The sequence below is a fragment of the Nomascus leucogenys genome, chromosome 22a, assembly GCF_006542625.1.
Source record: "Nomascus leucogenys isolate Asia chromosome 22a, Asia_NLE_v1, whole genome shotgun sequence".
Taxonomy (NCBI): Eukaryota; Metazoa; Chordata; class Mammalia; order Primates; family Hylobatidae; genus Nomascus; species Nomascus leucogenys.
The window spans coordinates 82,310,201-82,417,421 of NC_044402.1; the positions used below are offsets into that span (position 1 = coordinate 82,310,201).

The 107,221-nt window shown below is 37.2% G+C and overlaps 1 protein-coding gene and 1 pseudogene across 5 annotated transcripts; one reads left to right on the forward strand and one right to left on the reverse strand.

The window, feature by feature from the left end:
- Positions 1–12,095: 12,095 nt before the first annotated feature.
- Positions 12,096–50,896, forward strand: ITPRID2 (ITPR interacting domain containing 2). Of its 5 annotated transcripts, none has more exons than XM_012501394.2 (18): positions 12,096–12,660; positions 12,999–13,044; positions 16,431–16,480; positions 17,306–17,362; positions 19,281–19,320; positions 19,415–19,513; positions 21,089–21,297; positions 22,164–22,864; positions 30,321–30,393; positions 34,255–34,343; positions 35,597–36,805; positions 39,009–39,086; positions 39,166–39,293; positions 39,717–39,867; positions 41,056–41,121; positions 42,415–42,879; positions 48,639–48,756; positions 49,722–50,896. In XM_012501394.2, the coding sequence occupies exons 1-17, from the start codon at positions 12,450–12,452 to the stop codon at positions 48,741–48,743; spliced, it is 3,777 nt and encodes a 1,258-aa protein (XP_012356848.2). In that variant the 5' UTR covers positions 12,096–12,449; the 3' UTR covers positions 48,744–48,756; positions 49,722–50,896. The 5 variants fall into 5 exon arrangements, with proteins under 5 accessions (XP_012356848.2, XP_030658616.1, XP_030658617.1 ...); XM_030802756.1 differs by having other exon boundaries at positions 39,178–39,293; XM_030802757.1 differs by having other exon boundaries at positions 41,056–41,109; positions 49,722–49,869.
- A 30,506-nt stretch (positions 50,897–81,402) lies between these two features.
- Positions 81,403–82,874, reverse strand: LOC100603469 (annotated as a pseudogene).
- Between the last annotated feature and the right edge of the window lie 24,347 nt (positions 82,875–107,221).

Sequence of the window (107,221 nt, forward strand, 5' to 3'; positions counted from 1 at the left end):
TATAAGCACATCACATCTAGTATGTCCAGTGATGTACTAATTTCCCTTCTTCCATCTTATTCTCCTTACTCTCAACCAAATTAACCCCAAATACTCAATCCTTGTAAATTGTCTATCATGTAGAATGACACGAATACCTACCCATTGATCTAAAGTAGAAAACAAATCTTAGGGGTCATTCTAGTTCTTCCTCACCCATTTCTAATCTGTCAAATCTGACTGTAACTTCTGTCTCCACTGAGTCTTTATCAACCTATCTCCTTCCCCTACTAATAAGCTTCCTAACTAGTTCTCTTGTCTGAGGACTTCCCATGTCCTACTCCTTCAGTTATTCGGTTGCTAGTTTTAACACTTTCATTACAAACTGAAGGCTGCTTTCTACTTCCTACTGGCAATAAGACAGTCCCTTAGAATATAGTACACTAAGACCTTAGAAACTGATTCTCACCTACCATTCCGACTTCAATTTATGACAGTTCCCCACTTGTCTTAGTATAATCAAACATTGCATGGAGTTATGCTCATACTTCTGTGCATTCTAGCAATATCGTATGATATGTCATGTTTCCAATATTATTTGATTCACTTCATTTCTACTGTATTCTTTCCAGGCCCCTAACTACACTAGTTCAATCACATGTGATGACAGCCTTTGCAGCAGCTATGACCAGAGGAAACATCACTTTCTGCTAGACCTCACGTAGCCATTTTAAAGGTGGTAGGGGAGAGGCGTGGCAAGGTGTGGCTGTGGTAAAGAGAAAAGTGCACTAACTCTGGTGTGGCATATTATACTGGTGCCCACAGTGCAGATATGGGTAAAATTTACTACGGATTTTTCACACAATTTATGACAGTTCCCCATTTGTCTTGGTATAATCAAACATTGCATGGGGTTATGGACATACTTCTGCACATTCTTCCTGCTTTTGGAATAAGTAACTAGAGCTTTCAAAATTCAAATAATTTTTTGTCCCTAAATTGCAAATACAATTTCAAAAAGTTTGGAAAAAAAAAGCCAGCCATAATGTTGCCACTTTAACAGAACATATTTGTTCATTTCTCTCTTAATATTCCTCTATGGATGTACACATTTGTATAGTAAATTTAAAATTTTGCATAATTTTCTCATATATTTTATTTGGCTATTCCTTGTCATGTTGCAAAAAAGGAACATCAAAAGTAAGAAAATATTATTTTGAGAAAAGGAGAAAACGGAAGAAGAAAGAATAAAATAGGGATGGGAACAAAAAAGATCTATGAATAAGGTTTAAGATGTATACCATGATAACCTACTCATCTCCCACAGGTGAGCTCCACATTTGGTTCTCAATTTCTCCAGCAGTCAATGTGAAAACAGAAATTTGTCTGTTATCCAATTCCCAGTATCCATGTGATGCAAAAAAATGTTCTGGTAATTTCAATCATTCTTGGAACAAATATTGTCAAAAGAAATTTCTCTTGAGATCCTTCTAAAGAGAATACAGGGTGACATACCATCAACGTTCAGGTAGGTAGATTCCTTCGTAGAGATAGTACATTCTTATTTCATGTCTTTGCTCATGTTGATAATCAGAACAGGTAAGTGCCATTGCACAAATCACAGAATGATTTTTGAAAAAGCCATCTTTTGGAAAAACATTTGATATTATTAAGGCATTCATCTCTTAAAGTTACAGTAGTAGCTGAACTGTTATCCTTTAGAAAAACTTTCTGAATATTGTTTTTCTTTACGATACAGTTTGAAATGGTTTTAATATTTCCTACATGAAATCTTAAAACTCCAGGTTTTATATCTGGCAGTTGATGCTTCCTTGGAAGACCAAAGTTTAGGTTGAGAAGCAGAAATCCTCACTTTCTGATTATGAACATGGTTCCCTTTGAGGAAGTCTTCTGAGAATGTAGCTGGACAGAGATGTTACAGTCTTGGGCTTTTGTCTCTTGTGGAGAATAGGATGTTCTCCTAAGAGGACTAAAACATAAGTTGAATAACATACTCAGGTTCATAGAGGTTCTGTCCCCAGTCTTGAGTCTTCTCCAGAAATGTGGCTAGATAGAACTATAAATTTTGGACCTGAAGTATCAATTTCACTGAGGAATGTTAACAATGCATGCTGGTAAGAAACCTGAATATTAAAATCTTTATTTTTCCATTTTCTGAGCCTTTGAGAAGATTTGTTAAGATAAAAGCAGTTTAAAAAATATTTGGCTTTATGTTTTTAGGGCTGTTCAGATACCTTGTTCATATGAAAAGAAAATCCTTCTGACTACAACCCAGATATGATTTATCTTACACATTCATTTTCTCTGCTGAAATGCATGTAACTTTAGCTACATGGTGACATTTTCAAGATATTTAAACAACATTGTACATATCTCAAGGCAGATATAATCATCTGACAGGAATGGTGCAGGTCTAGTGTAGTCCTTTCTAGAGATTCCCAGAGGGGAATAGGATGACTACTTGACTATTAAATGCGATATCTCTATATGAAGTGGAAGATTTATCAAATAACCAACTTGTGAATAAAGGCTTGTGGTATTGCATATTACTGTGTGGAAAATCTGTGGTAAATTTTACCCACATCTCCAATATGGGCACCAGCATAATGGGCTACATCAGAGTTAGTTCACTCCTCCCTTAACCACAGCTACACCATGCCATTCCTCACCCCTACCATCTTTAAAATGGCTATGTGAGGTCTAGCAGAAAATGATGTTTCCTCTGGTTTAAACTCTGGTCATAGCTGCGCCAAAGGCCATCCCATGTGACTGAATTAGCGTAGTCAGAGGCCTGGAAAGAGTACAGTAGGATGGAATCTTTCAAATGATATTGAAAAGTTGACATATCATACTATACTGCTAGATTGTCTGTAAAATTTATTTCATAATGGCTGTAAAATATTTTATAGAGCAGCTATATCATAATGTAACTACACCTTCTCTTATTATTTATTATTTTGATTTTCCTACATAAATAAGACTTGAATGAATATTTTTACTCACAGTTTTTTCCTTCTAATCTATGAGGCACACAGTAAAGATTGGAGCATAATTTATGGTAATACAAAAGCACGAACTAGCTGTGCCATATTAGGAAGAGGAAAAGCAAAATAAGAAAGTAACAGGAAAGAAAAAAGAAGAAGGAATGAAGAGGAGGAGGAAGAAGAGGAGGAGGGATGAGATGATCACCCAGAAGGTCTTCCATTATAGGATGGAATGGCAGGACAAGCCTGTTTTGGTCATTATGGTAACACAGAGGCTTTACATTAGCTGGCATATTCAATAAACATTTGTTGAATGAATGACTGAAAAACGAAAAATATAAATGACATATATCCAGTGAGCAGAACTATGTGCATGATGGTATCCCATCAGTTCATAAGCTAGATTTGGACCCATGTGAGAATGTGTATACTAGGTTCCTAATTTCTTTTAAATTGTCAAGGAGACAGTAGAGACATGTCCTGCCTGCGTTTAACCAGAACTTCCCTGATCACAAACCAACAGATATTCCTAAGTCTCCTAAAAAACCTTTTGAGTGATTGTTGCAAATATTCTGAGAATATCTGCTTCATATTCTCAGTATAAATGATTTTGGTTTATAATATCATTTATTTGTTGATTAATGCTTTTAAAATGTATTGACTTTATCTGCAATGTCTTCACTCATATCAGGTTTCTTTAAAGTATGTATATGAGAAATGTTTATGATATACACTAATATGTTAACGTTAAAGTGTTAACGTTCTTATACAGTCATGCATCACTTAGTGACTAGGATATATTCTGAAGACGCAACCTTAGGCGATTTTGTCTTTGTGTGAAAATCATAGGGGGTTCTTATACATACCTAGATGATACAGTCTATTGCTCTGAGGCTACAAACCTGTACAGTATGTTACTCTACTGAATATTGTAGGCAATAGTAACACAGAAGCAAGTATCTGTATATGTAAACATTGAAAAGGTACAGTGAAACTTCAGTATTATAATCTTAGGGACCACCATTATATATGTGGTCCATCACTGACCAAAACGTTGTTATGTGGCATATGACCCTAATTGCTGCCCATACCTTCCTGATGAAAGTATTGTGTGGTGGACTGGGAAGCACACTGAGCTGATGATACAGATTCTTGCTCCTAATTATCTCACTAACTAGTTGGCTGACCTCAGGCAGGCTACTTAAAGTTTCAAGCTCAGTTTTCTTTCCCTGTAAAATGGAGTTGTAGGAGGCAATTCCCTCCCCAGGATTCCATTCACTTAAGGGTCACACTGACCCTCTGCCCATCAGCTGTAAGTGAAGAATCCTTTCAGTATGATGAGACTAAGTGACTGCTAATGTTTCTCTAACAGTGGGGCTGAAATACTATGAGACCATTGCATATGGTAGGTAAGAGCATGGGCTTTAGGAGTAGAGTAAGTACTGGTTCTTCTCTGTCACTTTCTAGTATGTAGCCTGGGGCAAGTATTAACGTTTCAGAGGCTCAGTTTCCCTATCTATAAAGTGAGAATAATACAAACACTTATAGTTTTTGTATTAAATAAGACAGTGTAAATCCAGCCCAAAATACTGTGTCTGACACAACAGAAGTGCTCAGCCAAAAGCATCAATTTTTAACACTGTCATTTCCTTGGCTCCACTGAAATAACTGCTCTTCTAGTAGTACTTCTCCAAACTGATTATCAGTACTATCATAATTACAGTACTTAAAGGATTTTAAGGTGCCAACTTGGGCTGACTTGTTTAAAAATAATTGGAAAGACATGGGCTCGGGGGATCTTTAACAATTAAGCAAAACAACCTGTGTGCTGACCTTTACCCTGTGGTTCTTTTATTTAATAACAGTCTATTAATAAACACAGCTTTAGTTCTTTAATACTAATGTAATCCAAGCCAAATATGCTACCTAACAGCTGTAATAAACTTTCTTGCCCCAAAGAAATTTTGATGAAAATTTGCCTCACTTTTCAGTTTGTTTTGAAAGATGATTATGGAGAAGCTCTTAATTTTGAGTTCCTATCAATAAATATTAAGTCTCCTTAGTTTTTGATTATATGTAGATTAAATTTAAATAGAAATAAATGAGATAAAGTCATTCCTAGATTGGTGAGAGAATTTTTGAAGGCTGTATAAGTTGTTACTTTATAATTTTAAAACACTTAACCATAAAAGGGAAGGAAAACAGTCCCCAAAATGTAGGAAACCAGAGTACTTGCTTTGCTGTTAATTATAGCAGGAAATACCTGCATGTTTATCATGACCCTGTACTTCCATAGTCACATTAACTTTTAAACAGTTTTCATTCCCTTTACCAACAATTGTCAGCCTGCCTTGTGGAAACTGATCATTTGCAAGGGAGTTCAAGATTACTTGCATAATTAAATCAGTAGTAACTGGCTTCTTCCCACAACTTGGGGATGGACCATTTGTAAACAGGCAACCCTACTAAGTGTAGGACCCGCTACAGCACCTGATAATTGGCTCACAATAATCTGCTGGGTCAACTTATGCTAAAGATTATTTGAGGACTCTCAAATTTTATAGCAAGTGTTCTATGTTACCATTATGTGTTTAAGAATTTCTTCTTAATGATTCCAGGTTTCTTTCTATTCATGAGATGTGAGCCTCAACTGATCTGTAGCAGGTTGTAGAAAAGTAATCACTATATTTCTGCTAGAAAGTTATCCGCAGGATACAGGATACGTCATATGTTCCACAGACACATAAGAATCTACGTTGATATATAAATCTGTAATATTTGCATGTTCAATATCTAAAATTCAATAAGCCATGGTATAGACTTGTTTTAATTATAATAATTCAATTTTTAAAGTTTCTTAAAAAGTCGCTTATTATTTTCAATCTCCATAGCTCTATCTCCTTTAATGTTTTATTATTTGGTTAACTCTCATGAGACTTGTTTTAAAAGCAATTTGAGAGGATTGCATATTGCATTTATGTAACATTTGCTAACTGCCTATAGTCACTATTTGTCAAATACACATTTAATCAAAAGAATTGGGTTATTAAATGTATATGTTTTATAGCTTCTGAATTAGAGACAAAAAGGGGGACTTAAACTGTTGCTAAGCTCTTGTGTATGTGCTCATCATCACAGTCTAAAATGAAGTGTCTTTGTTTTGAAGTCCTACCTGCTCAACCTAGTACTTTTTAGTTGGTGATGGGATTTGGTGGAGTTGAATGTAAAGAAATAGCCAAAACTGGTTTACCAGAATCCTGAGTGTGGCAGAAGACCTTTTCTCTCCCCATTTTGTCCACCCTCAAACTTGCCAAGCCTTGTTCACTTTGGCTTTATTTTTAAAATGCATTTCTGGTGAGTGAGGAAAGGTTTCTGGACTGTGTTTTCAATGACTCACCCAAAATAACTCCATTCAACTTGTAAACGGTCCTGTTCTGAATGCAGATTGTATTTGTTCTGAGATGGGCATAAAGGAGCTGCAGAAGGGAGATTAGAGAAGGGAAATGTGCTGGGAGAGGCCAGTGCAGTTTATATTTATTCAGGTTCAGGCACATACCACGATTATTATTTTTTTTTCAAAGACTTGTGTGTGTGTATGCTAAAGAACCGTTATAAGGTGTGTACCATTTAAAGCTCTTCAAGATACAGCAGTGTTAGATAGATGTATGGTTCATCTAGTCACGAACCTTCCTTTTCCTGGTCTTCATAAAATACAGAAAGAGAAATTTACATGAAAATATATAATTTCAAATATATGCATAGTGAGCCGTAATTTTTTTAAAGTTCTAAATGGCTCCAAAGAGAAAGTAATCATATACATAAACAAAAGAGCTAGAATATAATCTTAAATATGGAAAGGAAATTAACTATATAATAGGACAGTGCTAACACTGGGAATAATGACATCCTCCTGTTTGGTTGTGTGTTGCAGAAAAATTCTTAATATCATCTGGCATGGGTATAGACTGTGCATTTCATATGGACAGATATACCTTTTTAAAAGCTTTTATGATTCAAAATGTCAGAGACCTTTAAAAGCAACATTTTAGGGCAGGGCTGAGAAGAAAAAGTAAAAGGATTGATCCAAACTTGAGAATCAGCCTTCATAGATAGAAACCCAAAATGTCTGTGATTCATGGGTAACTATGTTCAGTAAAAAGGATTTCAAAACCTCCTTTGAGTTGTTTTATGAATTCGTGAAACAGAACAAATAGTCTATTCTGTTACATGATCTTGCTTCACTTCATTGTTGATTAAGAATAGATGAGCCATTCTTACCTGTTGCTCAGAAACACCAGAGAATTGAGCCACTGAAAGGAAAACAAACTGGCCACAAGGTTTCACTGAGAAAAGAGTAAATTTAGCATTACGTGGCAAAATGAATAAATTGTGATCTGAGAATGAGTGATAAAACTGACAAGCTTTTAACATGCACAAAATCAGAAAGTATATAAACTGATAATTTACCCAGATTGTATAAATAACTTGCAAGGCAAAATTCTAGTGGTATTAACACCTGCTTCTCCTTATCTGTACTTGGGAAAACAAGAGAAATCAAAATAACGGACTATTCTACATATTAATGCTTCCTTATGAGGAAAAGAAACTAATCTAAAAATCCTTGAATTTTTGCTAATGTGGAGGAACTCTAAGATCAAAGGTTTATAGGCTTTAAACATGTAATTTTATTGCTTTAGCATATATACAATAACCAGAAATACTAAAATCAGAAATACTTTAATAATTAATAATGGTTTCAATAATAGAGGAATATATCAATAACCCAATCTAAGTCAGACTAACCAGCATTCCTCATAGTTCAATTACATGATTTGTAAATAAATCTCTGAAAATTTTTGAAGTGTTTACTCTTATTTATTAATATTTTTTCTTTGATTCTCTTTTATGCTATTGCAAATTATTTCACTGGTATCCCTGGAAATGTTAATGGATACATTGAGGGGCCAAAAAGATTTACTGTTGAAATACATTTTAGAACTATTGGGTTTAAAAAACTAAACAGTTTTGGCCGGGCGCGGTGGCTCACGCTTGTAATCCCAGCACTTTGGGAGGCCGAGGCGGGCGGATCACGAGGTCAGGAGATCGAGACCACGGTGAAACCCCGTTTCTACTAAAAATACAAAAAATTAGCCGGGCGTGGTGGCGGGCGCCTGTAGTCCCAGCTACTCGGAGAGGCTGAGGCAGGAGAATGCCGTGAACCCGGGAGGCAGAGCTTGCAGTGAGCCGAGATCGCGCCACTGCACTCCAGCCTGGGCGGGTGACAGAGCGAGACTCCGTCACAAAAAAAAAAAAAAAAAAATAGTTTTAAAAAACAAGTTTTGAAGACGTCTCAAGTCTTTAACATTCATTGTGACTGGACTGGGGTGGAGGAAGAGGAAGGGGTATAATATGCAGTGTTTTCCATTCTTATTTTATATAGAACTTTTTTTTCTCCAGGCAAGACTATCAAAATATAAAATGCTACTTTGTTCATTTAACCTGATACTCTACTTAACCTTATACCTCTGAGCCCCCTTTTGTCTTAACGAAAGACGAGAATTTGAAGAAATAACTGCAACTCTACCACTCTCTAATCAGATTCTAAATAATTAAGATTTTGATGCACAAAATACAATTTTTGAGTATATAAATATTATTAAAGAAACAATACCATAACTAGAACCAAAATGGCTTAGCCTACCCAATAGTAAATCTTTTGTAATTTTAAATATCTAATTAAACCAAGAACAATGTTTCCCTTATGATTTATGCTTTCCCATATAAAACTGCCTGATTTAACCAAAGTATATGTTTTCTATCCTTGCCTGAACTTATGCCAATTTTAAAATACAGCTGCATAAGCATGATGATAGATGCCATTTGCTAATATGAGAATTATTCCCCCATATGAAATTGATTTATTTTTGCTTTCTGCAATATAATCATTCTAATAGCTATACTGAGCACCTACATCATGTGAGATTCACATCAATTTGGGAAGGTGGTTATGATTGCTATTTCAAAGATGAGAAAAGTCATGGCCTAGGGATATTAGCTGTCTTGCCTTATACCATACAGCTAGAAAAAGAGGAAAACATTTCAAACTTCAGTCTAACACCAAAGACCACGTTGCTTCCACTATGTCATGCTGGATGGAATTATCCACATTTAATACATATTTCTTTCTTTTTCCACCTTGCAAGCATCACTGATTCAGACAATACTTTTTTTTTTTTTTTTTGAGACAGAGTTTCACTCTTTTTGCCCAGGATGGAGTGCAATGGCACAATCTCAGCTCACCTCAACCTCCACCCCCTGGGTTCAAGCTATTCTCCTGCCTTAGCCTCCCGAGTCCCTGGAATTACAGGCATTCGCCACCATGCATGGCTAATTTTGTATTTTTAGTAGAGACAGGGTTTCTCCATGTTGGTCAGGCTGGTCTCAAACTCCCGACCTCAGGTGATCTGCCCCACCTCAGCCTCCCAAAGTGCTGGGATTACAGGTGTGAGCCACCATGCCTGGCCCAGACAATACTCTTTATGTAGAGCTTTGCAATGTATATTTGCAGTTGGTGTACAACATAGTACTTGTTTGGGAAAAAAAATCCTTGAAGAAGCAAACATGCAGACTTTCTTCATGTGTAGTATTCATTATCGAATAAATGAAATATCTTGGGCATTTTAAAACATCTATAAAAGTTGAGAATACAATGAAAAAACCTTACTTTTCAAGGCAATAGCATACTACTTCAAGGATTTCCTTCTCTATTACTTCTATACCCTCAACATATTTCATTAAAAAATGCCATGTAGAAGAAAACACACATTTGTGCTACTGGAAACTGAATAATGTATATACTCTACTTTGTTACCTGCTGGTATTTTTTCCCCCTTATTACTTGACTCTGGTTGTTTGATTTTTTTAAACTATGGTTAATTATTGCCTTTCGTAAGAATTCTTTGTTGTTTTCATCTGAAAGTGTATTTAAACAACTGCAAACCTAAATAAAATATAAGCATTATAGAAATAACATGAAGCAAATTTTAAAATAATCAATTTAGGTGTCTCTTTGAAGAACACAAAGAGATGTCAGGGTTCAAAACTTTTTAAAGCCAGCTTCAGCATTCTGTTTTGTTATGTTTAAATTCTCATTAGCAAAAAGACTCAAATTCTTTTTGCTAATTTGAAACTACCTCAAGGAGACCCATTATCCCTTGTGGGATCAGCATTTAAAAGTGTAAGGGGTGCAAGAATACTGAAGAATGTTCTATCATCTCTCACAATTTACAATCTGGCTAGTAAGCCAAACATACCTTCCAGGGCCAGTCATATTATTTACTGTACAATCCAGTCCCCAAATAAATGACGTAGACATGCTGTTGTATATCAGATCCCTGTGGGAGGGGTGTGATCAGGAGTGGTGGAATGGTGGAGTCAAAAAGTTCTGGCTTAGCTAGATTTTGAAAGTCATGAAGGTAGTGGATAGAAGGAACAGGAATGAATTAAGAAGCAAAGACAGAGTAGGCAACAGCACTTAGATATGATAGAATTGAAGTTGGGAGCAGCAGAGGAACAGGGTGGGTCCGTAAGAACCCTGGATAATACTTTGAAGGCAGCATATTTTGTGGCATTTGACCAGCCCTTTCAATGCCTCTTCTTAGGTACCTTCTTTATTCATTCTCTTTTTCATCTTCCACACAGGCAGCGAGACTCTGGCCTATTTTGGAGAGCCATTAAACCGTTAGCTGCATCCTACTACAAGACCTTTGAAGGCTGAGAAATTCTTATAGGTTCAAAGAAAAGATTTTCTAGTAGTGAAATTTCAAGCCATAGAGATGTTAATATCACTGTTCTAACTCCCCTGACATTTGGCAGTACATATATGAGACTCAGAAGAATATTATGATGGTTCTGGAAAGCTAGTCTGGATTTTGGATTTGATCTTGGGGATATTAGTAAACCATTAGAAGATGTCCTGGAATTGTAAATCTAGAGCAATGCGCTAGAAAGGAGATAGGAAAGAATGAAGGCAGGAAAATCAGTGTGCTATTTTAGTAGTCTATGACTTATGTGTAAATGCCTGGACAAAAACTAGGCACTATTTCATCTCCAGAGCATTCTTCATTCCAAATTCTCCAAAAGTTATGGTTTCCTGTAGCTATCAAACAATGCACTTAATTACCTTGTAATTCGAATGCTTCCATTAGGAATTTTACTATGCTCTTGATTTTAATTTCAAATGAAAAATAATTCCTTCCTTAAAATATTTTGTCTATGCAAAATATTCTTTTCAATCAGGTTAAGATTTTTAAAAGTGTTCTAACTTGTTCTTCAGAGCATAGCCAAGTACAATAAAATATTGGAAGCCTTACTTACTTGTATAGTTTAGATGTAACATTTAGGGGAACAATGCTGCTTGATAGGTCTGTCACATTGTGTCTGGTTTTGGATAGAATTTGAGTCTTTTTGCTAATGAGAATTTAAACATAACAAAACGGCATGCCGAAGCTGACTTTAAAAAGTTTTGAACCCTGACATCATTTGTTTCTTGTAGCATGCTGTCTCACCAAAATCCAAGCAACTATCCCTACATTGTCCCAATTATTGTTTCCTCTATTATCCCTCACCGAAGTCCAACTTCAATGTGAAATTTCCAGATTAAATATCCTTTCACAATTCATTTTCATTCATAACATAAACACGATAAATAACTGTAAGTATGAAAGTAGCACTCCAGGAAGCTTAGTCTTTTGCAGTTTTGACATTTTGGCAACACCAATCAAGCACCTCTTTCCGTCCTTACCCCAATTTCTTGGACACTAAAGAGTCTACATTCAGGCGACTCTTTCAAGTGTACGTTTCAGTGTGCCCAAGCAGACACTTGTTTTCTCGCGGGGGGCATTTTGTGAGACTTGGCCTCCCCACTTTCATTCTATTTTTGGGTGAGGGAGGAGGAGGAGGAGAGGAGGAGAGATTATTAACAAACTAATCTCGCCCATTCCGCGGGCAGCAGTGGGGGGCTGGCCTGCTCCGCGCCGTGCCGGGCGCGCCCCGCCCTACCGCGCCCCGCGCGCCCCCGGCCGGAAGGGGGTGTGGGCCGCCGCCGAGGGAAGGCGCGCAGTCGCGCAGCGGCCGGCCTGCCCGGAGCGCGTCAGGCGGGGGGTGGGGAGCAGGGGCCGGGCGGGCGGGCGCTCGGCTCCCAGCCGCGCTCCCTCGGGCCACTAGCGCTCCCGCGCCGCGCCCGGCCGCCTTCATGTGAAGCGCCGGCCCTCCGCCCCTTCCCTCCCCTTCCTTCCCTCCCTCCTTCCCTCCCTGTCCCCTCCTCCTCCTCCTCCTCCTCCCGCGCCAGCTTCAGCTCCCCGGGGCCCCCTGCCCGGCCGGGCGCTGACAGCAAGGGCGGGGGTCCCCGCCGCCTCCGTGTCTCGCGCAGGGTCCGGCTGGGGTAGCGGAGCCCCCCGTGCGGCCATGGACCGGCCCCTATCGTCGTCGGCGGAGGCGGAGGAGGAACTGGAGTGGCAAGTGGCGAGTCGCAGGAGGAAGGCCTGGGCCAAGTGCCGCAGCTCCTGGCAAGCGTCGGAGACGGAGGATCTGTCCACAGAAGCGACGACGCAGGACGAGGAGGAGGACGAGGAGGAGGATCTCCCCGGCGCGCAGCTGCCGGCAGCGGGGGGAAGAGGTCGGTGCGCCCGGCCGGGCTCCGTGGGGAGGCTGGCGGGCTGGGGAGAGTCTCGTGCGCCCTGAGCGCCTGCCGCGAGTTCTGGGAGAGCCTCGGGCACGGTAGGCCGGGGGGAGAGGGGACACTTCCGACCTTCAAACGCGCGCGCTGGACGAGGCGCACCCAGCGTCAACACAGACAACTGGGTGCCGTCGGATTTCCCTGCCAAGGGACGCTGAGACGTGTCGCTTAGGCTGCATTTGCCGTGGTAGATTTTCCTACTTGGGAGGGTCCAGGGTGACCCCGCCGTCGTAGTGCTCCTGGGTGGTAACGTGCTGTCCGCTCCCTCTACCCCCCAGGAAACGTGCCCAACGAGAAGATCGCGATATGGCTCAAGGACTGCCGGTGAGTGCTCCCTGGCCCGCCCGCGTCCCGGGGGAGATCCGTGCGGACGGGACGCCGGAGCAGAGCCACTCGGGCCGCGTCCCTGTGGGTCCCGCGACCGTTGTAAGCTACAAACCGGAAAGTGAGCCGGCGGATAGCTTCCTCCTCTAAGCGATTAGAAATGGAAGTGCTGTGACCGCTGATTATTTGGTGACCGTGTTGACTTTACAGTTAGGACTTGAGCTGCTCACGCATCTTGTTAGCATCAGAGATCAGAAATCCAAAACAGATAATCATGCCATATTATGTTTGTTCTGTTTTTATTGAAAGAATTCTCACATCTCACAGGATATTTTATTTTGCTTTAGTTTTGGCATCTGTACAACTGGCACGGAATCATTTTCCTTTCAAATGTGTTTTAGACGAGTTTAATTTACCTAACTACACTAAATGGGCTTTAATTTTATTTCTGTTTGGGGAGCTATTGAAACTAGCTAACTTTGTACTTATAGTTTACTTCTTGAACATGGAATTGTCAGATGGCACTGGAATTCTCAGGGAATAGAACTTTTAAAAGCATTCAGACTGCATAAATCTGTTTAATTACATGCTTTGGCAACTGGTACAAAAATGTTTGATAAAATACAGAGGAGATGAATCATGTTGCAAGTAAATCTGACTACAGCAAAATGTACTTGTTTCTTATTTTTTCCACTTTATTTGCTAGTTGTAAAATCAAGAATGTAGCCTTTAAACTTTTGTTGGTGTTTGCTTTCCAGCATATTTTTGCCTTCTCAATTTAGGCTTTCTTAATAGTTTGTTCAAATATTAGAGTTAGGGTAGTTTGTTTTGTTTTGTTGTGGAAAGTGATTCATATGCCAGTTTGCCTCCTCTAAAGACAGACAAAATATTGGCTACCATGATATTAATGCCCTGTTTTGATGAATCGACTGGAACCTTATTGAACACTCTTTATTACAGAACTCGTACCCTTTATTGGAAGTGTCATAGACCCTTCTGAAATATGATGACATATATGGAATAACTTCTCTTTAAAGATGCACAGAGGCAAATATACTGCTTGAAGTCCTTGGACCCCAGATTTTCAATCTAGCTGTAAATCAATCTCCCGGTTTTCAGATAAGCCTTAGATATTAGATACTTCACTCAAAGTATGGATCAAGAAATTGTATTAATGTGCTACTGGTTCATTTAATTGTTAAGTAGTAAAATAGTCTATAATTTAAAAGCTTGAAATTTTGAATATACATGTTCAGGACCTTTTGGGTGAGATCTGATGAAACTAGTATCTTTCAGGTTTCCTCTTAGAAATGTGTCTGAGAAGTTGTTTTGTTACTTTTACTTAAGTCTTTTAAAGCCTCCAATCTGACTCTTTATTTAAATACAGTCCTAAGTACAGTATTGGCTTACTTTAGGTTTCTTAAAATAGGCTTAGCATTACAAATACATTTATAATGTTTTGTTGTTTAAATTCAAGTGCCTATTCAAAAGAATTTTAAAAATTAAGAACAAGAGAAAAATCACACTATAGTTTAATGACATATAGGATTTAAGATTGTGTAAGAGATCCTATCAATTAGACAGTAAATAAGTGCATCTTTTTTGAGACAAATGCAGTAGGCAGATGTTGACATTCACCAGGGCACAGTCAATCCCTGACAATTCCAGTAGTTTTGTTGCCAATACTGATTTATGTAGGCAGATTCTGTAGTCTGCTGCTCCTTCTCTCATGGATTTCCTTCTCGTTCCTACGGTTGCACCTATTCTACACAAGAGTGGCATTCATTTGTATCCAGGAAACCTAGAACAAGTAGTCTTTTAATTTTGGCTATATTATCACAGATTCGACTTAGGATATGTTGCATCTGTATTTTTGTTTTAAATAACAACTCAAGTTCCTTCTCAGAGTTGGGCATCTGTGTATTTTGTTTATTATGTACAAATGACCTGAAGACAGCATTTTACCCACTTGCTAAGTTCTCAAATAGTCTTTGTTTCTTAGTGCCGTCCATATCCTGAATAAAGATACCGTGTTTTCTTTCCTTAAAGGGAGTCTTTATTTTGATAACCATTTGTGGGGTGACTAAGTAAAAACTGCTTGAATTAACATTTAAGAAATGATAGAGATTTTGATAGAATTTGGAAGGGAGCAACTATAAAAGTAAGATATTTGTTTTCGAAGGAGGATTCCTGTTATTCTGCTTATCTACCATTTTCTGTTAGTGCATAGACCAGTAGAGACATCTGTGGACAGAGTAATACAATGTTTACATCCAAGAAAGTAGCCATCAGGGAAGGATGACTTTTTAAAGACATACATTAGAATTTTATTAAAATATATGCAAAAAATAGATTAAAGCTTTTATTAATATATTTATGGTAATTGCTTGTGATTCTTTTACGTTTCAAAAGCACTAAGTTTTAAAGAGCTGCCATTGTTAGTATACTTGTAGAAAGTTTTAACCTTTAATTGGCATTTCAGTAACATTTCCTTGAAACTGATATTTTCATGATTGATCCCATGTCTCATTTGAATTTTTAACAGGTATAAATTGTTACTGAAGAAAGGTTTGTATCACAAAACAGACCCTCCAATATAAAACAATGTGTTTCTTACTATAACTTGGTTTCAGAGAATTGAAAGCGTTTATTTTTGTATTTGAAAAAAAGATATTTCTCTCATCTATATTTGAACTACAAGAATGAAAAAATTTTAGCAATGGCTAATCTTAATGTTGATTCTCAAGTCAACTTTTTAGTAATTTTCAAAGTTAAATGAAGAATATATGTATTTTTTAGCTTCAAAACAGAAAGCGAATCTCAAGCTTCTACATTTATATAAAGAAAAAGATAGTTGTTGGGGCAAGGGGGAGGCACTAGGTGATGCTCTGAAATGCTATTGCTAGATTGACAGATGGGGTTAAGGAAACTGCTGGGCCTCATTTCCAACTACTCTTCACTTTTTAATTTTATTAAGGTTAAGTTACCTATGACTGAAGATTTGTTTTCTTCTAATTCTGTTTTCTTTTTTGATGGAAGGGGTTGAGAAGAACAGACATTTTCTTAATGCTTATTGTCAGTCATTCTCTCTTTTTTGCAAAGAAAAATGCCAATTCACATCATTTGTCATTGCCATTTTTGCCCCTAATTGTTGGCACATCAGACGTGATTAAATCATTCCTGCTGAACTGACTTGATGACAGGTATTTGCTTAGTTAGTGAATATTACTTATGTAATCTACTTGCATTCCTTTTGTGTTTTTGGAGGAGAGTTTAACTGTGATTAGAAGCTTATTGAGCTATAACTCTTTAAGTAAGGCTGTGTAATGACAACTTTCCAAATAGCCTTTCCCAAGACTAAGGCTTATACGTTTATATGGTTTCAGTACACCTTTGGGAGCCTCACTGGATGAACAAAGCAGTAGTACACTCAAGGGTAAGAGAAGATTGCTTTTCTAAATCTGTTCTTTATGACAGTTCTACTTCGTCCTCTGGGTAAAAGCGTATATATGACTTATGAAAGTGATAGTCATGTTTATAATATATGCTATTCTGAGCCAGAAGCAAAATGGAGAAACTTTGTTATAAACCGTAAAACAGTAGGGAGTTTAAGCAAATTGCCTAGCCTTTTCACAATGTGAAACTTACATCTTTATTGTCCAGTTAGATATTATAAAGACTAATTAAATATGAATATATGATATGCAAATATAAGGAAAATACTTACTGAGTGAACAAAAGTTGAGTCAACTTTCGTGCAGCATTTCTTTGCTTACATTTACTGAAATTGCCACACCTTAAATTTTACCACCTGTTCAAGACAGAATTCTAAAGTTCAAAGTACAACAAGCATGTGCAGGCAGTGGCAAGGCATATAAAAAAACATTTACAGCGTCAGGAAAATCCAGCTCCTGACTTAATATGAGATGGATAAGAAAAATATTTGCTCCAGGATCTGGTTTTCTGTGAAACTCTTGGTATGTAGTCTAACTGAACATCTTCAAAAATATAAGTTTAAAACAGCCTATAGGTTGGCTTCTGAGAACTTTATGTTGCTGGAAAAGTGGTTTCTTTATGTTAAAGTAAAAGCTTATACCTGCTTCTTGAAGTTATATAATCAGAATAATGTCTGAGTACATTCAAGTCTGAAACATTTTACTGTATAAGATATTTTGCTGGGTGAATTTAACTAAAACAGTGATTTTATATGAGGGTGGGGAGGAACAGAACACCAGGATGAGTTTTCAAATGTGTCTTTCAGGTGTGCTTGTGAGAAATGGAGGAAGTTTTGAAGATGATTTGTCATTGGGAGCTGAAGGTATATTTGTTTGGAAGAACTGTATTTTTGTGTAGTTTTCAAATTAAAAAAAAAATGAGAAAGCTGAATGCTTTCAGGTTTATGATCCTCAAACTAAATTTAAAGGTCTTGAAAATGGCTCAGGCACATTTCACATTACCTTTCTTTGTTAATAATCTAGTCATAGTCTGTAGGATACATGTAGGGATGACTCTGAAAAACCATGTGAAGCGTCCATCTGTCTTTCTTGGACTAAATGCTTAAAGGAACAGTTTGTAACAAACCGTGGTAATATAACTGAGGGAAGAATTGTCCTGAAAAAGGAAGGACGCTTAAATATTTATACATGGGAAAACGAAATTGAAGCTTATTTTTAGCGCAAAATAGACTTATGTCATACTTACAGCTGCAGCTTGTCTTTCTCTTTGCATTTAAGTGTCTCCTGTCTTTTCCCCATTTTCCTGATTTTTAGAATATTAAAGGGGAAAGACAAAATAGCAGAGCTAATATAATTTTATTAGAAATCATGCTGGTGTTTATTCCAGAAAGCATTAGATTTTAAAAAGTGTTTTGTGCTATTTAACAGTTTTTACAAGTTATGTAATGTTTTCCAGTAGATTTATAATGAAGCTTTCTTGTACAAAAAATTAAGAATTTTTAATTATTTTACTGGTATTTTAAAAGCTATTTTATAGCTCATTGATCAAATTGAATAGATTATTCATAGCTGTATAGCTCAGTTATTAATGTGTGCTTTTTTAAAAAAACAAGGATTTTTTAAAAATCTTCAAAGCTTACAAGTTGATGAATAGTGAATTTATACATTGAATTTAATGTCCTTGATTTTTTCCTGTTTTAAATGCATCGGTAAGGTAAGTTACTTATATAGAACCTTCTAACATTTAAAACTCTGGAATATGCGAATATATTAGTTCTTATTATTTCTGTTTGTATATTTTCAAGCTCTATAAAGAGCTTAAACTTGCTGCTTCCCAGTCAGTACAGTTGAACATGTTGTCAATCCGTTATTAAAATGCACTTTGCACTTTTGATATTTGCCTTGGTAGTTTGATAATATTGAGTGATTTTATTGGAAACCAGAACCTAAAAAGGAGTCTCATGAAAGAGTAAATCTATTACGTTGTTTTACTGAAAATTATTTCAAGGCTATTTCCATTCATTAAGTAAATAATTACTGAGCGCTGTGAGTTGGGCACCTTTCTGTTGGATGTACAAAGAAACACAAAATTGTCATAACTTTGTAGATCAGAAATGAAAAGCAATTCATGTGTGCTGAAATAGATGTGTTTATAATTAATTTTATTCTTTGTCTATAAAGGTTAAATGAATAAATTTAACTTTAAACATTAACACTTATCTGTTTAGAACTTTAAGCTAAAGTTCTATCATAAAGTTGAAAGGCAATTTTTAAAAGAAAATTTATGTTGAAATAAGTAGAAGTTTTCAAGTTATATGTGTGAAAAATCAGTTATAACCTTAAAAAAAATCCACATTAGAAATTGACACATACTATTGCCACACTTAATGTTAAATCATGTTTTCCTCTTAAGATATTATTCATTAATAGCTTTTAAATTTAATAATTAGTACCATATATATGGTACATATCTTCCTCATTACTTGTTTCTAACCTGTTAAAGAAATTTAACTGGTTCCCTATACGTTTTTTTATTTTAAACTCAAGTGAGAGTAGTTAATGTTGCCAAAACACAAAAACACCCTTCAAAAGCTCCTGGCCCTGTTCTTATCTATCTGCGTATCACTTTTAATAATGCAGATTTAATGGACAAAGATAAGTGTTTAATATATTAGGCATTTAATTCTAATATTGTAGGTAATTTGATTTCTTGATAATTGTATCATAGTAGTTATAGTCCTACTAACAATTGTGCTCTACATTTATTATTTTTACCTGTAGCCAACCACCTCCATGAAAGTGATGCTCAAATTGAAAACTGGTATGTAGCTGTTTTGTTCTATTTCTTTTAAAAAATGAAGACCATTAATGAAAATAAAGTTATAAAGTTTTATATAATCTGATTTTGTTTGTAGCAATAATATCTTGGCCAAAGAGAGAAGATTACAGTTTCATCAGAAAGGGAGAAGTATGAATTCCACTGGATCTGGGAAAAGTAGTGGGACAGTTTCAAGGTAACTTATTCTGAAATCGTGTTGGAATTACATTGTGTTATAGATGACCTACTCTTATCATTTTTTCAATCTTGGATTTGACCTTGATCATATGAAATCAGAAAGAACACAAAAAGGTGTTTCCTGGACCAGCACAACTGATAGGAGCTTTTTGTTTTGTTTTGTTTTACTTTGAGATTAAATAAAAAGCAACAAATAGGCTTATACTGCTGCTGGAATCCATAAATGAGTATTTTGAGCCCTCTCAGCAGCCTGAAAGAGGAACTGCATAGCGGAGTAACTTGTAGTTGTAGAGAACCAAAATTCATTGTTAAGGACTTGAGTTAACTCTGACACAAAAATCAGAATAAATTTTTCTAAGTTACAGCTTGATATTTAAGCATACTTTTTTCAACATATTAAACCAAAGATCTTTCAAATATATAGTATAGCCAGTCACAGTGGCTGACACTGGTAATCCCAGTGCTTTGGAGCGTCAAGGTGGGTGGATTACTTGAGCTCAGGAATTCAAGACCAGCCTGAGCAATATGGCGAAATGGCGAAACCCTGTCTTTACAAAAAATGCAAAAATTAGCTGGGTATGGTGGGGTCCACCTGTAGTCACAGTCACTTGGAAGGCTGAAATGGTACCCAGGAGGTTGAGGCTGCAGTGAGCTATAATTGTGCCACTCTATTTCAACCTGGGTGACAGAGTGAGACGCTGTCTCAAAAAAAACAAACAAAAAAATACCCTTGCCTCTTCCCGGGCCGCACACACAGTATATTAAAATACATCAGTGCATGTGCCTATGGAATCCAGTTTAAACTTAACCAAATTATAATATTAGAATCTGAGCATTTTCTCTGAAACAAATTGAAATGTCTCTCTGTTGAAGTTCCATCTCTAACTTTCCTGTTTTCTTCAGTGAGTCTTAGAAAGCTTGGATTATCACTGGTATGAGAGAGAAGGGATACTAAATATTTAATTCCCAATAGGATTAGAGTAGTTACCTTTGTGTAACCCACACTCTCCGTACCTTACTCGTCCTACTTCCTGAGTGGAAGTGGTTGGAGAGAAGTTGAAAGTAAGCTCCTCCCTCACTTCTCTGAAATCAGCTTGTTATCTTTATTGTTCCTCCTAGGACAATTGCCACTCCTAGGACAAGGATAGCAGAAAAGCTCAAGTTTCACAAAATGTCCCTCAGTTCCCTCAGTTCCTTTTCATTTCTTCTTTAATCTATTTATTCCTTATTCTTCATCATCTGTCTACTTGTTTTAGCTGCTTTACAGGGAATCTCTTAAAATGACAAAAAAAATAAGGTGAGGAATCACGTAGGGAATCTCTGACAGTGTTCTTTGGGGTTAGCTCTTTTCTGCAACTCTAGCAACTTGAGACAATGAACCCTTTATAAGGGCTATTTATTCCTCAGTACACATGTGTAAACATGGTAAAATAAATAATGGTTTCCAGAGCAGAAGCTGAGAAAAAAGATTTTATCACAGGAAATCAATAATACGTATTCATTTATAATGTGGTGTGGACTGTCAATGTATTTTATATTTTCATGTTTCCTTTTTTGCCCCCTTTTTTTATAGTGTTTCAGAATTGTTGGAACTTTATGAGGAAGATCCTGAAGAAATTCTTTATAATCTTGGATTTGGACGTGATGAACCAGATATTGCTTCTAAAATTCCTTCCAGATTTTTTAATTCATCATCCTTTGCCAAAGGGATAGATATTAAAGTATTTTTGAGTGCTCAGATGCAACGGATGGAAGTAGAAAACCCAAATTATGCTTTAACAAGTAAGATTTTTAAGTGGTAGGCGTATTATTTTCTTAAATTATAGCATCTACAGCAAGATGGTCTTATTTTAAAGCCTCAATAATTTTCAGGAATAGCACTGGAAAGTAAAGAGATTGATTAACACAAAAGCCATTTTTACATGTTAAAATTAAGCTATTTTATTACTCTATTTATAGTGGTTAATTTGCCTGTTTTTCCCCTCCTCCCCAATTCATGACTCAAGTGTTACCATAACTTATTTGCAGAACCTTATTGTTGTCTACAGATGGCTTTTATTCAAGAAGAAATAAGTAAGAGAGGAGCCTTGTTAATCTTAAATGAAGTCAGTCTATTTCAGGAACTAGTCTGGCTAATTTGATCAGTTTCACTCATATCTTTGCTTATTTTCTTTCTGTTAGTCAGAGATTCCAAAAATAGGATTCCAATCCTGCATTGTTTATGGATCAGTTTTAAGAGATTAATAAATCCCTCCCCCTGCAAATTAGGTATAAAATATATGCTTACATGCATTTTCTTAGGAGAATTTTGAAAGAGTCTTAATGGAGTTCAAGACTTAAGAATAGAATCACAACTGTAGATTCAATAGCTAGTTCTTTCTGTTTTATTCAGTGTTGCCATTATGCTTTGTGCTTATTTCTGATTTTTTAAAAATACAAATTCTAGTGCTTAGAGTAAAAATCTTGCTCCTTCTTCCCACCCAGTGAATGTAGAGAAGGTTTAAGTGTTAGATGAGGAAAAAATAGGGTTTTATAATCTTTGTGATCTAAGTGTAGTTTTTGGAATTCTAAACAATAATATGCATTTAATATATGTGTATGTGTATATATAAATATAAACATATAATTAATATTGTTTCTTTTGGTAGGCCGTTTTCGTCAAATTGAAGTGCTTACTACTGTGGCCAATGCATTTTCTTCTTTATATTCCCAAGTCTCTGGGACTCCCCTGCAGAGAATTGGAAGTATGTCCTCAGTGACCTCTAACAAGGAGACAGACTCACCTCCACCTTTAACTCGAAGTAACACTGCAAATCGTTTAATGAAAACACTCTCAAAACTGAATTTATGTGTTGATAAAACAGAGAAAGGAGAAAGTAGTAGTCCTTCTCCATCAGCTGAAAAAGGAAAGATTCTAAATGTTTCAGTGATTGAAGAAAGTGGCAATAAAAACGATCAAAAGTCTCAAAAAATTATAAAGAAGAAAGAATCATCTTCTATGTTGGCTACAGTTAAAGAAGAAGTCTCTGGTAGTTCAGCAACTGTTACGGAGAATGCTGATAGTGATAGAATTTCTAATGAAGCAAATAGTAATTTTAACCAAGGAACTGAAAATGAACAAAGTAAAGAAACTCAAAGTCATGAGAGTAAACTGGGTGAGGAATCTGGTATTGTAGAATCCAAATTAGATAGTGATTTCAACATATCCAGCCACAGTGAGCTGGAAAATAGCAGTGAGCTGAAAAGTGTCCTTATATCCACACCTGAAAAAGAGCCTTGTGCACCACTGACAATACCATCCATAAGAAATATAATGACACAGCAGAAGGACTCCTTCGAAATGGAAGAGGTAGGTAAAAAATTACTGAGACTGGTTTCAAGTTGCAAACTAGGAAAAAAAAGTACCAAAAATGCTTATAAAATGAGAGGTAGCTAATAGATTTACGCTAGAAAAATTTATCCTAATTTTGACTTTCCAGGTTTATGTTTCACAAACCAAGAATTGGTCTCAGGATTATGTGATGTTGAGGTAATGGGACAGTTCAGTAGCTCCTCCAGATCTTTATCCACTAGTTGATATTTGAACTTAACCCTCTTTTCTCACTCAAGGGTAAGATTTTGATGCTCAAGAAAGCCCTGAGAGCGTATATTTAAATTCAAAGCAATATTGCATAATGGTTAGAAACACAGGCTTTGAAATCAAACAGGAATTTGAGTTCTGTCTGCCACTGAATGACTGTATGCCTTTGGGCAAGCTTTTCTTAACATATCTCAGCGGTAAGGATATGTGAAGAAGGCTTTGGGGATAGTTCTTGGTATATGACTAGAAAGAACATGAAGATACTACGTACCTGCATGGGGAGGATAGGGACCCTCGAATAAGCAGGTTTGAAAGGCCACTGAATAGGGTTTCTGCAAGCCCAAAAGACCAATGTTTGGTTACTTGTTATTTGTGTCCAGTAATATACCTGATAGTTAACAGAAATTTTTAATTGATAAAAGATACTTATTTTGAATGAGGTTCAGCTAAAACTGCTTCTGAATAGTAGGAGCTGAATAGCTTGGGGCAGGAAAACTGATGTTTACCAAGCATCTACCCTGTGCTGGGCACTGTTCTTTGCCTCTTGAAGTACTTCATTGCAGTCTCTGAGGCACATAGTAGTGGTCTCATTTTATACATGAGGAAACTGAGGCATATGTATGCTGAGGAAGAGTTGTGGCTATAAATTATATAATGCGCAATTTGTCTTTTGTAATTTATTACATTAGATGTGTTTTAGTAATAGTTCACAGTAGTTTTAACATCACACACCATTATTTTAGGGAATTAGAAAATGAAATAATTGATTCAGCTCATAAATGTCCTTTTAGGTGAGTGTCTCTCTGCCTCCCTCCCTCCCTCCCTCCCTCCCTCACATTATTGAAGATTTTTCATTTATTGTAAAATTTCAGTTGCTGATACAGATTTTTGCCTTTTTTGTGGTCTGTTAATACTTTAATTACAACTGAATAGTGAAATAAAAAGGGAGTAGGAGCAGCACCTTGGAATGTTTTACGTTTTCTTTTGAGCTTTTTTCTTTTATTTCTTTGTATATATTTATATTTCTTCTGTATTTTTACCTCCTGGTATAATTTATTTCTCACCATAATGAGTGCGGAAGATGACTGTGATGACTACATTAAAACCTCTGTTTGTTCTATTTCACTCTTGATTCCTTTTTGACTTTGTTTTGGTCTAAACTTGTTCCAGCACTCATAATTAAAGTGTAAATTTTTGCCTACCATTAGGGCCCTTCTTCTATGACAATTAGATATGGCAGTTAATTTCCTTGTTTAATACAATAGCAGAGCATAAAGATCTAAACAAATTATGTTAGGTAATTGCAAATCTGATATTGGTGACTCCGAATGAACAACACTCATATTTTCAAGTAAGTCACTCTTCAAAGAAGTCAAGGAAGTTTATTTTTAATTTCTAAAATTCCTGAATTCTAAGCTATAGTTAGTTTTTAAAATTTTTTAAGATGCCATACACAAAAGGTTTTTAAAACACTTATAAAGTGCTAGATGTACTTTTGTGGCGAGTTAACCTTTAATGATAGTCTGGGGTTTTTTTGCCCCCTCTACTGGCAAAAAAGGTTAATGAAGAAAGTAATGTGGCATTAACGTGAACATTTTTTTGAAGTACAAGATTACATGCATTGGTGGAAGAATAATGGGAGATTTTTTTTTAAAAAAATGAATTTATGGTCGACCACAGCTACGTTGTAAATACGGGGAATTTTAAAGAAAATAATGCATCTTCAGATATATTTAAAATATGGATAAAAACCTCCTGGAATTGTGTTTTCATCCCTAAGGGAACATTAAAGAGAGCTTTGTAGAACAATGGATAAAGAAAGGAAATAATGTGTTGACTTTAATTTCCTCTTCTCCCAAACACTTGAATCATATTGACAAATGAAGAGAACAATCTTATTGAAACTGACTTTTAGATCCTATTCAGTGTAGTTTGTTACTATTTTTCTTTTGGACTTCTTTCCATGAGGTTTGATTCTTGCTGGGAATTTTCTTCTTGTGAAAACCATGAGTAAATATAAGTTAGAGCTCCCTCTGTCTCAGTAAATCAGTTCTCAGAAAGATTATCTGAGCATGAGCTGCTTTGGGAAGCTAGGAAGGAGAAAAATGTTGCAGATATGTTGACTGCATGAAGCTGCCTAATCCATCTGAGACAGGAGGTAAGATCCCACAGTCACCAGAAGCAAAGAGACAAAATACTTAAATGTAAAGAGAGCTAAATAGATGATGAGACTGATCCTGGCCTGGTACAATGGAAGTGTCTATTTCTTATGTTAGAAAAAGAAAAGGCCAGAGACTTTCAGTTAAAAGTCAACTTGCCTTATAAAGTGTCTTGTAGACTATTTAAAATAGTTATGAATGTTTACAACGATGTTTTTTTTTTTTCTTTTTTTTTTTTTGAAATGGAGTCTCGCATTGTCACCCGGGACTGCAGTGGCACAATCTTGGCTAACTGCAACCTCTGCCTCCTGGGTTCATGTGATTCTCCTGCGTCAGCCTCCTGAGTAGCTGGGATTACAGGTACATACCACCACACCCAGCTAATTTTTTGTATTTTTAGTAGAGATGGGGTTTCGCTATGTTGGCCAGGCTGGTCTCAAACTCCTGACCTTGTGATCTGACCACCTCGGCCTCCCAAAGTGCTGGGATTACAGGTGTGAGCCACCGCACCCAGCTTATAACTATTTATAAAAAGTTATTAAACCCTATTCTTGAATTTCTAATTCTTCCAAATGACTTGCTTCATTAATTCTTGTGTTCTTCTTGAATGGCTTATTTTGAATACGTCATGGTAACTCTCTGAAGCCATAGATTAGTAGTGTGAATGATTCACAAGTTAAACCAAAATGATCCTTTTCAAGCAGATGTTCATCTTTTAGATGTAAAGGAAAAACTTAAGAAGGAGAACTTTTATCTCAGCATTTCTGTAAGCAGTTGATTGTGTGGTCTTCTTGACCTATAAATGAATTTTTATTTAAATATAACCATTATTGGATATACACATAATCTTTTTTAAGCTACTGATGTGTTAGTAACTGTTTTTAATCCTGTCTTCATACTAATTATTGATTTAACTAATATACTTGACTACTCATTTTTAGCTGTTAAGTTTTAGGATTTTTCTATGTTTATTGGTCTGAGTTAAAATAATCCCACATCAATCAGATATTTGACAGATAATTAAGTTGTTCCTTTGGCCTTTTAAATTTAGCTGTATATGTTTTGAAGATAAGCCTGCCCTGGAATATGAACTCTAACATATGAGATGCACAGTTATCTGCTACTCTAAAGCCCAATTAACCACTGTTTTGTTATTTGGTATTTACCTAAAAGACCTTAGTTAATTTTTATTAAAAAAAGATTTACCTGACCGTAAAAATAAATGATATTTTTGTGTGTATGTGTAAAACTCGATAGTATTTGTTTAAGATAAACATTTGCAAGTAATTTATGGAATCATAAACTAGTATGGAAAGAGATACTTTAATTCATTTTCTAGTTTCTTCCCTTTACAAATGAGGAAGGATCCCCTCCCTCATTTGATATTGTTTTATAGCAGTGGTTCTTCACCATCTTTCTGAGGGCTATCGTATTCCTTTTGATATCAGTGCTTCACAGGGGGAAGGAGCACAGTGGGTGTCAGTGGAGGGTGACAGAGGAGGATCTCCTGTTGTACATTCTACTACTTCACTGCTTCAAAGTACTTTGACTTATAGTTACATTTTATCACCCCAAGGACCTGTGAGGTAGAAATTTTAATTTTGCTGTTAATTTTAATTTTAAGGCTGAGCATGGTGATTCACACCTGTAATCCCAGCACTGTGTGGAGGCTGAGGCAGGAGGATCACTTGAGCCCAGAAGTTAGAGACCAGCCTGGGCAACATAGCATGACTTGTCTCTACAAATAGTTTTAAAATTAGCTGTGCATGGTGGTGCATGTCTGCAGTCCCACTTCTCCAAAGGCTGAGGTGGGAGAATCACTTGAGCCCAGGCAGTTGAGGCTGCAGTGTGCCGTGATTCTACCACTGCACTCCAGCCTGGGCAACAGAACGAGACCTTGTTTCAAAAAAAGAAAATTAAAAAAAGAAAAAAAATATGGATATTTATCGCAGATAATTGTCAGAGGCCATTAGCCAGTAAGTGGCATGAATAAGACTTGAATTCAGGTTACTTATGACTATACTATACAACTTGCTAAAGGTAAGATATGTTGGTATGGTCAGGCATTGTACAAGAACTCCATCATCTGATGCACAGCACCATGCTACTACTTTGGAAAAAGAATGATTTCCTCTGACATTTTTTTGAGCTGTCATTAAAAATTAGACAGAATTGTAATTTCTAAAGCTCTAGTTTTGATTTTCTTTGAAAACCGTTTTGATATACAATGTTTATTCAATGACGACAGCTATACAGTCTCTTTTTAAACTTTAGAGGAAGGGTTATTTGAGTTAGAACATCCATGTATTGCTGTCCTGTGGAATACAGTACAGTAGTATTGTGCCTAGAAGATCCCTCTTAGTCAAGGTAAACATGACAGCTGTTAAGAAACCAAAGTGCTTCACTGAAACAAAAAGTACATTTTTTTAAACAAGAGAAAGAAACCAAAGTGAGTGCCTGTCATTTTAGCAGAACATTGATTTAGAAAGATACAGCCATTGTTTCATGAAAACTTTTTTAAATGAAGTAACCCAAATGTGTGAGTTATTCTAAAGCTGTTTTTCGTACATTTTTAAATCCCAAAACATTGAGACCAAGCAATTTTATCACTTTGGTTTAGTGCTTTATTTTTTAATTATGAAACTGCTTTATTATGAAAAGTTTCAAACTTACCTGAAGATTAGAGAAAATAGTATCGTGAACACCCATTACCCATCATTCTAATTCAGTTTTATTTGGCTCTTCTTGTTAATTATGAAAGGCTGCTTATAGCAAATGACCAGAATTCTACGGAGCATTAAAACCACTGAATAGGGGAAATCTTGTCACATACATCTAAATTCTATGTTCTATATTTGCTTCATAATTCTCTGTGGTGTACCCCATCTCAAATTTGACTGCCTTCTTTTGCACAATTGTGACCAATAATAAAATAAGAAATTCACCCATTATCACTAGCATGTCTGTTTCTCTCTTCAGCAAGTGGGTACTCTGATTTTGCTGAGTAAACAAGGAGAATCCCGACTTTAGTAGTTTTATTAGTAAAATATGACCGTCTCAGCTTTTTGAAGTGCTCCTTTCTTGCAATTAATTATGGAGTTTGTAGTAAAAGGAGAGAGTAGATTTGTTTTTGCCATTGAGTAACATCTTGAAGAATAGAACGCTGATGATATGTGTTTATTAAAGTCATGTTATTTTGTGATTAATTTCATAAGTCTAAGGAAATAGAATATGTGATAATTCTGTGTTTAAAAGTGAGCAGCCGGGTGCAGTGGCTCACACCTGTAATCCCAGCACTTGGAAGGCTGTGGCAGGTAGATTGCTTGAGCCCAGGAGTTTGAGACCCCAGCCTGGGCAACGTGGTGAAACCCCATCTCTATCAAAAATGCAAAAACTACCCAGTCTCATAACCCAGTCTCAAAATAAATAAATAGATTAAATTTAAAAAAAATTTGACAGTGAGAGATTTGGTATATTAATGCTGTGCCTAAGCCAGTATTCCTAGAACATAAATGAAGAGGCATTGGAATTCTATTATAATTTTTTGATCTGGTTGATATTTATTTTACAGAAAGTTACTTGAAGTAGATCGAGCCTGAATAGAAGCTAATAATAGACCTTTTGTTGAATATAAAAAGAAAACGCATATTGTTCCCTTGCATACAAGACAATGGTTTTCCTGTTGAACATGTATCTGCTGCTTTGAATAATTATTCTAATTTTAACATAATAACAAAGAATAGTAGAATCTATTTTATATATCTGGTTTACAGGTGATGGTTTTGCATGAGCAGCGTGCTTTCAGTTTTCAAAAGATTCATAAACTTGGGTTCATAGAGCTATATAGAGCAAAGATATCACAAATTAGAGCAAATTTTAAGTTGGGTAATACTATCTTTAACCTTTGGGCTTTTAAAAATGTTGGTTATTTCACTCTTACTCCTTTGGAATATTTCTTATTCTTGAATAGCTTCATAACTAAAAACTACCAGAGTTTTCCCTAAAATGTGTTATCTATTAGCGCTCTGATTTTTTTTTCAAGGTTGAAAACCCGTACGTTCAGCTAGGTACCACACTTTACTAGGATGTTCTTTACGATTAAAAACCAATCATTACAGAGTAAAGTGACAGAAATTATTGTGCATCTTGCCCATTCCCCATGTATTTAATGTTGACATAGAGTTAATTATGTTAGAATAGACAGAGTGTGGGGTGGAGGTGGTGATTTAGGAATCTGAAAATTTCTAAATTATGTACTTGTGCAGATAGAAAAATAAAGCACAAAAGACAATTGGGTTTGATATGTTCTTTGAACAGTATTTTCAGGGAAGATTTATGGTTAATATCTTTCATTATTTTAGTTCTCTAATGAAACCTGCTTTTCCAGGTACAGCTCCCAAGTTATGTCTTGAAAGAATTTCAGGACAAAGCAGTCTTACACATGAGCAATTTTTGATACCTGAAAGTTTGGGGAAATTTAGAAATTCTGCAGTGGTAGCACTGTGTTCTATTTTCAAAGATACAAGACTTATAATTACCTCAACTGTGTGTTGGTCATGATGTGCTGCAGTGAGTGTGTTAGTGTTTCTCCTGGGATTTACCCTACTTTGAAGTTTTAACATTTAGAGAACTTTTCCTTATGGATCTGTTTTTCATGTAATAGCAATATTTCTTTTTGAATGAAGCAGTTATTAAAATTTATTCAAGGTTGAAAACCCGTATGTTGGGCTAGTTTGCACACTTGACTAGGATGTTCTTTACTATTTAAGAACTAACCATTATAGGGTAAAATGATGGAAGCTAGTGCATGTCTGATGCACTAATTTCCATCAGTTATTTTTCTTTGCTACAAATTTGAGTGCTGTTGTTAACTGGAAAATAGATCAGAAAATTTAGTTGTGGATCATTCTAATAATTTTGAGGTCAGATTTCTTAAAGTTTGAATATATATATAATGTTTTGGTGCACTTGAGTTAGGTTGATTTGTTTAATAGATGGTTATTCAAGAAGTTATACTTGTTTGCCTTAGATTCATTTGGTTTTAACTACTTAAAACTCTTCTTTAGGTTCAAAGTACGGAGGGAGAAGCTCCTCATGTTCCAGCCGCTTACCAGCTAGGTCTTACGAAGTCGAAAAGAGGTAAGTGGACCAGTACCCACTAGTTCTGCGCACATTATCAAATATTAGTTGATTTGGAAAAGGGGTTTTATGTATCAGTATTTGTAGTATTTATGAGTGTAAAAAGGTAAAGAACACACAGAGGTAGGCATGATTCATTATTGTTTGATTTAGAACTTTTTTTGTATTTTTTTAAAAGACTTTTTAAAAATTAGTTTGCTAATTAGTTTGCTTATTCTGGAATGACCTCATTACACAATTTTGTGTGCTCTAAGTATTTTACACTATTGCATAAGAGCTAGTTGGGAAGTGATAGAGCAATGGATTAGGACTACCTTTTACATTGTTACGACTGAAAAATATACTGGTATTATCTATCTTTGGTGTTTCGCTATATAAATGTAGCTCCTAGGTATAACACATGAATTTTCCTCTAGCAAAAACCACCAATTTTTTAGCAATAGTTAAAGCTAGTTAAATTCAAACTATGGGTCGAAGGTGAGTGGTTGTAGATACTGTTCCTCTCTTAAATTATTAATTATTGACCAAAGAACCTTTGAATCCATTCCTTTCACTTTTAACTTGCAACAACAACAACTACAAAAATGTCTGATGTTTGGATTTACAAAACTTTTGAGCTTTAGAGAAAGGGAAAGAGGAAGAAGTGAAAATGACCACTGAAGGTAGGACTGTTTATTTTTGAAATTTACACATGCTGAACCACCCTGTTTTTTTTTAAACAAAGATTCGTATGTATGTTCCTAGAATAGGAAATTACATGTTTGTTGTCTCCTGATCTCTGAAATTACTTCACAGGAGACAATTTGCATAATTTTTTTTCTTTTATTGCAATATGGTATTAAGAAACAAGAGCTTCACTCTTACTAGGTCACTGCAGATCTGGTTAGACTCAAAAAGAACTTTACTATTTAATTTTCTTCCCCTTGTAAGTTCATAAATTTATGTATGTGTTTCTGAGCTGAGTTCATGGTCATCAAGAAGTCTTTGCTTTAGATGGGTAGACAGGGGATACATTGGAAAAAGCAGCTTGCCATGCATTAAAAGGAGGATAAGAAAACAATAAAATTACTTTAAGGTATTTTAAGAGCAAGATCTCTGTGATAGGAATGATTAGATGTGGTTTATATTCATATCTGGGTTTTTTCCTTTTCTTAGTCAGATTTTTATAAATTAACAGTAAAATGGTTCTGTGTGTCTGTGTGCATGAGAGAGAAGACAGAACAACATAGTGTTTTCATCATTTTGAAAAGTAGCCTATATCCTATGTAAGTATCTTAGATTGATCATAACTGCAGAGTTAGAAACACTGGTAATATATTTACTTCAAAAGTTTAGTAAAAATGCATATAGCAGTTTGATAATAGGACTTTTGAAATCAAAATTATCTTAATCTCGAATCCAGTCCAAGATTTACATACTGAAGCCCAGAGAGGTTTAGTGACTTAATGTATGTTACAAGTTAGCGTTCGGTAGATATGTTGAGAGAAGTTCAACATTTTTCTTATTAAAGAACATACAATATTTTCTTTAGTCTAGCAGAGAATAGACAGACAGTAGTTCGGTTTCTTTATGATGATACTAGACAAAGTTTCCAGATTTTTTTCTCACTTTAATGTTTCCTCTAACTTTCTAGTTTTTAATTAGAAATCGTATGTTGTATCTTCAGGACAGATCTAATCCTTTTTTATAGTTCCATCTTTTTCTGTTGAGAACTGTGTTTTTGGAAACAGAAATGTCTGACTAAAGAACCTCGATTGTGATTTATGGTTTACAAAATAGTTTCCCCTACATTCTGTTTAGTTTCTGAAGTAGCCCTGTGAGATAGATAGAAGAATTATTATTATCTCATTTTGCAGAGGAGAGAAGCTATTGCTTATGATGAGAAACACAGCAAGAACTTGAACCCAGGCCTCCTTGTTTTACCCATTGCCCCAAACCTGCTCTGAAGTCTAAGCAGTCTACCTGCATTATGACCTAAACTGTGTGTACTTAGACAGGGCTTAGCAACTGTGAGGTGAACTTGGCACAGACTGTACTCTCTTGCAGATAAAACATACCTTAGCAGAGAGAACCAGTCGGAGCTGCTCACTCTGTCTTCCCTGCACTCTCAGGCACCTGCCCTTGCAGCCAGATAGACAGTTTCACTTCTCAATCATTTAAATGACTGCATTATTCTTTTGTTGCTTTAAGGAAACAGGTATCATTGATTGAGGTCAGCAAACATTTATTGTCAGCTTATTCTAGGTACTGGGATACAAAGAAGAATAGTTTCTGCCTTCAAAAGGCTCACAATCTAGTTTAAAGACATGAAAATACATAATTATAGTGATAACTGCTATAGCGTAAGACGTTAATCATTTTACCATGTAATATAATGCCTTGTCAGTACTGGTGGTAACAGCTTATTGCAGTTCAGTTTCACAAGTATTCCAGTTTACCTAGGCTTATCAAGGATATGGAATAATTCCTTATATTTCATTTTGCAGTCTTGTTACTATCAAAATGATATTACAGAATTATTCTAAATTTTTAATGGGAAAAATTTATTCCATGGAAACTGAGTCAATAGTGGGGTATTTTTCAAACCAAGTTGACTTTAATAGATCTTAAATTTTATTTAATTATATTATCTGGCTCTTTTTCTATGTGGTTCATATCTTAAATGAATATGGTTTTGGTAAACACACTTTATGTAGCCTTTTGCTTTTGAAGTTCTGCAGAAATTTGCTGTCTCTTGAAGCCTCTGCCTTGATGAATGTAGGAACTGTACAGTCTCTCCCATTGTGGTAGTTGTAGCGTGGATGGAATGTGAACATACTTGCTATGCTTAGTTGGCCTTTTTACTTATGTAAAACATTATAGATCATACTAACCAGGAATTAGAATTTTGAGGCAGAAAAATAAGCAGAAAGATTTTATAAGATTAACAATATTATGTTGTAGTTGAACCTATTTGGTTGAGTTTTATGTAATTTTTATGAAAGAATTGTTTCATATCTTATACATTTGCATCATTTAAAACATCATAAAACACCAGAGACATTTAAGTGTGCTTGCATTTCAGATTATTTAATTTATTGGCCTTAATTGTATTTATTTATTTTTATTTATTTTTTTTTTTTTGAGACGGAGTCTTGCTCTGTCGCCCAGGCTGGAGTGCAGTGGCATGATCTTGGCTCACTGCAAGCTCCACCTCCCAGGTTCACTCCATTCTCCTGCCTCAGCCTCCCAAGTAGCTGAGACTACAGGTGCCTGCCACCACGCCTGGCTAATTTTTTGTATTTTTAGTACAGACGGGGTTTTACCATATTAGCCAGGATGGTCTCGATCTCCTAACCTCGTGATCTGCCCGCCTCAGCCTCCCAAAGTGCTGGGATTACAGGCATGAGCCACCATGCCCAGCCCTAACTGTATTTTTTAAATCGGGAAGATAATAGAAATCTTTACACACTATACTCTATATGAACTTCTAAATTTACCTCCTAAATATCTTTACATATTTACATAATGGAATGGTTTACGTTGGGACTTCTGTTTTTATTAGAGCCATCTTTTACTTCATCCAGTTTTCCTCCAAGGATAAGATATTGATGGGATTTACCAAAATAGATTATAATTAGAGCTTAATTAATGAGCAAATACTGAGAGATTCTGATAGAAGATCTGATATAGTTTTTGTTTGAATTTGAGTTACCTCTTGTACTTTGAAGCCGTAATTTTGCATAAGTAATGCATATTTTTCTAAGAAGCAGTCAAATATTGTGTGTCTTATATCTGCTGGGAATCATATATCTGTAGTAATATTGCTCTCAGTAAAGTCTTATTTAGTAGTTTCTTATAGCCACTTTTTTAAATTCATAGATCATCTGTTGCGTACTGCAAGTCAGCATTCCGATAGCAGTGGTTTTGCTGAAGATTCTATAGACGGTCTATCTCTTAATCATCTTCAGGTAAAATTTTCTGTTCTAATAGGCACTATGGTTAACTTCCTCATTTTAAGGTGATTTTTCTATTACTATATATTTTAATATTGAGTCTGTGTAATCTTTATTTTTCAAGTGACAGAACAGAACTCTTGGCATGTAGGTGTTATCTAAGCATTTGACTATAAATTTTAGATTTCATTAATTCTTCTTTCTGAATATGTTTTTAAAAATATCTATCTTCCCTTTAATTTTTGGACCACCAGTAAACAGATTATTGTGATCATTAATCTGTTTTGTCTGTTGTTTTTCTTATTTTTTTAACCATCATTGTATTTCAGTATTTTACAGTAATTGTTTTGCCTATTTAATAACTGACATTAATTGTGGACCTATAGCTTGCTGAGTGTTATACTGATTTTTACACTAGGTTGTGTGAGATAACCCAGAGAACAGGCACATCTTTATCCTCAAGAAGCATATAGTCTATATGTAGAGTACACAGAATGCACATAAAAAGCATTTGAAACATTTTTTAAGCAAATTCTAAAGAAAATTGGGATGGGAAAACTCCCAAAGAGCCTTTAGGAACATAGCATTTAAGGGGTAAACAGACAAGAGGCATATCTAAGGTCACTGAGAAAGGATAATTAAGTGGACAGAAACACTGGGAGATGGAGGAGAAACTTTCAGAAGGTATGGAAGAAAAGATAGGAATGTTGACTGGTTTTCAAATATGAATGATAGCTTAAGAGTGAGGGGTCTTTTTGTCTTTTTATAATAACATGAAATGACTTGGGGAAGGTGTTCAGCTAAGGAAAATAACTGTAAGAGAAGAATTGATTTAGAAAAATCCAGGATGAAACTGGAGAGATACCCTGGTCTTGGAGAGGATATAATCAGGAGTTTCCTTTCAGAATGGAGAGAAGGAGGGAATGATGGGGAGAGATACAAGGAAGTTTATAGATGTGGGGAAGAATGTTAGGAAGTGTTTGTCCATTTTCTCTGTGAGTCAGCGTGTTGTATTGAAAGGAAAGGGGGAGGTTGTTGGAAATGGAATTTTAGGAAAACAGTGAAGTTCTGAAATAATCTTTGTGAGAAAGTGAGAGGAAGGAGGGATGTGGTTGCTGCTCAGGAGCAATAAAACAATTTTGAGCAACAGCAGGGCCACAACTGCAGTGGAGACAGTGAAATTATAGAAGCACCATGTTGGTTTGGTATTTTGTTAATGACTCTTCTTACATATATTCTTCATCTTTCCACCTGTTTTCTTTTCACAGGTTCAGGAGTCCTTGCAGGCTATGGGGAGTAGTGCTGATAGTTGTGACAGTGAGACAACAGTTATGTCACCTGGTGAAGACCTTGCCACACCAACAGCACAAGACCAGCCTTATTTTAATGAATCAGAGGAGGAGTCTCTCGTCCCTCTTCAGAAGGGACTAGAGAAGGCAGCAGCAGTTGCAGACAAAAGAAAATCAGGTAGCCAGGATTTCCCTCAGTGCAACACCATTGAGAATCCAGGAACTAAACAGTCCACCTGTAGTCCAGGGGATCATGTTACTGAAATTACTGAAGTGGAAGAGGATTTGTTTCCACCAAAGACGGTAGAGCTACTGAGGGAAGCAAGTGCTGAAAGTGACGTGGATAAAAGCAGTGAATGTGAATTTACTCAGTATACCACACACCATATTCTGAAATCATTGGCTTCTATTGAAGCTAAATGCAGTGATATGAACTCTGAAAATACAACTGGGCCTCCCTCTTCCGTGGACAGAGTTAATACAGCTTTGCAAAGAGCTCAAATGAAGGTTTGCACTCTGTCTAATCAAAGGATAGGGCGTAGCCTGCTAAAATCAAAAGATTTGGTAAAACAAAGGTACTTATTTGCAAAAGCTGGCTATCCTCTAAGAAGGTCTCAGTCTTTACCAACCACCTTATTGAGCCCAGTAAGGGTTGTGTCCTCTGTCAATGTTCGATTATCTCCAGGAAAAGAGACCAGATGCAGCCCACCTTCCTTCACCTATAAGTACACACCTGAAGAGGAGCAGGAATTGGAAAAGGGGGTGATGGAACATGATGGTCAGTCTTTAGTTAAATCAACCATTTTCATCTCTCCATCATCTGTGAAGAAAGAAGCCCCCCAGAGTGAGGCGCCGCGGGTGGAGGAATGCCATCATGGAAGGACTCCTATCTGTTCACGTCTTGCTCCACCACCAATGTCTCAGTCTACCTGCTCCCTTCATTCCATCCACTCTGAGTGGCAAGAAAGGCCCCTGTGTGAGCACACAAGAACTCTGAGCACTCACAGTGTTCCCAACATATCAGGGGCTACTTGTAGTGCCTTCGCTTCCCCTTTCGGGTGTCCTTATTCACATAGACATGCCACCTACCCTTACCGAGTGTGCTCTGTGAATCCTCCTTCAGCCATAGAAATGCAGTTGCGAAGAGTATTACATGATATTAGAAACTCACTGCAGAATCTTTCACAGGTATGAGAAAAAGTATATCTTTATTAGCTTTTTTCTTTTACTGCTCTGAGCACTTTTTAATTCACAGAGAAGCTAAGACACATCAAGTATGAACTACCTCAGCTTTATTTTCTGACATGTCTAAACTTACCTGCATCTGCCTTCCTTTTCTATCTTCCCTCCTGTTTCAAGGCAGAAGCTGTAACTAACCCTGATCAAAGTCAATTTCTCTGCTTATAAGTCGGTCTCCTTTCCAAGAGGAGAGATTTTGCTCGTTAAGTATCCTCCCATTTTTAGTCTATCATCCATTGTCTTTGTTTTAGTCTAGAATCTTTTGTCAAGTCATTTCTTTATTAAAAAATCTTCCCTCTTAAAGTTCTTTCTCTCTGCTGTTTGAACATGTTGACTACCTTTTCCTTTTCCAAGTTTTCTCCCTGTTGGCTTCTGTGGCACCACGTTCTCCTGGTTCTGTTCGTAGCTCTCTGACTAAGCTTTCCCCTTCACCTACTGACCCTCGTTGCTGTGCACAGAGTTAGTCTACTTCCACGGGACTCAAAGACTGGAACTACTCCAGACCAGAAAATAACAAATCAGGTAAAGTGTGAATTTGATTTAAAATGCTCTGTATGTCTTGTCACTTTTAAAGTCATTCTCAGATTTGTTAGTGGACTGGAAATAATTTTTCCAAAAAAGTTTTGAAAATAAGTACGTCGTCTTCAGTTTTGCCTTTTACATTTTCTTGAACATTCTCTCTGAACGAATCATATTTAGACAATTGAGGGACTGAAGAAAATGGCAGTGTAATATAGTCATGAGAGCATTCAACAAAGAGTCAGGAGGCCTAGAATGAATGTAATAGTCCTCTTATCATGACATAGTAGACAGGGAGCCACTTGGAAGGTAAAAATCAAAGGTGTAACTTCTCAAGTTATAATAAGATATACCTTCTCTTAACTGTAAGTTTTATCCTCATGACAATTGTCCCCTAACAGCTTTCTGTTTAAACAGAATGTCGGTGTTTCTTGTTCCTCCTTACAAAATATATAGTTCTGTCTGTAACGGAGATGTTTAACCTTGCAGCTGTAATTATGTCAAGCTGGGGTTTTCCAGGGCCCTGTCCACCAGTACCGTGGTGCATCTTTCTTTCTAGGCCACCTTGTTCTTCTGCTCCAGCTGTGGTCTCTTTCTCCTGGATGTCCCAGCAATAGCTCAGCTAATAAATCTCCCCATGCCTACCCCAGCCTACTCTAGTGGACAGATGCTTTCTATGATGTGGTGGTCTCTGAGTACCTCTCCAGCCTCATTCCTTAGCTGTAGAACTGTGCACAGGGCTCTAACCAGTTGTGTGTTCTTAGGTATCTGCACATGCTGATTTTTTGTTTTGTTTTGTTTTTTTAAAATAAAAAGATGAAGTTTCTGTTTGTCGCCCACGTGGAGTGCTGGAGACAGTGGTGTGATCACGGCTCCGTGCAGCCTTGAACTCCTGGGCTCAAGTGATCCCCCTGCCTTGGCTTCCCAAAGTACTGGGACTACAAGCCCCCCCTCCCTTTTTTTTTTTAACCTAGATCACCCAGCCTTTGCCTTTCTTTGCATAATCAAGCCCTATTTACTGTTAAGGCTAAGTTCAAGTAGTGTTAACACTTTTGGGAAAGTTCATGTAATCTGAATTTTTTTGTGTCCATCATAGCACTCCTTCCACAGTATTAGAATTTTTAAAAAACTTCCTTTATTTTTCCTTACACTATGAGAACACCTGAAGGTTGGGAATACCTTTTATGTTTTTATTTCACTGCCTAAAATAGTGGCATATAGGAAATGCTCAGATGACTGAGAAAGACGACATTGATTGCTTGCTCTCCAGCAGAGTTAATAATCACTATAATCTCATGATGATATTTGCAATGGCTTCTACATTTTTGCATTTTGATTTTGTTTTTTTTTTACTTTTGCAAGGCAAGAGGGAAGTCCCGAAAGAAATAGATGTGAACTATGTATGTTCCTTCGCCTCCTGCTCCCACATAGATTGACTTATACCCGGAACAGCTAGCAGTAATAGGTGTCATTGGGAACTGATTCCTTTTTTCCTGCTTACAATATGAAGGTTTTTTGGATCCTTTTGTCTTAAAGAGAAAAATATATAGGCCCCAAATTCTGTCTTTTAACCCCTTGATTTGGAAGTATTCACTTTAACATTGATTTTAATCCTACTTTTACTTTTTTGAAGTACCCTATGATGAGAGGACCTGATCCTGCTGCTGCTCCATATAGTACTCAGAAATCATCTGTTCTACCTCTTTATGAAGTAAGTTCTTTCTTACATCTTTGTGTTCCAAAATAATTTGTAGAATTTAGAAGTGTAATTTTGTTATATTGCATTCTAGAATACTTTTCAGGAGCTCCAGGTAATGAGGCGGAGCCTGAATTTGTTTAGAACACAAATGATGGATTTAGAATTGGCAATGCTGCGTCAGCAAACCATGGTTTATCATCATATGACTGAGGAGGAGAGGTAAAAGTTCATTTTGTCTTAGCACACCTCAAAAAGCTTTTCATTCAGTCTTTTCAACTTACATTTTTTTAAATTTTTTTTAAAATTAGGTTTTGATTCTACTGCTGTGTACCTTGTATCTGTTTGGTGAACCAGTGTAGATAAAATTAGTCATAGATAGTGTTTTACTAAGTAAACTTGTGTGCCTTCAGTATCCTAAGGGTGGTTGTAACCTGCTTTCCCATGTTTGAGATACTTGTGAGAGGATAGGGGAAGAAAGACCAATGTCCTTGTGGATATACCTATTGTAGTTGATATTGTTCTAATTTCTAGAACCTGAGATTTCCATACCTTCTGTTAGCGTATAGTAGTTGTTGAAAGATTTGTGATTAGGAATCTCCAAACTGCATTTTTCAAACTTTGTGCCCTTCACCATACCAATAGGTTTGAAGTTGATCAGCTGCAGGGTTTGAGAAATTCAGTCCGAATGGAACTTCAGGACCTGGAACTGCAGCTGGAGGAGCGCCTGCTGGGCCTGGAGGAGCAGCTTCGTGCTGTGCGTATGCCTTCGCCCTTCCACTCCTCCGCACTCATGGTACGCTACCTGGAGGGTGGTTGGAGTTTTCACCAAAGGTTTATTTATAATGTTCCAATAATTTAGGACTTGTGCCTTCATTTCAAGTCATTTATTTTAATCGTATTAAAAGCATGCATACTGTTTAAGGAGCTTTCCCACAAATCAGTTGAATGTACAATTTGTAATAATTGTCATAAATAGTATATTTAGAAATATGTTGGAAATTTTTAATGATAAATTTTAATAATAGGAAAGAATAAGGGTTAATACAAAAGTTGAGGGTTTTTAAAGGAAAAATGATAGTGAATTAACATGTGACTAATGTAAATTTTAATTGTTGCATATAACTGCAGAGAACACAGATGCATATTTTGCTAAGTTTTTCTTTCTTTCATGCCTTTAAATAAAAAGTATTCCTTTTAAACTTTATTTTGGATTCTTTTCCATTTGTTTTTAAAGGAATCAAATGATACCTGTATATTTTCATATATATATATATATATATATATAATATACACACACATATATATAGTTTCCTAAATATATAGATATATATCCAAGAGAATAAAAAGAAACATGTTTTTGTACCACTTTTCATAATTCTGTTTCTTTCCATGACATTTGAACTTCAACAGTTGTATTCTTATTTTTGCAAATACCTTTGAAGTTGTAGAATATGTTGCTTTGAAATGCTGAAATAGTGAATTATTCTTTGTTACCTTAACAATGTATTTGATTTTGTTAAAAAGAAATGGATGAATATACACACATACAATTATGTGTGTATATACTATAAATGAAGTAGAATAAACATTTGTGTATAAACACACATATATGTATAGCGTAGACTAAGGATGTTCTATATTGCTAATGAATGTAGTTTTCAACATGGTTTTGATTTATCATTCTGAGAAGTGTATGTTGGTGACAGGGGAGAACTAGAACATCCTCTTTACATATTGTATCAGTTTTAACTCACAATAATGCATTTTATGGGATCTGTGACACTCGAGGGTAACCTTTGTGACATAAAGGGATGCTTCCAGGCATTAATTAGCCAATTAATTTTATTGTGAAAGTCTTGCAATTTGAAAAAATATATATGTAGATTATAATTATATATGCATGTATATATTTATACACACATATACATATATATATATATATATATATATATATATATATATATTGTTCTTACCTTTTCAGGGAATGTGTGGCAGTAGAAGCGCTGATAACTTGTCATGCCCTTCTCCATTGAATGTAATGGAACCAGTAAGCTTCTTTCCTCTTAAGTCACTGGGGAAGGGAATGATACAACATTTCAGACACATAGTTTCCCTAGTTTAGATGAAATATATGCTTGTTTTAAATACATAATTTCATAAATTATAGTTGATTGAAAGTGACTTTCACCTTTGAAAGTCCATTGCACTGCTGTCTGAAGCCACTAGAAAGCCACCTGAATTGCAATAGTGATTTATCTTTCTGACTAAAGGAGGTAATACACCATAAAAACCATGTACAGTGGCTCATGCCTGTAATCCCAGCACTTTATTTAAGTGGTTGAGGTGGAAGGATTGCTTCAAGCCAGGAGTTTGAGACCAGCCTAGTCAACAAAATGAGACCCTTTCTCTACAGAAAATTTAGAAATCAGCCAGGCATGGTGATATGTGCCTGTAGTCCCAGGTACTCAGGAGGCTGCGGCGGGAGGATCGCTTGAGGCCAGGAGCTCAAGGCTACAGTGAGCTATGATTGTGCCACTGCACTCCAGCCTGGGTAACAGAGCAAGACCCTGTCTTTAAAAAATAATAGGCCAGGTGTGGTGGCTCATGCCTGTAATCCCAGCATTTTGGGAGGCTGAGGCAAGTGGATCACCTGAGGTCAAGAGTTGAAGACCAGCCTGACCAACATGGTGAAACCCCATCTCTACTAAAAATACAAAAATTAGCTGGGCATGGTGGCAGGCATCTGTAATCCCAGCTACTTGGGAGGCTGAGGCAGGAGACTCGCTTGAACCCAGGAGGCGGAGGTTGCAGTGAGCTGAGATCAAGCCATTGCACTCCGGCCTGGTGACAGAGTGAGACTCCATCTCAAAAAAAAAAAAAAAAATTGATTTTTAATTTACACTTCAGGAGAAATGTGCTTTCACGGCATGATCCTGGGTTCTTTAGGTAGTTAGAGCTGTAACATGACCACGTTTTTAACAGAAATCTGACTTTATTGTGTTAGATAGATTGGTTCATTTGGGGGCAAAAGCACTATGAGTTAACTATTTTTCACTAGTTACTCTTCCTTACAAGTGATTTGGACACCTTGGTGGTAACAAGTAAAATTTCATCCTACTATGTATTCTGTTTACCTGTTTTGTTGCTTCATCTCAATAGGAATTTAAATTTTACTTACCATTTTTGCAAATAAAATTGAGTAGTTACTAAAATAATGGAATAGATGTATGTCTTTACAAATTACATGATTTTAGGCAATAATAACAGCCAGGACTTTAACCTTTTTAGCTACCAATCTTAATTCCAAGAGAGAAGAATAACATTCTTTTATGATCTCCAGGTCACTGAGCTGATGCAGGAGCAGTCATACCTGAAGTCTGAATTGGGCCTGGGACTTGGAGAAATGGGATTTGAAATTCCTCCTGGAGAAAGCTCAGAATCTGTTTTTTCTCAAGCAACATCAGAATCATCTTCTGTATGTTCTGGTCCATCTCATGCTAACAGAAGAACTGGAGTACCTTCTACTGCCTCAGTGGGCAAACCCAAAACCCCATTAGTGGCAAGGAAGAAAGTATTCCGAGCATCAGTGGCTCTAACACCAACAGCTCCTTCTAGAACAGGCTCTGTGCAGACACCTCCAGATTTGGAAAGTTCTGAGGAAGTTGATGCAGCTGAAGAAGCCCCAGAAATTGTAGGACCTAAATCTGAAGTGGAAGAAGGGCATGGAAAACTCCCATTAATGCCAGCTGCTGAGGAAATGCATAAAAATGTGGAGCCAGATGAGTTGCAGCAAGTCATACGGGAGGTGGGTAAAACTGTGTTTAATTCATTTATTTGGAGGTGTATGTTAGAGGAGATTTTGTTTGAGTATTAATTATTTACAGGATGTTCTTTTGATTCACTATTCAATAATTTTCACAGAGCTTTTAAATTAGCTTTTCTGTTGATCACGTGTCAATTAAGATATATTTGTAATGGCATTTCTGCAAATTTCATACTCTAATGTGAAATAATTATAATTCTCTGTGTTCACTATGGTGAAAAAGATGTGTGAAGGACTCAAAATAAACATGACATACTCTTTGGACCTCTTGTTTCCACATCTACAAAATGAAGAATTACAGTTTAGATCTCTTTGAGGATTAAAAGCTGCATTTTATAGCTGGACGTGGTGGCGTGTGCCTGTAGTCCCAGCTACTCGGGAGGCTGGGGCAGGAGAATCGCTAGAACCCGGGAGGCAGAGGTTGCGGTGAGCCAAGGTCACTCCAATGCACTCCAGCCTGGGCAGCAGAGCAAGACTGCATCTCAAAAAAAAAGAAACTGCATTTTATAATTTCAATTGATATGAGAAAATGATTTTGTGATTTTAATAAGTATAGATTGATTTGGTTTGGTGTTTTTTGTTCAAAAATCAAAATATACTAAGAAAAGAGGGTTTGCCCTAGGTGATAGCAGCATAAGAACTTGAAGAATTACCATAGTTATGGATGACCAAAAGAACTGTAAAAGAAAATTACATATGATTAGTAGTGAAAGTTCAAAAGTTGAGAAAATTCGTAAAATAAATGTTTTTTTGCACTGAGATCAGGTAATAGGAAGGAATGGAATATATCGTTTAAGCAGCTCAATGCAATTATCTCTGTTTACCTAGTATTCTGTGGAGTAAATTGTACATAAGCAAATGTGAAATTTGCTGTATATGCAGTTTTCTAGTATTTCAGTCATGTTGAATCAAATCACATTTTCAAAACAAGCATTATAGCAGAAGACTTCATGTCTGTAATTTATTTTCATGATATGACTCTACCAACTAAATGTTTAAAAGGTCTTAATTCTATAAATTTATTTTCCTACAAGTGTAATTATTTTTGTAAGTTGGTTGTGGCAGCCTAATGTTTAGCAAACTCAGCATTCACCCTACTCAGTCAGGTGTGTCTATGATTAATAATCCATTCCTGTTTACATATTTTATATCAAAGATCAGTTTTTGAGTGAAATTATGTAATTATTCTTCTCCATACTGTATTTGCTAACTGAGGAAGTGGGTTTTAAGTTAACTTTTTTTTTTTTGTAGAAATGTAATGTTTTTGTTCCCCTTAGCTTGCTTTGGTATGAAAGTTTTCTTTGAAAACTTTATATTGCTCTTTTAGCACAAATACTCCATTCAATGCACACTTGAATCCTCATTTTTAGAATTTTAATGGCCTGATATGTCCTGTAGGTGATTTCCTAAGAATAAGGCGTTCATTTCAGACTAGAACATTGATTCTTTGGCTTATAAGACATAGCGTAGAGAAAAGTTAGTTATTCCCATTAGGCTGCCTTGGTCCTAGAGAATTAATCATTTAAAAGAACCTCTCATTAAATATGAAAGATTTTATAATTTGCAGACACTTAAACTGGCATGCAAGGCAAATGTTCAAATAATTTTTCAGAATTTGTTATTTAAAGCATTAATTAGAAACTACTTAGTTCTGAATTTGGCATAGGTTTGAGGAAGTTGGGTTTAACATTTATTCTTTTACTGTCTACAAAGGACCTACCCAGCAAAATATGTATAGATCAAACAAGGCATAAGAGGAGTATTGTTGTACTTAAGAAAACAAATTATTTTGAAGTACTTTAAAAGCACATTTAATAGATAAATTAGTTTAAGGCCAGTTATACTTTAAAAAATAATTTATGTTAATATTCTCTTAGTTACAATAGTTTTCTGTTTATAAAGTATTTAAAATTTAGGTTGGTTTTTATTCCAGTCATTCAAATTGGTAACCTTTTTACCTAAATACATACTGTACTAAATTCCAATTTTTTTAAATCTTGATGTACAGCTACCAAGAAAATTAAATTAGATTCTGTCTTCCTAGCAGATCTGAGCCCCTAATCCCATTAACAAAGCCACCATTCAGGAAGGCAAGATTTAATCTTGGGTTGAACAGTTTTGCAGGTGAGGATTAAGCATGTTTGGCAGGCACTTTCAGGAAAGTTTTCTTACTGCATTCATGGATGCATGAAAACAATGGTATCTGTCAGGCCTTTGTTTCTTTCGTTGTACCATTAAGTGAGGTTTTTAAAAAGAGGGTTTTCATCATTTATAATGTGTTAATACAGTAGAATTCTTTTTTTGAAGGACAACATTGAAAGTCTTTTCAGACAAATATTTAATACACTAATTACATAGCTAAACTTTTGTCATATTAAAGATACCTCTTTTCTGCATGTGCATTGTACTAGGAAAAAAGTACACACTGTCTTAAAATTTGCCCAAGTCATCTGTGATGTATGTGATCAGTGGCCTGAAACTGTTTGCAGTTACTTTAAAAATGTATAAATGTGTGTAAATAAAAAGATTACTTAATAGGATGAATGAATACATGCCCACAGAAGCCAATTCAGCAAAATTAAATGTCAAGGAGTAAACATAGATTGCTTTGTGTTTAGAGAGTTCTTTGTTAGTTGGAGTTCATAGACTTGATTCATGCCTTTTGGGATCTTTATTAGAGCACGTCTGACATGTTTTACCCATGTATTTTGGTAAATACACAGCTTGCTCATGTGTTCTTATGGAAATTTCTTTTAGTGATCACTTGTTGTAATAGCTGCCACTTAGTAGGCACTCAATAAGTGCATAATAAGTAGATGTGTTCCCCCATACTTCAGACTTGTAGTCAGTCTTCTTGTATTGTCGACGAGCATGACTTTCTCAATCTCAGGTAGTCTGTATTTAGCCCACATTTTTTTTGGAAATTGTGCTCATAAAGGTAATTTTACCATCCATCCCAGGGGAGTTTCCTCACTTCTAATCCTTCCAACCTCTCCGTAGCATGGGAGACTTTAGAACTAAATTATTTGTTCATACATTTATTCATTCAATAAATTAATAAAAACATTGTATCATTTTCAGGGCCATTTTATCTGTAGTCTGCTTTTGTTTTTCTGCTTTCTCTTCCTTTTTGTGTCTGATATTGTCTCTCACGCTTGTGCTTTCTCACTCTGTCATTGATTCATTCATTCAGACACTTACTGAGTTCTTACTGTATGCTGAGATACACTGATAAATGAGACCTGACCTGTTCGCTGAAGGAGCTCACAGTACACCTTCCATCTGACCTCACCCTTCCTATTCTGATTCCCTTCTGCTCTCTAGAGGGAAGTGTCTTGGCAGTCAGGCTCCATTATACTCCCCTCTTATTTGAGACCGTCTTGCTACAGTTTTCTATCTCCACTATCATCTGAAATTGTTCTTTCTTTCTTGTGACATACCATGTAAAAGCTGCCATTCTCTGAGAATTTTGTCCCACACTAGTCTCTCATTTATCAAAATTTTTTCTGTTCTTATGTCATTAATGAATCAATAAATTATTTTTCCTTTAGTATTTTATGAAACCGACCAGGTGCGGTGGCTCACGCCTGTAATCACAGCACTTTGGGAGGCCGAGGTGGGCGGATCACCTGAGGTCAGGAGTTCGAGACCAGCCTGGCCAACATGGTGAAACCCCATCTCTGCTAAAAATACAAAAATTAGCCAGGTGTGGTGGTAATCCCAGCTATGCAGGAGGCTGAGGCAGGAGAATTACTTGAACCTGGGAGGCAGAGGTTGCAGTGAGCTGAGATTGCGCCCCTACACTCCAGTCTGGATGACACAGCAAGACTCTATCTCAAAAATAAATAAATAAGAAAGATATTTTATGAAACATTATTCATTTTGTGTCCACTGAGATTATATCATGCTTGATGGTAGAGATTCTTTTATACTTTACTCCAGTAATGCCTGTCTCCCAAAAAAGATTGGCACACATTTCTGGTTTGTCAAGAATACATTTTGGCGGCCAGGCGCGGTGGCTCACGCCTGTAACCCAGCACTTTCGGAGGCCAAGGCAGGCGGATCACGAGGTCAGGAGATAGAGACTATCCTGGCTAACGCGGTGAAACCCCGTCTCTACTAAAAATACAAAAAATTAGCCGGGCATGGTAGCGGGCGCCTGTAGTCCCAGCTACGCAGGAGGCGGAGGCAGGAGAATGGCGTGAACCCAGGAGGCGGAGTTTGCAGTGAGCAGAGATTGTGCCACTGTACTCCAGCCTGGGTGACAGAGCGAGACTCCGTCTCAAAAAAAAAAAAAAAAAAAAAGAAGAATACATTTTGGCTAGTTTGTTTTTTGAGTGATGAAGAATAATGAGATATAATAAAATGACCATATTGCATTGGTAGCAGGACTGGAAAGACAATACTCATTGTTGTGAATATAGATTTGCAGTGGTCCTAATTCAGTATATTGTATTTCTGTTTATATACTGTGACTACGAGATTCTGGTTTTTATAATATTTGTATCCAACACATACTTGTTTGAAAAGTAAATCTGAAGTGCTGTATGCTTCAAAATCTTTTGATGTCGTTTAAAGTTTAGAAATATTGATAAAAGGTAAGGTGAAAAGCTTATAGTATTTAAATATATTCCACTACAGATGGTTGGTAGCTAAGGAGTGTTTTGTTTCTTTAAATAACTATGTATAAATCTATGTATTGTGTACCAATTTTGCATGATAGACTAATACAGATCCATTTTTGGAAAGATTATAGTTAAGATGTGTTTGAGATGTACTTAGGAACATTTTAGGAAATAAATCAATTTGGCTGACAGGAAACTGGAAATGTAGCATTTTTAAAAGCTTGTTGAGAGTATCTCCAGTGCTTATTTGGGAACACATTATCACTTTATTTCAGGAAATACACATTTATAGCTTTCACAAAGGGCTATTTAAAAGTGTTGCTGTATCATTAGAGAGAAAAGGTGGAGATAGGCATATGTAAGTGTTTGGACATCTGTAGAAGAAAATCCTGATGGAATTGTCATTGCCTCAGGTCTATTTGCCTTTTCCAACAATAAAATGAGATGTATATCCTCAAATCCTGTAGGCATATTGGAAACAAAAGCTTAGATGGGTTGCAGTGATACCATGCAACTAAAGAAAAAGTTATTTCTTTAGAGTTTATGGTTGTTTTGAGGATGTTTTTTATATTTTAAAATAAATTGTACTAAATGATAATTTCTTCTTCCCATTTAAAATGTGTTAGGTTAGAACAATATGTCTTTAGATACCTTGCTGTCATGTCAGTTGGCATAAACAGGCAGTATACCTGTATATTATTTTGCTGTAAAAGATTTTCTCAGCAATGAGAGCACTTGTGTCTCTGCTGATTACCTTACAAAGTTAGACAAGACTAAAAACATTTAAGAAGTCCTTCCAGATTATTTTTTTGACATGAGGTAAAGTATTTACTAGAAGTTTTTGAATTTATGAAATTACATTTTCTAATGTCCTCACCTTATGAATTGTGATATTTGTAATCTAGTTAGCTGAATGATTCTAGACCAGTCCTTCGGAGTCTGATCTGGGTTGGATGATAGATGGACTCGATTCCCCACTCCCTCTCTGTATTGCCGGGAGATTCACATGAAGGTGAAATTAAGAAATTGAATGCTATTTGTTTTTTTTCCAAAAACAGGAAAAAATAAATTTCATTCATATTGGTAAATTTTTGTTTTACTGTTTTTCCAACCTAGATTAAAGAGTCTATTGTTGGGGAAATCAGACGGGAAATTGTAAGTGGACTTTTGGCAGCAGTATCTTCAAGTAAAGCGTCTAATTCTAAGCAAGATAATCATTAAATGGAAATTATAGGTAAATTTTTCTGAATTTCTATGTTGAGCTAAATGTAAATAGTAACTGGCATTTTATTCTTTGTTTTGTTCGTACACAGGTTAGGTTCTCTAATTAAATTTTGAGTTTTAGAATGTATGTAATATGTTATTTTACAGTGTGAAAATTTCACACAAGCCTACTTGAAGTGTAAGTCAAATCCCATGATACAAATCTCCAAGGAGTTACTTATATTGGGTCATTTTACTGAAATTTCATTATAGTAATAAATCCTGGAATTGGACCTTCAAACCTGAATCTTATTTTGATTATAATGGTATTTCAGATGTATAGTTTTAAAGAACAAGACTTTGTGAATTAATCACAACTTCTAAGTATCTTTCCTAATTATTTTTATTTTTTAAAGAAACAGATCCCATAGATTCATTTCTAATAATAATTTATTTCAAAAAACTCTTCTATATGTCTGTCTTAGTAAAACGAATTACTTTCATTTTTATCTTATAGCTCTAATTACATTAAAAAATGTTTTTGTAGAGATGGGGTCTTGCTATGTTGCCCACACTAGTCTTAAACTCCTAGCCTCAAGCAATCCTCCTGCTTTAGCTCTAACTTCGTTTTATATAATATATATTAATAATAATTCATGGTGAATGCAAAAAGAAATAGTAAGTTGAGTAGAATAGAACTAAAAATATCATTGTATAAGACATGAGAAACATGTAATTTGAAAAGTATAATATACAATTTCAGATATAGGAAATTGGAAAATATTTTAATAAATTATGTCACAAAGCAGTTAATAGGAATTTTTTTTTTTAAACCAGGGATAAAAGAATTAACCCTCAGGAAGATGTATAGAGATTACAGGATAATCATGTTTCTGTGTATATATATTTGCATAAAATTCTCATCTCCCTTTAAAGAAGCTTTTAATAATAGTATTTGAAAGAGATTTCAAACTGACTTCTCTTTTCTTTTTGAAGGTTGGCATGGATCCTATTAGCTGTGTAATACTGGAATTATCCATGATATGCACTGGCGGAGGTGTTACTTGTGCTTTAGAAGATACTTGCTGTTGAGCTGGGCTACTGTATACAGTGTACAATGTGTATTTCTTCAACCGTATATTTTAAAAAAACGTACATAGAAACTTAGGCACTTTGCTATTTCTTTTCTAAACTATCAAAAACTAGCAGTTTGAAAAGCCTAATATTTATTTGTATGTCAATATTTTTCATTTGATTCCCTGTTAGAATTAATTATAAAACTTGAAAACTTCCAGACTTATCCAACTTATAAATAACATATTTCTTCAGACTAACTTCTTAAAACACTGACCTCTATGAGGTATTTACTGTGCAATAACTGATTCATTTTTTCAGAGCTTGAAGCAACCAATGATTTTTCCCTCCACTGCTGTTAATTAATGTCACTTCCAAGAAGAAAAACTGTTCTGTTGTAAAAAATATAATTGCTCTTAATTCTTGAGGAGGTTACTAATAGCAGTAGGATAGAATTATATGAGGTTACCTACAACTACTTAATGTTCTTACACTGTAAGCCTTGTTGCTTTACTCAAGACAAATGTAATTTTATCATTGCTTATGTAGTATTTTTCTTTTGGAGATGTGCCTTATGTTAAACACTATGTACTTTTACTTTTTGCATTGTCCAGACTTCTTTATTAGATGGAAATGTTTCTTTTTCTGTCTTTTACACTAAATAGAGTGTCATCCAAATAATGGGGCCTATGACTTGAATGAATAGAAATGAGTAAGCTGATGTTTGTTTTTTCAAAATGGAAGTAATTTAGATTGGTTCTCCTCATACATAAAATGATTTTAGTTCAGTTTTAACCAGTGAAAACTTTGTTTTTATGATAAAAAAGGAAAATGGTTTCCTATTTGGTTTTATATGTGTTAAATAAATGTGTAAAGTAACCACCAAATGTTATTAGAATTTTTCTTCTAGCATTTATAATTTTTTCAACTCCTTTTGTGTTTCTTTGTGTGTGATATTTTAATCAAAAGTGGTTGAGTTGTTAGCAGTGTTCTTTGAAAGAATCTCTGAAAGGCTTATAAATGTTTGAAATATCACACAAAGGCTGATTTCTAAAATATATATATATTAAAACAATAAAGTATTTATTTTGCCTAAAGTGTTTTAGTGGTTTCTTAAACTGCAACATGAAGATTTTGAATTAGATTTGATAGGTAACAAATGAGGTCCAAAAGAATTGCAGCATATAACCCAATAGGGTGATACTCTCTTTTCCTAGAGAAGTGTTATGCTTTAAAAAAACGATGCTTTAAAAAATGCTGTTTAAGACTAGACCACCCTGGAGAGAGGGCATGATTGAGGCCTCTTTGGCTCATCTAGTTCTGTGGTCATGATAATTACCATCAGAGGTCAAATAAAACTTCTCTTTAAAAATAAGCTATTAAACTACAAACAATAGATATTAAAATACTATTTAACTCTTTGTTCAATAACAGCAGTAATAACACCTATCAACCAAATGCCCCATTTTTTTTTTATACTTTGTTTTAGGGTACATGTGCACAACGTGCAGGTTTGTTACATATGCATACATGTGCCATGTTGGTGTGCTGCACCCATTAACTCGTCATTTAACATTAGGTATATCTCCTAATGCTGTCCCTCCCCCTCCCCCCACCCCACAACAGGCCCCAGTGTGCGATGTTCCCCTTCCTGTGTCCATGTGTTCTCATTGTTCAATTCCCATGTATGAGTGAGAACATGCGGTGTTTGGTTTTTTCTCCTTGTGATAGTTTGCTGAGAATGATGGTTTCCAGTTTCATCCATGTCCCTACAAAGGACATGAACTCATCATTTTTTATGGCTGCATAGTATTCCATGGTGTATATGTGCCACATTTTCTTAATCCAGTCTATCATTGTTGGACATTTGGGTTGGTTCCAAGTCTTTGCTATTGTGAATAGTGCCGCAGTAAACATACGTGTGCATGTGTCTTTATAGCAGCATGATTTATAATCCTTTGGGTATATACCCAGTAATGGGATGGCTGGGTCAAAAGGTATTTCTAGTTCTAGATCCCTGAGGAATCGCCACACTGACTTCCACAATGGTTGAACTAGTTTACAATCCCACCCCCAAATACCCCACATTAATAGAAATATAGTAATCAACTATTTAACTATTTAGTTTTGAAGTCACTTTTAGTTAATTTTTGACAATACAAGATACCCAGATTTTTATAATCAAAATTGGAAATATAACAGTTGGAATAATAGGCTGAGACAATCAACAAATTACCTACACAGTATATGAATGAAATAAGAGGAGTCTCAACAACTGTCAGAGTTTTATGTTCCTTCTCCCCATTTTATTGTGTACTTAACATTTGAAAGCTATCAAGTTCAAGCCGCTGTGCTAGCTGCTATGTGGGAATGAAAAATGAAAGGGTCAAAAAAAAGACAAAGTCAAGGCATCTTAATTTATGGATACGTTTAGAAGTGTCAACGAATAACTAAAATAATTTGAGAGACTATAGCCTGGGGTGGTCAGAGAAGCCTACCAAGGAGATGGGATTTGAGTAAAGTCTTAAAGTAGTCAAGAACATTAGCAAAAGTTACCAAGAATACATAGCTTGAGTTTGAATTACCGTGTACATGATCAAAGCAATATTTTTTAAATGCCAAGTTCATAGTTTGTGCGTATTGTGCTAAGAGCTTGCACAAAGCATAGAAGAGAAAGAAACTTGAAATGGTGATTTTGATGTTTGGAGTTGCTATGAATGATATACCATGGGAAAAATAGGCAGATTTTGAAGTACATTTCAGTTTTGAAGTACATTTGAAAAATTCTCAGATTTGAAGTACATTTCTTTCCTCTAAATATATTCAGTTGAATTTCATACATTTAAAAGTACTGAATATTTGCTCAGCTGGCCATCTTCAACCTTTTCATAGGAAAATGAGAATGCACTAAAGTGTATATAAAAGAATGTAAAGAGAAAGTAAGTTTGGACAGTTTCTGGAGAAATGCTGTATTGCCCATGTTCTTCACCTGTACAAATAGGAGTGTGGTCTTACGGAAGGAATTAAGCAAAACTGAAGTGTATGTTCTTCTAGAACTTTTCCTCTCCTGGAAAGAAGGAAATTATAGCACTTCTAGGAAGTGGGAAGGGGAAACATCCTGTCACCTTTTAATTGAAGCTGAGGGTCTACACTTTTAAGCATCACTTAAAGTTACTTACGAATATTGAAAACATTTAATTAGCACTTATTCTAATTGCATTCTGAATGTATAAAGTTAAAATGTCATATCTAATTAATAGTTCCTCTCCTATACAGTTTCTTCTATGTATTGCTATTGAATGAGGCCTTTTCCTTTTTGTTCTCATTTCCACAACTGATGTTTCATTAGTCATATTGAGTAAATAACAGTTTACATACAGTGTCAGTGTAATAAATAATACTGTCACAAATCATAAGTAATAACTTGCATACAGAATGTCGGTGCTCAGCAGGGAGTTACAAATATATTAAAAGATAATGCATATCAGACAAATATCAGAGTCCATTTTTCTCACAAGGTTCTTTTTGCACACCCAAAGGAGAAAGACTTAAATTTTTGTGAACAATGAGCTTATTTGCTCACTCTATCATGGGAGTATTAGTGCCTGTTTCCCAGTTGTTAGAGAAGAATGTAAAGGAACTTAGCGCTTGGCACAGCTCAGTAAGTTAGCTGTTATGGTGATAGCAAAGATAGGTAAAGATAGGTGACAGGTAGACGAGTTTTGGCAAGTCGAAGCATTAAATGGGAAGGACAGAATATGGGCTTATAGATCCAGGACTGACCTTTTCAACTTTATTGTGTTCTTTCAAGCAATTGAACTGGGAACTGGTAACAGACTGCCGATTCTATGATATAACGGGTGAACATTAATTACTGGTTTTAAATTTTCAAGAAATTTTGTTATTTGAAACCAAAAAACTGGTCATGGAATACCATTTAGAACAGTGCTTCTCAAACTTTAATCATACAAATCAAATTACCTGAGAATCTGTAAAAAGGAAAATTCTGATTGAGGCCTGGGTCCTACCTTCTGGGATTGAATTTCTGCATTTCAAGAAGCTCCCAGGTGAGGCTGATGGTGCTGCCATGAACTGCACTTTAGTAGCAAGGACTTAGGATAGTAGGCCTTCACTACCTGTCTGCTAGATGCTTCAAAGGAAGGAATTTGTTAAGTAGGAAAAGGATTTTAATCTCCAAGGGTACATCATCTTAGAGGCCCCTTCAAGAAACTTTTCATTATAGCCAAAGTTCAAAATGAAGAACAAATGTAAGCAAAGCACATAGAAAGGAGACCTCAGGAAGGCCCACCCAAGGCATTGTGGAATTGTACAATGGCCAAGGAAGGCTGTGTGACAGCAATGATCACAGTAAAGAAAAAAAATTGCTGATTGCTGTTGATGGCAATGAATAGTAAGTCCTTATATTGTGTAGACTGGATGTTGAGAAAATGCAAAGACCATCTGAGTGCTTCTAGAATCAACCAGTCAAGAACCAGAATGAGACCCAATAAAGAATTAATCTAGAGATGCTGCAGAAAGAGATCGGATCTGGGATGTGGAATTTATTTATGGCCATTGGAGTTTGAAGGAGTTTATCATTCCTTTCAGAGAGATTCATGATATTTCACCTCTGCAGAGCACACTAATTTGTTATTTGTGTTCCTGAGTTAATTGTTTAGTAAATCCATGTACTGATGATTCATGGTTTTGTTTCGGTACATCTCAAATAATTTTATTATTTCAGCAGTCCAAAAATAAAAAAGGCCCCTGAAGTATTACAAAGCAGACATCTGAGGAGTAGATTCACAAGTATGTATTAGAACTCTGTACCTGGGCAGAGACTGCTCTTGATAGAATCAGCAGGGTCATCAGTTAAATCTCAGTTGTGAATGTCTTGATTTATGTTTAGTCAAAAAGGACTTGCATTGTTATTAACCTATTGATATCTGTAAAATATAGACATTTCAATAAAATGATGTGTTTACCCAATCTTCTTTAGTCTGTGATGACAAATGGGAATGCATTAATGATGACAGATATATTTTTCTTTTTCCATCATGCGTTGAAAGACATGTTCCTCTCCTAAATCTCATGCATTAATATTGGGGCTCCCCGAGTTATTCATACGTCTTCATGACGGTCCTAATAGGTCAATTCTAAGTGCTTTCCTCTTCTCTTGCTCTCTGTGTTGAGGGACCCAGTGCTCCCCTGCCCTTCTGCTGGGGTCCTCAATTGGCCAAGGTTATGATGATAACACACTGTATGGGAGTGGAGCGAGTTCTTCCCTTGCTGAATTACCCCTTACTACCTTGGCAGCATAGCAGCATTGCTTATAACCCAGCTTTCTCATATGATTCCCTTGTGAAAGAATCTTTGGTCATTTCTGCTTTCAGACACATCTCTATGGGGCTTGGCCATGGGTGAAAGTGCTTGAGGCAGACCTTTTGCTGTCCTTGCTATCCTCTCTTCTCCTTTAATGCTGGCAAGCTCTCTCGCTCTCTGCTAAAATGCCCCCATTTAAATCAACTCATTCAAATCTACCTTGGCTGAATCATAGTAGGAACACAGTGTGGGACCAAACTGTTCCCTCCTGCTTTCAGAAACAGACGTGCATTTTAATGACAGATATTGAGCATTCATATTTTAATTTTTCTATTCTGAAATCTTACCACAATTAATTTCATTCGACCAACATTTAATAAACAACTATTGAGTATAAGGAACTAATGACAAAATTAAATTTTTAATGACCTGATTATACCATTTACTAATTACTAATTTTACTAGCATTCGAGTCATCTTTCAAAATTCACAAAAGTGAGTTTTTATTTTGATATAACTTATTAGTTTTTCAATTGTTGTACAAAAAGCTGAAAGCAGAATGCAAATAACATCATGATTTCATCAGGTATATTCCTAAACCATTTTTTAGAGTAGATATTAATTCTCTAGAAGTCTTTGGTTGGTCCATTCTGCTCTATAATGGGAAAGAGAAATGAATGAAATAGCTCATAATTCCCTGGATTCTGGATACATATTATGGCAGAAATTATTTTTAGAGGAGCATAGAAACATTGAAGGAAACTTCAAACATCATCAGAAGTGTACATGGATTATTGCATACAGCTGTAATCATTACTCAGGATTTTAGGGCATTTTTTCCCAGACAGGGTTAACCTCCCACAGGTTATGAATTTGTGTCTAACAGTCCATTTATATTATTTCTTGGTTGATGGATTAACTGCATTATGGCAAAGCTGGCTGCAAAACAACTTTCTCTAAAATACTTTATACTTTCCAGTTAATAACAAAAGGAAAGGGAAAAGAGGAAGAGGCAGTTGGGAGAATTAGTAACAGGCTAAATTTAGACCTTTTAATGAGAAAAATTCTTCTACTATGAAAAAATTCTAACCACTGGTACTCTCAGAGCAATATGTATTTTTTTAATAGTGTGTTCACAATTTCAGCATTACCGTTCTGCTCTTTTCTTCTTGCCCTTCAAGAAATTCCCTTGAGATTTCAGGTTGTGTAAAACAAGCTAGTTCTTGATGGGATCAGACCTGTATGTTTGAGTCTGTGTACTGAGCCTGCTAAACACCAAAGACATCTGTTTTCACTTCTTTTTCAAAGAAAATAGTGCTGAAAACATGCATAACTGAAGGGAGAAGAAAAATGTAAACATCGAGGGGTCCAATTTAGAGACAGATAGACTCAATTCCAGACCTAGCATTGCCACTTTCATACCTAAGTCTCACTTTCCTTTAAAATGAGAAGTAACAATTGTACCTACCTCTTTGGTATACTGAGGAGATTAACAAGTGCAATAGCACAAGGATATTTAGTTAGCTGCCTAGTATATGGTAAGAACTCTGTAAATATTAGCTATTAGCAAGAGGTAATAATAGTAGAGGAAAACTACAAAATATATAGCAGTATATTAAAATATCAAGATGATACACTGCATTGGTTATCTGAGTCAAATATGAGAGAAAATACAGTTGATTTTATTCTAACTTTATGTTAAACCGTTAAATGTAAAAATTATGTAATTAGTCCTGCCTAATCTTTATCTAATTCAGGGAAAGTTCAATGTGAGTTACATTTTTCAGAAGTCTCTCTAACTATTTTGAAGAATACACTTAATTGGCACCATTAATTTGGATCATCAATTAGGATACTTGCCAGTGATAAAATGCATCATCCTGTGTCACTTACTTAGATTTGGGGCTTCAGAAAAGTGGCATTTTTAGTTTGGTTATTTGTAGCCCTTTAGTTTTTTTTATAAGAATGGCTTGACACTAATATTCTCTTATGATTATCCTGTTTCTCTTCCGTGTTTCTTATTTTTACAAATTAATTAATGAACAATTGAACTGAGCTTTTAAAAACCTTCTAGCATACTGATTCTCAGCGGCGCAAGGGCAGTTATCAGAGTATGTGTTGTGTGTGTATATTTGCATGTGTGAATGTACACACATATGTATGGGCATGTCGTTTTTATTCAGTATCGTGATTTTTTTGTTCGGAAAATACTCTTTTGAAATACAAACTATAGAAAAGAGCCTTTTAAAATTCCCTGAGCTGGTGAATATGGGTTTTTTAAAAGTTGAGAACAAACTTTCTAACAAATTAAGCCATTTATACTTGCTAGCACTCAGAATTAAATGATTTGATTTGTTATCAACATAGAAACATTACAAATAAAATATACTCTATCCAGAGTTCATTGTAATATTTACTTTTGAAAGGTTCTGCTCTTCAGAATATTAGAATTCTAAGGGATGTGTGATAGCCAAGTGATTTTCAACTTGATTTAATTCTGAAAGACATACGATCTAAAGTTGAATAAATATTCAATGGCTAGATATTACAGAAAATTTGGACAACAATTTTTAAAACACTACTGTGGAACAGGCAGCATCTTCCTGCTAGAAGGAAGAATGTATAGCTCTGGGTCAGCTGGTTGCTGAGAGAGGAACACTTACTTAACCATGACTTGCGTATCTTAAGAGATTGAGAATCAGGAAGTGTGGACATCAGTATTTTGTGACCTTGTCGTTTCATTACAAGCAAGAAAAAGAAGAGGCACTTAGGGGGAAGTGACAGCCACTGCCAACTTTTTGTTTCTTATTCAAACAAGGAACATTTACGCATCTCCAAAATATTCTGGTACAATGCTAGAACAACATTCTGTATGCAGCAAGTGCTTCTTCTCAGCCCATCTATTTTTATGGTTGCTGGTGAGAAACTTCATAGCTATCTCCCTAAAAATTAAGAGGCTTTTAATTGATGGTGCTGATCTGTAAACACAACTATAAAGAGAGCTTCACAACATCCATAAAAAGCCCCTGGTTTGGTGGTTATTTTGTTACTAAACTGTATATTTGGCTTCTCCTCGAGAAGAAATGTGTGAGTGGTTTTATATACTTGAGCCCTCTCTACAGATTCTAAGTACATAAAAGTACATTTATAGATCATACTGTACGTAATTTCTTTCCCTTCAAGGGGATATTATATACAAAGACCATGCCATCTGAAGCATTAGCCATTTTGGATTACTTTTTACATTTTCCCCTTGTTGAAATAGCTAAGTAAAATTCCACTAAGGTCCAATTACACTTAGCAGATATTTTTTATCTATTGTATGCCAGGTACTTGGCTTCTTTTCACCAAGTCCTGAGATTCTATAATAACTCCTTCATATCCAATTATCCCTACGGTTAATGTCTTAGTTTCCACCCTCTTACTTCTTGAATTATGGCACTATTTCCCACCTGGGCCTTTCTGCCTACCAGTTTGCCAGTAAGCCCATATTTTTCCATTTTGTTACAGTGGTTGTTCTAAATGCAAATACGATCCTGTCACCTCCTCACTCCTATTGCTCCGTGTCATCCATGGATGTCTCATTGTTTTTGAGTTAAAGTCCAAATGCATCCCTTTCTTTCTTTTTCTTTTTGAGACAGGGCCTCACTCTGTTTCCAGGCTGGAGTGCAGTGGTGCAATCACCGCTCACTGAAGCCTCAACCTCCCAGACTCAGATGATCCATCCATCTCAGCCTCCCAGGTAGCTGAGACTACAGGCACGTGTCAACACACTCAGCTAATTTTTGTAATTTTGTTGAGATAGGGTCTCATTATGTTGCCCAGGCTGATCTCAAGCTCCTGGGCTCAAGCAATCTGCCCATCTCGGCCTCCCAAAGTGCTGGGATTACAGGTGTGAGCCACTGCACCCAGCCAAATGCATCCCTTTCCTTTCTCCAATCCTCATTTCTTGAATCCCTCAATATGCAACTATTCTTCAGTCATACTCAACCGTGCTGCTCCATGCTTCCCTGTATTTGCAAGTTTTGCCCTCTCTGCTTGGAAGTCCTTTCCTTTTTCCCCAGTGCCACCCATGCTTCAAACATCTATCTCTCCATGAACCCTTTTGAGACCCACCAAGCAGAAATCACCACTTTGTGCTCAGTGTACCCAGAACATACATTTAAATGTGTGTGTATACATATGTGTGTGTGCAGATGCCTATTAGCTTTATTGACATATTCACAGATCATAAAATTCACTCATTTAATAATACACACAAATCAACAGTCTTTAGTATGTTTACGAGTTCTGAAACCATCATCACAATTAATTTTAAACCATTTTCATTACCCCCTAAAACTCTCAGTACCCACTAGCAGTCACTCCTTGTTTCTCCTCAACCCACATCCACCATAGCTCTAGGTAGCTACTAATCTGCTTTCTGTCTCTATAGACTTGCCTATTCTGGACATTTCACATAAATGGGATTATACCATGTGTGACTTTCTGTGGCTGGTTTCCTCACTTAGAATAATGTTTGCAACGTTTATCATGTTGTAGCATACCTCAGTACTTTGTTCTTTTTTATTGCCAAATAATATTCCCTTATATGGATATGCCAGCATTATATGAATATGCCCTCATTTTGTTTACCTATTTATCAGCTGATAGACATTTGGGTCCTTTCCATTCTTTGTTTATTATAAATAATGCTGCTATGAACATTTATGTGCAAGTTTTTCTAAAGACATGTATTTTCATTCCTTTTGCGTAGACAGCTAGAAGTGGATTCGCTGGGTCATACGGTAACTCTATGTTTAACATTTTGAGAATTGTCTTTTTCTGTTTTTGCTTTTGTTTTTCGAGATGGAGTGTCGCTCTGTCACCCAGGCTGGAGTGCAGTGGTGCAATATTGGCTCACTGCAACCTCCGCCTCCTGGGTTCAAGCGATTCTACTGCCTCAGCCTCCTGAGTAACTGGGACTACAGGCACATGCCACCACGCCCAGCTAATTTTTGTATTTTTAGTAGAGACGGGGTTTCATCATGTTGGCCAGGATGGTCTTGATCTCCTGACCTCGTGATCCACCTTCCTTGGCCTCCCAAAGTGCTGGAATTACAGGTATGAGCCATTGCGCCCGGCCGAGGAGTGTCTTCTGAAGTGACTGAACAACTCTACATCCATCAGTAGTGTACAGGGGTTGCACTTCTTCCACATCCTTGCTAAACTTGTAATGGTCAGTCTTTTTTTATTCTAACCATCCTAGTAGGTGTGAGGTGGTAGCTCATTGTGGTTTTCATGTGCATTTCCCTGAATGATGTTGAGCATCTTTTTGTGCACTTATTGGGCATTTATATATCTTCTTTGGAGAAATGTCTGCTTACATCATTTAACCATTGTTTTTAAAGTGAGTTATTTGTCTTCCTATTATGGAGTTATGTGAAGTCTTTAAGTTTTCTAGGTGCAAGTTCCTTAGATACAGGATTTGCAACATTTTTCTCCTATTTTGCGGGTTGTCTTTCACCTTCTTGATAGTGTGATTTGAAGCTTGAAAGTTTTTAGTTTGGATAAAATTTAATTGATCTATTTCTGTCTTTTGTTGCGTCTGCATTTTGGTGTCATATCTAAGAAACCACTGCTTAGCCCAGGTCATAAAGATTTATTTATTGTCTAAGAATTTTGTAATTTTAGCTCTTAAATTTATGTATTTTATTTCTTTTGAGTTAATTTTTGTACATGGTGTCAGTTAGTAGTCCAATTCTATTTATTTTTATGTGTGTGTAGTACATATCTTTTAAATTTTTTCATTTATTATACTATATTGCAATTAACCATTTAGTTTTCCCAATTATAATAAGACAGAAACATGCCTTACCTACTATCATATACCTAGCACAGTGTTTGGCATGTAGTAAGTGTTCTATAAATATTTGTTAAATGGAGTTGAACTAGATGGAAAATATTGGCTTTTCTCCCAATTATTAAAAACAACAGATTATTTTGATTGAGATATGTAAGTATTTAGATTTTAGTATGACAATGTTTTACAAGAATACGTCCACTTTATGAACATAAGGATTTCCAAACTCAGTCAGATCTATAATCCATCTAGATATATTTTGTTTACTGTCAGAGAAGAAGAAGAGCTATATTATGGAGTGTTTAATTATTCTCCATAATTTTGACATCAGTGATAAAAAATATATCCTCTGAATTATTAATGTCTCTATGCAATTCTCTGTTTACTTAATGTGGCAGATTATATATTTTTAAAGATAGGTCCGAAAATATCTCCTATCCCAAATACTCTTCTAAAACTTTGCAATTTCCTCATTAAGAACTGTAGTCTGTATGTCTTCCTCCTCTTGCATCTGGTTGGTCTCTGCGACTGCTTTTGAACAATATGAAAAATAGAGTCTGGTGAAGGTAATGACCTGACACTTTCAGCTTAGAACATGAAAAATGCCATGCACTTTTATCTGATTCTCTTTGAATTCTTGGTCTTGGAACCCAGCCACCATACTGTCAGGGAGACCAAGAAGCCTGGGAAGAGGCCTACGCGGAGGAAGACAGAAGCTTCTGGCCTTTGGCCCTGGGGGAACTCCCAGCCAACAGACAGCAGCAAATCGCCAATCACATGAGAAAGTTATCATGAATGTGGATTCTCCACCCCTGGTCAAGCCACCCCAGGTGATATCATGTTGAGTTGAAACAAGTTGTCCCTGTTAAGCCCTGCCTGAATTGCGGATTCATGAACAAAATGAATGATTGCTGTTGCTTCAAGACACTAAGCTTTCAGGATACTTTATGTGCCCACAGATGTCTGTTACAAATGTTGGCATCTAGAAGTAGGATGCTGCCATAACAAAACCCTATATTTGGACATTGGCTTTGGGCCTGGACTGTGGGAAGCAGCTGGAAGGGCTTTGAAGAGATGCTTAGTGAAAACCAAAGGCTCTCAAGTAGACTGTTAGTGGAAGCCTGGAAGACCTTGAGGAGGCTGTCAGAGAAGGTTTAAAAGAAGTGAGGACAATGGTATTGGAAGCTAAAGGAATGGGAATCTTTGTTGGGTGTTGAGACAGAGTTTGCCAACATAATCATCTGTGATAATGTGGCAAAGTGGAAATATACCTGCTAAACTCGATGATCTAGTTAAGATTTCCAGGCAGAATATTCAAAATGCCACCTGATTTTTTTTTTTCATCACCTATGATAAAATGTGAGACAAGAGAGATGAACTAAAAATAACCTTTAAATAAAAAAGAGTCAGAACTTGCCAGGTTTGAAACAAAATTGTGTCTTATACCCTGATCCTCTAAAAACAATTACTAAATTAAAAATGGCTCTGGAAAAGATAAAATCAAGGGTGGATCCATAAGATTCTTTGTTAGAACTTAAGAAAGATTTAAGAGAGTGGCTCACAAAACATTTCAAACAGAAAAAGGTATTTTTATGCATCTAAAGGCCTGCCTGGCCATCTCTTCTCTGTTAAATAATTGGGTGCTCAAGTGCCCAAGACTCCTAAGGATATATTCCCATAGCAGTCTCAAGAAAACCCCAAATAGATAAGGGCCTATCTTGAAGAGCTTTGCAAATTTGGTTTTTGTCTAATGGAGTTGGTTATCAATTGATACACAGAAATCTACAAGGATTTTTAAAGAATTTATTAACTTGGGCTGAAGGTAGAGGAAACAATATAAAACAAAGAAGGCTTTGGATCTTCAAATGTTTAGATTTTGGAAGCAGGCCATCTCACACTACTGTTTTGTAGCATCAGATTATGCATTGCCTTGCTTGGGTAAATCATTCTCCTGCATGTGTCTTAAATCTTCGTGTTTCTGTCTTCCAAGGGCATTTCTTATTTCTAATATGACTGGGATTTGAGGAACAAGATGTTGTTTCCAATCCATCACTTTAGGTTTTAAGGGCTTCAAATAAACTATCACTCTGACTCAGATAGAAAAACACTAGACATTTTTTTCTTTCAGAATGAGGTCTCTTCCAACTCACTACCTATTATCAACATCCCTTTTACAGTTTATGATTCCCTTGTATCTATTTTCTGGCTTTATTTTGTAGTTCTTAAAATGCATCAGCCAGGACTACATCCAATGCCTCAGAACAGATGTATGCTGCTTTTGCCAGATAAGAACAATGTTATATTTTTGTTTACCACAGTAGTATTCGTTTTGATGATCACGGAGATTATATTGTTTTACTAAATATGGTATAGTTGTAACTATACCCTGTAACAAAGACTACATAAGTATCTTTGGCCATAAATCTCAGGGCAAGGAGGTTACTGTTTTAACTGCTTAGATTAGGAACAGTTCAAGGATTATGGGAAATAAAGTAGGAAGCACATATCTTACCAAATGTGGTTGGTAGAAACAGTAAATATTGGCAGAATCCTGTTTGAATAGTGATGAAGGATTATTCTGTGTTTTCTATTATTCACTTCAATGATGTTGAGTTTGAGGAGGTGAAGTGGAGCCTAAATACATCTGGAACATTTCCTTTTCATTTGGCATTTGGGGACTGGAAGATGGTGTTGCAACAGGTACATATTTGGAATTGTCTCAGACCTTGTGTGAAGTATATCTCTCCCTGTTCAGTATGCATTTGGAGTGTCAAGAGTAACTAAGTACCAGTTGAACTACATTCCTCATGAAACAATCTTATTATGGCAAACCCAAAGACCTTAGCCCTGGTGATAATTTCCAGAGTGAAGTGTTCACAAGATGAAATGGAAAAACATCAGCAGCCCATCTTTTTCTTTGTCATCTGTTTATGTAAACTTAAAAATTGAATGAGCTTTCCTTGTTTGTGTTTCCCAAGCTTCATAGGGACATACATGGAATTTGTCACTGTGAATTAACAATTCTATTCATGTTCTATACAAGTGGCTTTCTACTGTTTGAACAACCAGTCCCTTTTGCTGGATTCAAAGTTATTTACTTACAAAGAAACAAACTCAATTTGCTCCAATTATTAACTAAAGACCTAATGTTGATTGATGGTGCAATCTCACTTTTTAGTTCCTTATCATTTAATTAGTCTACTTTTGTACTGAATAACAGAGTGAACGTTTGGTCTTCATTTCTGACTTACTATAGCAGGATAACTTTTTTCATACTGGTTTATGTTTGTTTTCCTAGTATTTTGCTCACTCTATTTAGAAGACAAAGGCCAAGCCTTACAATCGCTTGCTTCAGGGTTGTGATGCAGGACTGATTTTCCAATATCAAAGGAAAATAGGCTGCTATCCTAGACTAGGCGCTCCACAGTACTCCACTCTGACCTTCGTCTTTTAACTGTTACTTGAGAAAAACCACCACCACCAGCACCACCAGACAGCAACAACAACCTTAATATGGCAGGGTCCCTGGAGAACCCGGTATGGTATAGGCTGGGTATTCTCAGATGAGACACTCGCTATTCAACTCAGATTACTCTTAGAGAAAAAGAACTTCTTGTAGACAGAAGACCACACACCCTTTGTATAAGATAGTTCTCAGGGAGATGAAGGGACAAATTTTGTGAACTTCAAAGTTCATTTAAAAGTAAACAATCTAATAGAACTTCCTGTCACTGGATCAGAAGGAAGTTAGGGACTTTAGACAAAAGACAAGGGACAAAAGAATTTAGGGGATTTCTTAAATTTGTAGTTTTCCCATGTTTGTTTGTTTTTTAATGTTCTTCTGCTTTCCTAAAATGATTATCAGTGATAAACATACATCGAAAAAGATATGTGCACAGCTTCCTCCCCCTTATGCCTGGGGCATAAGATCCAAGAGGTTTTGAAGATGCCTGAAATCCCAGATAGTACTGAACCGCCTATACACTATGCTTTTTCCTGTACTTAGATACCTATGTTAAAGTTTAGTTTACAAATTAGGTAAGTAGGAGGTTAACAATGATTACTAATAATAAAATAGAACAATTGTACCAATATACTGCAATAAAAGTTATGTGAATAGGATCTCTCTCCCAAGTATCTTACTGTACTCACCATTCTTGTGATGACGTGAGATGACAAATGCCTACGTGATGAGATGAAATGAGATGAATGATGTAGGCACTCTGATGTAGAGGTAGGCTACATTTAGATCATCTGCTTTTGGGTGATCTTGCATCATGGAGCCATGACATTGTCGATGGTTGGATGTCAGGAGCAGATAATGTCAATGAGTAACAGGCAGGTGGCATGTACAGCATGGATACTCTGTGCAAAGGGGTGGTTCACATGGCAGGCAGGACAGAGAGAGACATCTTGAGATTTCCCCATGCTCCTCAGAATGGCACACAATTTAACACTTGTTAATTATTTCTGGAGTTTTCCATTTAATAGTTTTGAATCACCATTTACTACAGGTAACTCAAATTGCAAAAAGCAAAATCATGGATGAGGGGTCAGGGTGGGCTACAGTACTTTTCTCGGGGATCAGGTAGTGAAACTGTGCCCAGTGTTTAGACATTCTTGAGGGAAAAGCCCAAAGAATGGTACAAAAAGAGGGACTCTCATCTGGTGAAAATCTGTTGATCCCTTGCTGTTTGACTGATCCTACAACACAAACGAGGTGGGTATTTAATTCATTCAATGTGAATTGAATGTGCAGAAATGAAATTTTTTTATTTCCCTAAAACTGATGCTCATCATGTCCATTTGTATTTGGTGCTTATCAAAGTATAAATTTCAAAAAATTAAAAACATGACTCAAATATAAAATCAACAAATGTCAAAGACTGAATTAATAATAGAGGAAACTAGAGGGATAGTAAAGCTAATTGCAAAATGCACAGGACAAGAAGAAATATTACAGTACTTGGAAAAAATACTGAAATAAGATGACTACATTAAAATTTAAAACATTGGGTTTTACTCTTTTCTATCAGAACTTATTTATATCTCTACAGAGCAAAATTAATTTGAAATGTTATTGAACAAAAATTATTTGAATTTCTGTCAGCGTTCTACAAATTAACATTTCCTTTTTTTAGAATTGTAATATACTTTAATTAATAGAAAACAGTAAGTTGAAAGAAAGCTACATACCCTCAGAGAATCAACTTGTTGTCTGTTTGCAACTTTGGAATTTTCCCTTTTAATGTGTTGATGTAATTAATTATATTTTCTCTTAAACTGGGAAGTACAGGGTAATTTCTTCTGATTTATAATTCCAATAGGGTGGTACATTGTAATATCAATTATTTTGGCCTTTATTTCATGCAAAACTGTGAACCAGTATTGATTTAAAAAAATTTTAAGTGCGTTCAGAAGTCTTAAAATGGTTAATGAAACTAAAGGCTTAATGAATTTTAAATTCAAAGTGTATGAATATATTACAAAATATAATTTAAATCATAATTTACAAAAATATAAATGCCAAACACTATCATTTTATTATAAACCAACAAAAAATTTAGAAAAACAAAGTATTAAATCAAATACTGTAAAAGTGCTAAAAGTTTAATTAATCGTAAGAAATAACATTATTCAATTTTAAATTACAAAAGAAAACAAAATCTGTGAATGATGATGTGGTTAAGTGACAAGGTTGCTTTTGTGTAAATTGTTTCAGATGCTGAAAAACGCTTTTTGACTTTGGTCAGAATAGTGTGGCCTCTAACTCCAATTTGAGTATTGTGGAGGTGTAAAAGAGATGCTTTCTAAATGAGGACACCATTGTTTCATGTAACGTTTTGAAGTGGTGTAACTACTCTCTAGGAATGTCTCAAGATGTAATAATGTAAGATGTAAATAATACCAGTTCCACTGCCTACCCTTCAACTCTGGCTACTTTAAAGATTTTCTTCCTAATATAGTAGTTCCCCCTTATCCTTGGGGGATATATTCCAAGACTCCTAGTAGATGCCTAAAATTGTGAATAGGTAGGAACCTGATTGCTGTCAGTCAGAACACATTTCTGTTCATGTCTTCTGCACACACATTTCATGTCCTTTCCAACTTAACTAAACACTTATCACACACTGTGGTAACAACTTTCACAATTTGAAGTGAGACAGCAAAATGAGCACAAATTTCTTTTTCCTTCCCACTTTCATGGACAGAAGATTCATTTTTAATGTACATCTTAGCAACTTCAGCATATATTTTTTGCCTTTTTTTTTAAAGTCAAGAACTTTCACCTTTTCACTTAAAGGATGCACTTCATGGCTCCTCTTTGGCATATCCAATAGCCAGCATCACTACTCTTGCACTTTGGAGCCATTATTAAGTAAAATAAGGGTTACTGGAACACCAGCACTGTGATAGGTCTTCCGTATTAAAATAAGCCCTATGCCATCTCCATTATATGGTGCCCACCCTCGTCTAGTATGGAATACTCTTTGAGGCTACTTCCAATTAGAATTCCAGGCCCAGAGTGAAAAAAAAGCTGTTTCTGCCCATAGTTCAGAGATATTTGGGCATTTTTGTCGTGCAGCTTACTGTCCAACCCACCCTTCTCCCTACCTGAGTTGGAAGCAGGGCAGGGGCCTCTCTGTAAACTCACCTATGACTCATTTACCTGCTCTGCTTACTTTCAAGATTCTTTTCATACCAAAGAAGGTTTGTTATTTTTGTTTCCTTTCTTTGGGCTGGAAGACTGTTCTCATGTCATTTCCTGTATCATTGATATTTAAAGATTTTTAGTAAAATGATTTTCTCAGCCTTCCAGGCTTTGTTTCTTGATATTGAAAGGAAAAATTACAGAATTTTTAAAACAAAAAAACAAAACAAACTCTGTATCTCCATTTCTTGCTTGCCTCTTGAAATTGAAAATAAATTTAAGACTTTTCTTGCTGAAACTAATTTGAGGAGTCTGTTTTTGAAAGCCAAAAGCCAAACTCTAAAAACTTTATCTATTCTAACTATAATAATCTTATTCTTCCAGAAGTAATGAATATCTCTAATTGAATAGGGATAAGATTTTAAAAAGATACAAGGAAGTGCCAAAAAGAAAAGCATAGTAATGTATTCAAAAGTATTACCTCACTACACAAATAGAATACAAAATTTTCTACCCACACATAAAAAAAAAAAAGAACTAGGTAACCACAAACAATTGTTTTAAAACAGCAGTATTGAATTCTAAGCTACTTTTCTCTCTTTTCCTCGTCCATGGAACTGCTAGAACTCAGATGTTGAAGTCATTTTCTTCCCCTTGGCAGAGTTTCTGGTATGGATTCCTTATAGCTAGTGTGCATTTGCTCCCTGTCACTCTACTGGTCTCTGGATTGCTGCCTGTCTACCGTCTTCTATATCATACCTTGGAGTGTCATATTGGGGTTTGCTGAGATCCCTCCATCTCTCGTAGTCCCAGGGTGTGCTTGGGCTCGTCTAGCAAATAATAATTCCCAGCAGTATTTTTGTGTGTATGTGGTTTCTGTATAGAGCAGTCTTTTTTCATTTGCTCAGATTCTATTAATAATCCCATGTGTCATAAGCGTCTTGCATCCTTTTTAATTTCTTGAGAAATTAGAATAATATTCCTCATAGGCAGAGTCAGAGGACAATTCATATGGCATTTGATTGAGTCGCCTCAATGTATCACCTTGTACTGCAAAATCAACCAGTTTCCTATGTTTCAGTGGAAACATCTGGATGTTCCTTTCCTGGAGCTTTGTTTTTTTCTTTCTTTCTTTCTTTCTTTTTCTTTCTTCTTTCTTTCCTTTTTTTTTGACATCTTCTCTAGCTCATTGCAGTCTTGAACTCCTGGGTTCAAAGGATCATCCAGCCTCAGCCTCTGAAGTAGCTGGGACTACAGGCGCACCACTGTGCTTGTCTAATTTTGTTTTGTTTTGTTTTTTAATAGAGATGGAGTCTTGCTATTTTGAGCAGGCTGATTTTGAACTCCTGGACTCAAGCGACCCTCCCTCCTTGGCCTCCCAAAGTGCTGGGATTATAGGTGTAAGCTACCAAACCTGGCTACTGGAGTTTTGTAGATATCTGGCATATTCTCTGAGAGTCATTGGTGTTGCTTTTATCCTCTTGTTTTTGGAGTTTTAGTTCTTGATTCCTTTTTTCCTCTGGAGTCCATTTACAACTTCTTCTTGGGGACCATCAGAATCTTTTTCAAATATACCCACTGACATTTTGTCCTGACATGTTAGAATTTTGGGTGAATATACAAATTAGGAATTTCTGGAATCCAACTCAAGCTGGTTAAATGACAGAGGGATTTATTGGCCCATAATTGGAAGCTGACATGTAAGTTGGCTCCAGGGTTGGCTTGAGTCAGCTACTCAACAGTTTCCTTTTATCTCCTCTCTGCCTCTGGCAGGGTCAGCTTCTTTTGAAGCTGGCTCTACTTTGTAGTCACAAAATAGTTGTGTCAAGTCTCATAGCAATGTGGAGAAGCACATCTATGGAGGAAGAAGCTTACAGTCATGGCAGAAGGTGAATGGGGAGCAGGCATGTCTTACACGGGCAGGAGCAGGAGCAAGAGTGAGTCGGGAGGTGCTACACAGTTTTAAAGGATCATATCTCAGGAAAACTCACTGTTTAGTGCAAGGATAGTATCATGGGGGATGGTGCTAAACCATTCATGAGAAATCTGCCCCCATGATCCAATCACTTCCCACCAGACCCCACCTCCAACATCGGAGATACAATTCAACATGAGATTTGGGTGGTGACACATATGCAAACCATATCATATGACCTTTGTGTCAGGGACTAGCATATGTGCTAAAGATTCTACATATGTATTTCTGAAATGGTTCAGGGTGTCTGCCAAGCCTATTACTGCCTTTCTTTGAGAGTTTCCCTTATCAGAGGATGGACTTATTATAGCTTGTTTGTTTGATGAAGTTGATTGGATTAAGAATAGTTATTTGGTCCAGATTAAGCCAATTATCTTCGCTATGATTTTTTTCACTGTATTTTTAAAATACTGTCTCTAGAAATTTTGAGGTGTGATTCAAACTAGCCAATTTCTGCTGGTGTGTGGGAGCAGACCAGATATATTCCAAAACAGAACACTAGAAGCTTGGGGTGGCCATTTTTTATATGTGCACAGAGAAACAGGATGGATTGTGAGCAGAGTTAAGGTAGCATTTGGGCCCAAAGAGGGAAAGACAAAGAAAAGCATCCTTGGTTCCTGACGACTCTTACATTCATGGTTCAGCTGCACCTTGGGCCCATCATCTGTGCGACAAGTTTTTCAAATGAGGCACAAAGATAAAGAACAATATAATAGATTCCAAGGAATAATTCTCTCTCCCTACCCAATGCCTCATAAGCTAAAGTGGGATGCCAGACTGCCTGTGCATGATTTGCTAAGGGATAACAAGATGGTTCTGTCAGCATGGTGATGTACCCCAGCTAGTATAACAGGGAAAACTTGGAGAACAGAGGTTTTTGTGTGAACTTTGAATGGTCTCCTCTGCCCTTTGTCATGGAAATAGCAGGATGCTTTATCTCAGCCCAAGCCAATGAGTGAGGCTTCATGGGGACTGTGAGGAGATTTTGATATCTGTATCCTGGAGATTTATGGACATAGTCAGTAGTGTTTAACTTAAGTCTGAAAAGTCTAAAGTCAAGGGATATAAAAGGAATCCACTGGGGCACTGGGAGTAGGCTGCAATGCACTTCCGCTCAAATTGGCTCCTGGTAAAAAATAAATAAATAAATAAATAAATAAAGAGAGACCCTCTCCTCCCCAACCCTGCAAAAGAGAGTTGACCTGGGGTTATCTTAAAACAGAAACTCTTAAATGACTACCTCAGTGGGTTGTATACATGAAAAAATAGTGTGTTACTGGGTGCTCAAAATGGAGCTATCCAGAAGAAGGCATTGCCAAGGTCAAAGAAACTGCATTGCAGATCTTTAGTGAGAAGCTCTGAAGAAGCAACAAAAGTGTCCAACCAAGAAAGAGTCAGCAATGCATCTGCTGTCCAGAGGGCACCAAAGCCACATTTTATGAGCTGCATAACCCAGCTCCTTCCTCTGGTCCCTCTTTCCTTAGTCTGACTTTGCAGAAGCCAGAGCCGTGGCTTACATAGTGTGGGAGGAGGCAGAGTTAGGAACTTCTTAAGAAACCAGCCACATCCCCACCCCACCTTAAGCCTCCATTCTGGGAATGAGGAAAGCTTGACACTGAATACGAGTTTAGATTTCTATTTCTTTACTGAACTGAACTCTAGCTTGGGTGGTATTAGAGTAGCTGATATGTTTAATGCCAAAACATTACCTAAGAATGAATACACCAACTATGGACTTTATCTATAGTTTTATCTTTAATAGTGAGAAATAATACATCATTTTTTCACATTTTATAACTGATGGAGGTATCATATAATCATATTAATGTATCTGCAGGGTAGATGTTATCTTAGTAGGAATTATTTTCTTCCCTCAGTAATTAAGGAAACTGAGGCTCACAGAGTTTAAGTAGTTTCCTAAGGTCCCACAACCAACAGTCAAAAGAACAAGGCTATGAAACATGAATGTTTCAGCCAAACAGTCATTCCCTTCCTGCATGCTGCACTGAACCTCAAGGACCAACAAAGAACTTGAGAATTCGAAGTGGGCAAGATTTTATCTAATTTGGGGAAACAAGGAGTGTTCATGCAAGGGGAATGGTTCATGAAATGGACTTTCAGGATGAATAGGTTTTTAGCAAACAGAGATGAGAGAAAAATAATTCTAGGACAGAAGTGACTAAACTAAGAAACTGAGACTGGATAGGGTGTAGTCTACAAACTGTGGTAGTCTAATCTGGATACGTAGAAGGTCAAGGAAGGGTTAGGGAAAGAGAAGTCTGGAAACACTGTGGGGCAATAGAATGGTAATTCTTTACTTTTTACCTTACTCCCTCTTCTTCAACTGCCTCTTTCTCATTCTTTGAGGAAAAAAGGAAGATATCCTTTTCATATGATTTGGAAAGCAGAGATTATGTGCTAACATCTCACTTGGTATAGGGAAAAACTGCAAGAATTTTTTAGAAAGGTGGACCTAGTTTCAAATCCATTACTACTGTAAGAATATACTATTTCTGAAACTCAATTTCCTTCTCTTAGAGTAAAAAAATTACCCCATAGTACCATAGTGGAAGATAAATAAAATAAGATGAATATGATACAGAATTATCAAATAACTGTGTGACCTTGAGCAAATTACAAATGTCATGTCTCTGTCCCTCAGTTTGCCCACCCCATTGTGTTGTCAATGACATGTTATATCACTGTTTGAAGTACTTCACAGGTAAGATTTTTTTTTTTTTAAGCAAAAAAAGGTATTCTTATAAATGCTCAGTAGATGTCAAGCTTAATTTTGTATGTGTCCAAAATTAAACCTTTCATTTTAGTTACGTAAAAAGGTCCTTCAAGTGAGGGTAAGAGAACATTTAAACTGAAAGTTATATATACTGGGCCTGAAATTTTTAATGGCCTTATTTAAAATGAATATAAAGGTACTTAAGGAAGGTAGCAGTTGTAGGCTTTCTTTTCTTAGGAAATCAATACTCATAAAACTCAAGGTTGGAAATGAGAATTAAAAACCACAGTGAGTTTATTTTAAAACATGTAGTCTGTCATCTTTATTTTCCCTTTGGATTACATAGTGTTTATACCCTGAGGTCTGTTTATGTTGCTGCAACTCTTTCACTGACTTTGAAGTGAACTTTGTATGGTGCTAGAATCAGAGCATTAGGGCTTAGAGATAATGTATTCCAACCCTCTCATTTAAAAAGAGTAAATTAAGGTAAGAGAGTAAAGCGAATTTCCTTGATATCTTTGTTTCCTCTGAGATGTAAAAATCTCCTGTTGTTCTTAACCACCAGGCTAAGTTCAGTGACAGCAAGAGTCATCCTAGTTCAGCCCCTACCATGGCCCCTGATCTTCCCCTTAACCTAGACAGTGCCTGGCACTTGGCAGACACTCCACTTACAGTTCTGGAAAAAAGTACTTATCTCTGAGCAAAGTATTTTACTCTCATTAGAAACTCTCTGGCATTCCTGGTATGGCTTAGGAGACTAATCATTCATAATAAATAAATAAATGATAAATTCCTGCTGTTCTTCTCCCAAATACATGCCTCATGGAGTTGCCTGCAGGAGAAACAGTTCCACAGCAAATCAACACCTGCAATTTAAAGGATTCTACTCTTGCTGGGTGTGATGGCTCATGCTTGTAATCCCAGCACTTTGGGAGGCTGGGGTAGGAGGATTGCTTGGGACCAGGAATTTGAAACCATCCTGGTCAATATAGCAAGACCCTGTCTTTACAAAAAACTTAAAAATTTAGCTAGGCCTGGTGTTGCCCATCTGTAGTCCCAGCTACTCAGGTGGCTGAGGCATGAGGATTGCTTGAGGGATTGCTTGAGCCTGGGAGGTCAAGGCGGAAGTGAGCTGTGATCACACCACTGTACTCCAGGCTGGGTGACAGGGTGAGAGCCTCTCTCAAAAACAAACACACAAAAACGAGGATTCGATTCTTGTAACTTCAAACCAACAAAAATGAGGATTCGACTCTTAAAACTTCTCACCAGCAGATTCATTTAAAACCATTATTTCTTCTGTCCAGAGCATCCTAATACATGCAACTGCTCTCATCCAAATGGCAAGCACACAGATTTACTATCAAAGTTTAGTACCGGTTGGTCAGAAGACTGCCTATTTCTTCTGGGTATCTCTTCAATGTTCCAGAAAAGAAATTCCATTTATTCTTATAAGTCTGACTGTCCCAAATAAAGTTACTGTATGTACGATAATCTGTGTATTTCTTTTGGTGTGATTCAGATGCAAGCAGAAATTAATTTTATTCATATTGTTATCTTTAAGACTATGTGGGTTGGAGAAGGATTCATAGACAACGAAACAGGAAAAGATTAAGTCAAACAAAACAACTTAGTGGTTTTGTAATTTTGGAGGTTTTTGTCTGAAGGGAGATAGCTAAAGCTTGACAAAGGCTTCCTATGTGTGAGTAGAAGAGACAGCTCTTTTCCCTCTTCATTGGGGCAAGCACCATAGTAATTAGATTTAAAGGACACCAATAGACTTTTTTATTAGAACCAGATAACTTTCTGGTGTTTCTCAAATGAGAGCAAGGCACCTCCACGGAATCTCTTTCATCCGTTTTCGAATTCTACCAAGCCCAGTTCTTCTGCAAACTTCACTTAATTTATGTGTGATCTACAGCTGTGGTTTACAAACTGAATTCAGGTGGCCAGGCAGGGACCCCTCCCCCCGTGCCCTCCTATCCGCTAACCGCCTCCCGCCGCACACGCACACGCACACGCACACGCACACGCACACACCACACCCCGCCCCACCACCCCGACCTCCACATATATTCCCCCGACCCCCTCCAGCAGTGAAGTCTAAGAGCACCGCGGAATAATTTAAATTTTCGAGGGGAAGCACAGCGCCGTCTGTCGGACATCACGCCAATTACTCTTGTTAAGTTCGGACCTGACGGTTACTTTATACTTTGAACTGCTAGCTACTCCTTTTGGCCTAAGGACACAGTGAAAAATGTACCGAGACCTTAGAGAGCCACGAACCAAGAAACTTCAGAAACCTCTGATATCTGATCAAGAGTTAAGAGACGTCAGAATCATCACAACTGACAAAAGGTTAGGAAAAAATTCCAAACATTTGTATTTATTTCCTACAGACTTCCCCATTATATTTTCGGCTGCCTAAACAGAAACAGACATCCATGATCAGGAGCTGGGCTCTGGCAGTTATCATTTTATTGCCATTTTACTGGTTATGAACTCTTTCTATGATATCTTCGTATCTATATGAATAGATAGATGATATGTATCAGTATGTGTGTGTTTAAAGAGAGATTTTTTTTCCCTAGGCATGTCTCCATACATAAATATTTTTAAAAGTTAAAAACATGGATTCCATGTTTCAAAATGGCTACGACAGGAGCTGTGAAGTTCTCAAATCCTAATTGAGGGCTGTCACGGGGAAGGGTGCTGATACAGAAATCAATCTCATCCTAGGTGACCTCTGTCAACTTTATAAGCTCTCTGATGACTTATTAGTCCATTTATAAAACAAAGAGAATAATACAGATGTTATTGAGGTTCGTGTTTATAAAATATTCTAAGATGGTCAGCTGAAAAGTGTGACTCACAGGAAATGCCAAATCTGAAATAAATCATCCTTATGAGTCACAACTAATACCTTTCAATGTGATGGAAACTTGATATTTGAAAACTCCCTTGATTAGATTCCTGTTTTCATCAGCTGTACTTTTCCTATGAAATTTGTTTACCTGTTTCTTTCCTCTTTACCATGCTTTCAAATTGGTTGACATTTATAACTTGAAAGGGGACCATTGAACAATTACTTAAGGGAGACAGGCACAAATACAATTTTTGTTTTTTCTACCAGGTAAAGGCCATGTGCGTGTGTTTAAATGTAATTATCGTTTCCCTTTTGATTTTTGTCAATCAAGGAAATAGATGTTACTAAAATGTCTGATTGTTTTATCTCATCACTGCCCACAAGAACTTAGAGTTTATGAGGCTTTCTAGTTTAGAGTGTTTTCTCGGCAATATGTGGTAATTCAAAGAGATCAAAGTAAATGTCTCCACCTCAATTCATACAAGCCTTGATAATAATATACTTTCAAAACTTGTCCATTGTAAAGTAACATTTGTCTACTAAGCCCTTTTTTGGGGGAAAAGTTAAATTAGTGGGAGGACCTTATACACTATCTTTTTCATAAATAACACTTTTCTTGATTATTAAGAAGTAAATAAAATGATCTTCAATTCTAGCACACAGAGATAAGTGCCGTTGAAATGTTGGTGTGCTTTGGTCTAGTCTTTTGTCTATGCATATTTTAATATTATATGCTTTTTAAATTTTATTCATCTCATTTTGTGTTACAGTTTCTTTTTTATTAAATTGTGCAAGTTTGTTACATAGGTACACATGTGCCATGGTGGTTTGCTGCACCCATCAACCCATCATCTACATTAGGTATTTCTCCTAATGCTATCCCTCCCCTATCTCCTCCCCATCTCCCTGCCGCCACCCCTGCCGACAGGCCTGGTGTGTGAAGTTCCCCTCCCTGTGCCCATATGTTCTCACTTTTCAACTCCCACTTATGAGTGAGAACATGTGGTGTTTGCTTTTCTTTTCTTGTGTTAGTTTGCTGAGAATGATGGTTTCCAGCTTCATCCATGTCCCTGCAAAGGACATGAACTCATCATTTTTTATGGCTGCATAGTATTCCATGGTGTGTATGTGCCACGTTTTCTTTATCCAGTCTATCATTGATGGGCATTTGGGTTGGTTCCAAGTCTTTGCTATTGTGAACAGTGCTGCAATAAACATATGTGTGCATGTGTCTTTATAGTAGAATGATTTATAATCCTTGGGGTATATACCCAGTAATGGGATTGCTGGGTCAAGTATTTCTAGTTCTAGATCCTTGAGGAATCGCCACACTGTCTTCCACAATGGTTTAACTAATTTACACTCCCACCAACAGTGTAAAAGTATTTCTATTTCTCCACATCCTCTCCAGCATCTGTTGTTTCCCGACTTTTTAATGATCGCCATTCTAACTGGCGTGAGATGGTATCTCATTGTGGTTTTGATTCGCGTTTCTCTGATGACCAGTGATGACGAACATTTTATCATATGTTTTCTGGCCACATAAATGTCTTCTTTTGAAAAGCGTCTGTTCATATCCTTCATGTTACAGTTTCTTTTGGTAATTTTGATTACCATTCACTCCAATTAAGTCAGTCATGTAATATTTAACATATTTTTACATGTGTTTTAAAAATAGCAATTTAAGATTATTTTAGATACTGTAAGTAAATTGAAATTGTGAAGTATAGATTTAAATGTATTATTTTTGAAATTTCCATCTGAAATGTTACATAATTTTGTTTATTGAGTCACTCTGTAATTAATTCTAAAGCTCAAACCATGAGCTGTTCACACTGTTAAACCTTAAAATTGATTTGGGACCAGAAAAATTTCATCAGCTGTTTTAATTTAAATAAGTATGCATGTGCTTTGCCACTGGATAATTGTGCTAACTCAGGCCAGGTGCAGTGGCTCACGCCTGTAATCCCACCACTTTGGAAGGCTGAGGTGGGCGGATTATCTGAGGTCAGGAGTTCGAGAACAGCCTGGCCAAAATGATGAAGCTCTGTCTCTACCAGAAATACAAAAATTAGCCAGGCATGGTAGTGCACATCTGTAATCCCTCTACTCAGGAGGCTGATGCAGAATTGCTTGAACCCCAGAGGTGGAGGTTGTGGTGAGCCGAGGTAGCGCCACTGCACTTCAACCTGGGCGACAGAGTGAGATTCTATCTTAAAAAGAGAGGAAAAAAGTTGTGCCAACTCTTATCAAGCAAGCCCTTGAAATTCCACTCAATTCTTGAGGCCATCTCAGTTTCTTCTAGGACAGGTAGTAATTTACCCATTCTCAACCATTTAGAAATATTGTAAGTTCCTTTAACTTACTGAATCATAACAGACATTCATTCCATTGTTTATACATAAAATTACTAAATATTAGTTAATGGGTAGTCCTAGATAAAATTTGTGAAGTTAGGGCGTCTTCTTCTCAAAACTGTTTGTTTTGAGTATTCTTTATTTTCTTCTTATGCCCAAGTAATCAAAATCTGATAATGCCCATTGCATACCTTAGGAATCTGTCTCCCATGCCCCACTCAGCTCCCTTTTCCTGGCAAGGCTTGTACTTTGGACTTTTCTGAACACCACACCTTACCCCATACTCATCAGCCAATGTTGATTCTTCTGGTGGCTGAGGGTCTTGTTGGATGACTGTATTGCTAATCTTGCCATTGCATTTTGCTAAAGTGCAAATAATTGATAAATGATTCATGAGTCATGCCTCCCAGATTGTGTACTCATTTAATTAATGGAAGGCTTTGAAGGCTTAATTCCTAAGAGGGACTGAGCAATAATGAAAGTAGATTGAAGTATTTTGAAGGGTAGTGAGGGAAAGAAAGCTACACCCATGTGATAATTGGGTTTCCAATATAGCTGTTTTCAGTCTGATTCTCAGAGGCTGACTTTGATATAAGAACATTTGAGCAGGAGCTATGCTAAGGAAGTGCTCCCAAGAAAAATCAGTAGGGGCTTAAGGGAAGCAGAACAGGGAAGTGGAAGTAGCTAAGCAAGGACTAATTTCAGGTCAATTCCCTTTCTCAGCCTGATCCTGCAGGGAGCTGTGCAAAGGAAATGACATTTCTGAGTTTGTCCTGGCTTGAGGAAAGGGAGTCATTTTCCATAGCTTGCCCTGTGGTGGCCATAAACTCCCTGGCACTTTCTGCTGTAAGTATGGCCAAAAAGGCTGTAGTAAACCAAGGACAGTCCCCTGAAGATCGAGACTGTGAGCTGTTAGAAGTACAAATACAAAAGCTGGGGGATGGGCATAGGAATCATAAGGAGGATCCATAGGGATGGGGATGAAGCACCATCTGTATACACTGCAATGGCATGAACTTGAGAGGGAACAGAGTGGATGAACAATATCCATGCAGCCATGAGTTGGGCAGTGGGTCCTTCTTCCTGAAGGTAATTACAGCACCAGATCAAGATATAGAATAATACAAGTACCCCAGAAGTCTTTCTTGTACTCATTTCCCATCAATAAACCCCTTGAAAAGGTAACCAGTACTCTGATTATACTTAGTTTTGCTTGCTTTGTAGCCTTATGTAAATAAATCATACACTATGTACTCTTCTTTGTCTGTCTTTTATATCTGACTGATTGAGATGCATCCACATTGTAGCATCTAGAGGGTGGTCATTCTTTTTCAGTGCTGTGGAGTATTCAATTATATAACTGTTTCACTATTAATTCTACTGCTAATGGGTGTTTGGGCTATTTCCAGTTTGGGGCTATTATGAGTAATGCTGATATAAATTTCTTTTAAGTGTATTTTGAGGCACAAATGTTTGCATTTCTGCAAGAAATGTGTAAATACCTGAGAGTAGAGTTGACTGCATAGACTACACATATGTTAAGCTTTAGTGTAATAGATATTGCCATATAGTTTCCCAAAGTGATTATAGCATTTTAACTCCCACTAGCAGTATATGTGAATTTCAGTTACTCTACATTCTCTACAATACTTGGGAGCCTCAGTCTGTAAATTTTAGTCATTCTAAATGCATAGCTTTTTTTTTAAACTGTCAGTAAATTGAAAACCTACGATTAAGAATTTTGTAGAAATTTCCCTTGATAGTAGCAACCTCATTTTCAGAAATGCCAATATTAGTAAATACCTACTCTCCTCACACATATGGTAAGTGCTAAATATTATTATTTATTTACTCAACTGATAAACTTGTTTTTTGTTTTTAAGCATTTGGATCTGAATCAACAAGATGTCTCTTATATTGTGTATTGTGAGTAATTAAGGGTTATGTCTATTTAAATTTGCTTTATACAGAGCAAAGTTTCATGCTGCATAACCCATCAACTAGTTAATACATATCTTTAAAAAACATTTTAGGTTGGCTAGTCTTTAGCCTAGAACTTTCTAGCTCCAATTTAAAATTAAGACATTCCAGCAAAATATGTGGGAATATTTTGACATCTGTGTGTATGTATATAATAGGAAATGAGTCATTTTAGTGTCAGCTGAAAAAAAAGCCACATTTTAGGTGTATAAGACCATTTTTAAAAGTTGTAATTTTCTGTAGACTGAAAACCTGATAGCAGGTGAGAGAGAGGTGGCTGTCTGTCCATGCATGGACTGTAATTGGAGAAAGCTTTGAGCAGTATGCCTGTCCTCCAATATCATTGTCACTATATATCATTTTACTAGTATGATTTTCGCTTTTTGTTTTTTTGGGGGGGACGGAGTCTCGCTCTGTCGCCCAGGCTGGAGTGCAGTGGCGCAATCTCGGCTCACTGCAAGCTCCGCCTCCCGAGTTCACGCCATTCTCCTGCCTCAGCCTCTCCGAGTAGCTGGGGCTACAGGCGCCCGCCACCATGCCCGGCTAATTTTTTGTATTTTTAGTAGAGACGGGGTTTCACCGTGGTCTCGATCTCCTGACCTCGTGATCCGTCCGCCTCGGCCTCCCAAAGTGCTGGGATTACAAGCGTGAGCCACCGCGCCCGGCCGACTTTAGCTTTTTAAGTGTTTTAGGACTCTGCAGTATCCAGTTAATAATGTTTTTAACTTAGGTAGTAGCCATGCTGAAAAATAAGAAGCCATTGTAGGAGGCTCCAATGATCTAAAAAAAATTAGGCTTTTATTAGATGGCAAATTTGTTCAACCATGTGATTTTTGTGTTAATTTTTCTCCTTATAACTAAAAATGTCTTACAAAATAAAAGGTAAATATTGCCTCAAAAATTATGGATACCTGCATAAAGTATCTGCCCTCAATCCTTATCAGCTAACACCTGCTTTATAAATTAATACCTTATCAGAGATTTGTAGAGTTAGCTACAGAGTAAGTCATTAAGGTGTGGTGGTTTAAAGAAAGAAAACCAAAAATTATAGTGGAGAACTGTCTAGAGGGAAAGAAGATCTGTTCATAAATTACAGAAAACAACAAAAATTTTTAAAATAATAAGTTTTTCACAATTTTTCCAAAGCCTGCCTCTGCTCATTTTTGGATGAGCACAAACCATATGGCTTCTATCTGGAGGCACTGTGAGATCAATGGTCTGGTAATGTCTGTTGATTTCCAGTATCAAATTCATAGAAGCATACAGTGAGTAAAAGAGAAAGAATCTTGGCAATTTTGTAGTTTTTGTTCTTTCATCCAAATAGGAGAACTGGAGCTCTGCAAAGAGTGAAGAACAACCTCAATGTCACATGAAACGTTTTCCATCCTCCATTTCCACCAATTTCTCCAAACACCTCTCTCTCCCCCTCTCTTCAACAGTTTCTGTTAGTGTTTTCCATTAACACAAAACTCAGAATTCTCTCTGCCATGGGCCCTTGTGTTTTTTGATGTTTGTGTCCTTGTTTATGCAGTCTCTCCACATACAGGCAACTGTGTCAGGCAGTGGGGACAGCTGAAATGTTGATGCTGCCATCTGGGAATCACTTTCTTGTGGGGGTCACTCATATAAACAAAGAACACTTGCTCTAAAGTACAACGTAATCAAATCATGAAAATTATGAAACAAAACATGCTCTAGCTCCCCTTCTGTACCTGTATGAATTACAGAAATTCCATTGAAATGCATTGAAATGATAGCAAACATTTTAGTAGATAATTCCGTAATATACCCTGATTTTAAAAGATGGACTCAGACCAGAAATTTTGAGTGATTCTTGGAAAGTAAAGGGCAGATAGAATCACTTTGCTGGAGAAATCAGAAGAGGGACAACTGCAAAATAAAGGCTGTAACAGAAGCGTGTGTCACATCATCATAGCAGTTTTCTTGTCTTCCTTCCCTCCCTCCCTCCCTCCCTCCTCCTCCCTTCCTTCCTTCCGTTTCACCTCTGAACTTTTTATTGACCTCCTGCTCCCCAAAGGGTACCCTGCTTCTGCTGGCTTCATGTCTTAGAACTTTGGTGTCATTGGTCTCAGGCACCACTTTGCCATCCATTATCGGGGGGGTGGTGGTCTTTGGATGGTTTGCATGGAGTTGTTGCTGTCCAGGGCATCACCAAGATTGAAGTCCTCGTCATCAAGCAGGTGGTGGTAGGTGGCGCTCTCAGCCTCCAGCTTGACCTTGCTGTTCAGCAGAGCCTCGTATTCCTGGACCTGGTGCTGTCCCTCTGCCCGGCTCTGTGCCATCTCTGACTCCAGGTGCAGCAGGATCCCGTTGAGCTGCTCCATCTACAGGGTGTAGCGGGCCTCCACCTCCCTCAGGCTGTTCTCCAAGCTGGCCTTCAGATTTCTCATGGAGTCCAGGTCCATCTCCAAGGACTGGACTGTACGTCTCAGCTCCGTGAGCGTCATCTCACCATCTCCAACCTTGGTGGTCTGCCTAGTGACCACTGTGGTGCTCTCCTCAATCTGCTGAGACCAGTCCTTGTCCAGCTCCTCTCAGTTCTTTCGAGTCAGCTCATCATACTGGGTGCAGATATCTGCCATGATCTTGGCAAGGTCCTGAGATTTGGGGGCATCTACCTCCACGGTCAACTCAGAGCTGGCAGTCTGGGCTTGTAGGCCTTTTACTTCCTCTTCGTGGTTCTTCTTCATGAAGAGCAGCTCCTCCTTGAGAGCCTCCATCTCTGTCTCCAGCTGCAGCCAAGTGACATTGGTCATCAGTGACCTTGCGGAGCCCATGGATGTGTCACTCACCACAGACTGGTGCATGGCCAGCTCTGTCTCATACTTGACTCTAAAGTCATCGGCAGCAGGACAGGCATTGTCGATCTGCAAAACGATGCGGGCGTTGTCCACAGTATTTGCGAAGATCTGAACCCTCAGGTCCTCGATGGTCTTGAAGTAATGACCCCAGTCTCTGACCTGGAGTCCCTTCTTCTCCAGATGCTCCCGGATTTTGCTTTCCAGCTTCCCATTCTTGGTCTCCAGGCTCCTCACTCTGTCCAGGTAGGTGGCCAGACAGTCATTCAGGCTTTGCATTGTCTCCTTCTCATTCTGGATGCCTCCCATTCCTGCCAGACCCCCGGCCATCCCCGCGGCCAGGCCCCTGGACCCCATGCTGCCCCGGAAGCTGGTGGAACGGGACACGGAGATCAGGGAACCAGAGCCCCGGGCGCCTGCATAGACGCTGACCGCGCAGCTGACCGGCCGGGCGCCGTAGTTGGGCACCTGGACAGAGCCCAGGAACAGGTAGTTGGTGGAGAAGATGGAGCGAGTGGTGAAGCTCATGCTGTCCGGGAAGGAGAGTGAGAGGACAGGACTCAGGTTTTGCCGACGACCCATCATAGCAGTTTTCTAAGGAAGCTGCAGAGAAACATCAAGCTCAGATCAAACAAAGCAAAGAGCGGGAGGGGCCCCTGGGCCAGGTATCAGGGCAATAAATTAAAGACTTTATTTGAATAATCTGGGTCCCACCCTCTACCCTCAATAAGCAGCTGTTGACCCCAGCAGTGTTTACTCCAGAATGAAGCCTAGAGGGGTGTTTGTTTTTATGCAGTGAGTTTTCCTAGGAGAGTCCTTTTTGCATGAGGCTGTGGCTGGAGATAAAAGGAAAGCAGAGCCTGAGCTAACTACGGACCTTCACATCCACAAGAATACATGGGAAGGAAGGAGAATCACTGATTCCCTTTGTCTGCAGGACACATTTGAGAGGGGTGAACTCTGAAGTAGGAGTTCAGACACATGATGCCCCCAGGATGGGCAGTATACAAGGTAATATACAACACACAGCAGGGCTGGGGATCCCCAAGACTCTAAATAAAAGTTATTTGTACACCCTGGAGGTTTCTCAGTCTGGCCTTCTCTCAAACATTCAAGGCAAGTTTCTATATTCAGAACTTATATTCTGTGACAATAAAAGAGAGTCTCATTTGATCTGATGAAATACAATACAAACATTATCTAACAATTCTGTTTGATAAAGATCATTATAAATAGCAACCCCAAACCATAAACTTGCTAAATAAATTTAGGATAAAAGCAAGTCATTAAAAATATTTACAAGATCCAAAATGCTTCTGAGTAGCATGAATAGAAAAAACACTATCCACATTTAAACATACCCTAATATAATTTCAGAATGCCAAGGATAAATATGAAATTCAAAAAGTTAGCCAGGCGCAGTGGCTTACGCCTGTAATCCCAGCACTTTGGGAGGCCAAGGAGGGTGGACCACGAGGTCAGGAGTTCAAGACCAGCTTGGCCAACATGGTGAAACTCCCTCTGTCCTAAAAATATAAAAATTATCTGGGCATGGTGGTGCGTTCCTGTAATCCCAGCTACTCAGGAGGCTGAGGCAGGAGAATTGCTTGAACCGGGACCCGGGAGGCAGAGGTTGCAGTGAGCCAAGACTGGGCCACTGCACTCCAGCCTGAGCTACAGAGTGAAACTCTGTCTCAAAAAACAAACAAGCAAACAAACAAAAATCCAAAAAGTTTTTCAAGAGAAAAAAAATCAGATTGCTAATGATACAGTTCCCATGTTGAAAGTGAAGGAATAATATTGAAGTTGTGAAAGAAAAAAATATTAACCTAGAGTTCTTTTTTGCTTTTTTTTAATTTTAATTTTAAAAAAATTTTCATGAGTACGCAGTAGGTGTATGTATTTATGAGGTATGTAAGATACTTTGATACAGGCATACAATGCATAATAATAAACTAGGAGTAAATGGGGTATCCATCACCTCAAACATTTATCCTTTCTTTGTGTTAGAAACAATTCAATTATAACTTTTACTTATTTTAAATGTATAATGAATTATTGTTGACTGTATTCACCCTGTTGTACTATCAAATACTAGATCTTATTTATTCTATATAACTATATTTTTGTACACATTAACCAGCCCTACTCCCTTACTCCACAAGTACATGTCCCAGCCTCTTGTAACCATCATTCTGCTCTCTATTGCCATGAGTTCAATTGTTTTAATTTTTAGCCCCCACAAAAAATGGAGAACATACAAAGTTTGTCTTCCTGTGCTTGCTTTATTTCACTTAATTAACATAATGACTTCCAGTTCCATCCATGCTGTTGCAAATGACAAGATTTCATTCTTTTTCATTGCTGAATAGTGCTCCAAAGAAAATATGCACCACAGTTTCTTTATCCATTGGTTTGTTGATGGACACTTCGGTTGCTTCTAAATCTTGACTATTATGAACAGTGCTACAATAGACATGAGGGAGCATATATCTGTTCAATTTACTGATTTCCTTTCTTTTGGGTGTACACTAAGCAGTGGAATTACTGAATCATATGGTAGCTCTATTTTTTAGTTTTTTAAGGAACCTCCATACTATTCTTCATAGTGGCTATACTAATTTACATTCCCACCAATGGGGTACAAAGTTTCCTGTTTCACAAAATTTATTATTATCTGTCTTTTGGAAAAAAAGCCATTTTAACTGGGGTGAGATGACATCTCATTGTAGTTTATTTTATTTATTTATTTATTTATTTATTTATTTATTTATTGAAACAGAGTCTCACCCTGTTACCCAGGCTGAAGTGCAGTGGTGCAATCTCAGCTCACTGCAACATCCGCCTCCCAGGTTCAAGAGATTCTCCTGCCACAGCCTCCAGATAGCTGGGATTACAAGAGCCTGCCACCATGCCTGGCAATTTTTTGTATTTTTAGTAGAGAGAGGGCTTCACCATGTTGGTCAGGCTGGTCTCAAACTCCTGACCTCAGGTCATCCACCCACTTTGGCCTCCCAAAATGCTGGGATTACAGGCGTGAGCCATCACACTCCGCCCAACATCTCATTGTAGTTTAGTATGCATATCTCTGATGATCAGTGATGTTGAGTGCCTTTTCATATATCTGTTTGCCATTTATATATCTTCTTTTGATAAATCTGTATTCAGATCTTTTGTCCATTTTTAAATTGGATTATTAAATTTGTTCCTATAGAGTTGTTTGACCTCCTTATATTTTTGTTATTAATCCCTTGTCATAAGAATAGTTTGCAAATATTTTCTGCCATTTTATGAGTTGTCTTTTTACTTTGTTGATTGTTTCCTTTTCTATGCAGAATCTTTTTAACTTGATGTGATCCTATTTATCCATTTTTGCTTTAGTTGCCTGTGCTTGTCAGATATTACTCAAGAAACATTTGCCCACTCCAATGTCCTGAAGGATTTCATCAGCGTTTTCTTTTAATGGTTTCATAGTTTGGGGTGCTTGATTTAAGTCTTTAATCCATTTTGATTTGATTTTTGTACACGGCAAGAGATAGGGGTGTAGTTTCATTCTTCTGCATATAAATATTCAGTTTTCCTGGCACCATTTTTTGAAGAAACTGTCTTTTCCTCAATGTATGTTCTTGACACCTTTGTTGAAAATGAGTTCACTGTAGATATGTATATTTGTTTCTGGGTTCTCAATTTGGTTCCATTGGTCTGTGTCTGTTTTTATGCCGGTAACCAAAACCATGCTGTTTTGGTTACTACAGCTTTAAAGTATAACTTGAAGTCAGGTAATGTGAACCCTTCGGTTTTGTTCTTTTCTCTTGGGGTAGCTTTGGCTATTCTGGATCTTTGGTGGTTCCATATAAATTTTGGGATAGTTTTTTCTATTTCCATGAAGAATGTCATTGGTATTTGGATAGGGCTTGCACTGAATCTGTAGATTGCTTTAGGGAGTATGGACATTTTAACAATATTAACTCTTCCAATCCATGAAGATGAAATATTTTTGCATTCTTTCATTTCCTGTTTATTTTATTTCATTAGTGTTTTATAGTTTTCATTGTAAATATTTCACTTCTTTGGTTAAGTTTATTCCCAGGTATTTTATTTTATTTTGCTTGTAGCAATTGTAAAGGTAATTATTTTTTGATTTCCTTTTCAGATTGTTCACTGTTGGCATATAGAAACACTACTAATTTTTATATGTTAATTTTGTATTCTGCAGCTTTTCTGAATTTGTTTCTGAGTTCTAATAGGTTTTTGGTGGAGGCTTTAGGTTTTTACAAATATAAGATTATGTCATCTGCTGAGAAGGATGATTTGACTTCTTCCTTTCCAATTTGGAAGCACTTTATTTCTTTTTCTTATCTGATTTGTCCCTTGTACTTCCAGTACCATGTTGAATAACAGTGGTGAAAGTGGACATCATGGTCATGTTCCAAATCTTAGAGGAAAGCCTTTCAGTTTTTCCCCATTCAGTATGATACTAGCCGTGGGTATGTCATATCTGGCTTTTATTGCATTGAGGTATGTGTCTTCTATACCCAGTTTTTTGAGTGTTTTTTTTCATCATAAAAGGATATTGAATTTTATCAAATGCATTTTCAGCATCAATTGCAATGATCATGCGGCTTTTTTTTTTTTTTTGAGACAGAGTCTTGCTCTGTCGCCCAGGCTGGAGTGCAGTGGCGCAATCTCGGCTCACTGCAAGCTCCGCCTCCCGGGTTCACGCCATTCTCCTGCCTCAGCCTCTCCGAGTAGCTGGGACTACAGGCGCCCGCCACCACGCCCGGCTAATTTTTTGTATTTTTAGTAGAGACGGGGTTTCACCGTGGTCTCGATCTCCTGACCTCGTGATCCGCCCGCCTCGGCCTCCCAAAGTGCTGGGATTACAAGCGTGAGCCACCGCGCCCGGCAATCATACGGCTTTTGTCCTTCATTCTGCTAATATGATGTATCACATTCATTGATTTCTGTATGTTGGGCCATCCTTGTATTCCTGCGAAAAATCTCTGCTGTTCACGACGAATGATCTTTTTAATGTGTTATTAAATTCAGTTTGCTAGTATTTTGTTAAGGATTTTTGCATCGATATTCAGAGATACTGACCTGTGATTTTCTTTATTTGATGTGTCTGTCTAGTTTTGATTTCAGGGTAATAATACTTGCCTCATAGAATGAGTTTGGAAGTATTTCTTTCTCCTCTGTTTTTCAGAATAGTTTGAGTAGGATTGGTATTAGTCCTTCTTTAATTGTTTGGTAACATTTAGCAGTGAAGCCATGGGGCGTGCTTGGCTTTTCCTTACTGGGAGACTTTTTATTATAGCATTGATCTTGTTGCTTATTATTGGTCTTTTCAGGTTTTGAACTTCTTCAGTCCTGGTAGGTTGTAAATGTCTAGGAATTTATCCATTTTTTCTAGGTTTTCCAATTTATTGGCATATAGTTGCTCATAGTGGTCTCTAATCATCCTTTGAATTTCTGTGTTATTTGTTGTAATGTCTTCTTTTTTGCCTCTGATTTTATTTATTTGAGTCTTCTCTCTTTTTTTGTTAGTAAGTCTGGCTAAAAGTTTGTTGGCTTTATCTTTTCAAAAAACCAAATTTTCCCTTTATTAATCTCATATTTTTTTCGTTTCAATTTCATTTATTTCTGCTCTGATATCTGTGGGTTTTTTTTTCTTGTACTAATTTTGAGTTTGGTTTGCTCTTGATTTTCTACTTCTTTAACAGGCGTTGTAAGGTTGGTCATGTGAAGATTTTCCACTTTGTTGATGTAGGTGCTTATTGCTATAAACTTTCCTCTTAGTACTGTTTTTGCTGTATCCTACAGGTTTTGGTACAATGTGTTTCCATTTTCATTTATTTCAAGAAATTCTTCAACTTCCTTCTTAATTTTTTAATTGATCCACTGGTCATTCAGGAGCATATTATTTAATTTCCATGTGTTTGTAAAGTCCTAAAGTTTGTTTCTGTTGTTATCAATTCTCCTTCCTTCCTTCCTTCCTCCTTCTCTCTCATCCTTTCCTTTCCTTTCCTTTCCTTTCCTTTCCTTTCCTTTCCTTTCCTTTCCTTTCCTTTCCTTTCCTTTCCTTTCCTTTCCTTTCCTTTCCTTTCCTTTCCTTTCCTTTCCTTCTTTTCTGAGATGGAGTTTCACTCTTGTTGCCCAGGCTGGAGTGCAATGGCATATTCTTGGCTCACTGCAACCTCCACCTTCCAAGTTCAAGGAATTCTCCTGCCTCAGCCTCCAGAGTAGCTGGGATTACAGGCACGTGCCACCATGCCTGGCTAATTTTGTATTTTTAGTAGAGACGGGGTTTCTTCATGTTGGTCAGGCTGGTCTCAAACTCCCAATCTCAGGTGATCCGCCCGCCTCGGCCTCCCAGAGTGCTGGGATTGCAGGCGTGAGCCACCATGCCCGGACTGTTATCAATTTCTAGTTTTACTCCATTGTGATCAGAGAAAATACTTGATATGATTCCAGTTATTTTTTTAATTTATTAAAACTTGTTTTGTGGCCTAACATGTTGTCTGATCTTGAGAATGATTCAGGTGCTGAGGAGAAGATTATGTATTCTTTACTTGTTGGATGAAATGTTTTGTAAATATCTATTGGGACCATTTGGTCTGTAGCATAGATTAAGTCCAAAGTTTCTTTGTTGATTTTCTGTTTAGATGATCTGTCCAGTGCTACAGTGGGGTGTTGAAGTCTGCAGCTATTATTGTATTAGCATCCATCTCTCTCTTTAATGCTAGTAATATTTGCTTTACATATCTGGATACTCCAGGGTTGGGTTCATACATCTATAGCTGTTATATCCTCTTGCTAAAACGGACCCCTTTTTCATTATATAATGACCTTTTTGTCCTTTTTATAGTTTTTGTCTTGAAGTCTATTTTGTCTAATGTAAGTATAGTTACTCCTGTTCTATTTTGGTTTCCATTTACATGGAATGCCTTTTCCCATCCCTTTATTTTCAGTCTATGTGTATTTTTATAGGTGAAGTGTGTTTCCTGTAGGGAACAGATAATTGGGTCTTGTTGTGTGATCCATTCAGCCACTCTATGGCTTTTGATTGGAGAGTTTAGTTCTTTTACATTCAGTGTTATTATTGATAATGAAGGACTCACTAGTGCCATTTTATTATTTGTTTTCTGGTTGTTTCGTGGTGTTCTCCTCTTTCTTTACTTCTTTCCTTTTAGTGAAGGTGATTTTCTCTGGTTTTAAATTAAACTTTCTTTATTGCTTTTTATTTTTGTGTATCTGTTGTTATGTTTTTTGATTTGAGGTTACCTGAGGCTTGTAAATATCATCTTACAACACATTATTTTAAACTGATGAATTCATAATGATTACAAAAACAAACAAGCAAAGAGAAAACTAATAAAATCTGTAGATTTTAACTTGATATCCCCCTGCTTTTTAACTTTCTGTTATTTCTATTTGTGTCTTATTGTACTTCTTATCCTTCCAACTTTGTTTTAGTTATTATTTTTGATAGGTTTATTGTTTAGTCTTTCTACTCCATATATGAGTAGTTTACACACCACAATTGCAGTATCATAATATTCTGTTTTTCTGTGTACTATTACCAGTGAGTTTTATACCTTCAGATAATTTCTTATTGCTATTAATGTCTTTTTATTTCATATTGGAGAACTCTCTTTAGCATTTCTTGTAGGACAGGGCTAATGTTGATGAAATCTTTCAGCTTTTGTTTGGGAAAGTATTTATTTCTCCTTCATGTTTGAAGGATATTTTCTCTGGTTATACTATTCTAAGATACATATTTTTTTTCTTTTAGCACTTTATGTCACACCACTCTCTCCTGACCTATATGCCTGTATGATTTCCATTGCGAAGTCTACTGCCAGATATATTGAAACTTCTTTGTTTGTTATTTGTTGTTTTCTTTTTCCCTCTTGCTACTTTTGGAATCCTTTCTTTATCCTAGACCTTTGGGAGTTTGATTATTAAATATCTTGAGGTAGTCTTATTTGAGTTAAATCTGCTTGGTGTTGCATAACCTTCTTGTACTGGTATCTTGATATCTTTCTCCAGTTTTGGGAAATTCTCTGTTATTTCTTTGAATAAACTTTCTACCCCTGTCTCTCTCTCTACCTTGCCTTACAGCCAAAAACTCTTAGATTTACTATTTGAGGCTATTTTGTAGATCTTGTAGGCATGCTTCATTGTTTTTTATTCTTGTTCTTTTGTCTCCTCTGACTATGTGCTTTCAAACAGCCTGTCTTCAAGTTCATCAATTCTTTCTTCTGCCTGATCAATTCTGCTATTGAGACTCCAATGCATTCTTCATTATGTCAATTGTATATTTCAAATCCAGAATTTGTTTGATTCTGTTTAATTATTCCAATCTCTTTGTTAAATTTATCTGATAAGATTCTGAATTCCTTCTCTATGTTATCTTGAATTTCATTGAAGTTGCTCAAAACAGCTATTTTGAATTCTCTGTCTTGAAAGGTCACATATCACATATCTCTCTGTCTCCAGGATTGGTCCATGGTGTCTTGTGCCTTATTTAGTTTATTTTTTCCTTTGAGGTCATGTTTTCCTGGATGGTCTTGATGCATGTGTTTGTTTATTGGTGTCTGGGCATTGAAGGATTAGGTATTTATTATAGTCTTTGTAGTCTGTGCTTATTTGTACTCATCCTTCTTGAGAAGGCTTTCAGGGTATTTGAAGGGACTTGCATGTTGTAATCTAAGATATTGGTCATTGCAGCCATATCTGCATTAGGGGGCACTCCAAGCCCAGTAATGCTGTGAATCTTCCACACTCATAGAGGTACCACCTTGGTGGTCTTGGATAAGATCCTGAAGAATTCTCTGGATTACCAAGCAGAGACTCTTCTCTTCTCTTACATTTCCCCAAACGGAGTTTTTCTCTCGGTGCTGAGCTGTGCAAAGCCAGCACAGCCCTGGGTCTTGACCAAGGTTCATGATAACAACTGCTTGGCTATCGCCTATGTTTGCTCAAGGGCCTAGGTCTCTACAATCAGCAGGTGGCAAAGCCAGCCAGGCTTACGTCTTTTCCTTCAGGTGGCAATTTCTCCCTGGCCATGGGTGGGTCCAGAGATGCTGTCCATTAGCCAGGGCCTGGAGTCAGGAACCTTAGGAATCTACCTGATGTTCTATTCTACTGCAAATGAGCTGGCACCCAAGCCATAAGACAAAGTCCTTCCTACTCTTCTATCTCCTTTCCATAAGCAGAGGGGCCTCCTGTGGCCACCACTGCCTCAGTTCACGGAGAGTACTGACTGGCTACCACTGATGTTCACTCAAGGCTCAAGGGCTGTTTAGTCAGCTTGTGGTGAATGCTGCCAGGCCTGGGCTTTCCCTTCAGGCCAGTGGGCTCCCCTCTATTTCAGGACAGGTCCAGAAATGCTATCTAGGAGCCAAGGCCTGGAATCAGGAGCCCAAAGAGCCCACCTGGTGCTCTACCCCATTGTGACCAGGCTGTTTCCATGCCACAAGACAAAGTCTCCTTTACTTTTCTGTTGCCATTTCTCAAACAGAATGAGTCTCTCACCACAGCCACGACAGCTGGGAATGTGCTAGTCACACCTGAAGCCAGCACGTCTCTGAGTTACACCCAAGACCCACAGCGAGTACTGCCTATCACTGCTGATTATTCAGGCCCAAGGGCTCTTTAATCAGCACTTAGCAAATCCTGCCAGGACTGGGTCCATCCCTTCAAGGCAGCGAGTTTCCTTTTCATGGAGTGTGTGTCTAGAAATGTCCAGGAGCTAGGTCCTGGAATGGGGGCCTCAGGACTCTGCCTGTGGCCCTATTCTGCTGTGGCTGAGCTGGTATCCAAGTTGCAAGACAAACTCCTCTTTAATCTCCCCTCTACTCTCCTCAAACAGAAGGAAAGAGTCCGTTTTGGTGCTACAAGCTGTGCTGCCTGGGGTTGGGGAGTTGGCACAAGCACTCCCTTGGCCACCCCAGCTAGTGTCTCACTAGGTCACGTTTCCTGCAAGTCCCCTCACTCCACACTTAGCACAGTACCAGACCTTGCCAAGGAATTGCAGTCCTTGAGGCATAGATTGCCTTTCAGGTTTATTTAGGGCCCCAGAGTACTGTAGGCCATGGTCTTGAGGTTTGGTAGAACTCAGGTTCTGACTGCTGGGATGGATGATTCTTTTCTCTCTAGGGCTCATATAAATGCTCCTTCTATAGGTGCCGCCTTAGTTCTGCCTGATGTTGCTTTCTGTTGTGCCAGGGCAACACCAAGTTCCAATGCAGTCCCACAATCCCTTTGCTCTCCTTTCCTGAAGTGCACAGATTCTCTTGCTGCACCACATGGCCACTGCTGGGGGATGGAGAATGGATGGTGTCTGCAATTCAAGAGTATCTTTACTACCCTCTTCAGTGCCTCTTCCAGTGATATTGGGGAATTGGTGGGTTCTTGGTCTCACTGACTTCACGAATGAAGCCGTGGACCCTCGCAGTGAGTGTTACAGCTCTTAAGGCGGCGCGTCCAGAGTTGTTCGTTCCTCCCGGTGGGCTCGTGGTCTCGCTGGCTTCGGGAGTGAAGCTTCAGACCTTCGCGGTGTTACAGCTCGTAAAAGCAGCGTGGACCCAAAGAGTGAGCAGTAGCAAGATTTATTGCAAAGAGCGAAAGAACAAAGCTTCCACAGTATGGAAGGGGACCCCAGCGGGTTGCCACTGCTGGCTTGGGCAGCCTGCTTTTATTCTCTTATCTGGCCCCACCCATGTCCTGCTGACTGGTACAGCCGAGTGGTCTGTTTTGACAGGGTGCTGATTGGTGCGTTTACCATCCCTGAGCTAGACATAAAAGTTTCCCACATCTCCACCAGACTCGGGAGCCCAGCTGGCTTCACCCAGTGGATCCCTCACTGGGGCTGCAGGTGGAGCTGCCCGCCAGTCCTCCGCCGTGCGTTCGCACTCCTCAGCCCTTGGGTGGTTGATGGGACTGGGCGCCATGGAGCAGGGGGCGGCGTTCCTCCGGGAGGCTCGGGCCGCACAGGAGCCCATGGAGGGGGTGGGAGGCTCAGGCATGGCGGGCTGCAGGTCCCGAGCCCTGCCCCGTGGGAAGGCAGCTAAGGCCCAGTGAGAAATTGAGCACAGCGCCGGTGGGCTGGCACTGCTGGGGGACCCAGTACACCCTCCGCAGCCACTGGCCCGGGTGCCAAGCCCCTCATTGCCCGGTGCCGGCAGGGCCGGCCAGCTGCTCCGAGTGCGGGGCCGCCAAGCCCACGCCCACGCCCACCCAGAACTCCAGCTGGCCCATAAGTGCCGCGCGCAGCCCCAGTTCCAGCTGGCGCCTCTCCCTCCACATCTCCCTGCAAGCCTAGGGAGCCGGCTCCCACCTTGGCCAGCCCAGAAAGGGGCTCCCACAGTGCAGCGGTGGGCTGAAGGGCTCCTCAAGTGCCACCAAAGTGGGAGCCCAGGCAGAGGAGGTGCCGAGACCGAGCAAGGGCTGTGAGGACTGCCAGCACGCTGTCACCTCTGAATATAAACTTAAAACCAGGTATTGTGATTGCTCACATGATTTTTTGGTTCTCATGAAGGACTTTTGTGTGAATAGTTATTTAATTTGGTGTTTCTGCCAAGGGGACAATTGGTAGAGACTTTTATTTGGCTATCATTCTCTGTCTCCTGTCTCAATCTGGAGTTCTTTACTCAGCCAAATTCACTAATGTGGGAAGGGAAAGTCATTTTTAGATATTCGAAGTCTTGGAAAGTTTAATACCTATGAATCATTTCTATAAAGCTTACTAAAGAATATACTTCAGTAAGTCAGAGAATAAGTCCAAGAAAAGATGTGTGATGCAGGAATAATGGTGAACAAATAAGAGATGATTTCACTGTGGCAGATAAGTGAAGCCTGTGGAAAAGTCATGCTGAGCATCTTGTTTCTTTGGAGGTGTATGTGGACAATAAATGTGTATTCATCCATTATATAAATTATTAGTGTAATTACTTTTTAATAGGACAAAAAAAAATATATCAACAAAGTCCAGAGGATGGAGCAACAAAGCACTTGGAGGACATTTTAGCAGAAGGGGCATTTGAACTTGGTCCTAAAAGTAGAGATGTTTGCTAAGTAGCAAACGTAAGGTGGAAGGGTGCTCCGAGTCACTACGAGTGACCATATGTACAAAGTGAAAGGACTTGGGTTATTCAAGAAAGAGTAAGTTCAGTGGTGATTATGGGGTGCATGGCCTGAGGTGCGCCTAGAAAATAAAGTTTTAATTTCTATTTTCTATAGAGTGCCAGATGATGAGCTAAATTTATTTCCTTATCATACTTTCTTAATTACCTACTCCTGTCATTCATTTTGTTCCATGACTCATTGTTTGTACTGGAAAATAAAGCTTAGCACATTACAACCTGCTAGAAATTTCATGTTCTTTCTGAATTAAGAATTATCTGTTTGCTTCCAAACTCATTATGCATATATTACACAAGCAGTATAATGAGTCATATGTTACACTTTTTAAAACTGGATCATTAAGAAATCGTAAGAAAAGATGTGTAACAGTTCAAAATCTCAAGAAGCAGAGACTATGGGATGGCACTGGTGATCCCCAAAAGAGGTTGCTGTGGCATAAATATGATCAGTAAGCAACTTTGACTCATAGGCCAGACCAGACCCACCCCAGACCACCATGACCAAGACACAGAGGCAAATGCTCTCAGACAGTCAATATAGGTTTCATGTTCTTACCAAGACATTTGCTTTTACTGGAAGTGACTCATCCTAATCAGGAAATTATTTTATTTTTAATGCTCCGTTATTTGTAGATATGAATAAGCCTACATTCTGCATGGAAACACAGGCAAGCACTCAAGAACAGCTCTTTTGCAGAGTTTACTCAGAGCCAGAAGATTGCTAAACTGTAGCAACATAAGGCCAAAACTTGAAATCATTTATAAAGAACTTATTTTTGTTTAAATAGATGTTAGAACTCAGAGAACATATACAAAGTACTAAATGTGTGTATACCATTTACACAGCAGATAGGGAGGTAAGCAGAAGAAGCAAGACAGGAGAGAGCTGTTTGTCAAGTTTTATAGTGATAATAAAAAAGGCAAAACGATGAATGTTTAAGTGTCAACTGAGAGCTGATCATTTGTTGAAGCTTAAAGGCAGAAGAAAAGGGACTTTTGGCAAAGCAGATCTTTAACACTGTTAGTACAAAAAACAATTGGCTGCCTTTTGCAGAGATGTTCTAATCAAATACATTTCTTGAAAAAGTAAAGGCATACTCAGGATGAATACAGCATGTAATGTATGGCCCCACTGACATGTACATTCTGTGAAACTTTCAAATTATATTTATATTTAATTGAAATTTACATCCCTGTTTTCTTTTTTAAAAAATATTTTGAAAAGGTTGTCTAATCAATTACTGTTAGCACCAACTTTTTATTTCTGGGGATTGATTAATTAGTTTGTGGGTTATGCAGACATTTGGTGACTTGTTTTTTCCTTGCATCTTGCCTTTTAAACATTATGTTAAATAGTAGCATTTTACCAAGATTGAGAGATAAGAGTTGAAATTTAAATCAGTCAATTATGCTACCTTGGAGTATTTCTAAGGCTTTATATATGGGTGGGTAGAGACTTTAAGTTAAAAAAAAAATAGGTAAAAAAAAAATCATTAAGGAAAGCGAAATGGAACCAATATCTAGAGTTGACTTAAATCACGTATTTGCCATTTGTCCTCTTTCCCACAAGAATCCAAGAGATGGTTGTGAATATTAATTAAAATAACATACAGAAGATTATACCCTGAGAATATTTCTTACTTGATATTTATCTATGTTACATAAATTCCAAATTGGATTCCATAGAGTATATTTGAAGGTTCAAATGAATTGAACAGAAGATGCTGTTAAAACATTTCACAAAACAACCAGAAATTCAATGAAAGTATCTTAACTGCATTTTAATATTATCACAGAATATATATTCTAGTCTTGTCGCAAACTGTAATTGGAAAAGACTGTGATCATACTCCCTTGCACAAAGATTTGGTATCCATTCTGAGATTGGATTCTTCTAGAATTAATATGAATCTGAAGCATCTCCATGTCAACTTTACATACAGTGGGCCCTTCCTGGAATTGAGGAACTCAGATTTTCCAATTGTGCTATGTGATTTTCAGAAACAATTTGAGAATGTTCAGGTGTAAAGGCGTGAAATGGAGAAGACGGTCACTTTGGGATGGAAGACACCCTCTGCCTGAGAACTATAAATCAGAACTCTCACTGGTTTCCAGAGAAAGTGAGAGTAGTTAGGCAGCAGTAGCTGCCTGGAACTACCTGATTTTCCACTAGCTATACCTGAACATCGTTTAAAAGGTTATACATATTTTAAAGTGCTTCATCATTATTAGGAGTGCAGTCTTTCCTGTCTTCAATCATTTGTAATGTCTCTCAGTAAAGGCAGTACCCAAAATGCTTTTCCTGATACCTGCAAAATAAATGAAAGGAGTCCACTAAAATTTTGATGACTGCCAAGATTGTGTCAGACATCAATCATATGGGGTTACAAGGCACTGACTTAAGGAACTCTTAAAACCCTGCTTTGAAAAATTATAATATAAAATCTTGGGGTTAATTTAGATCAATGCTCCTGATGAAATGTTTTGAAGAACCAAACTGGAGACTACATCAGCCTGGTAGTTATTTGTTGCCTATTTTTTTTTTTTAGAATGTTTTCTCTCTTCAAGATTCTCTTTTGAAAGACATCTAAAAAGGTAAGACTGGGCAAGACTTTGAGAGAATTTGTTCTTTCAAATCTTCCCTGATTCATAACTATTGCTAGAATATAGTTCATTCTTTGCCTACATCAGTGATGGTGCATAATACTATTTATATTTTGAACATTTCCTCTGAGTAGAAGATGTGAAGTTCATTCAGATTTATGGAGCTTCATCTTCGACCGTGTTTATTCTCTCTTTTTTCTCTCTCAGACAACACATTCATTTATTCTGTTTTAACTATGTAAAAAAATAAGAATATGTTGCACTTGTTATCCATAGCTTAAAGAAAGAATTAACAAAGCTAAACCAATAAAATAATAGCTATTTAACAGGAAGCTATAAGAAAACACTCTCCTGGTCCTTTCTTTTTTTATTTTTTATTTTATTATTATTATACTTTAAGTTTTAGGGTACATGTGCACAATTATTATTGTAGTTCGTTTCCACTGTATTACATATGTCAAGTACAATGCATATTGAAAGGCCCTCTGTGTACCTATAATATTGCTCTTATAGGTAAATGTAAGAATGTTAGGAACAGTGTTTTTTTGTGTTAACTAAGGGAGGTAAATTCAATATGATTTTGGAAATAATGATCTCATCCAAAGTAGCTTGTCCTTCATTAGAAGACAAAGCATGCTTTTTTGAAAAAGTGCTCTATTTTAATTTCTCTGATTTAAGAGAGGGTGTGAAAAATCTTTTTCTGCATCGAAATGCAAAAGAACTTTAAAAAATATTATTTAAAGTTATCTTTGTTATTCTGGCAGTTAATTTTTTATTAAAAAATTCAAATGTGCTCATTGTGTAACATAGAAAATCGCTCACGCTTGTAATCCCAGCACTTTGGGAGGCCGAGGCGGGCGGATCACGAGGGCAGGAGATCGAGACCACGGTGAAACCCTGTCTCTACTAAAAAATATAAAAAAATCAGCCGGGCGTGGTGGCGGGCGCCTGTAGTCCCAGCTACTCGGAGAGGCTGAGGCAGGAGAATGGCGTGAACCCAGAAGGCGGAGCTTGCAGTGAGGCGAGATTGCGCCACTTCCCTCCAGCCTGGGCGGCAGAGCGAGACTCCGCCTCAAAAAAAAAAAAAAAAAAAAAAAAAAAAAAGAGAAAATATATAACCTATAAACTCACCATCCAGAGACAACCCCATTAACATCTCCGAATATGTTCTTCCATTTTTCGCACATCACACACAAAAGCATAAGTAAGCATGTATGTATATGTCAGTAGGTGTTTAATGCATGAGCACATGCATGTGTATATATGGATACAAATCTATAATGAAATTATACTAGATACAGCTATACTATTTAAACATTGTGTGAAATTTTTGAAAATTATTTGGAAACCCTACCAAGAACAGCATTCTAGAAGTTACTCTGAATCTTATAACATTATTTTCTTCCATTGTATTATCAAACTATTTAAAATGTGAAGAATTCTGCAAATGGGTTATTTATTCATTTATTTATTTCTATTGTTGAGTAAGAGGATCATACCTATAATCTCCTACAAAGGCTACTGGCCTACTGTTCAGGAATCCTGAGTAATTCTCCTCACCTTAATATAAATTTTATCTATATATCTGTATATCTATATCTATATCTATATCTATATCTATATCTATCTATTCCTCACTCCTCTCTGTCTCTTGAGTATTTTAAACCTCTTTCCTCACTGGCTACCTCCTTGCAGCCCAGGACATATTCAAGTCTGGTTCATCTATAAAATAAATCTAAAAAGCTCCACTCCACTCTTGCTCTTGCTCTCTACTGTAAGGTCCCATGTTTGAAGGAGGCTTTCTTTTAACTGTCAAGGTGTTTTTTAAAGAACTTGCCTAAATTATGGGCCAGGCACAATGGCTCATGCCTGTAATCCCAGCACTTTGGGATGCTGAGGCAGGTGGATCACTTGAGGCCAGGAGTTCAAGACCAGCCTGGGCAACATAGTGAGACCCTGTCTCTACTAAAAATACAAAAATTAGCCGGGCATGGTGACACATGCCTGTAATCCCAGCTACCTGGAGGCTGAGGCATGAGAATCACTTGGACCCAGGTGGAGGTTGCAGTGAGCCGAGATTGTGCCATTGCACTCCAGCCTAGGCAACAGAGTGAGAATCTATCTAAAAAAAGAACTAGGCTATTTTTTTTTTCACCTACCTATTTCCCACTCTTTCCCTCAATATAACTACCAGAATTCAATGGATAATGTTTAGATGTTCATAATTACATCCTCTGTAGTTTTGATATGCTGATCGCATGTTTCCTAAAGAAACTTTCTTCAATCTTTATTTCCATGTTGTTATTCTTTCCTGGTCTTCTTACTCTTTTTATTATATATTTTTTTGTGTGTGTTTGTTTCCATTTTGTCCTCTCTTTTTCCCCTTAACATTTGGGTTTATCAGAATTCTATACTTTTTTCTTATCTTTGCATCCTACAAACTGCTTGGATTAATTTATCTATCCCCATGTCTTTCAGGGCTTGTTTGACAAGGACTCATATATTATGTGTATACCTTCAAGACAGACCACACTTCTGTGTTATAAAATAGAAAACTGTAAGAATAATATTAACGATTTTAAAAGTGCCTAACAGGACACTTTAAAAAGTGTGGTGGCTCATGCCTGTAATCCCAGCACTTTGGGAGGCCAGCAACCATTTTTCATGTCCATAGTTTCTGTAGGTCAAGAATCCAGGTAATGCAAAGTGAAGATGACTTGTCTCTGCTCCACTATGTTGAGGTCCTCAGTTGGAACTCTCACATAAGCTGACTCACGTGGCTGGGGACTGGAATTACCTGGAGGCTTCTTCACTCACATGTCTCACGGGTTAGCTGTGATGACTCAAAGTCTGGGCTCCACTGGGGCTGTTGACAGGAACCAGCATGTGACATCTTGTATTAGTCTGTTCTTATGCTGCTAATAAAGACATACCTGAGACTGGGTGGTTTATAAAGGAAAGAGGTTTAATGGACTCACAGTTCCACATGGCTGGGGAGGCCTCACAATCATGGTGGAAGACAAAGAAAGAACAAGGGGATGTCTTACATGGCAGCAGGTAAGGGGGCTTGTGCAGGAGAACTCCCAGTTATAAAACCATCAGATCTTATGAGACTTATTCACTACCACAAGAACAGTATGGCAAAACCACCCCCATGATTCAATTATCTCCACCTGGCCTTGCCCTTAACACATGGGGATTATCACAATTCAGGGTGAGATTTGGTGGGGACAAAGCCAAACAATATCACCTCTGCATGTGACTTGGGCTTTTCACTGCATACCTCCTGGGTTCTGAAAGTGCCTTATGACAGAACATTTGGAGAGTAGGCAGACAGAGTGTTTTTCTTTGCACCATGATGTCTGGGGCATCAGATCAGAAGACTCAAACAGCTGGAGATGACTTGAATAGCTAGGGATTAGAATGCTTTGGAAGCTTCTTAACTCACATGGCTGACACCTGGGCAAGAATGACTTACAGGTCAGGCTCAGTTGAGGGTGTCCACTGGAGTACTCACATGTGGTCTCCATGTGGCTTAGCCTTCTTCACAGTGCAGTGGCTGCTTTCTGAGAGGGAGCAGTCCCAGCTGGAGGGACTGGAGAGGGGTGTTACATGGGAACTGAGTGGAATGAGCATGGCCTTTTATGACCCAGCCTCAGTAGTCAGGAAGCATCACCTCCTCTGTGTTCCATAGTTTACAGATGAGGCACTTAGGCCAGCCTAGATTTGAGGGGAATTAGACTCAAGCTCTTGGTGGGAGAGTAGTAAGGGCCATTTCAGAAAAATATGTGGAATGAGACAGATTGTTTCTTCCATTTTTGCAAAAATAGATACCCCGATACCCCTAACTGAGCCTAGCTTTTGAGTCATTCTTGCCCAGGTGTCAGACATGTAAGTAAAGAAGCCTCCAGAGCATTCTAATCCCTAGCTATTCAAGTCATCTCCAGCTGTTTGAGTCACAATTATGCAATGTACTGAACAGTTTTCATGAATTACCTCTTGGAACCCTTATATCAATTCTATGAAATAGTTAAGAGTTTTATCCTTATTTTAAATTTTAATATTCACTAATTTTAACAATGAGAAAATGTAAGGAGTATTTCCATCTAGATGACATACTTGGACTAACCCAAGTCTAGAGTAATTGATTTTTTGTTGTTGTTCTACATATTATCCTTACATTTTATCATTTAGTGAGTGATATAACCCCATATACTAGGCTGCTAAATCTGAATTCATAGTTCATCGTTGTTCCAACTCTCTCTTCCATTGTTATCATCCAATTTCATTAAGTAACTATATTCTATCCATCTCCCTCTCCATTTTCACTGCTATTACTTTATTTGAGGCTCTTTTTTGTTTCTTGAGTAGATTTTTATACATTCTCAGATAATCTTGTCTCTGGTCTTGACCCATTCCAATCTACCTCTACATGGGCACCACAGTGATCATTCTTTAAAAAACCTAAATCAAATTACCATACTCTCTTATGTGACTCTCTCTAGTTCCTGTCATTGCCTTCAGGGTAAATCCCACATTTCTTTGCATGGGCAAGAATGACTCAAAAAGCTAGGCTCAGTTGGGGGTATCGGGGTATCTACTTTTGCAAAGAAATGTGCATGGCATGCAATGTTGTCATTTCTTCCTCTAGGTCAGGGATTGAGTGAAGAAAACTGGGTGTGAATAGAGTGTACATAGTGTTAGAGGCGATGGAGCCTGTCTATGTAAAAATCACTGCTTTGCATAGAGAGGGCAGCTCTATGACCTTGTGGATATGAGGGCCCAGCTTTGCAAGACTTTCTATTTTATTGAGAAGCTGAATATCTTTATTTTTGTGTATTTTTAAATGTCGTAGCAATTAAAAACAACAACAACAACACCTGTAGGCAAATAAAAGGATGTCTGTGCCTCAGTCAGACATCACCCTCCTACCCAGGTCCCCTTTCCACTTCCTATAACTCCTTTTGATCATGGCATCACCAGCTCTATGGTGCTTATTTTTATAAGATTCTGCCTTCTTCTCTCAACTATATGTTCTTTAGAGGTTGGGATCTTATTGTATTTGTGTTTGTATCACTGTGTCTGTCATAGAATGAGATACTCAATAAATATTTGTTGGATGAATAAATAATATTTATGAAAGCATTTTGGAAATGAATATATTTCTAGGTAGACTCAGCAATTACAAGTCCAATTTCATTTAATAATCATCTTGAGAGTTACTGAAACAAATGAAAAGGGAGATAGGTAGACAAGGGATGAAAGCGAATTCCAAGTCTTCCTCACGTTATTCCTGTGCCTTTGCTGGATGTCAGCTAAAGTCTTTTTAAAAGTCTACATGGTCTAAAATTTCTAAGACTCCTTGTCTACACTGGGCTGTGATTGACTGTGTCCCCATGACACTCCTATTCCTGGACTGTGCATTGAGCTGTTTCCCCAAAATGGCATCAGTAAAGACCTACAGTGCTTCAGCTCTACAAATCTCTGTAGCTCCCTCTCTCTGATATCAACTCACTGCTATAGCATCATGGCTAATATGGACTTGCTACGAACTCTTCATGGGTTTATGGCTTTCTTTAGTGAAACTGCCTCAACAAGAATAAAGATTAAACATAATTGAGTGACTACTCAGGAAAATTATACATTAAAAAATAGTGTCTGCATGGTTAGAGAAAAAAACACTGAGTATTTATGTAACATACTAATAATTCTTCAGTTCAATTTAGCACTCATATACACTCTACTGATTGGTATGAGGATTCTAGAGTAAGTCAAAATTGTTAGAGTTAGTGAAGATGAGAACATGCAATCACAAAACAATTAAGGAGAAGTTTTAAAGAACACAGTAGGCACTAAATAAATGTGGAATGAATGAATCATTGATGTTTGCCTTTAAGCATGGTAGACATTGCAAGTATTTTATACTTAAGTGCTGTGGAAATTCAGATTTTAATATCAGATTGCAATATAGTGAGCTTAGTCTGGTAAGGCTTCTTATAGCTGTAAATCTGAAAAAATATCATATTTAAAATTGCATGGTTGAACTTATAAGACATTCTGAAAGAGTTAAAATATGGCTAATAATTTCCATGGGGGAAATTTAATTTAAATGAGTACTTGGAAAGAGTGGTTCATTTCACTTATATTACTGGGATTCGACCACATTTTATAGATAGGCCTCTTTGTCTCAATTAGGTATCAATGGTTCAGTAATAATATTAATATGAAGGTTTTGGAGTACTCCAACAGGTTACATTGAATATAATTGAGATAATTCTATGAAAGCCCAATAATATTGTCACTCTCCCATGCATCTGTTTTCTTTGATGGAAGAAATAAATGAAGTTACAGCTAGAATCGAAGGAGGACGTGCAAGGGAGTGCATCTGAAATGTGACTGGCAGCATTTAGGTGTTAAATAGAAGAGACAGAAAATCATTGCATTAGGGCTAGAAACCATCATATCTAGATGGTATTGTATTTGTTATGCTTTTGTTCATTATTGTACTTCCAGCATTTAATGTAGTCATGCATAATAAATATTTGCTTTTATTTTTGATGGCATTTAGTTAGCCAACCAATTGTTAAACAAAGTCATGTCTCGTGTATGTGCATAACTTTCAAGATTCATGAATTCAAGATATTTAAAACAAAGCCTTGAATAGAAAATACATTAAAAAGTTTAAAAATTTGCCTTTCCCTCTCCAGCCCTCTCCTCTCTTCCCCTTTCCCTTCTCTTCCCTCAAAGAAAGCACTTGTTAATATCAGGTAATAATTAAAAAACAAGTATTGGCAGTTATCAGATAAAAAAAATAACTCTAAAAACAGTCATAAGAACTATGTATCTATGGTATTTGGAGGCAGTTACTATAGCAAGAAATACTAACAGCAAGGTGTAGGGCTTGAAAGGGTGAGCCATAGTCTTTTGGAAAATTCAGTTTATTGGAACACCTTATGTTTCTTGATAGTATTAGATAAAGCCTAATTGGACTTATTCAGTAACTACTAGATGACCAGCCTCTTGCTTGTTATGTTTAAGATAGGATGGGATTTGCAGCCTAGGAGAAGAGGCAAAGGAAACACAGGAAATTATTATAGAATAACATTAAACTATATATAATTAAATACCAGGAGAGAAAACAAATTGAGTGATTCTTCTTGTGGGGAGAATCTGAAGGTCTCTTTCTAAGGAGGTGGAATTAGAGGATGAATATAATTTGGGTTAAAAAAGGGAGGGGGGAGGCAAGATGGCTTCCAGGGAGGTAGGGGAGGCCACAGAAAGACTGGTGGTAAGGTGAACTGTGGCCTGTATGAGGGTCTTGAGGAATCATGCAAAGTAGGGCAAGATAGATATTATAGTGTAAAATCAGGAAGGCCTAATGGCCTATTTTCCTAATGTTTTTCCATCTTTACTCCAGTATCACTTATTTTGAAGACAGACTATAGTTATTGCTTGTTCTAGAGGCCTTTTTAATCTTTAATGATTGAACCCATTACTTTTAAAGAGCAAGGGAGAGGATTCCTTTTTCAGTCAGTTTGGTGGTACAACATCCAACTTTAGGCTCTCCATTCTATATTGATACCTAATTTGCAATGATTGAGTATCTTGATTAATAGTATCCTAGTCATGCTACTTGCTTCTCATTCATTCATATACCATGTCATCTTAAGATCTTTTACCATGGAATTGATGTGGTCAGAACCTCTAACCACTGTGGAGATTCTGTTGACTTCCACTGACTTCTCTACAGGCCTTATATTATAGTGGCCATCATGATGCTGTTGTGATTAAAAGCCCAAGCCCTATGCAAAATTGCCCGGGTTTGAAACTAGGCTTTGCCATATATGTATATATATATTAGCTGGATGACCCTGGACAAATTACCTAAACTCTCTGACTCCCAATTACCTAATTTTAAATTGAGGATAGTAATAATATCTACCTCAAAGGGTTGTTGGAATAAATTAATGCAGATAAAGCACTTAGAATGATTCCTGGCACATGGTATCATATAAGGGTTAATTATTACCGTTGTCTCTAATAGGGATAAAAAAATGTGTACCTAATATTTAGGAAAATTATACCTCCCATGCAAACTCTATATTAACATTTTTTAGATTATTTTATATTTAAGTTGCATTTTAACTAGTTCTTGGAGTAAAAATTTAGCTTTAAAAGGACTTCAAATACCTTTTAACACAATCTCTCCTCTAGTGCCATAGCAAAAGGCCTGGTGTGGAGTAGACTATAGTATCTACTCAACAAATATTTGCTACGTGAATAAATAAAGTTGCAAAATACTAAACATTCAAAAGACATGTAGGTAGTTATTATGATAAAATAGAGTTATGCTTGGTTCTTTAAGAATACAGAGAGGTGAGTTTAAACCCAATGTGGAAAACAGTAAATCTACAAAGGCTTCCTAGAAGCAATGATACTTAACTGAATCTTAATGGATACACAGGAGTTGGCTTCATAAAAAACAAGAAGCTTAAAGGGTCTAGATAGCCCATTTACAATATTGTCTCTGATCAACCTATTCAAAATAGGGCAATTAGTTAATGGGAAACATTTTATTGGTATTTATACCAAACACATATATGAAATTTCACTTTATCACCTGTTATTCTAAGTGGAATCAAATTATTCCAAGTAGATAGATATTCTTACTGATTCTGGTTGAAAATGTGTATGTTTAAGCCTTTTGAAAAATCTGGCTGAAAGAAAAATAATAGCTATCTTTTATTGAGTGATTCCATGCTGGCCTTGTAATGAGCTCTTTTCGGGAATTGAGTAATCTAAACCTCACAAGAAGAAAGTTCTCTTACTGCCCAAACTGATAAACTTGGTAAGTAGCAGAGCTAGAGCTTGAACTCAAGGTTGCCAAGTGTATGTTCTTAATTACCACATTATGTGAAGTTTTGGATTAACTCCTCACTAAAAATACTGTCTTATCTTGTTTTCCTTTTATATAATTTGAAGATATATTCAAAGAAATAACTTCATTAATGATATCAATTTAGATTTTATTTCTGGAGACTTTGGTAAACTGTTACATAAAATGTAATTTATAAATTTCCCTTCGACACTACACGGATAAACTCATCACAAGATTTCTTGCTAGTCAGCACTGTTCTCCACTGAAAGTGCTTTCACATCCACATCTTTGCTTTTTCCCCTAGTGAATATAGAAAACTACTTCAATAATGCATATTCCTTTCTATATTCCTTCAACAGAATGTTGCCTATTTAAATCATTAAGATGGATTCCTAGTACAGAATCAGAATTTAAAAAATAAAAACTTCAATTGTAAATACCTGGAATCATAGTCGATGTCTAAATATATTAAGTAAATCCAAAAACATATTCAAAAATCTGGTATTTATCAAATAATGCCTCTCAAGAAAGCAGAGATCTCAAGTTCTCTTTTCCATTAAAACAGTTTCATTTTCACACTTCCTTCACAAAAGTATTTGAATACATGTAGGCCATCTGGCTATGTTACTACCTCCCTTTTGACATTAACTAATGTGGCAATCAGGTTAGTGTCCCACTGTTCCCTGACCACTAGCCAATATCTACCCTCTGAACATTACCCACTTCATGCTTTTTTCAAGTCCTTATCTTTGCATACATCTCTACTATTGACAACAATGTTGACTACCATTAGGTTTCTACTAATGTTTTCCAGTCATTTCTGTATTCTTCCGAGTCAGAGAATGTAACTGGCTGCACCAGGAAATAAAATAGAGGTCATTGAAGCAGCAGTGACTTCCAAGCTGTTTGCTAAATTTAGCAGCACAATACTTTCCACTCTAATGAAAACTGTGAACTACAATTTTAGAATGCTGGAACAGAATGGGACTTTAAAGGTCATTGAGTCCAACCCCCTCATTTTTCTGATGGAAGTGTGGGGGCCTAGACATAGCCAGTAATTTTCTGGAGGCCACAGAGCTTGTTAATTATGAAGATGGAACTCGAACTAAGATCTGCTCAGCCCTGGAGTAATGCTGCCCTCACTACACCACAGATGCTCTGCCTCCTAGTATGAGTTTAAACTAACCAGATCTTATAGCATAAACATAGCTGATATTATTGGTTGTGGCTTACCCTCCATGGCC

Coding starts and splice junctions, on each gene's coding strand:
- ITPRID2 (XM_012501394.2), top strand. CDS start 12,450: ATGGACCGGCCCCTATCGTCGTCGGCGGAGGCGGAGGAGGAACTGGAG. Junction 17,363..19,280: donor TTTGTCATTGGGAGCTGAAG/GTATATTTGTTT, acceptor TTTTACCTGTAG/CCAACCACCTCCATGAAAGT. Junction 34,344..35,596: donor TATCTCTTAATCATCTTCAG/GTAAAATTTTCT, acceptor TTCTTTTCACAG/GTTCAGGAGTCCTTGCAGGC.